Here is a 141,446-nt window from a genome sequence, read left to right as displayed (position 1 = left end):
GAGGATGAGATGATTGGGTGGCATCACCAGAGGATGAGATGATTGGGTGGCATCACCGACTCACTGGACATGAGTGAGCAAATGTGAAGATGGTGAAGGACAGGGAGGCCTGGTGTGCCGTTCATGGGGTCACAAAGAGTCAGACACAACTGAGTGACTGAACAACAATAACAGATGTCCATGGGAACTCTGTGTGGCTGCCCAAGCACTAAGAATCCTCGAACTTGAGCTCTGGGAGTAGTACTCTAGCAAAAAGGCTGAGGCTTTCCACACCCAACTTGCCCTCCTGGCCCTCCCCTCAACGGAGTCGAGGCTGGGACAGAAGTCCAGTCCCTCATGGTTGTGCTGCAGCAGGTTAGAGAAGTTTTGACACAGCCCTGCACACGGCAGCCTCCGCTGGGACTCTTATCCTGAAGCTTTGACTAACGCAGTTACTCCATAAGGAATGAGGTACAGATAATTATCAGTTCAGGCATGCCAGTTGCAACTGCCCTAGGCAAGATTGAAACTGATGCCTAAAATTGAGATGATTCCTGGAAGGATTCAAGTGCCTAGAGACAAGGCAAAAAGAGAGTACTAAGGCCAAGCAGAGGACAAAATATAAAGTATCTACACGTGCCTTCCAAGTCCCAGGCTTGCTGCCCCTCAAGGATGCCCTTCCTTCTCAAGGTTTTCCTGAGGTTTCCAAATCTGACCCTGCTCAGGCCTCTGACACTGTGAATAAGCTCATGAATTTAAGCCAAAGGAATGACTCTTTAAGAACACACCCACCTACAGAGAAGCCTAATCAGCCAAGACCACCAGACACAAACCTGACTCGGTGCAGTGAGGGGGGGCATTCCATAGAAGCTATATTAAGAGAACGAACCTCAACAATAGGGAAGACAGGAAGCGTGGTTTACAAGGATTTGGTTCCTGCTGAAGAATTTTGAAGAGAGTCTCACTGTTCTGACTTGATTGTTGTTTCTGATGCAAGATTAGGATACGTGGAAATTAACTGGGGATTGAATGCTGTCATGAGCCAAGGAGTGTTCAACAATTGAGTGTTCCCTATAACAGATGGACAGAGCAATGCTGAGTTGAAAGAATCGTCTGGAAGAGAGAGCTGGTCACTCAAGGAGGAGGGTCTTTGTGACATTTTACACCTGCTGCATTACTTTGGGAGAAACAATACTTTCTTTCTATATTGCAGCTAGTTTTATCTGTGTCTGTCCTCCCAACCTGATTAAGGGCAGAGCTGCTTATTTATTTTTCATAATGAGATGATTTTGATGATTTGACCTTTGGGTTGGATGCCTATCTATCTATCCATCCATCCATATATGTCACATGATGGTTGGGGACATAGCTACTGGAATCAGACTGCTTGTATCCATATCCCATTTCTACTACTTGCTTACCTTTGAGATCCTTAGCAAGCTATCTTGCTAAAGATAACTCTGTTTCTCAATTTCCTCTTCTGTAAAGTAGGAACAAAATCAGAGCAGTTGCCTCATGGGATTAACAAAATAATACATGTGAAGTTCTTAGACCAGTGTCTGGCCCTCAGTTAGTGTTCAATGAGCGTTAGTTCTTTTTCTTCTTGTTATTATTTTTATTTTAAAAGTAACCTAACTTCTGATTAAAGGTGACAGATCTACTATACATGTTTTCTCTTCACCCTTCAAAGAACTCTCTAAATAATAATTAAAATGTATAAGTGAGAGCAATGAAAAGACTAAGAGATTATTAGCATATGGAAGAAATCAACAAATACTCAGAAGACATGAAGTAGGCAGAGCAGTGACCACTGTTGATGCTAAGAACAGGAACCCAGGACGCAGAGCAGAGAGTGCCTGGCATGCTGCACACAAAGTCACTTCAGTCGTGTACAACGCATTGTGATCCCATGGACTGCAGCCCACCAGGCTCCTCTGTCCATGGGATTCTCCAGGCAAGAATACTGGAGTGGGTTGCCATTCCCTTCTCCAGGGGATCTTCCCAACCCAGGGATCAAACCCGTGATGCTTACATCTCCTGCTTTAGCAGGCGGGTTCTTTACCACTAGCACCACCTGGGAAGCCCTTGGAGTACCTGGGGAAGATCAGAGAGTAAGGGTGTAACGGGGAAGGGTCAATTTTGACTCCATACCGGATCTGTTTCTGCAACTTCAGCTCTTACCTTTCCACTTTTGTTATTACGGGTATACGTAATGGCCTGCCTCAGGGAGCACTGCCCACCACCCTGTCTGACCCTTGGGCTAGGGTGTCTTTGTTTATTGATATGACAGGAGATATTCCATTTCACACCACCTGTGAAATAACTGTAAGGAAGTGAAGCTAGCACATCCCCCGGGCTGAGGTTTGCCATTCTAAGCAATATTTGCAAGAATTAAATAGTCTTTTACTTTGTTTCCTCATCTCCCCCATCTCTGATCAATAAAAGAACCTGGCATCCAGGCTCTGACAAGATGGTTATTTTGAGACATTAGTCTGCCATCTTTTCAGTCAGCGAGTTCTCTGAAAAAAGTCATATCCCTTGCCTCAACATCTTATTTCTTGGATTTTTTGGCCTATTGTGCAGTGAGCAGAGCAAGCCTGGACGTAACAGGGGTCTGCCATGTTGAGCAGAACCCAGTGAACTTGGCCCTAAGAAATGCCAAGTTGAATGAAGCCAAGAGTGAAACATGGGTTTGAAACGGAATGTCTTCTGAAATGCTATGCACAGAGCAGTTGAATGCTACCCAAAGCCTTTGCTCAAAATACACAGGAGCCATGAACCAACCTTCAAGGAAAACAGAACAACCACCAAAAACCAGAAACAACGTCCCAAAACAAAAAACAATGAAGGACGTTTCCCATGAGAAACAGAACAGTCTCAGAGAAAAGATTCTCCCCAAATGGCTTGTAGATGGCCCCCAGCATAACTGCTGTCTCCCCACCCTACCAGCCTGAAGCAAAGCACGTATGTGAACATAGAAGTCCCAATCTGATGTTTTAAAGGATGAACAGACAAAAAGATCAATTTATATCTTAGAAGAGCCTCCACCATAAGAGAGAGAGAGAAAGAGATGGGGTGGGGGGGGGGGGCGGTTCTAATTAGGAAATATACAAATTAGTGAGTATGTATCTATCCAGATATATAGATAGGTAGATAGGTATAAACTTACTACATATATACATATGTATATATATATATATATGTATATATATATACATATACATATGTGTGTGTGTATATATATATATATATAGCTGTTCCGCCCCCTTAACCTTTTGCCTTCAATCTTTTCCAGCCTCAGGGTTTCTTTTCAGAGAGTCAGCTCTTCTCATCAAGTAGCCAAAGTATATGTGAAATAGAGAGTTGAAATTCTTGTTGAAGGATAATATTACAATTAAAATAATACCTTGAACACCAACATACCTACCACCAACCTCAGAAAACGGATGTTCCCCATTCCTTGGATGTTACTGTGTCTCTTCTTGACCATATCCCTGCTCCCTCTAAGGTAACCACCAGCCCAAACTCTGTGGTGATCACGCCTTTGCCTTTCTTCATACTTATTCACATATGTATCTATCCCTAAGCAATTCACTGTTTACTTTTCCTTGTTTTACTTTTATACAAACAAAATCCCATTTTCTATATCTTGTGCTGGGCTGTGTTCAGTCGTGTCTAACTTTTTGCGACCTCACAGATTGTAACCCATCAGGCTCCTCTGTCCATGAAATTTTCCAAGCAAGAATACTGGAGTGGGTTACCATTTCCTCCTCCAGGGAATCTTCCCAACCCAGGGATTGAAAGCAAGCCTCCTGTGTCTCCTGCACTGGCAGGCAGACTCTCCGCCACTGCATCACCTGGGAAGCCCTCGTTTTCTTCTGTGACTTATTTTCCACTCAACATTATATTTTCTTTTAAGTAAAAGTTTTATTAAGATATAATTCACATAATATAAAATTTACCCTTTTAAAGTGTACAACCCAGTGGTTTTTAGGTTAGTCACAAAGTTGTACAACCATCACAGTCATTTAACTTAAGAACACTTTTGCCATCCCAAAATAAGCCCTACCCTCATTAGAGATCACTCTCTATTCCTTCTCCTCTCAGCTCCTGGAAACCACTAATCTACTTTCTTTTTATATCTACGTGCGTGTGTGCATGCTAAGTTGCTTCAGTTGTGTCCAACTCTTTGCAACCATATGGACTGTAGCCTGCCAGTCTCCTCTGTTCATGGGATTCTGCAGATAAGAATACTGGAGTAGGTTGCCATGCCGTCCTTCAGGGCATCTTTCCGACCCAGGGATTGATCCCACATTTCATGTCTCTTGAATCAGCAGAAGGGTTCTTTATCACTAGCGCCACCTGGGTAGCCCTTCTATTATCTACAAGACTTGCCAATTCTGGATATTCCATATAAATGAAATCATGATATATAACATTTTGTGACTGGCTTCTTTCACTTGGCATAATATCTTCAAGGTTCACCCTTATCACAGCATGGTATCAGTTGTTGTTGCTCTTGTTGTTGAGTTGCTTGAGACCCCAGGGACTGCAGCACATCAGGTTTTCCTGTCCTTCACCGTCTCTCTGAACTTGCTCAAACTCATGTCCATTGAGTCCATGATGCCATCCAACCATCTCGTCCTCCGTTGTCCCCTTCTCCTCTTGCTCTCGATCTTTCCCAGCATCAGGGACTTTTCTAATGAATCAGCTCTTTGCATCACGTGGCCAAAGTATTGGAGTTTCATCTTCAGCGTCAGTTCTTCCAATGAATATTCAGGACTGGTTTCCTTTAGGATTGACCGGTTTGATCTCCTTGCTGTTGAAGGGACTCTCAAAAGTCTTCTCCAACACCACAGTTCAGAAGCATCAATAATTCTTCAGCAGTCAGCCTTCTTTATGGTCCAACTCTCACATCTATGCATAACTACTGGAAAAACTGTAGCTTTGACTATACGGACCTTTGTTGGCAAAGTAAAGTCTCTGCTTTTTAATATGCTGTCTAGATTTGTTATAACTTTTCTTCCAAGGAGCAAACCTGTTATCAGCACTTCATTCCTTTTATGGCTGAGTAATGCTCCACTGTGTAGCCATAATACAATTTTGTTTATCCATTCTTCATCTGATCAACAATTTGGGTTGTTTCTCCCATTTAGCTATTATTAATAATGCTGCTGTGAACATTCTTGTACAGTTTTTTTGTTTTACATTTTATTGTATGGGGTGTATGTTTTGAATCTCTTGGAGAATACCTAGGAGTGGAATTGCTGGGTCATATGATAACTTTATGCTTAAGTTTTTTAAGAACTGCCACACTTTTTTTCCCAAAGTTGCTGCACCATTTTACATTCTTATCAGCAATGTATGATGATTAAGATGGTATTTCACCCATTTTGTGTACATGGTACAATTTATGCATTCTACAGTTGACGGTCACTTGTGTTGTTTCCAGTTTTTTGCTGTTATACACAAAGATCTTGTGAACACTCTCCCACAGGTCATCTGGTGGATGTGTGCCAAGAGTTTCTTCAGAGTGTATAACCAGAAGTGGAATCACTGGATCATAAGGTAGGCACATTTGCAAATTTATTACATAATCCTGAATTGTTTTCCAAAGTATCATTCTCATAAGCACTTCCATCCTTAGTGTTTAAGAGCTCCCATTCTCTACATCATATCTTGGCATTATCAGACTTTTTAAATCTTGGGTAATCTGATAAGAATGCAATGTCCTCTCATTGTGGGTTTTTAGTTGGCCTTTTCCTGTTTGCTCACCATACTGAGCATCTCTTCATATGTCCATTTTAGGTTTCTTCTCCAGGGAAAATTGAGATGTCTTTTGTCAACCTTTCTCTTGGTTTGTTTTTATTTTTCTTATGATTTGTGAGTGTTTTTCCTTTGTTCTGGGTAAAAATTCCTTTGTCTCTTACAGGTGTTGCAAATATATTCCTTCAGTTTGTTGCTTTTCTTCTATCCTTGCAGTGGACTTTGATAAACAGTATAAGTTATTTTTTGATAAACATTACCAAAGTAGTCAATGTATTCAAATATATACAATATATTAATGTATTCAAGTGTAGTCCCCTCTCTTTTAGTTTCTTATTTCTGTTTTGTTACCAAAAAAAAAAAAAACTTTTTTTCCTTGAATACATGAAAATCTTCTATAATGCTTCTAAATTTAAATTGTTTGTTTTTATATTTAAGTTCTTAATTCATCTGGAATTTATTTTGTGTATGGGCTTCCCTGGTGGCTAGTGGTAAAGAATCTGCCTGCCAATGAGGAGATGCGGGTTGGATCCCTGGGTCAGGAAGATCCTGTGGAGAAGGAAATGACAACCCATTCCAGTATTGTTGCTTAGGAAATCCCATGGATAGAAGAGTCTGGTGGGCTACAGTCCATGGCGTCTCCAAAGGGTCAGACACAACACTTAGCAACTAAACAACAAATGGGGCAGTTAAGGACCTGATTTCTCTTTTTTTAAATCATGGCTAAATAATCAGGAATAGAATCCTTCTCACATATCAAGTTTTCATCTACATGTTTGACTGTATCTGGGTTTTCATATTTATTTTGTTCCATTAATTCATTTGCTTATTCTCTTCTAATATGACACAGTTTTAATTACTCTAGTTTTGTAAAAAATTGCGACATCAGAGAACATGCTAGCCCATCCCCACCACCAATCTTGTGCTTCCTCAGAGGTCTTTGGATATTCTGGGTTCTTTGTTCTTCCAAACAAGCTTTAGAATAAGCTCATCATATTCCAAGGAAAATCACATTAAGGCTTTGATTGGAATTTCTTTAATTCTATAGATCAAGACGGAGAAAATATATTGACAAAACTGATCTTCCTTCTGCACAAATATATTATCTTTCTACTTATTTAAGTCTTCTATATCTTCCAAAAAATCATATTATTTTTATATGAAGGATTTACATATTTTTAGAGTCATTTCTAGAGTCATTTCTAGTCATTTCTAGTCATTTTTCCTTCTTTACTGCTCTTATCATTGGAAGTTTGAAATTATATTTTTGTTTATTATTGGTATAAAAATGAAGTAGTTTGGGGGTATTGATTTTATCCTTAGCAACTTTGCTAAATAGTCAATAGTTTTAATAATAAATCTGTAGATTGTTTGGAGTTTCCTATGTGGATATCCATATTATTGGCCAAAATGAGACTTTTATTTCATCCTTCTTCATTCTTATATTTTTTTCTCTTCTTTTTCTTGCCTTGCTGAGCTGGCTAAAATCTTCACTTCCATCTTTATTTGTTTCTGAATTTAAAAGCAATACTTTTAACATTTCATTTACAATGTTAAAACTGTAGTTTTTTAAAATAATTTTCTTTCTATTTCTAGTAAAAATAAACTTCTATTTCTAATTTATTAAAAGATTGGTTTTAGTTTTTTAAAAAGTGTATAAATGTTGATCATCATCTAATAATCTTTCTAGACCCGTTGAGGTGAATCATTTTAAATCTCTAATGGGATAAATTATATGAAAATACCCACTCCAGGATTCTTGCCTGGAAAGTCCCATGGACAAAGAAGCCTGGAGGGCTACAGTTCATGGTGTTGCAAAGAGTTGAAGATGACCTAGTGACTGAGCAACAGCAGCAGCATTTTCCTATACAACTTTGTGGAATAGACTTATATATCATTTTTTTAATTTTTATCTATTGATTTTATTTTGGGCTGTGGTAGGCATTCCTTACTGTGCATGGGCTTTCTCTAGTTACAGTATGCAGGCTTCCCATTATGATGACTTCCTCTGTTGCAGAGTTTGGGCTCTAGAGTGCAGGGGCTTCAGTAGTTGCAGCATGTGGCCTCAGTAGTTATGAGGCATGGGCTTAGTGGCCTCATGGCATGAGGGATCTTCCTGAACCAGTGAGCGAACCTGTCCCCTGCATTGGCCAGCAGATTCTTTACCACTGGACCACCAGGGATCCCCTCACATATTATTTTTTAATGACTGGATTATGTTTGGAGTATTTAACTTGAGCATTTGTTTGTTTGTTTTCTGTTTTCATCCACTTAAGTAAATGAGTCTGATCTGTTATTTTCTTTTCCACACTGTCTTTGTACAGCTTGGGGATCGGGTTCCACTTAGTCTTATAAAATGAAGTTGAGAGTATTGCCTCTCCTACCATAAAAGTTTGAATTATCTGCCTTTATCTCTTGAATACATAACATTAATAGAACTCACCTTTATAACTGTTTGGGCTTGATTTTTGTCTTTAAGATTCAATTTGTTAACAGTTATAAGACCATTCTAGTTTTCTTTTCTATGTAAAGGCAAATAGTTACCAGTTATATTTTTCCAGGAGTTTTTCCATTTCACCTAAGAATACAAGTTTATTGGCATAGAGTAATTTATAACATTCGCTAGTATCTTTGATCTTATAATTACCTCCTTTTTCACTCCTGATACAATTTGTGAGTGCCTTTGCTTTCCTTACTTGACAATCTTCCAGAGCCTTGTTAGTTATTTTGGCTGGCTTGTTAGTTATTTTGCTGGGTCTCTCTGTGTTTCTATTTCAAGTGTCGCTCTTGTCTTACATTTTACTCTCCGCTTTAACTTGATTTTCTTCTTCTTGTTCTCCTAACATCTTTAGTTGGATACTTAATCTAGCAAAATTACTTAACCTTCACCTCTCTTCTGAAGCAAGAAATTTACGTCTATCTATTTCCTTCAAATTTCTACTTTAATTTTGAAAATTAGTATTTTTATTGTTTAGATTTAAATATTTTTCTTTTTTTTAAATATTTTTCTAATTCACATTATCATTTATATTTTAAACATCAGATGTTTAAATACCTATTTTGAATTTGCCAAATATATGGGTTTTACAAGATAGGGATGTTTTTATGTTCAGATAAAAAGAGCTGTTTGATACTAACTTGGAATGTGTTGAAAGTTTATAACTTAAAATGACAGTCAAGAAATTTTTGTATATATATTTTTTTAAATGTGTTTTCTTTAGTTTTTAAGTATAGTATTTAATGTATGTCCACTAGGCCAAACTTGGTTAGTTGTTTTATTCATAGTAATGTTTTTAGAAACACAAAGACTGAAGAAATTTACTTATCAAGCCTCTTTTGTTAGTAAATGATTACCAACAAGCTTTAACAAATATGGGAGTTGTCTAAGACAGAGGAAAACATGGAATCCAGAAACATCAAGCTTTTAAAGTTAACACTATTTTTCTTATTGTATAGGTGAGAAAAGAGGCTCAGAGATGTTAAGCAACTTGCGTCAAGTCACGTAGTAATTCATGAGCCCCGGATTCCAACCCAGGCTCTAGTCTCCAGAGCACATGCTTTTCCACTGGCTTCAGCATTCCACTGGTCTTACACTCGCCCAGTGTTCCTTTTACAAATTTACTTGTTGTTAATTGCTATAGGTTGAATTGTTGCCCTGCCCCAATTCAAGGCCTTCTTAAATGAGCAATGCAAAGAAATAGAGGAAAACAGCAGAATGGGATAGATTAGAGATCTCTTCAAGAAAATTGGAGATATCAAGGGAACATTTCGTGCAAGGATGAACATGAAAAAGGACAGAAACTGCATGGACCTAACAGAAGCAGAAGATATTAAGAAGAGGTGGCAAGAATACACAGAAGAACTATACAGTAAACGTCTTAACAACCTGGATAACCACAATGTTGTGATCACTCACCTAGAGCCAGACATCCTGGAATGTGAGGTCAAGTGGGTCTTGACCCATAACTACAAACAAAGCTAGTGGAGGCAACAGAATTCCAGTTGAGCTATCTAAAATTAAAAGATGATGCTGTTAAAGTGCTGCATATGTCAACAAATTTGGAAAACCCATCGGTGGCCACAGGACTGGAAAAGGTCAGTTTTCACTCCAATCACAAAGAAGGACAATGCCAAAGAATGTTCAAGCTACTGTACAATCATGCTCATTTCATATGCTAGCAATGTTATGCTCAAAGTCCTTCAAGCTAGGCTTCAGCAATGCATGAACCGAGAACTTCTAGATGTACAAGCTGGATTTCAAAGAGGCAGAAGAATCAGAGATCAAATGGCCAACATTCATTGTATCATGGAGAAGGCAAGGGTTCCAGGAAAACATCTACTTCTGCTTTGTTATTTATGTTAAAGCCTTTGACTGTGTGGATGACAACAAATTGTGGAAAACTCTTAAAGAGATGGAAGTACCAGACCACCATACCTGTCTCCTGAGAAACCTGTATGCATGAGAAGAAGCAACCATTAGAACCAGACGTGGAACAATGGACTGGTTCAAAATTAGGAAAAGAGTATGACAAGGCTGTCACCCTGCTTATTTAAATTATATGCAGAGTACATCATGAGAAATACTGGGCTGGATGAATTACAAGCTGGAATCAAGATCCCAGAAGAAATATCAACAACCTCAGATATGCAGATGATATCACTCTAATGGCAGAAAGTGAAGAGGAACTAAAGAGCCTCTTGATGAAGGTGAAAGAGGAGAGTGGAGAAGCTGGTTTAAAACTCAACATTCAAAACACTAAGATCATGGCATATGGTCCCATCACTTTGAGAGGGTAACAGGCAGAAAGGCCAGGGGTCTCCAAACGGAGGAAATAGGCTGCAAGTGTCAGACATTTTTATCTCTCTTAAGCAGCAGGAGGAAACAAACTAGAGATATGTTTTTCCTTCTCTATACAAATTTAAAAGGAGGTTTCTCTTAAAATGCTGTGTTGCCATGACACCTGGTTTCACCTGAAGTTAATTATTCTGAAAACTTTGAGTTAACCAATACATTTTTTCTTATGGAAATGTTTTTCTTAAGCTATGTTAATGTACCCCAGACTCTGTCTTCAAGTTGGTTCTGCCAAATGGCCCAACCTACTTACTCAGATATTGTTATCCTAATCTATGTAAACGAAGCTATTTGTTTGATAAACTGCCCTTCTACAAGATTCAAGTCAATCGGTTATGGCCGGGCATGAATTATCTGGTGCCATTCTAAATTTTATGACATTCCTTTCTTTCATTAACAGACTGTGAGTGACTATATAACATACAGCTAAAGACTAGCAGGGGGGTACTCTTTGTGCCCCCTTCTGATGCCTATGTCAGAAGCTTTCTCTATCTCCTTTATACTTTAATTAAACTTTATTACACAAAAGCTCTGAGCAATCCAGCCTCGTCTCTGGCCCCGGATTGAATTCGTCTCCTCCGGAGGCCAAGAATCCCAGCATCTTATTGTTCAGCAACAACCTTTCAACTTCATGGCAAATAGAAGGGGAAAAAGTAGAAGCAGTAACAGATTTTATTTTCTTGGGCTCCAAAATCACTGCGGATGGTGACTGCAGCCATGAAATTAAAGGATGCTTGCTCCTTGGAAGGACAGCTATGACAGAGTATTAAAAACCAGAGATATCACTCTGCTGACAAGGATCCATGTAGTCAAACCTTTGATTTTTTCCAGGAGTCATGTATGGATGTGAGAGTTGGACCATAATTCTGCGTGTGAAAGAATTGATGTTTTTGAATTGTGGGACAGGAGAGTCCCTTGAACTGCAAGCAGATCAAACCAATTAATCTTAAAAGAAATCAATCTTGAATATTCATTGGAAGGAACGTTGCTGAAGTTCCAATACTTTGGCCACCAGATGCGAAGAGGCAACTCATGGAAAAGACCCTGATGTTGGGAAAGATTGAAGGCAAAAGGGGCAACAGAGGATGAGATGGTTAAACAGCATCACTGACAATGAATTTGAGCTAACTCCAGGAGACAGTGGAGGACAGAGGAGCCTGGCATGCTGCAGTCCATGGGGTTGCAGGGTCAGATTCAACTTAGCAACTGAACAACAACAACTCAAATTCATATTGAAGTTTTAACCCCTAATGCCTCAGAATGTAACCTTATTTTGGAAATAGGTCATTGTAGATGAGGTTGAAGCCATGCCCCACAGGGTTAACAGAAACTGGTGAGTAATAGAAATTCTTGAGTTTGTCTTCTTCAGTTCAGTTCAGTTCAGTTCAGCTCAGTCACTCAGTCGTGTCTGACTCTTTGTGACCCCATGAATCGCAGCATGCCAGGCCTCCCTGTCCATCACCAACTTTGTTGGCAAAGTAATGTCTCTGCTTTTTAATATGCTATCCAGGTTGGTCATAACTTTCCTTCCAAGGAGTGTCTGTTAATTTCATGGTTGCAGTCACCATCTGCAGTGATTTTGGAGCCCAAAAAAATAAAGTCTGACACTCTTTCCACTGTCTCCCCATCTGTTTCCCATGAGGTGATGGTTTGTCTTCTTACAGCTTGCTAAACATCCCTCCTCTTACAGCTTGCCTTCACTGAACAAACTCGCCTTAGTTATTTTGTTGCAGGTTGCACACCCTCCAAGCTTCACATAGGCTAATAACATGTTTGCCCCATTTTCTTTCCAGGAACTCTGAGTGAGCAGTGTCTAGTTTCAGCTTGAGCCTGCTAAGACTGGTTGGGACCATCAACCATAAAACTGGGCCTGTGTGGGTGTCTGATGAATGAACTTTTGATGTCGGAAGGCCAGAACTCTACTCTTAGGTTATGCTAAGTACCTCCATTTTTTTTTTTTTTTTTTTTTAGCGTACATCCCATGAAGTAGCATGTAACTCAGATATGCCTGTACAGAATAGTGATTACCTAACCTTTCCCCACCGTTGCCAACAAAGGCCCATCTAGTCAAACCTATGGTTTTTCCAGTAGTCATGTATGGATGTGAGAGTTGGACTATAAAGAAAGCTGAGCACTGAAGAATTGATGCTTTTGAACTGTGGTGTTGGAGAAGACTCTTGAGAGTCCCTTGGACTGCAAGGAGATCCAGCCAGTCCATCCTAAAGGAAATCAGTCCTGGGTGTTCATTGGAAGGACTGATGTTGAAGCTGAAACTCCAATATTTTGGCCACCTGATGCAAAGAGCTGACTCATTTGAAAAGTCCCTGATGCTGAAAAAGATTGATGGGAGGAGAAGGGGATGACAGAGGATGAGATGGCTGGATGGCATCACCGACTCATTAGACATCAATTTAAGTAAACTCCAGGAGCTGGTGATGGACAGGGAGGCCTGGCATGCTGCAGTCCATGTGGTCGAAAAGAGTTGGACAAGACTGAGCAACTGAACTGAACTGACTGAACCTTTTCCCTAACTCCAATCAATTTTTCCCACACCTAAAACCACCCTGATTTTTTATCCCACAAATATATGAAGCCCCTCGCCTTCAAGAAGTCTGATGTGAGATTTGCTGTCTACTCTCCTTGCTTGGCTTTCATGCAAACAAACCGTCTCTTTGCTGCGGTCCTCAGTGTCTCAGACAATGTAGATGATACCTTTCTAACACAAGAAAGCAAAGAGGAATTAACGAGTTTCTTGATAAGGGTGAAAGAAGAGAGTTAAAAATCTGGCTTAAAGCTCAATACTGAAAAAACTAAGATCTTGGAATCTGATCCCATCACTTCATGGCAAATAAAAGGGGAAAATGTGGAAGCAGTGACAGATTTCCTCTTTTGGGGCTGTAAAATCACTACAGATGCTGACTGTAGCCATGAAATTAGAAGACAATTGCTTCTTGGAAGGAAAGCTATGACAAACAGTGTGTTAAAAAGCAAAGACATCACTTTGCCGACAAAGATCCTTATAGTCAGGGCTATGGTCTTTCCAGTCGTCATGTACTGATGTGAGAATTAAACCATAAAGAAGGCTGAGCCCTGAAGAATTGATACTTTTGAACCTTGGTGCTGGAGAAGACTCTTGAGAGTCCCTTGGACTGCAAGGAGATCCAATCAGTCAATCCTAAAGGAAATCAATCCTGAATATTCTTAGGAAGGACTGATGCTGAAACTGAAACTCCAATACTTTGGCCACCTGATGCGAAGAACGGACTCATTGGAAAAGACCCGATGCTGGGAAAGACTGAAGGCAGAAGGAGAAGAGGGTGACAGAGGGTGAGATGGTTGGATGGCATCACCAATTCAGTGGACATGAACTTGGGCAAACTCAGGGAGACAGTGAAGAACAAGGAGACCCCCGAACAACAACAACACATTGGGCAAAAAGAACCTGATTTGGTAAAGAGGTCCAGCTAAGAAAGAGGTCATACTGGAATAGAGTGGATTCCTAATCTAACATAATTGGTGTCCTTATATTGGGTTGGTCAAAATGTTTATTTGGGTTTTTCTGGAACATATGTTTTTCTGTAACATATGTTTTTCTGTAACATAAAATGAAAAACAAAACTTCACCTGAGGGGACATATTTGCCTAGGGGGTGAACACTACAGTAAGAATGGAGTTCTGCTACCCGAAACCAAGAAAGTACCAGAAGCTAGCAGAAAGGCCTGGAACAGATACTTCCCTGGTCTTCAAAGGAAACAAGACCAAATCAGTACCTTGCTTTTGGAGTTCCAGCCTCCAGAACCATAAAACATGAAGTGTCCATTATTCAAGAGCCCAGTCTATGGCACTTCGTTTTAGCAGCCTCGCAAACCAATATACCTGTTATTCACTTATTTGCAGATGAGATAAACTGAACGTTTGGAGGAGGAAATGTGACTTACCACAAATATGTATTTGGTCTTTGTCCCCATTCCTGACTCAGAATTGTCAACTCCTTGTGAATTCCTGAGTGATAAGAGCACTGGGGGCATCTTTTGTTCCAACGAGGGGACTCTCAGTGGGCTCCTGGGTGGCCCCTGGATAAGGCTGATCTCCAGAAAGACCACGCCATGATGTGAAGCTTGGAATTTCCAGCCCCACCACCCAATCTCCAGAAAGAGGTGAGGGGCTAGAAATGGAGTATGTAAATGATCATGCCCAAGTGAGGAAGCCTCCATAAAAATCCCCAAACTGCAGAGTTGGGAGGGCTTCCAGGTTGGTAAACACTTAGAGGTGCTGGGAGGGTATCGCACTCAGAGAGGGCATGGAAGCCCCTCCCCACATACCTGCCCTGTGCGTCTCTTCCATCTGGATGTTCATCTGGATCCTTCATCACATTCTTTTATAACAAACTGGTAAACAATATGTTCACTGTTTCCCTGAGTCATGTAAGCCGTTCTATCAAGTTAATCAAACACAAGGGAAGAGTTGTGGGAACCTCCAATTCACAGCTGACTGACCAGAAGTAGAGGAAACAAATGGGCTTGCAACTGGCATCCGGAGGGTGAGGGTGGCACAGACTTGTGGGACTCAGCCCTCACCTACAGGCTCTGATGCCATCTCCGGCTAAATAGTATCAGAATTGAGTTAAATCGTCGGACACCCAACTGGTGACACAGCATTGCTTGGTGTGGGAGAATCCTACATATGTTTAGTGACCAGAAGTGTCAGAAGTAAAACATTCTCTGTAAAAGTAACTGGGACACATGGGAAGACTGTAGGCTTCTCTAATACAAAATGGAATTTAACTTCTCATCCATGTGCTTTTTAAATGCAAGTGACTTCTTAAATAATGTTTCTCCAGTCTTCTTTCAAAACACCCCAGAGAGAGAGCCAAGGATACCTCTCCTTCTCACCCTCTATCTCCTGTGATCTGACCACAGCCTGCTAATTCTGCTAATGGGGCAGAAGGCAGGGTATCGCTCAGTTGTGTCTGACTCTTTGCAACCCCATGGACTGTAGCCTGCCAGGCTCCTCTGTCCATGAAGTTCTCCAGGCCAGAATACTGAAGTGGATAGCCATTCCCTTCTCCAGGGGATCTTCCCAAACCAGGGACTTAACCAAAGTCTCCTGCATTGCAGGCGGATTCTCCTCTGACTAAGCCACCAGGGAAGCCCCCAAAACACCCCAAGTATGCTACTAATTCTTCTGAAAGACTTACAAAATAAATATTGGTCTTACTGAGATTAAATAAATATTTGGAATGAATTATTCTATTCACCGAATTATAAAACCACCTAAAACTATGCAGTGTGACGGCCAAGAATCTTTTCTCCAGAACCTGATAAACTGGGAGCACCCTCCCCTAATGCAGTAGAAAGCCTCATTTCCCAGGGCTGGAGCCTGGGAGCAAGCCCTTCAGCTAAGCCTGCCACTGGCCTAGAGAGTGACCAAGAGGTCTCAATCACTAGTGAGAGCAGGACAATAATCAAACTGAGCTTAGCTAGAAAAATCCCAAAGGCTACCTGAACTTGATAGTAGAAACTTGGAGTAGAAACAATATTTTATCTGTGTTCCAAAATCCCATTAACATGTAAAGAATTTTAAAAGGTAAAAATTCACAAAGACAAAAAAGAGAAAAGGAGATGACAGTGAACAACGAAAAGCAAGTTAGAAGAGGGTATCTGACCAGCTGGGGCAGGGAGAATGTGATCCCAAGCCTGAGACTGGGAAGCCAGAGAGAAGCAGCTTTTTGTGCTGAAGCCGCAGAAATATCAGGAATTAGAGGAATATGGAACTCAGAATGTGTGAATGTGGAGTGTTTCGGCTAAAAGTAAAGCAATTATACCAGATTACTAAACACAGAAACACCAGGCACAGCTGAGAATTGAGAGATTAATTCATCGTCTACTCTGAATAGCTGAAACTTCAGCTTTCCTCTATTTGATTCAAAAATGCCAGCAGAGGCTTATACCAACACCCTCTCTCCACCTCTGCCCCTCTACCCACCTGACCCTGCATAGGACTGGAAGATTCTCTGGGGAAACCAACCAGCCCAAGAGAAAATGGCTATTGCAACTGAATTTGGGGGTTTCTGCCAATGAAATGGATGGGTCATTGCCTGAAAAAAACAAAACAGATCATCTGCAGTGAAGCTTGTCAAGACTATCGACAGGCTCCAAAAACACACAGAGTTAGATAGCTGTTTGGGTGCTTCAGTCTTAAGGATGAACACACATACACGGACCTCTAGACCTCTGAAGAAAGCCTCTAAAATCAGACCAGAGGCCAAAATAAACAAACATGAAGAAAGGACTTGAGGGGAAACAGATACAATGCAGAGATTAAAAAAAAAAAAAAAACCTCTACAAACAATTCTTAAAAAAAAAAAAAAAAGGAATCAATATCTTTGGAAACAAAAAGATACTATAACCAAGAAAATGTCATATATTTTAAAAAAGGAATTTTGGAAACAAAATGTCCTTATAAAATGTATATGTGTGCATGGTAAGTCGCTTTACGTGTCCAATTCTTTGCAACCCTATGGACTGTAGACCACCAGGCTCCTCTGTCCGTGGGGATTCTCCAGGCAAGAATACTGGAGTGAGTTGCCATGCCCTCCTGCAGGGGATCTTCCCAACCCAGGAATCAAACCCTCAGTCTCTTATATCTCCGACATAAAAGACATATGTTGACATATGACTTCTTTACCACTAGCGCCACCCAGGAAGCTCTGTAAAGTATATACACACACACACATAAAGCTGTGGAAAAATCTTCTTTGGTTCTGACCCTCCTGCTTCCCTCTTCCACTTTATAAGGACCCTTGTAATTACACTTGGGACCACCAGATAATCCAGGATAATTTTTTCAGGTCAAGATCCTTAAGTTAATCCCCTTGCAAAGTCCGTTTTGCCAGGTAAGGTAGCATAGTCACAGGTTCCGGGGATTAGAATGTGGACATCTTTGAGGGAACCGTTATTCTGCCTGCTATGGGTGGGATTTCAAATGGACACAGTCCATTTTCGTTCCTGAATGGGCCACCTCTACCTTTGGTCCACAAGGAACTCATTCCTTGCCTGGATAGAAGCTGAGTGACTCTCTTGAGCTTGCTCCGCTCCTAAAGCTGCTAGGCAACCGGCCTAGCCTCTGCCCTGGATTCCATGGGCAGGAGCCGGCCTTTGCCCAAACTGCAGGAGGCCCTACACTCTAAGTGGTCAGCTGAATCTTGAGCAGGGAAGCAGAGCCACCCAGCCCGCCATGGTCCTTTGTTGAGGGAGGGGGCTCAGCCTCAGCACAGGTTCCTGTAGAAACAGCTGCCTTCCCAGCCCCGGTCTCTGCTCCCAATCCCCTCACAGCCTCGGTACGGGGATCCGCCTCACTGGTTCTCCTGGTGGAATTTTTTTTCTGCAGATCTACCTTTCATCTCACTCTGGGATCATTTATTTCATGTCTGGGTGATTCAGTCAAACTATCTAACTGCATCTGCTGTTATAAAAACAAAAAAAGAGAAAAGTGAGCAGAGGACACAAAAAGGCAATTCGCAAAATAAATATGAATAATTAATATTCATTTAAAATTCATTTTCCATGTGATGAAATATATTCAGATTAAAACAAGATACCATTTTCACTGAGGAGAGGAAGAAGGTCTTAAAGTTTGATAACACCCTGCAAGGGCCTGAATAGACCTTTTATACACTGCTGAAAAAAGTCAGAAAGTTAGTCACTCAGTCATGTCCAATACTTGGTGATCCCATGGACTGTAGTCCACCAGGCTCCTCTGTCCATGGAATTCTCTAGGCAAGAATTACTGGAGTGGGTAGCCATTCCCTTCTCCAGGGGGTCTTCCTGACCCAAGGATCAAACCTAGGTCTCCTGCATTACAGACAGATTCTTTCCCATTTGAGCCACCAAGGAAGCCCTTATACACTGTTGAGAGGAATTCAAATATTTTGGATGGCAATTTTTCAATACTTACCAAAGTCTTTAAAATGTATATTGGGTGAAATCGTTGGCAGGTGTAGAAAGATGAATAAATATTCACTGAATCAACATCTATATTAACAAAAGTGATTGATCATTAACCAATAAAGGATTGGTTAAGTACTTTATAATCTCCACATGTGATGTAATTCTTTGCAACCCTCTGAAGTGATGTTGTAGAAGATGAAATGACATCAGTAAATAAGTCTGGGTATATTGACAAATGAAAAAACTATTTGCAGAATAATTTTGTGGGAAAATACATCTGAGAGAAGAACATTCAGATTTTAAAATAGGATATCTTTATGTAGTGAGGTAATGGGTAAATTCTAATTTTCTTCTTTGGCTTTTCTATATTTTTAATATAAAACTATGAAATTATAATTATAAATTTTATAATAAAATCCACTTTTAAAACACTAAACAGTTTTTCCTTGTATCCACTGCAGTATCATCTTCAGGAACTGGTTTTGGTGTAAGCAGTCTATTGGGAGTAGTACTGGGAGGCACTTTCACTGTAACAAGGGAACAGGAACATGGAAAATGCCCAGCAGCGACAGGGCAAGACAAATTCCACGTCACGATGAGTAGGGTGGGGAAACCGCTGGGTCAGACAGGTGTCTATAGTCAGTGCTCTATTAATAGATGGCATGCTTGACCCTCCGGGGGCCCCAGTCAGCACACATTGGTTCTATGCCCATGAAAGAGGAGAAAGAGTATATTGTGTTTGAATTTTAAAGGGCTGGTTAAGGAGAGAAAATAAAATGTATGAAATAATTACAAAGGTATGCAGTAAATATATTTTAAAATAGTATGGAAACTATTTTGATATATTTTGAGATCTGGTTTGGCTGGATTATACAATGGTTGGGTGGTGCAGTTCTCTCAATAAATGTTTTGGAAGGAAGAAAGGAAAGACGGAAAGAGAGAGAGAGAAAGAAAGGGAAAAAAAGAAAAGGGAGAGGGAAGGGATGGAAGGAGGGAGGAAAAAAGAAGAGACCTTTCAGTGGAAGGTATGGCTGAGCCAATGGTTCTCAACATGTGGTCCCCAGACCAGCAACAGCAACATCACCTGGAACTTCTAAGAAATGAAGATTCTCAGGCCTCATCCAGATGTGCTGAATCAGCTACATACAATCAAGGGATTCTAAATGGCTAAAGTGTGAGAACCACTGGGCTAAGCAAAGATGTGGAAGCTGGTATGAGCAGGTTGTGGGTATAGACTCCGGCTTTACCAGAGTGAAGAAGTCATATCAGACATCGATGGGAGACAAAGTGGGAAGTAAGGAACCAAGAAGGCTTTGTATTATTGGAGGCAAAATTGATTAATTTTTCATAAACAACATGATTGATATTTGCAAAGAGCTGGTATTTGTATTGGTTAGTATTTGCAAATATGAAGGAAATCTGTTAAAGGAAACACATCACCTCTAGCCACCCTTCACCAGAACATCAATTAGCTTGACATTTTCCCTGCTCCATTACAGTGTTTGTATGTGTATTTAGATAATGTTCATGCAGCTATAATGAAGTCGTACATGCAATTGGGGGGGGTTATTCACTTGTTTTAGTACTTTGTAGTGGGCTAGCATTTTGATACATTAACTAATGAATTAAAATTTTTTGTAGTTTTCTTTTTTTTTTATTTTATTTTATTTTATTTTTGCTGATCAGACTCTTTATTTATTTTTTTTTTCCAGTGGGTTTTGTCATACATTGATATGAATCAGCCATGGATTTACACGTCTTCCCCAACCCAATCCCCCGCTCCCACCTCCCTCTCCACCCGATTCCTCTCGAAACATCCCACCCTCGCCTTCTCCCACAGAGTTCAAAAGTCTGTTCTGTATTTCTGTGTCTCTTTTTCTGTTTTGCATATAGGGTTATCGTTACCATCTTTCTAAATTCCATATATATGTGTTAGTATGCTGTAATGTTCTTTATCTTTCTGGCTTACTTCACTCTGTATAATGGGCTCCAGCTTCATCCATCTCATTAGGACTGGTTCAAATGAATTCTTTTTAATGGCTGAGTAATATTCCATGGTGTATATATACCACAGCTTCCTTATCCATTCATCTGCTGACGGGCATCTAGGTTGCTTGTAGTTTTCTTATTTAACATATTATTGAAAGTCCTAGCCAGATCAATTGGGCAAAAAAAAAAAAGGAAATAAAAGACATCTAAACTGGAAAGGAAGAAGTAAAATGGTCTTTATTTGTGAATGAAATGACTATATATATAGAAAACCCTAAAGACACTCAGAAATAATAACAAATACAATAAACATGTAGGGTACAAAAATATGTTGCATTTCTATACGTTAAGAATGAGCTTGCAGAAAGAAATCTCATTTACAACTACAACAAAAGAATAAAATACCTGGGAATAAATTTAACCAAAGAAATGAAAGACTATAAAACACTGATGAAAGAATTTGAAGAAGACACAAATAAATGAAAAGCTCTCCTGTGCTCGTGGATTGGAAGAATTAACGTTGTCAAGATGCCCATATAACCTATGCCAGGTGTTAGTCGCAGCATACAAACTTAGCGGCAGCACGTGAGATCTAGTTCCCTGACCAGGAATTGAACCTGGAGATTGGCATCTTAGCCACTGGACCACCAGGGAAATCCCTAAAATGTATCTTTAAAGTCAGAACTAAACATTGAATGTGGTTGGGGCATTTTTGGTCCATAGGCAACGTAGAAAGGCATCTATCTTCCCCTCCCCCCTGCCCCTCTTTCAGTAGGTGTAGTTGGGATTTCCTTATACTTTGTGTCAGAGGGCCTCAAGACTCTTTTGTGTATTACTAACCCTGAACAAAGTGGAGGATGGCCAGCGTGGGTAGCTGTAGGAAGCTTCTTGCTGGGGGTAGACAGAGGGGAGTCGCACAATTTGAAAAACGCTGCCAGAACTCCCTGTAAAGAATCCCAGTACGCCCTCTTGTTCCCTCACATTCCCCCTCCCAGTTTGCCTGGCATAGTCCCAATCTACACCTGCTGTTCCCACACTAAGATTAAAAGCCCCCTTCCACTTTAAAAAGTGTCCTAATCTGAGAAATGGGGCTTCCCCATGGCTCAGCAGTCAAGAATCCACCTGCAGTTCATGAGATGCAGGAAACGCGGGTTCAATGCTGTGGTAGGGAAGATCCCTTGAGGAGGAAATGGCAACCCACCGCAGTATTCTTGCCTGAAAAATACCGGCTAGAGGAGCCTGGCGGGCTGCAGTCCATGGGGTCACAAAGAGGGTGAGCAGGCGCAGGATCTTAGGAATAAAGGACATGGTCACCCTAGTCATGAAGCCTTGCGGCCACAAGGGGGCAACATCTGTTCATCGTTGAAAAAGCACCGCAGCTGGTGGGCGACCAGTATCTGTGATAGAAAGCAGCCCCTTCCTTAACCCAGGAGAAGGTGGAGATACAGCACCAGGCCAACAAAATGAGGGTAACTTAGAATTCAGGGACTTTGAGGGGGTCATCTTGTCCACCCTCCAGACCTGAGAGCTATGAGAGAGGCTGTCCCCGGGAAAGGGATTCTCTTAGCATGTGAAGTTAGCCCTTGGTTCAAGCATTTCCTGGGTGACGCCAGGGACAGGTCCTCTCCACCAGCAGTTTCTGAGATCCTGACCTACAGACACTAGTTCTTGCACTGCAGGTGCACACAGCTTAGATGGATTCAACGTGCCTGTTTGGTTTTCCCGACGATCCTTTCATTGTCATCTCTCTTCTTTTTTTTCCTTCCTGTTTTCGGGCTGAATTCTTTGCTCTGAAAGGATAGGCTGAAGGTCTAACCCCCAGGACCTCTTGAAAATAAGGTCATTAAAGAAGTAATTAGCTCAAATGAGGCCGTACAGAGTAGAAAAATGAAAGTGAAGTCTCTCAGTCGTGTCTGACTCTGTGATCCCATGGACTGTAGCCTACCAGGCTCCTCTGTCCATGGGATTTTCCAGGCAAGAGTACTGGAGTGGGTTGCCATTTCCTTCTCCAGGGGATCTTCCCAACCCAGGGATCAAACCCGGGTCTCCTACACTGCAGGCAGACACTTTACCATCTGAGCCAGAGTAGATCAGACCCTTAACCCAATATGACTGGTGTCCATATAAGAAGAGAAGAGGAATGGACTGGAGTGATGCTGATACAGGTCACAGAACACCTGGGGGTGGAAGAGGGAAGGATAAATCACTTCCTGGAGGCTTCAGAAGGGTCATGGCCCTGCCAACACCTTGATTTTGCACTTTTAACCTCTGTAACTATGAGAGAAAAAGTTTTTGTTTCTCTAGCCACTCAGCTTGTGGTATTTTACAACAGCCCTAGATAAATTTTTTTTTCACTCACTGATCCCAGTGATTAGCATCGATTGCTGCATAATCGTACTACCGTACAGTTAGCAGACAAAACAGCACACGTTTATTTTCTCATGGTTTCCTTGGGTCAAGAGCCCCAGCAGGGGTTAGCCGAGATCTCTGCAAGACTGCAATCAAAGCATCAGCCAGGCTGCATTCTCATCTGAGAGCTCGGCTGGGGAAGAATCAACTTTCATGTTTGCCTGATTATTGGTACAATTCAGGTCCTTGAGGGCACTGGTCTGAGAGGCTCGGGTTTCTTGCTGGCTGGAGGCCAAGTGAAAGTATTAGCCGCTCAGTTGTGCCTGACTCTCTGTGACTCCATGGACTGTAGCTTTCCAGTCTCCTCTGTCCGTGGAATTCTCCAGGCAAGAATACTGGACTGGGTAGCCATTCCCTTCTCCAAGGGATCTTCCTGACCCAGGGATCAAACCTGGGTCTTCTGCATTTTGCAGGCAGACTCTTTACCATTTGAGCCAAGGCTGCCCTCATTTCCTTGCCCCAGTGCCCTTTCCTCAGAGTAGCTCACAACAAGGCAACTGCCTTCAGCAAAGCCCACAAAGAAAGAAGTCTCCTTACAGTCTTATGCGTCCTAATCATAAAAGCGACCTCTCATCACCTATGCTCTTGGTTTAGGTGAGTCACGGACTACATTCACATTTGAGGAAAAAGCATGAGCACTGGGAGGCAGGGATCTGGAAGCTGCCCTCTAGCAAGGCTGTGGACAACAAATTACTTGGAGATGAAATTTCCAGGGCAAACATCCAGGGGTGTGAGTCCCTATAGCTCTCCCTAGCCCCTACATTTCCACAGTTCAGTTAAGTCACTCAGTCATGTCCAACTTTTTGTGACCCCATGGACTGCAGCATGCCAGGCTTCCCTGTCCATCACTAACACTTGGAGCTTGCTCAAACTCATGTCCACTGAGTCAGTGATGCCATCCAACCAGCTCATCCTCTGTCGTCCCCTTCTCCTCCTGCCTTCAGTCTTTCCCAGCATCAGGGTCTTTTCCAATTAGTCAGCTCTTCGCATCAAAGTGTTGGAGTTTCAGCTTCAGCCTCAGCCCTTCCAATGAATTTTCAGAACTGATTTCCTTAGGATTGACTGGTTTGATCTTCTCGCAGTCCAAGGAACTCTCAAGAGTCTTCTCCAACACCGTAGTTCAAAAGCATCAATTCTTCAGCACTCAGCCTTCTTTATGGTCCAACTCTCACACCCATACATGACTACTGGAAAAACCATAGCTTTGACTAGACAGACCTTTGTTGGCAAAGTAATTCTCTGCTTTTTAATATGCTGTCTAGGTTGGTCATAACTTTTCTTCCAAGGAGCAAGCATCTTTTAATTTCATGGCCGCAGTCACCATCTGAAGTGATTTTGGAGCCCAGAAAAATAATGTCAGCCACTGTTTCCCCATCTACCTGCCTTGAAGTGATGGGATTGGATGTCATGACCTTAGTTTTTTGAATGTTGAGTTTTAAGCCAGCTTTTTCACTCTCCTCTTTCACTTTCATCAAGAGGCTCTTTAGGTCTTCACTTTCTGCCATAAGAGTGGTATCATCTGTGTATCTGAGGATATTGATATTTCTCTCAGCAATCTTGATTCCATGCTTTATTCAGCCCAGTGTTTCTCATGATGTACTCTACATAGAAGTTAAATAAGCAGGGTGACAGTATACAGCCTTGACATACTCCTTTCCCTATTTGGAACCAGTCTGTTGTTCCATGTCCAGTTCTAACTGTTGCTTCCTGACCTGCATACAGCTTTCTCAGGAGGCAGGTCAGGTGGTCTGGGATTCCCATCTCTTTCAGAGATGTGGGATACCCTCCCACACACAAACAATAAAGTGATTTTTCCTTCCCCATTCCCAAATTGAAAGCAACTTCTCCCTGGTCTGTGGGGTGACTCCCTTCCCACACTTGCCGCTTCCTCTCTGCTGCCAACTGAACATGTCACAGGAGGCCCTTAAATCCTGGGACGGGGCAGCGATTGAAAGCTGAAAACAGTCTGATCTGAGCCAAGGAGAGGCTGTGCTCTCCCTGAGGCCAATGGGTACTATCCTCCTTCAGGATGAAAGAGCACTGCTCACCCTCACTTGCTTCTGCCTTGCCTCCGGCTGGGCACGGGGTCAATCCCTTTGTGGCAGGGACAGCAGCTCTCAGTGGTCCATGGCCTTATGCTTCCCTGCACTCCTTTGCCGTTAGGCGGGGGCCAGGTGACCGGTGCAGGCCCTATAGGTTTGGTGCAACGCTCTTGTGTGAAGAAATTTAAATCCAGTGTGTCTCCTCCGTCCCTTTCTCCCCGGACTCAGCAAGCTTGGCAGCCTAGTGCTGAGAGGGTGAAGCCAAAAGATGGAGGGAGCTTGGTTCCTGAGACATGGCTGTCCTTGCCGGAAAGCCCCTGCTAACCCACAGGGATATCACTTGACTGAGAAGTGAGGTTCATTGTATTAAGCCACGGGTTTTGGAATTTGTCTATCGCATTAGCTTAGCGATAAGTACCCTTCCTGATCACCTTCACTGGGGCTTCTTTATCAGCCTCAGGCAAAACAGTGCAAAGACAAGCTCAGCCAGCGGATCTGAAGCCTCCAGAACCAGCACCAGGCTTGATTGATCTGCCAGGGCCACTTGGGCGGTCACACTGACAGCTGATTCTGTTCTATGCCACTTGCAAGCTACGTGACTTTGGGCAAATCACATGATCTCTGTACCTCTGTTTCCACACCTGTAAAACAGGCTCTGCTCCTAAGGCAGAGTAAAGAGTAAATAAATAAGCACGCAAAGCAGGGGAGCAGCTCCAGGCTCATCATCGGCTCTACTGGAAGGGATGCAGGTGTGCGCTCTGGGGCACCAGGATGGCACGCACTTTAACCTTATCCTCGACCTGCCCGCACAGGCCCCTGGGGGCGTCTCCTCGGCCTAGGAAAAGGACTGGGCCTCCCATCTCCAAAACAAGTCCTCACTTAAATTCTTTCTTCCTTCCCCGGCTCCCTGTCTCTCAGGCTATTACCTTCCTTTCCTTGACACTAGAAGGTTCTTCGTGACTAGCATCATCCAAATCTCCAGTTCAGATTCTCACACAATCCAGTGGGCAACAGTCAGGGGCCAGACTTGACCCTGGAGCACATCACTTTAAGCAAGAAGATGGGCTCCTCATTCATCAGAGGGGCCAGCCAGCCTAGGTGCTGCTGGTATATAACTACAGGTGTTTCAACTATAAGACATCCACTCCTCTCCAGGCCTGTCCTGGACCACTCTCTTAGAGCCCTGTTCTTTCCCTTCTCAATAGTCATTAACATTTGTAATTATGAACTCGCTTCTACGCTGATGCTGGTGGGTGCCGTGCCCTCCTCCCCAGACTCAGCTCCATGAAGGAAGAGACGTACCTGTTTTTCAGCATCTCTTGCCAGCCCCCAGTGTAGTGTTTGGTGTATTTATTCTTAATAAGTACCTGAGGACTCATCTCTCCTCATACTCTCCCTCTGCCCACCTCCCCCCACACCACTGGATTTCAGTATAACCCCATGTGACTCCTCACTGCCATCCCAACCTCATCATCTTTGGTTTTATCAGAATTTCCTAATAGGCTTTCATTTTTCCAAATGTTTGCTCTCCAATACATTTTTAAAAATGCATTTCTATGTATTACTTTATTTTACTTTTTGGCCACCCCACACAGCTCGTGGGATCTTAGTTCCCTGACCAACGATGGAACCCAGTCCCCCTGAAGTGAAAGCACCGTGCTCTAACCACTGGACCACCGGGGAATTCCCTCCAGTACATTTTGTCCTCTCCTCTACCCTGCTCGAAAGACCATTACCCACAGGGTCAATTTCCAACTGCTTTCAAGACACACTAAAAAATGTATCTGAAAAGGAGTGGTTTTGATAGCGGGGTTGGGAGGGAGAATGCTGAAATTCCCTGGGTCTAAAAACTCTTGTCCATGTAGTGGGGATAGTAATTCTGCCTTAAGGGTCATTGCAGGGCTTAAATGAGACTGTGGTAGGCATGAGGACAAGCAGAAAGTAGACACTTAATGAAGGGTACATTTTTGCATTGATAATATTCTATGATTTTAGTTCAAAGGAATGGGGACTGTTCAGGTGAGCAGACAGAAGACCCTAGTGGATGAGTTCAAAGGCTACTAAGGGAAGAGGGAGTAGATTCAATCTTATATTCCTCTTTCCAGAAGGTATAAGCATTATCAATAGGAAGGAATTAAAAGCAGTTAGAGTTTTCTCAATTAGAATTTCCTAAAAATTAGAGACATTTGAAAATCTGATGGCTTTGTGTGAGTTTCCTGTCACTGGGAGTAATCAAACTGAGGTGGAATGCCTCATTTTAAAATTGGTCTTTGAAACTGAATAGATGCTTTTTCAAAGAGGAAATGTAGATGGCCAACAGGCATATGAAAATGTGCTCAGTATCACTAATCATCAGGGAAATGCAAGTCAAAACGATGAATCAACCTCACACCTGTCAGCATGGCTATCATCAGAAGGAACACAACAAATATTTGGGGAGGATGTGGAGAAAAGGAAACCCTTAACATAGTTGATGGGAATGTAAACTGGTGCAGTCACTATGGAAAACAGCATGGAGATTTCTCAAAAAACTAAAAATAAATGTGACTAACAATTCCACTCTTGCGTATATATCTGAAAAAAACAAAAGCACTAATTCAAAAAAATACATGCACCCCAGTGTTCGTAGCAGTACTGTTTATAATTGTCAAGATGTGGAGACAACCTAAGTGTCCATGAACAGATAAATGCATAAAGGTATGGTACATATAGACTATAAAATACTACTCAGCCACAAAAAGAATGGAATAATGTCCTTTGCAACAATTTGAATGAACTTGGAGGAGCATACAGGGTGAAGCAAATCAGAAGAGAAAGACAATACCATATGATATCACTTACATGTGGAATCTGAAAAGTACAACAAACTAATGAATATAACAAAAAAGAAGCAGACTCATAGATACAGAGAACAGATGAGTGGTTACCAGTAGCAGGAGGCAATATAGGGGTGGGAGAATGGGAGGTATAAATTACTGGGATTCAGTAGAAGCATTGCTAAGGGGAAGGTTCATGGCAATACAAGCTTACCTCAAGAAACAAGAGAAAAATCAAATAAATAACCTAACTTTACACCTAAAGCAACTAGAAAAAGAAGAAATTAAGAACCCCAGGGTTAGTAGAAGGAAAGAAATCATAAAAAATTAGGGCAGAAATAAATGAAAAAGAAACAAAGGAGACTATAGCAAAAATCAACAAAACTAAACCTGGGTCTTTGAGAAGATAAATAAGATAGACAAACCATTAGCCAGAATCATCAAGAAAAAAGGGAGAAGAATCAAATCGACAAATATAACTGAAAATGGAGAAATCACAACAGACAACACAGAAATAAAAAGGATCATAAGAGACTACTATCGGCAACTATATGCCACTAAAATGAACAACTTGGAAGAAATGGATGAATTCTTAGAAAAGTATAACCTTCCAAAACTGAACCAGGAAGAAATAGAAAATCTTAACAGACCCACCACAAGCACGGAAATCAAAACTGTAATAAAAAAATCTTTCAACAAACAAAAGCCCAGGACCAGATGGCTTCACAGATGAATTCCACCAAAAACTTAGAGAAAAGCTAACACCCATCCTACTCAAACTCTTCCAGAAAACTGCAGAGGAAGGTAAACTGCCAAACTCTTTCTATGAGGCCACCATCACCCTAATTCCAAAACCAGACGAAGATGCCACAGAAAAAGAAAACTACAGGCCAATATCACTGATGAACATAGATGCAAAAGTCCTCAACAAAATTCTAGCAACCGGTCTTGCTTTTAGAGAGCAATGCTTCCAGGCTGAAGTAGATGGGACTGCAGGATTCCAGCCCCTTCTCTCCTTCAAGATAAATCTCAGCCTCAAAAATTGAACAGTTAGGAAGGAGACAACCTCATGAACTTTGAAGATCCTAGGTATTAGCTTCTGAAATGAAGACTGAGGCTTCAACATTTCCTTAGACATCTTTGTAGAAGCCATTAAAAAAATTAGAAGATTTTTAAAAGATGGAAGATTGAGGGCAGTGATCTCTGAAGATAATCTCCCTCCTCAAATTAAGACATTTTGTTACTGTGGAGCTTACCAGATGAGAATGTGAACAAATAGGCTTTATTTAGCACTTAGAACTGAATGAAATGTCAGTTACCAATCATTATGGCGCCTGCCCCATCATAGCAAATCTGGATACGCATCCCATCTGCTGATTTCAACATCTGGTGGGGAAACGGCCCTTGAGACCCTCCTGTTATCAGCTGCTGTTGAATTTCAGGGCAAGTTGGGCAAGTAACATGGCTTTTTGCCTGTAAAGGAAAGCAGAACCTGCCCTTTCTGTTCCCTACACTGCAGCCTAGAGAAGGGAGACATCTGGTGGGGAGCTTTGGGATGGGACATCTGGTGTAGAATGCTTCCAAAATTTTAAGTCCCAGCTTCTTCTAAACTTTCAGAGCCTGCATAATTGGCCCACCTCTCCCTATGAAGAACTAGCACCACTCTCTCTAACCCCCGAGCCCCACCACTCCATCTTGCTTTAAGACCCTACAGAGACCTCTCCCCACCATCTGCCTTCCTAGTAACTAAGCTTATGAAGTAGAGGTGAGTCCCAACATCACCCAGTTGTGATGTGCTGGCCCTGATGATGGAAGAAAAGGAATAGACCTCAAATGAGCTACAAGCCCTAGTCAGCGTGACTCAGCCAAAGTCAGAGGCGAGCATGTCAGACTAGATTCAGAAGGTCTGGACCAAGGAGGCTGAGATAGAAGATAGTGCCGGGAAGAGCTTTCCAAGAATATAAGATTTAACACCCTGGCAGGGACTTCAGGAAGTCCTCGCTGTTCCTGTGACTCCTAGAAGCGTGGAGAAAGTGACGGCCCAAGCTAGAGGCAAATGAAATGCCAGTGCTCCTCCAGCAGGCAGTGGAGGAAGAAATAAAAGGATTCAGGAAGGGATCGTGCTAGAATGGATGTTCCACACATTTGGAACACCTACCAGATGATTTTGTTCCATGAGAAGGCCTGGGAAATATGTATTTACAAAAACTACAAGAAATGAGCCAGTATTACGAAAAAAAGATAGATGGGGGCTCTCCATAAGCCAGGCTGCTGGTAGGAGAGGTAGGTGGAGAATTTGGCTCAGTGATACCAATGGTGATGAGAGGCCCAGAAGCAGAGAAGCCAAGTGGATGCAATTATTCAATGAGTAACAGGATTGGAGTGCAGACACGGGCCCTGACTCCAGAGAGTTATAGAGATGATTAAAAGAATCTGGTGTTCTTACAGGCAAAATAAATGGGGCTTCCCAGGTGACACAGTGGTAAAAAAAAAATCCACCTGCCGACACAGGAGATGTGAGTTTGATCCCTGAGTCGAGAAGATTCCCTGGAGAAGGAAATGGCAACACACCCCAGTAATCTTGCAGGAAGAATCCCATGGACAGAGGAGCCTGGCGGGCTACAGTCTATAGGCTTGCAGAGCTGAACGTGACTGAGGGACTGAGCGCACAGGGGCAAAATAAACACCAGCAAGATCGTTTCTCAGATTCTGCATTAAAAGACATCAACGATGGAAGACAGGCTAAGGGCAGCCACCCCAATAAAATGTCAAACTCAGACTCAGCCAGGTCCAGAAAGAAAAAAAAAAGGCTACAACACCACACCCGACATACAGAGTCATGATTCCGTAAGTCCTTCCCAAAGGGACCCACAGTTGTCTGATTGGGTAACTGGGGGAAGAGGACCCCCAGTTGTTCTGAGGATAGTTGGACACAGTGTCTGAGCTGACATGATACCCAGAGAACCAGAGCATCACCCTGGCCCCCTATTCTAACCAGTGGGGCATGTGGGGGCCAGGTAATGACTAAAGTCCCTGCCGAGGTCTGGTTTACCGTGTGCCCACTGGGCCTACAGATATACCCAATGGTAGTTTCTCCAGACCCTGAAAGTGTAACTGGGGCTGACATGCTTGTTAGTTGAATCCCTGGGTCTTAGGCTTGTGGGCAAGAGCTATCATAGTGAGGAAAGCCAGGTGGAAGCTTGTGAAAGTGCCCCATCTTTAGCCAAGATCATAAATACAAAACAGTACCTCATGGTAGGGAGGAACTGTTAATATTTGCATCACCCTTAAGGATCTAAAGGATGCAGAGTGGCAATTCCCATAATGTCTCTATTCAACTCAACAGTTGGCCCCTACAGAAACCTAGTGGGCTCTAGAGGATGACAGTAAACTACTGCAAACTCAACCAATTATTAACCCCAATTCTAGCTACCATATCTGTTTATCTACTATAGCAGATTTGACATGGCCTCAGGTACATAAAATGAAGCTTTGCTTTGGTGAATGCATTCTTTGCTATCCCCTTCAGAGGAGAGGATTAGAGACCATTTGCATTTGTGTGGGTGAATAACATTTACTTAAATGTGGTCCCAAGGCTATGTTAACTCCCCTGCCCTATGTCACAATACAGTCCAAAAGGATCTGACCATGTGGACACCCTGGAGAATGTTATGAGTGAGTGAAGTCGCTCAGTCATGTCCAACTCTCTGTGACCACGTGGACTGTGGCCTAACCAGGCTTCTCTCTCCATGGGATTCTCCAGGCAAGAATACTGGAGTGGGTTGCCATTTCCTTCTCCAGGGGATCTTCCTGACCCAGGGATTGAACCTCCCACATTGCAGGCAGACTCTTTAACCTCTGAGCCACCAGGGAAGTACTCTACCTGGAGAATGTTATATGGATCCATTATTTATTGATGGTATTATGCTAATCAGGCCATGTGAGCAAGAAGCAGTTAGCATATTGGAGACCCCAGTAAGACACACATGACTCAGAGGAAAACCTCATGGAAATTCTGGGGGGTGGTCACCCCAGCAGTATTTTTAGGGGTTCAGTGATCAGGGACCTGCCAGGGACTCTCATCTCAAGTGAAAGACAAGACATCGTATCCTGTATCTTCCACCCCAATGAAGGAAGCAGCACATTTGACAAGTCTCTGGCTCTGGAGGCAGCGCGTGGGAAACGTGCTCTAGGCCAGGCAGCAAGTGGCATGAAATGCTCTTCCCTCTGAGTGGGGCCCAGGTCAGGAGAAGGCTCAGCAGCAGGTCCAGGCTGAGATGGGAGCAGTCCTGCCCCTTAATCTGAGAGGCACAGGTGTTGGCAAAAGATGCTATGTGGAGCTTATGGTCACACAGTCCCCTGTGGTTCTTTGGAAAGACCATACCAGCTGCAAGGAAGAATCACGTGTCCTTTGAAAAACCACTGCTAGTGTGATACTGGGCCCTGGTAGACGTGACACCTGAACACAGGACCCCAGATGAATACGCATCTGAAACTGCCCGTCATGAACGGAGAGCTACGATACCTACGAGGTCACAAGGTCAAGTAGGCCAGCAGCAACTCAGCAGAAATGGGAAGTGCTGGGATTGAGGGCACATGCAGGCTGCATGAGCCAATAGGCTGCCCCTCATCTCCATGACCACAGCTGCACCAGCCCCCCCACCACTCCATTCAAACGGGGCTACACAGGAGCACGTCTTAAAACCACATGGCAGGGGAACAAAACCCAGGCTTCATCTATAGGTGAGTTGTGGCTCAGCTGGTAAAGAATCCGCCTGCAATGCGGGAGACCTGGGTTGGATCCCTGGGTTGGGAAGATCCCCTGGGGAAGGGAAAGGCTACACACTCCAGTACTCTGGCCTGGAGAATTCCATGGACTGTACAGTCATGGGGTCACAAAGAGTTGGACTTGGCTGAGCGACTTTCACTTCACTTGTGTTCCATACGTGGGTCCAAGTTGAAAGTAACACGGCAGTTAGTTGTGCTACTAGGAGTAGGCTTGAGAAACAGAGAAAGCAAGAGAATCCTTCCAATAAGCAGAACTTTAGGCAGTACTCCTGGTCATCTAATTTGTGTTAAAGGAAAAATGTCCTGATGTTAGAATATATTCAGAGGTCTGGGTAGAGGAAGATTGGAAGATTGGTTAGAGACGTGTGGGTGAACGTGAGCATGGAGTGGAGCATGAAGCTCTTTGTATCATAGGCTAACCCACTAGAAAGTATCCACATGGAAGAGGCACTAAATTAGCAAGCAGACAGGATGTTTTGGCCACCTGACATCAGCCAGTTTCAGGCATCAGCCACCACGGTGCTGGCCCAATGGACACAAAAGGGTCAGAGGAAAGGATCACGGGCTCCCGTGAGCAGCCTGGGCTCCTGCTAACCAGGCTGAGTTTAGCGCTGTTGCTAACAAGCATACAACCTGCGAGCTGACCCAAGTCCCCCATCCAGCACCATTCCTCGGGGAGACCCGCTGCTCTTCCACGACAAAGTAGTTATTTGGGCTCCCTTCCATCCTGCAAGGGCCAGTGGTTAGTCATCACAGGATAATGTCTATTCCAAATAGGATCCTAACCCAATAATCCCAACCAGTAAGAAATACATTTGTTTTAATCCCCAGACTCAAGTCACTCCAGAAGGGTTACGCTAAGAGCTGTGGAGCATGTTTTCCTGCAGTGGTCTCCACCAGCACCCTGAGATGAGTATCAGCTAAGATCTTAGGCTATGAGTACCCTGCTATGAGCTATGGTATGGTCTCCTGGGATTCTTTACTCTGTGCTCTTAGCAGGAGGAAGTTAAACCACCTCAGCACTCTCCTGGCTGCCTTTAGAATGTCTTTTGTGTTTGGAGGGTGTGAATATTGCTGGATTGTAATCTTTGCTATCAGTCCAATGATGATTGGGGTTGTAAAAGCTTGCTAATGGCATTATAGAATGATTATTTGTTCTATGCAAACACTTTCTTCTGTTATCATCTGGAGGAGTGACAAGTCTCATAGTTCACCTTCCTCTATGAATTTCTAAGGAAGTTGTAAAAGACTTGTAGTAATCCAAATGACTTCATTTTTTCTGATTGCTCTGTGTCTTCATTGCTGTGTGCAGGCTTTCTCTAGTTGCGGGGAGCAGGGGCTCCTCTCTAGTTGCAGTCCTTCTCATTTCAGTGACTGCTTTTGTCATGGATCACGGGCCTAAGGCCGAATGGGCTAAGTAACTGTAGCAAGTGGGCTTAGCTGCCCTGAGGCCTGTGGGGATCTTGGTTCCCAGACCAGGGGTGGAACCCATGTGCCCTGCATTGGCAGGAAGAGTCTTAACCACTGGACCGCCAGGGAAGTCCCTCCAAGCATTTTTAAACAATGTTTTCTGCAGCCTTCAGTATTCTGACCAGAGGTTTGGTGAGGGAGGGATAGGAGGGAAGAGTCTCTCCTGCGAATAACAAGGATAGAAAAAAAGCTTACATGTGTGGGTAGAGTAAGCAGAAAAATGTACAGTGATGTGCAAGGAGGAATGTAAATCTTGACCACTAGCAACATGGAAGCATAAAACGTCTCTATACATTGCTCTTAATTATTCATTAGAAAACATATTTTGGAGAGGAGAGAGATCAATATAGATTCTTTCAGCACAAATGATTTTCTTTGAGTCGGTTAGCATTCTGTATGCTGATTTTCACTCTAGTGTGTCTATTGAGCAAATAAGAACCTTTGCTATAACTGGAATTGGGGTTGGAGATGGGGAAGTCAGGAAGTGAATAAAGCTCTGCCCAGATCTGACATTTCGCCTTTTTCTGGAGTCTGGGCCCTGTAATCAGAAGGTCACAATGTCATAAATCCATGTAAACAGGCCACCTGTGCCTTTGTGTTGGGCAAGAGAATTCAGTTATGCTCCCAAGCGAAGTAGCCAGCACAGTTTTTACCCCCATAAAGTTTCAGAGAGGGGACCACTTTGGCTTTGCACCAGTGCTCTGAAAACTAGCCCATGCTATCCAAACTAACTAGACTTTGTAGCTCATGTATTTACTAATCAAAAAGGCTTTAAGGTGTTTCAAAAGAAGACATTATTTTTTTTTTTTTTTTTGCAAAATGTCCACATAGGTTATAAAATAATGAAAATTTGACAGGTATTTATTTTTAAATACAAGATCATTCCAGACATATCCTGAGTAAAACTGACATTCCTTTAATCTTTCAAATGGCAAAAGAAAAAAAAAGGACAAAGAGCAGCAGACCTCAGAATAGGTGAAAACATTCATAAAGGACTTTGGGGGAAGGTTTGATCATTGTAAGACATTGCTCCCTGTTGCTATGTATTAAGCTATTAACACTATCAGCTAATATTTACTGAGAATTTACTGCCTGTTAGGCACTTCAAGTTTCATGGATTATCACACTTAATTCACATAATAACTTTATGAGGTAGGTGCTACTATTCTCCTGTTATAAAGATTAGGAAAACGAAGTTTCCAAAAGATAAGTAATCTGACCCACATCACTTTCCCAGTGAAAAGTACAATTGGGATATTAGTTTAGGGGAGTCTAATTCCAAAATCTTTGTGATCAACCGCAAGGCCATACTGCTTTCTGAGGAACTGGGAGGGGAGAATCTAGCCAAGCATCAATCCTCTCTGCACCTGCACAAGGGTCATTCAAATCTGAGGATGCGCTTCTGAAGGCTGGACCGCCACGCACAGTTCTTCAGCCTGTGCAGGGCTCCTGGATGCCACAGCTCAGGGGAGGCCATCCACGTAGTAGATGTGTTCCAGCTTACAAGGAGGCTCTAGGTATTCGTGAAGATCGGAAGGCCGTGGCCAAGCCCCGGGACAGCAGCACAGACAGCTGTGCACAAATGGAAGAGTCGGGCCCTATGGTCCTGGCCCCCGGGTTCTCAGCCTGCCTTTGGTCTGCGGAAAAACTTTAGCCAAAGAGTAAGTTTAATCGGAGAAGTGAGAAGTGCAGAAACAAGGGGAAACAGTCAAAGGAAACCAGTTAGTAATAATGTGCTCATTAAGAACAGTCAAGGGCCTTTAGTTCCTGAGCCATATCCCGTGAGCTCGTATAGACACCAAAACCCCCACCAGGTGGAGAGGCTAAGTACGTGATGACCAGACGGTAGCCATGACATAAGCTGCCACAGTTCTGAGAACAGGCCTCAAGAAATGGAAAAAAATCAGATCCTGGAACAGGAGATTAACTGCACTTAATCAAGACAACACTGGCCAGATCACTGATGACCAATTTCAAGATGACTGTCAGAGCTGACTGAGCTGTTTCTGCAAATAGCCCCCTCCCTCTGTCTATACAAGCTCTTACCCGCGCTTCTCAGTGCAGGTGATTGGCCTTTGGAAAGGTGTCCAGCTTCCCCACCCCCCACCCCCAGTTGCCTGCATCCAAAATAAAGCAAACTTTCCTTTCCACCAACCTGGCCTCTTTAATGGCTTTTGAGCGGCACGCAGCCAGACCTGCGTTCTGCAACACAAGCACACTGGCACGCACGGCTGCATGAGACGGTCTTGTCCCAGCCATACTCTAGGCATCCCCTGGAGGAATTTCATTTCCTCTCCTATTGCTTTCAGTGACTCACTTCCTGTCCCCACTCTGTCTCAAACCTGGAAGGGGGAAAGCATAGGCAATACACGCTGCCCCGGTGGTTATCCAATACGTAACAATACGCCCACTACATCTATTTATTTTAAGGACGAAGTGTCATTTCTAATGGGCTCAAGAATACTACCTAGTCTACCAGGGGTCCTGGAGAGAGTCTTCAACTGCAGCACTTGTATCCCCTGAAGACCTGTCATTGTTGAGTGCTTGGGCTATGCCTGCCATTTTAATATCAGTTGAAAGCCAGAAAAGGCAGACAAATTGCATCTTCTGCAAGATATTCCCATGAAATATCTTCCACAGGGAAATATTGGGGTAATTTTGAAGTACGTCATCCACCTGGATAAGCTACATTTGCCAGTGTTCTCTCTCCATGGAGATCATCTCGTTTACTGTATTGTGTTGTGTCCGGAGCAGGAGTGGTAGCTGCCAAGCGTGCAGTGGATCTGGAGGCCTCAAGCTGCCTCCCCGTGGAAGTCGAAGGGGACTGGCCAGCTCGTAGGCACCAGCTGCCAGCCAGACAACAGGGGAATTCCTTTCCTGAATTTTCTCTTCTCCCCAAGCCGTTGCATCATTTACTCAGAAGAGTTCTGAATGAATTGTCTGATCTGGGGCACTCTAAAAACTCTGGGCCCTGGACTGGAGGGGAAATAAGAGGTAGAAGGATATGTGTCAGTGCTTTTCCCTTGAAGCTACTGTCATCACCCCTGGAAAAGTTCTGCAGGAATAAGGGGTGGTAAGAATGACAAAGGATCTGGACTGGCTCCCTGTTATAAGAAATAAAAACCGAGGCCCAGCATGCAGTGACCAGCGTGGAGTATAGAGAGGTGAGAGGCAGCCCTATGCCTCACCCCTCCAGTTTCCAGAGCTAACTCCAGCTGCCTTCCAGCGCATCGGACAGCCAACTCAGCCTCAAGGTTTAAAGAAAAGAAACTAGAAGGTTTCCAATCACCAGCACGTCAAAAACAGAAAAGGAAAAGTCCAAGTGGATTTTATTTCTGGACTGAGATGGGTCTAGAATCCCCAGCTAAGCCTGGAGATCCAAAGGTGAGACAAGGCTTTCCCCGAGGGGTTGGGGGCTTGTCTCCTGATGTGGGTGATGAGGGGCAGCAGTAACTGCCCCAGAACAGCCAGACCATGCTCCCAGGGGCCAGGAAAGGATTCTGGAGGTCAGGCCAGCATCTTCCTCCTATGGTCCTACTCGTCTCTCACTCCCACTCTCCCTCCCACCAGAGTGCAGGACTCCTTTCAGTCCCCTGAGTGACTTGCTGCTGCTGCTCCTGCTAAGTCGCTTCAGTCATGCCCGACTCTGTGCGACCCCATAGACGGCAGCCCACCAGGCTCCGCTGTCCCTGGGAGTCTCCAGGAAAGAGTGCTGGAGTGGCTTGCCATTTCCTTCTCCAATGCGTGAAAGTGAAAAGTGAAAGTGAAGTTGCTCAGTCGTGTCCAACTCTTTGCGACCCCATGGACTGCAGCCCACCAGGCTCCTCCATCCATGGGATTTTCCAGGCAAGAGTACTGGAGTGGGGTGCCATTGCCTTCTCCACCTGAGTGACTTAGAACCAACTAAAATTAAGAAGGGCTTCCCAGGTACTACTAGTGGCAAAGAACCCAGCCTGCTAATGCAGGAGACGTGAGAGACACATGTTTGATCCCTGGAGTCAGGAAGATCCCCTGGAGGAGGGCACGGCAACCCACTCCAGTATTCTTGTCTGGAGAATCCCATGGACAGAGGAGCCTGTGGGCTTACAGTCCTTAGGGTTGCAAAGAGTCAGGCACAACTGAGCAACTTAGCACGCACGCACGTTAACATTAAGAAGGAGAAGGAAGCATGGCTCTCTTGCAGTCAAAGCTTTTGCGTGGCTGTGGAGAGGAGAGATCCTTTGCTAAAGGTCATTGCCACGGGCAACACGGAACCTCCTGAATCCTGGTTCTGTATTTTTTCCTTATACCTGCCTCCTTCCTTCCTCGTCTGCTGCCACAGGTGGGAGGACAGGAGAGAAGTGGGGCTCAAGGGGGCAACGGGGACTTGGGGAGTTACACACCAGCCTGGGCTGAAGTTAGGGTAGAGCCCTTCCCAGTGGGACTGAGGGACAAGAGAATTCCCCAGTGTGCCCTGTCCTCTAAAATGCGATGCACGATCCTAGAGGTATGTGACCCCAAGCTACTGAGTTGGGGCTCCCTGTCTCCTGGAGAGAGGTTTCCTGAAGGTCACCGGCAGGTGGATGACTTAGAGGCTTTCCGTTGAATGTTATCCTTGCAACCTCCAATCAAGGCTGATAACTCCTTGGAGGCATTTTATCTCACACCCTGTGCTTCCTCATTGCCCCGCAGAGGCAGTTTTGCTCCTGCAGCTGAGAGATAGCTGCACCCTCTGGGGCTTCAGTGAAGCCGGGCAGGGCCATGCAGACTTTGGCCCCATTGTGCGCTGCATCAGCACTTAGCACTTGAGAAAAACCCGCCTGGGGGAACCTGGACGGCAGTCCCAGAAGTAGCCTGGACCTGGTGGATATTAATCAAACAACAGATTAGGTGCAGACACCCCTGGGAGAGCCTCCAGATGAGAGCAGGGAGCCAGCAGCTTAGAGGGTGGGAGGGCTTGAGGCTGCCATCATGGTGCCCCAGACAGGAGGCAGAGGGAACCTGTGAACCTTGCCAAATCTGACCACGCTGGGGGCTCCACCTGGGTACAGCTGGCAGAGGCTTGAGTGGACATGGCTGGCAGAGCCATGCTGAGGCGACAAGGGGCATCACAGAGCCAACCACGGACTCCACCTCCTTCTCTCCTCTCTCTCTCCTTTCCTTTACCTCCTGCCTCACCCTTCCTTCCCCTTCTCCTGTTTCCTCTGCAGCCCCACCCCCACTCCCACCTTGTTCCCTTATCCCCTCCTTTAGCCCAAGCCCAGCCTGGCCAGTGGCCATGTGTGGTTTTGTCCACTTGGACAGGGAGTGGGGCAAGGGGACCAGATTAGGACTGTATGAGCCTGTTCTCAACATGAGCAGGACAGGTGTTAATGTGGGAAGGAGGAATCAACCTCTAACTTCAGTTTGATTTCCTTAGAAAAGTATCCACAGGTCCCAGGAGCTGCAGGCAGTAGATATATTCAAAGAAGAGATTTTTAACCATTCAAAAAGCATCCATGAAAACCCTCTGGGGACTACAAAAGAAGCATTATGTATTAACACAATCCTTGCCTTTTTTCAATCAGCAAGCAACAAAGGGCCATTGATAATGGTCAGTATGGTGTTTGTCAAAAGAGTGAGAGGTTCTTGTTCATAAATTGTTTAGTCATGCTCAGTTACGTGCCTTGGGCACCTACACGGGCTAGATCCCGATTCAGAGCCCCAAGGCTCAGAGTCCTACCTTCCAGGAGCTCCCGGCTGGTGGGAGAGACCAGAGCAGGGAGATCAGCGAGGGCCGTGGGCCAGGGAGGGGTTTCAAGAGCTTGTGGAATAGAGACTGCACAGGAACCTCGGCAGAAACGACTTGGCCTGAGAGTTGATTTTTAACTCCTGCTATTGCCTGGAGGCTCACACCAGTGAGAGAGATTTTTCCTTGAAGGAAGCAATTCTTCTGTGAAACAGGAGGGGAAGTGGGAGACTCGGCACCAGGCCCCCTGTGGACGCTTCTAACTCAGTCATTTAAGTGGCACAGCACCCTGTACGGACCCTCATTCCCCGGGAGAGGAAGCTGATCTCCAACACTGAGTAACCTTTCCAGGGCCCCACAGTTCCAACTAAGGCTTAAACTTCTGGCTTGGAGAATTTCCACTACACAGTGCTCAGATCTCGAGCCCCATGCTGGCAAGCAGGTGCTGGGGCTGGCATGCCACAGAGGGAGTTTTTCCAGGCTTGGAGGCAGCAAGCCAAGCCAAATGTGTGTCTGGGGCCATGAGGATGGAGCCACACTTCTCTCAAAGGGCCGTGACATCCTGCTCTTAAATGGAGCTGATCCGGCCCCAGCGCTGAGCTCACACCGGTCCCAGAGTAAGAAAGTAATCACACAGGTCCCAGGGCTACTGGACCAGTGTCTCACTCACCTGCCCTCAGGCCTCCTCATCGACAGTGGTTTTATCTTGCAGGTCACCAGCCAGAGGGCAGGATGGAGAATGCTCCTCTTCCTCCTGATGTGCCTGCTGCAGGGTGAGTCCCAAACAGCCAGATTCAGAGCTTGCACACCCAGAGCTGAGCCTTCCAGGCTGCAGCCTGGCGGGCACCTCAGGGGCCTTCAGCAGCCCCTCCGAAGTACAGGCATTCCCCATGGCTTTGGAGCAAGCAAGTGATTGGATCTGGGCCCAGGGAGAGTGTGGGAGGCGAGAGCTCACATGAAAGGGTGTATTTCTGACCTAAATGATCGCTGGAATATTCAGTGTTTTGATCTGTCTCTGCCCTCTTCCATTCAAGTGGATGACTGAAAGTCGGCTGCATTTGCCAGATGTGGGTTCCAGGATAGCACTGCTCTATTAGCACTCATTCTAAAATAACTCAAGTGTCAAGCCCAGTTCCAGGCATGTAAAGATGAAGACCTCGCCCTAAAGAGTGCAGGGTCTACAAAGAAACCAGATGGGTAAATAAAAACTACATTGATGCATTTACTTCTTTAGTCAATACTCACTTATGGAGGGCCTACCCTGTGCCAGGCATTATGGACAGATGGACGGAAGTCAAGTTGCAGGCTGGTGTGATGATCAGTCCTGTCTCCATGCTGTGATGTCTAGTTTTATTCTGATGGTAATAGGGAGCCACTGAGGAAGGCAGTAAGTTTGCACCCAGAGTATCCAAGTAACTGCTTAATAAAAAATGTTGAAAGAGTAGATTAATAAATGAATGCTATGATAACACCCTGATGCTGGGAAAGATTGAAGGCAGGAGGAGAAGGGGACGACAGAGGATGAAATGGTTGGATGGCATCACCAATTCAATGGACATGAGTTTGAGCAAGCTCCAGGAGATGGTGATGACAGGGAAGCCTGGTGTGCTGCAGTCCGCAGGGTCTCAAAGAGTCGGACATGACCTATTGACTGAACAACAAATAATAACACTAAAAACAATTTATTTTGGCTTATAAACAAATCAGATTTTAATGAATCAAGAGTAGCTAATATTAGAGCAAGAAACCTCTGTGATATAATCACACCACCTCTTTATTTTCATCTCTCACTGCCTCCTTTAAAATTTTTCAGTAGGAGCAAGCTTCTTGGCCCCCAGATGAAAACTCAGGCAGGCCCATGATTTTTCAAGTCTCGAAAGTTCTAATTGGATCATTTTAAGTATCCAGTTAAATATTTTGGTCAACCATTTCATCTTCATTCAGAGATGTGCACCCCCAACCCCGTCACCCCGGGGCCTGCAGTCAGGAAGGCAGGGAGGGATGTGAGGCTGCCTTCTCCCTCCCCTGGTCCTTCTCCCCCCCTCGGAGGCAGCTGGCACCTGGGACCCCAGCAGGGTCATGGTGGCAGGTGGGAGGGGAAGCAGGAGGCAGGCTGCCCTTACCTGATGGACTGGCCTGGAGCTCTCTGGCCTGGCAGGCTTTAGAGCTGGCACTTCCTCTTGTGGATGCCTTTGTGGACCCCTCCAGGGCCCATCTCCCCGCTGTGGTCCCTGCACACAGAAGACCCCGTCTCAGATGGCTGCAGGCTGGTTCTCTCCCCGCTGGGCCCCACCACTGGGCAAAGGGAGCACCCAGACCTTTCTCATCCCATTGCTGGGGCAAAAGTGACCCATCCCAGGCACGAGCCGGCTCTGCATACTCCTGCCACATGCCCCTTGTGCCTCCTCACACCAAGGCAGGCTCCAGGCTGTGGTCTCCAACTGCAGGCCTCACTTGGCCATCCCTGCCTGAAGCCACACAGTGGACACTCCCTGGAGATGATGGGTGAATGACCGCAGGGGCACCACCTCCGCCAAAGGGATCTCCGGGAGCCATCGCGCTGATCCTAAAATGCCAGCCCTTTCTTTAATTCTCACAGTCAACTAGTACAAAATTCCCAAAACCTTCATCATATATAACTAAGAGCTTATATAAGAGTTGAGCCTCCTGGGTGGCACTAGTGGTAAAGAACCCGCCTGCCAAGGCAGGAGACGTAAGAGAGGCAGGTTTGATCCCTGGGTCGGGAAGATCCCCTGGAGGAGAGCTCGGCAACCCACTTCACTATTCTTGCCTGGAGAATCCCATGAACAGAGGAACCTAGCAGGCTATACTCCATGGGGTTGCAAAGAGTCAGACATGGCTGAAGCAACTTAGCACGGACTCGTGCAAGAGCTACCAGTTATCCACTGAACAAGTTCTCAAGGGTGCATGAAATTTGATATTGATAAAAGAAAGAAAAGTTGATTAAGGATTCCTAATCAGCTCTCAACTGCAAAGTCAGAACACCCCATCCTGCTGATCAACGGGGCTCATTAACCCTCTTGCTCTGCCCCCTCCCCGCACACGCACGTAGGTCACACCGAGTCCAGAAATCAGAGCGCCATCACTGCTGTCCTGAGACACTCCTTGCTTGTGATTACAAAGATTCTTGCTTTTTATGATAAGTTGCTATGTAACTTCATCAATAGTGGCACAGTTGTGTGTCAGTGAGTATTGATTTATCTCTAACGTTTATGGCCTTGACTCTTCCTATAACAAGACCTTAAGACAAGCAGCAGGCAGCCCAGCTTTACGGGCATAGGCCTTGTGCAGTCACACGGGGCCCCATTTATAAGGTGCCTGGTTTAAAGCTCTACTATTGCCTTGCGAACTCTTAGTGACTCTGGAATGTGAGGTCCTCCATTTTTACTTTGCACTGGGCCTTGCAAATTATGTAGCCAATCCTGGCAACAGGGTTAAACTTTCTTGGGATCAGGGGTGCTAAACACCGCTTCCTGATCAGGTGCTTCCCTGATAGCTCAGCTGGTAAAGAATCCACCTGCAATGCAGGAGACCCTGGTTCAATTCCTGGGTCAGGAAGATCCACTGGAGAGGGGATGGGCTACCCCCTCCAATATTCTTGGGCTTCCCTTGTGGCTCAGCTGATAAAGAATCTGCCCACAATGCAGACCTGGGTTCAGTCCCTGGGTTGAGAAGATCCCTTGGAGAAGGGAAAGGCTACCCACTCCAGTATTCTGGTCTAGAGAATTCCATGGACTCTATAATCCATGGGGTGGCAAAGAGTCGGACATGACTGAGTGACTTTCACTTTCGAAAACATAGAACAGATTCATAGATGCCAGGTACCCATATTCTAAAGCAAGATGTTGAACCACCTGGAGAGGACTGTGAAGAGAGATGGCAAAGCTGGTTGTTCCAGAAAAATCCCCCCATGTCATTCCCAAAGAATCATCAGGGGTTGGAAAGAAGAGCTTTCTGGAGAGAGGCAGCATGATGCGCTCTGCACCACCTGTCCAAAAGGGACAGAGGGCTCACCTCTTCCCGGCTTTTAGAGGAGTAAGAGAAGGAGCTTCTAGGAAGCCTCTCAACAAGCTTGCTGTAGTCCCAGCTGTCTCCCGACATCTCGGTTCCAGCGGGGACCAAATGTGGATCCCAGAGAAGGAGCTGCCCCAGGGCCTGCAGCAAGAGGGCTACCCACAGGGGACTGTGACTCCAACCAGAGGGGCATACTGCCCCGGGTCATGGGCTTTAAAGGCCAGCAGGAGAAAAGGCAGTTCCTCCAGGAGGGCCTCTGCAGCCAGAGGCCCCGACAGGGGATCTGGGAGGCAACAGGGAAGGACGCGACACTGGACGCTGCCTTGCCCAGAGGGTGCCACCTGCTGCCAGGACTCCTCCTCCCCTCCCCTCCCCCCTCCACACCCAGCCCCAGAGGGGCCCCAAAAGCCGTTCTGAGTAGAGAAAGAGGTCCAGCAAAGCAAGAAACCCCGAGCTGTCCCCCTCCCAAACATCAGGCCTCCAAGCATAGCTGGAAGAAAGGAAAAAGCTTCAATAGGATAAGAGATTGGAATTGCAACAATCATTAGGCTGTGTGTTTTCTTATCCAAGCGAGACTACGAAAGCTACTGTACTTGAAATTACGTCTGAGATTTCGTCAAGGAGCAGAGACATCCCAGAGCCAGTGTGAAGAGGCAGTCAGTGAAAGGGCCGTGGACTGAGCCTCAGCCACAGCCGCAGCCCCCGCCAAAGCAGACGTACTGACAGTCTGCTCGGCTTGGACAGCAGCACTCAGAGGCTTCCATTTCCAGGGGAAAGTGAGCCGTGTTGCAGGTGCTGGTCCTAGGAAGTACCACCAAGCAGGGCAGGATTCCTGTGCTTCCAGCACCCCCTCCTTTCAGCAGCAAGCATACGCTTCTGTTTTTACTATTTAACATCTCTCTTTTTAAAAAAAAAATTACTGACGTATCGCTGATTCACAATGTTGTGTTAATTTCTGCTGTACCGCAAAGTGGTTCAGTTATACATATATCTATTCTTTTTCATCTCCTTTTCCATTTGGTTTATCAAAGAATACTGAATATAGTTCCCTCTGCTATAGAGTGGGACCTCGTTGTTCTAATATCTCTCTTTGACATTCCGTGCAAACAAATCACAGCCTTTCGTCAGGTGTTGCCTTGGCCCCCTTACAGGTGCTTAGGTGGCAGCTTTTTAAACATCTGCTTTTTTTAAAAACATCTGCACTGGAGCCCAGTGGCTAGAACCCAGGCTGTGGGCAGACTCACAGAAGATCAGCTGGCACACGGTAAGTTCTATAGCGGTTAGCTGAACCGTGGTAAGATCATTCTTGCATTTTCATCTCTCATACAGCTCCATTCCATCCTTTGCGGCTCCTCCTGATCTAGTGACTAAACACTGGCATTTCTATATTGATTCTTTTTAGCTTCCCTGGTGGCTCAGTGGTGAAGAATCCTCTTGCTAATGCAGGGGGCACAGGTTCAATCCCTGGGTCAGGAAGATCCTCTGGAGAAGGAAATGGCAACCCACTCCAGTACGCTTGCCTGGGAAACCCCATGGACAGTGGAGCCTGGCAGAGCCACAGTCCATGAGGGATCACAAAAGAGGCAGACACGACTTTAGTGACTAAACAACTACAAGGAAAGCTCTACTTTCATGGAGGCACTTTCTGACCTGTTCCCTAATTCTAGCAGAGTCTGGAGCTCAGAGCTCCTCCAACGGCGACACACTCGGCACTCTTTCTCCATGGACTTTTTTCTCCCTCTGCCTGCAGCCGCCAGTGCACTGAAGGGCCCACGGCTGGTGTCCGGGGAGCCTGGGGGCGCTGTGACCATCCAGTGCTGGTACCCCCGCCTGGCCATCAACAGCCACCAGAGGAAGTACTGGTGCCGCCTCGGGCCCCCGGCGGGGGTCTGCCGCACCGTCGTGTCCACCAACCGCTACACGCACCTGCGCTACCGTGGCCGCGTGGCCCTCGCAGACTTCCCCCAAAGAGGCTTGTTTGTGGTGAGGCTGTCCCGGCTGTCCCCGGAGGACGAGGGGCGCTACCGCTGCGGCCTCGGGAGCTCAAACAACGCGCTGTTCTTCAGCATGAACCTGACGGTCTCTCCAGGTCAGGGCCGGCGGCTGGCGGGGCAGGTGTGGTGACGAGAATGCTAGGGAGGGGAGGAGACCACGGGAAGCCCAGAGGCCCCTGAGGGCATTACATGCGGGGACAGTGATGATGAGAGTGGGGTCATGCAAGGACCCAAGGTGCGGGCTTGCATTTCAGACAGAGGGAAGGTAGATACCAGGGAAAATGGCCCATTTGCACCCAACGGCCCAACACAGGGAACCCCTGAACATTGTGGCACATGGATTTGAAGGGGTTCTGTGAAGCCGGTGAGTTAGATAATGTGGCTTCTTGTGGTCACGTCTCTTTGTTCAGACGTGCAGAGCAGGTAAGATGGGCAGGACTGAGCCCTTCCTAAGACCGAGCCTCTCAGCAGGCGTTTGACGGCGGCCAGGCTGGGGTCCTGTGTGGCTGGTTCCGGAGAGCTGTCCAAAGTCAGGGACCCGGAGCCCAGGGAAGGGCGTCAAGCTGTGACAGGAGATGCAGGCAGGCAGGAGTCCAGAGACAGGACTGTTCGATTAGAGGCTGCTCTCTAACCATCTGCGGACACTGGCTACTCTGCTGTGACTGGAGTTTTTCTTTTTTTCTCATTTGCAGAGCAGTCCGTGAAGGGCTGTGGGCCTCTGGGGAAGCGCACAGCATGGGGTTCTGGGGCAGCTGGATAGAGAACATGTGGGTATAAAAGAAGGAGACAGGAACATAAAGTGTCAATATTTGCAACAGACTGGAGAATACAACTGGTTTTCCCAATTTTTTATTTTATCCAATATAGTGGCCAAAGACTGCACTGCTTAGCAAGGGTGCATCCTATGTAGCAAACACCTCAAGCCTGATGTCATTTGCTAAAGCCTGTAGGCAGCCCGGATAGCCTTCTTATTAGGCCTCCTTCTGCTGTTCACACAGGTCTTTCCAGAACCATCCCGACAGCCACGCTGGCCTATGGTGAGCTCATCACAGAATCCTCTGAAACAGCATCACCCCCAGCAGCCAAAACATGCACACAAGCAAACACCCAGACAACAGGAAGACAGACGACAGGATGGGATACAGTTGCCCTGACTCCAGGAGCCAGGAAAACCATGGCTTCAGCCACGGAGAGGCAAACCCCAGGACCAACTGCGACGGTGGCTCCAGGGACAGGCAGCCAGGTAGAGCGCTCCGTCAGGGCAACTGTCCCCACTGTGCAGAGTCCGGCTTCAACAGGCAGAGGCGTGACCAGTGCAGCAGCGCGGGGTCTGGTGTGGAGCACCGGCGATTCAGAAGCAACCAGGGCCAGGGCCAGCAAAAGGAAGAGGGAAACTACTCCTGGGGCCGACAGGCCAAGGGAGGAGACAGAGAGCGTCAGCACAACTCCGGGCACCGCTGAGACAGCCACAGGGACCATTAGGCCATCGACCCTGGCCTCAGAAAGATGGATGTGGGAAACCCTCCAGGAGGAGACATCGGCTTCTGAGCCACAGAGCCTGGGCTCCATTGAAGGGACCACCCCGGCTGTGGCTGTGTGGACCTCAGAGCCAACCCACGTAGAGATGGCATCTGCGGAGGGAAGCGGTGAAGTTGACCTTGACACGCCTGCCGGAGACGGTGGTCCCCAAGTGATGCCGAGCCAGGCCCTGGCAGCAGGGCCCCCGGGGCCCCCGGCCAAGGAGTCTTCGGTAAAGAGGTAACCCCCAGGCACCCCCCCCCCCCCCGCCGTCGGGGCTGCAGCTCTGCCTGCTCCCTGAGTGAGCTACGTGCCCCGCGTCTGCTTGCTCCCCTTCTCCCCCTGTAGCCTCAGGCCAGTCAAGGGCAAGGGTCACGGGGGTCAGAATCCTGCCTCCTTCCAAGGGTCCTCGCTGGGAGAACGCCATCTGAGCATCTTCACGAGACTGAGCAAACATCTAAGCAACAGAATATTTAGAATATTTAGGTGGAACTGTTGGGACTTTTTGTTTCTTCCGGATGAGGAAAGAAAGCTCCAGCGGGTGGCGAGGTGGGGTGGCGGGGTGACTCACCGAAGCCACAAAGAGAGACTTTGCAGCAGAGCCAAATGCCTAGCGTGGATTCCCTGAGCCTGACTCAGTTCTCTTGGCCCCTGCAGCCCGTTGGCAGGGACCCCACACAGGTGGTCAGGGAGGGACAGGACTGAGGACTTGGGACCCGGGAGGCAGGGGACCGCGTCCCAGGTCAGTGACTAACCCACCAGCCGTGGAACGAGGGCGGCCGACTGGCCCAGGCCTCCACGTGGCCTCTGTAAAATGAGGGGTGAGGCCCCAGGGCCTCGGCTCCCGGGGCGCTCCAGGCCCCGCTCTCTCGTGCGTTTCTGGCGCCCACTCCTGCGGCTTCTTTGCAGCGCTCCTCTGGAAGAGAAGAACTTCTCCGGGATCCTGACCCCAGTCTCGTCAGCGCTGTGCCCACTTCTGCTGGTGACCCTTGTTCTGTGGAAGAGGAAGCTTCAGAAGAAGAGGAGCTGTGAGTGGGGTCTAACTCGCCCCAGGCCCGCGGAGGGGAGGGCTCGTTCCCCTCTGACACCCTCAGGACCCGGGTGGGTCAGGGCCAGGGCCAGGACTGCCGGATGTGGAAATGCTAAATGCTAGTCTGGGCCATGCTAGCCAAGCTTGGCCTTGGTTCCTTTATCTGTCAGATGGGAAAGTCATCTGTTTATTTATGTCCTGGTGGCATCCGAGAGCTTAGGGAGAAGTCCTTCAGAGAATGGTGAGACCGCTGCTTACTGTAGGCCTAGGATCCATGTGAACAATGCTGGCAGCAGACAGGAGTGCAGGGCCCAGAGGGGCAAACTATACCTGCACCCTCTGCAGACCTCTTACAGCACCAGGCCCAGGTTTAAACACAACTAAAGCGACTGCTCCATGGTGGTTAGATGTGGCAAAGAAAGGGTGAGATACTCTGGGAGCAAGCGAAAGGGGCTAAGCTTCCCAGACCCAGGGCCCTGAAGGCCTGGCCCAGTCTCTGTGGATCTAAGGGTCTGAGTAGAAATCGTCTGTGTCAGGAGGTCCTTGAAGCTTGCAGAGGGGAGGCGGTTCTCGGGGATTCAGATCCAGCGCCCAGGACCCTCACCATGTGTTCTGTGTCTATGCAGCTCAGAAGACAGGAAAGTCACCAGGGGTCACCTTGATTCAGATGACACAGGTCCCCGACCTGGGCCTCCAGCCAGCCCAGCCACCCCAGGTGGGAAGGAAGAGGCTCCAGGCTGACTCTCCTCCTCTCCACGCCGCCTGAGTCTCCCGGCAAGGGACCCGGGACCCTAAGGAATGGAAGGATAAGCCGATCGGTCACTGTGGAAGAGGAACCAGGACCGAACACCATAGCCCAGCTTCTTCTCTTCCGTCCTCCACGTGAACGAGCTGGGGCAGAGGGGCCTGGGGGAGTGGGACTCTGTCTAGGGAGACAAAGGCTGGGCCAAGGAAGGTCAAGCATTTTCCAAGGCCATAGGAGACACTGTGACTCAAAGAAGGCTGCAAGAAAGAATCAGTTCACTACTGGTAGAGGTCAGTGGACCTAGATAAGGCGTGAAATTTCCATTCCTGGAGGGTTGAAAATATGAGAGGTTTACAATCAAAGTGCAATATTAACAAAATTTCAACGATCACTCCTAGCCCTTGTAGGTGCTCCCTTTTCTGATGTCTGTTAGCACCCAGCCTACTGCACACATTTGATTCTATTCGTTTCCAGTAGATTCTAAGCTCTGGGGGCAGTAATTGTATTGTATTGTAGTAATCTCACTACATCCCCGAAGAACTTCAGCTCACTAGAGCCCCCAATAAATAATTGTACTGAACGACTGACTGGAGGGAAATGGTCTCCGTGGCCTGTGATGACCCTGCCCATGAAGATGCTCTGAACCTCTTTCAATGTGGGGGGCCCATAGATGATCCCACAGGTCCCTACATGGGGACCAACAGGAGGAACATTTATTCCCCATTCATCCCTCCCCACTTGGCCCCAGACTGATTATGCCATAGACCTTTTGACCCAGTCAAGATTTTCTGGGATTTTCCTAAGTTCATGAAGGAAAAGGGTATTTTTCAGTAGATTCTCATCTTCTTCATAAAGCTCCTCTTATTCAACTGTTTATAAATCCTTGATACCAAGGACTGATGATAAAGCTGGAAAGCAGTTATGGTAAGAGGGGCGGATCAGAAAGAGGATGGCCAAGAGGAACTTTATGTGGATTCTGCTTTGCAGCCATTTTATCACATGCTTGTTGGGGGATTTGGCTCTGGTCCCAGGTGTCACATCTAGTCAGGTGTCACTTCTGCTCTTTTACTTTGCCAGATCTCTCAACAAGCTGTTTGAGCTTCATGTTTGGACAGAGCAGCCCTTGAGCAATGGAAGAGAAGGGAAAGAAAGGCTCCAGCATCAAGTCAGGAATTGTCAGGTAGATATTCCCAGAAGGCTGAGCCCTGCCTCCTAAGCTGTCAGCAGCACAGAAATCCTACCTTACTGCCTCTGCGAAGCTGGGGCTGAACCCAGACACTGTCCAGAGAACATAAATATGATACAGTCTGCACGATTTGGGAGAGAAAGACTCACTGTTTTGGTTAAGCAGTGAAGTTGCCTGCACCTAACCAAACAGATTACAGAACTTCAGCACTACCAGATCCTCAGAAGTCAACCAGTCTAAAACCCACTGCCCAGGGTAAGATAGCTGAGACCCTGTGGCGGGACAACCGCTTGCTGAGAGGCACTCAGTTAACCTGCTTAGGAACAGCAGGATGAGGACTAGAAAGGGAACTCGTGACCTCGACCTAGCGCTTTCCTCACTTCACCTTTGCTAAACAACATATCAGAGCAAAAGTCGTCATCAAGAATCAAAGACACCACACCCCTAGCTCTAGACCGTTTTCATGCACATGATCTCAAGGGCCTGCCTGAAACACCTGTAAGAGAGACAGAAGAGCCACCATCATCCCATCCCACCGATGTGGACACAGGCCCTCAGGGGTATAGAGTCCAACCATGATCCCTCAGCTCACTGCATGCAGGAACGGGAGCAAATCCAGACTGTACAGGACCACTCTAGCAGTGTTTTCCAGAGGCATCCACAAAACGCTAGCTTCTGAGGACTTTTAAGAGCTTTTCTCAGGAAAGGGTTTGGTAGATCAGAGAAGTTTCAGAAACGTGGCTTAAACCAAAAGCAGGTTTTGTGCAGGATTATTGGAAGACTTTGATACACCAAGGTGCATTGTGAATAGCCCTGGTGGGAGGGTCAGGGGACATTGTACGTGTTTCCCTGGGTTTTGGACTATCGTGTTTAGCTTGGAGCGATCTCACAGGACTGGGCTCCTCAAAGCATTCCTTGTTTGGGGAAGCCTGATGCACTGAATCAGGGGTCACAGACCTTTTCTATAAAGGGCCAGAGAGCAAATACTTCAGCCTCTGAAGGCTGTAAAGCCTGTGTTGCAACCGCTCCACTCCGCCCTGGCAGCCCAGAAGTGGCCAAAAACCATCCTGAAGTGAATAACTTTGGGCTGTATTCCAACAAAACTATTTACAGAAGCAGGCCACAGGCTGGATCTGGCTCAAGAGCGGTAATTAATTTACAGCCTTAATGCCAATCCCTGCATTAAACCGTAAAACCAACTGAGGCTCTCCACTTCCCACTCTGATACGGAGGATCTGACTCCAACCTCTTCTAACTTCCCTTGACCACCCTTGCTGGCACCTTCCTCCTTCTGCGCCCCTGTGAGCCTCTTTCTGGGGTGCAGCAGTTGGGCATTCTGCCTGACCACCTGCCTGGGGGAAGGACGGCACCCACCGGCCAGGGTGTTGTCCAAGGGGTTGAGGTCAGGGGCAGCTTCCAGAAGTAGGAGAGGCTGCCACATCAGAGTGTTCCAGGGAAAGCTGAGGTCCACCAGTGGGGAGAGCCAGTACAAGCTCAAAGGGATGGAGCAGAGCCAAAAGCAAAGTCTTTGGAGCTGAGCAGAGATAAGATCTGAGTGAAATCTTGGCCAGGAAGGAAGTGGGGGAACCCCTAAGGCTTAAGGCACTCCTTTATGAGCTTAAGGTGCTCCTTTATGGGTTAACGGATACCTGGAGAAGGGCAGGGGCCTGGATTTAAAGGGCCAGAGGCAAAGGAGGCTAAGAAGGCCATGGCCACCACTGGGAACTGCCAGCACTCTGGTTTTTAATCTCATATCCCCAGCTAGCTTGATACCCACACCTCTGGGATGAGGAGCAGGGGGACTTCCATCTCTGAAGCTGGAATCAGCCAAGTGTCCATGGGAAGTATCCAAGATACAGGGAAGCACCCCCTTTCCTAAGATCAAGCATGTTCTCTGGATTAGGGAGCAACCCTCCCAGTCTCAACTTGCTACCTAACAATGCTGCTGCTGTTCATTGAGTGTCTCAAAGCAGGCACACTCCTGGGTATTTTCACATTCTATGTTCGCTTGATGCAACATTTCTCTAAAGTAGGCAAGATAATCCCCATTTTACAGATGAGAAGACTGAGGAGACAGAAAGTAGCCAGGAGCCACTGAACACAAGGCAGCCACAAACAAAATCCTTGGTCATGGCACTGCACCGCCGTGCTGGACTTACAGCCTGCTTATTTTGGTCACGCCCTTCCCTGTTTAAGATTCTAGAGAAGTCCTTGTTTTCCTCTTTTAGGCCTTTGTGTAAAAAGTCTCATAACCATTTCCAGTAATTTGCTCTCTTCAGTCACTGAGCTGACCTATTCCTGTCCTGGCCAAGTGAAGTGGAAAAGTTCAGACAGCTGGAGCTAAGAGCTAAAACTTCACTGACCAGCCCTGAGGTCCTTACTGGCATTTGCAAAACTCGAGCTCAGCTCTTAATCGCTTGCAGGGGTGTCCATCTGCCACAGGTAACTCCGGACAAGCGCTTGACTTTGCAGCCGACTTCTCATACGCTCCACAAGGATTTGGGGGGTTTCTTCCTCTCCTCCAGGAGCCAGTGGGGTCTGGGAAGCACAGAATCAGTTCCCGTCAGATACAGAGAGGGAGGTATTTCCACGAAAGGACTTACACTTCACTTCAGTCAAGTATGGATTATGTGATTATTTTCCATTGGTGCAGATAATCCAGGGCCAAGAGCTTGATAAAGGTTGAATGGAGAATGGAGAGCCCGTACTAAAGGAAGTTACTCTCTGTGGGTGGTGCTGCATGCCAAGTCCAGGGCCACCAAGCCCTCCATTTTTCTTGAAGTGACACAGCGTGACTTACAGGCACTGGCCCTCCCAGGCCAAACTGCTCCCCTCACTGTCAACAAGGGTCTGAGCCATCACCCCACAGCCCACCCTCCACGGGGGCAGCTGAAACCAGATGGGCAGCAGAGAGGTGCCAGTTGCCGGAACGGACCAGACGCCGCACTCCTAGAGGCCTGCAGTCCTCACATGCGCTGAAGCCCTGGGTCAGCGGGCCCCCGTTTGCCTCCTGGTCCTGTTTGGCTGAAACATTCCCTGATTGGTGTCTGGGTTTTTCTGTGTTCTGCCTCTTCCAGCCTCTGACCAATTCCTGTCCTTTGCCTGTTGGTTGCCTTGATCTAGACCTACCAATTTTGCTCTGAGCATAGAGGTTCAATTAATGAGGGCCACTTCATTCCCTAATGTTACAGATTCCTGGTTCCCCAACCCTGAGTATCTTAGAAGGAAGAGAGCCATGATGGCCGTGACCGAAAGCATTTTCCAAGTTGTCCCATAGTTTGACAACGTTGCACTTCAGACAAGAGTTCAGGAAGAGGGCACTGGAGAGTTCACTCCTTTAAATCCTGGCACGGGAAGGACAGGCTGGTCAGGAAACACAACTCTCCACCATCCGTGTAGCACAGACAGCTGAAAACTAACTACAGTATGTGTCACTGGAAAGAAACAGACTGTACGCCATTGTACAGATGGGAATGTGGAGGCTCGGATGGCCACAGGTTGCAGAGGATCACAGAGGATGTTTTTTCAAAGGCTGCCGCCAGGCAAAGCTCAGGCTAAAGGCCAAGTTCAGACCAGGAACAAGGAAACAGCAAGTTTTCAGGAGGACCCCAGTGGCTTATGAGAGGGGCTGGGCCCTGTCACCTGACACTCCACCTATTGACTTTGGATGCCTGCTCTGAAAGTCTTCCTTCTTCCGCCCCTCCCTGGCCAGGGGATGGAGGCAGTGGAGGGCAAGAGAGTGGTTTGGTAACTTCAGAAAAGATTTGATCATTTGTTCCTGCCTCAAAGAATCAGAGAATAAAAGCTCTCTGGGATCCCGGAACTGGCCTAGGGGAAACTGAGGGAGCCTGGGGACTGAAGCTGACTTTCCATTTCCAGGATCTTTCATGTTCAGGTTCGACACGTCTAGCCTCCTCGGGGCAAGACACAGGCTCGGGCATGCCCACCGCAGTCTCTGCCGTCACACCCCCACCACTCACAACGATCGGGTACAGACAACCCCCCTCCCCACCCCACTCCAGAAGGCTCAGGAGAAATGTCATTTTCACTTTCTAATTAGGAAGCAACAGAGCTAGGGAAACAGAGAGGGCCTGAACATCTGGGCAGTGACACAGGGAGGCAGGTTGTCGGGGAGAAGCAGGTGACTCAGTGAGCTCATGAAGACCGAAGAAAAGATCTGAGGCCCCGCTGCACACACATGGCCAGTCAGTCGCGCTCTGCGACACATCCAGTGGCCTGGACCATGAATGCGGTACCGGCCCTCCTCCCCGCACACTCCCCACGTGCCTGCCGCCCACCGTGCCGCTGTGACTTCCCCTCACTGCCGTTGTTCTTGGTGTGGACACGAGGCTGCCAGGTCACAGACGCTCTGCTCCGAGCCCCCTAAGAAGGGCCCTGTGGAGCCCCTATGAAACCACCCACCAGCCAGGCAAACATTTATAAAGAAGCTTCCTCCTACCTACTTCCTGATGGGGAGGTTCACCAGAAAGCCTCTGAACGTAAGTCTGGGCTCAGAGACTCCTCCAAAATCTGACCCGAGCTAAGCCAGGCTAACCGGACTGTTCCAGTCTGGTGCTCCAGGCAGTGACCACACTAGGGACCACACGGCCAAGCTGAGCAAAAGTGCAGGCGTCCACATCCCAGGCCCTCTCTCAAGCCCCAGAGGCGAAATTAAAACAGCAAGAGCCAGCACTGTGCTCCAGCCAGGAGATGACAGCTGGGCCAGGAAATACTAGATCATTATTTGCTGATGGCAAGAGCAGGCAACCTGGGCATAAATAATCCCAAATGGTCCACTTCCTGGAAAAACAGGGTGGGGGGCACAGAGGCTTGGTATTTAGCTTTTGCAGAGTCACTGTCACAATTCTATTTTCCAGCGATTATTACTAAAATGCTCTACAAATGCTTACCAAGAAATGCTCAATTTCAGGGCTGGCTGGCCTGGGATTAAACATTGACTGCAGATGAAGGTTAAACTTTGACTCAGCCAAAGACCTGCACACGGAAGCAGAGAGCTGGCAGCAAACAGCAGTGGTAGGCATTTCCCCTGTCCACTCTTACCCCCTTGTCCCGCAAAGCCGCACTCATGAGGGCTGTCCACAGTGAGCGATGCTGAGAGGGCAGAGGAGATCTGGGGAAGGACCAGACGGCGCAGGCCTCCCCTGCTCTGTCAGTGGCTGCGTCAGCCCGGGGTCTGGGAGCCTCACACTGGTCGTGCCAACCTGAGGGGCCTGTGGACCTAGCCTTCTCCCATCTTGGTGGGATCAATTCAGGGTGCAAATGGGAGCCCTTGGCTGCCTGGGAAAACAGACTTCAAAAGATTCATCTGGGGGAGTAAAGGGTTTGAGAAGTGGAGGAAAGTGTTCAATGCTGGGAGACCTTGGTTCTCGACCATCAACTCTTTGTGCAGACCATCAAGGCCATCAACTCTTTGTGCAGACCTGGCCAAGTCCTTCCACTTCCCTGCCCGTGGTTCCTCACGGGTCAGCAGGGAATCGGTCCATTCCTAAAGCCTACGCTGTCCATGTGCTGAGCCATCAACCCCTTCTAGATGCCAGCCACTGTCCATATTATACTTAATCTTCACACCATAATTGTGGGGTAAGTATAATTAGCCCCACATTATAAATGAGAAAACCAAGGTCCAGAGACATTAAATAACTTGTCAAGGGGCCCCCTGCTAGGAGGTGGCAGGACTTGGATGTGAACCCAGGAAGTTCCAGGTCTGGAGTGTGGGAGCTTTCCCAAGGCTGCACTGCCTGGCTGGTATGTGGGGCTGATGACTCTTCACCTAGACAAGAAGCCCTTGGGGAGCAGGGATGCACACCCCTGCATGTCTCAAATTTCCCTGGACCTCGAACTTGCTGCGGGCGTAGTTTTGCGGTCAACTGATGGAACAACTGATCATGGGCACAGCAGAAGTCTGTGGAAGGCTGAAAAATGACCCTCCCAAAGACAGGTGCACCTCTGATCCCTAGAATTTGTGAGTGTTACCTTATTTGAGAAAAGGGTCTTTGCAGATGTAATTCAGTTCAGGATCTTGAGATGAGATCACCCTGGATCATCTAGACAGACCCCAAATGCCATCACAAATGTCCTTGTAAGAGAGGCAGAGAAACATCTGAGACACACAGAAGACAATGTGAGCCAAGGGCACAGATCAGAGTGGTGTGGCTACAAGGCAAAGAGTGCCAAGGAATGCCAGCAGCCACCAGGAGCTGGAAGAAACAAGAGTCCAGTTCTTCCCCTGAGCCTACCAGGGGGCCCTGAGCCCACACCCCAATCTCCGACGTTTGCCTTCCAAGAAAGAACACTTCTCAGTTGTTTTAAGCCACCCAGGTCATGGTCATTTGTTGCAGCCGCCACAGGAAACTAATGCGATGCTCAATAAAAGCCCAGAGTCCTAGAACCGGGAAAGCCTTGGAGGTCATTTGGTCCAGCGCCCCCGTTTAACAGATGAAACACCTGCAGCCCAGAAGGGGGAAGTGATTTGGCGAAGGTCGCTCAGTAAGTTAGAGGCGGGTGCAGGCTCGCTGACCCCAGGCCAGGGCTCCCCAACTGACTCGTGCCGAGTCCCAGAGTCGTGAAAGGCAAACGAGAAGCCTTTCTCATTATTATTTTCCTCGCTGATTATTATTTTAAGAGGGAGGGGGAACTCTTAAACAGATGAAGCACTGTCCATCTTGGAGGTGTAACTCCTGCTTTTACCGTCATCACTCGAGTCAGGCGGCCAGTCTCTCCTACCCTAGGACTGAGAGGCACAGGCTATGTCTTGGGGCCAGTGGGTTCCTGGTGGGGAAACTGCAGTGAAAGACGGGAAGCTGGGGGACTCTGGTCACACCACTAGCACGTGGCTGAGCCCAAAATAGGACGCAGCGTTCTGACTTCACGACTCTACCCTGGTTCTGCTTCTCATTTGCTTCTTTCCCTAAGCTGGGTCAGTAGGCAATGTGGGCTTGGGGTACTTGTCGGGGCGTGGGCACCATCAGCTAAGATGGTTTTGGGGACTCCTGGGAAAACACCAGGACATGATCCAGGAAATGTCCCTTTATCACAGACTGTCGGGCTGGGAGAGGAGCCCTGGCCCCCCCAGGCAGGCTGAGAAGCAGCTGTTTCCTAGACAGGCTTCTGTCCCTCCTCACAGGCCCGTAACTCACCAAGGTTGTGTCCTAGGGCTCAGTGGGTCCCCTTAAGCCGGACTCCAGACAACTAGACACAAGTTAGCCCTGCTTTGGGGGAAATGGGTTAATGAGAGTAAGAGAACAAAACCTACAAATAGTTTGACCATCAAATTCCAAAGACGAGAGAGAGAAGAAGGAAAAACCTTTGAAAGGAGCCTTATAACCTGGCAGAACTAGAATTTTCCCCTCCTTGTCCCCAAACCATCTCCACCTCCCCGCACACTCTCCCACTTCATGCTGATCTTGGAGCTAGGGAAGGAGAACGATGGCTGAGCCGGGAAGAAAGATGGCCCAGCCACTGATGCGTCTCTATGCCTGTCACCCCCCAAGGCTGACATTGATGGAGAGACCCCCAAGGGTTTGGGGGTGCCAGACCCAAGGGGGCCTGCACCTCACTTGTCCTATAGGGAGCTCCGGGGGTCAGCATCTTACCAATGTCCACTGAAGGCCCAGTTACATGGGGCAGGTGATCGCAGAAAGCTACAGGGGTGTTGGGGAGAATGACTCTGCAGCACAGGATCTGAAAGTACCAGGAAAATGTGAGTGAGCCACACTTGCCCTGCACACACTGGAGGTCCTACCTGAAGGAGCCCAGACACAGCGACGAGGAGACCCAGGGCGGACAGCAGACCTCTCAGGATGGGCCGGCGAAAAGGCCACCAACCAGCAGGCTGTGTCACACCGCAGTGGACGGGACCGTTTCCTTCTAGAGCATGAGGCCAACTTAGAGCCAACGTGGGGGGCTCCTTCCCTCCGTCTTGATGGTCACACTGGTGCAAGCCACCCCCTCGCCCAGACCCGCTCCCCCAGGGTTCACAGAAACACCTGAGCAGAGACAGGGGGCAGAAAGGAAAGCAAACCCAGAATAAGACTGAGTTTTAAATCGGGAGGAAAGTGAATGAGATATCACTGAATCGAACCACCTTTACTTATAAGGGACTAGGTAACTTTTTTCCAACATCAGTCAGATTATGGGCTTAAGGTCTGAAAAAAAAGTTTAACAATAGAAAACAAGGTTTCTTCTCTCACCAACAAAACCCATGACCTCAGACTGATGGCCCACTGTGACTGAGTGGCTAGCTAAAATAAGACCCGGGTTCTGGCTGCCTTGTGTTTTTTCCAGGACTCTATTTCCCCTTTCCTTCTTCCCCTTCTGGAGTTCAGCCTGTAGGACGCTGTAGACAGAGGCTGGGCCAGCTCTGCACAGGTAGGATGGGGTGGGATTCTTGCATGGGGAGGGGAGCACACAGGTGGTGGGGAGGGGGCTCCACTTGTATGACTCGGACGAAGATCGTTTGGGGAACGCCTGGGAGTCCCAACCAGGTCAGGCCAGGGAAACCATCAAGGACTAGCCGAGTCAGGGAGGGAGTCTTCTACTGCAGCTCAGGCAGCCAGCGCTCACTTTGCCGAGTGAGGCGCCAAGCCCAGATCCCAGCAAGACCCTGAGCTCTGCCATTCCTGGAAGCCCAGGGCAGCCAGAGCCTCCAACTCCTCTAGCATATGAGAGGGGAAAGACATGGTCCCCCAGGTCCTGGGGGCTCTGGGACTGATGAAGGGGGCTCTGCAAGAGATGCAGAAGGAGTGGACTTAATCCAGGGACGGGGGGACGTGTCCCTAGGTGCGTGGAGATGTGAGGCTATTCCTGCCGCCTATACCCCTTCAAATGCATTTCAGCTCTGCACCGTGCCCTGGGCCGCGTGTTTCACATCTAATATCTGGTGCTAGCCTCAGCCTGTAGGTTTGCTATCACCCTATCTATTTTCCAGCTTAAAAGAAATAATGAAGGTGACTTGCCTAAGATCTTGCACCTGGAAAGCAAACAGAACAGGCTGTCCATGCTTGATACCCTGTCTCCCATCCTGCAGCTGCAATGATGGGGGACTCCCAAGTCACAGAGCCTCCCCAAGGTCAAGGAGAAGCAAGTGGAGCCAGGCAGGAAGGCGGAAAGGAAAGGAAAGCAAGGGCTGTGGGAGTCACGTGCCGCTGGCCAGCCGCCATGCCCATGGGAGAGTGTCCCTTTAAGAACCCAGGTGTGGGTCAAGCCCCACAGTTTCAGTTTTGGCAGCAGCATCCAGTGTCCTGCCAGAGGCTTCTAGAAAAGTCGGGGCTGCGGACTGGTCAGCAGGCAGTGCTCCCGAAACTGACGGGACCGGAGGAAGGAGCTCAAAGTAAGTGGGGCTGCTCTGGGGTCCCCGAAAGGATGCCATCTGGGAAGGGCCCTCTGCACGCACAATCCCCGGTCCCCCCAAGAGTGGGATGAGGGGAATGTGGGGGAGCTGACGGCCACAAGCCTGGGAACATCCCAGAGAGAGTAGTGAGGACCAGGGGCGAACGCTCAGCAGTTGGGAAGAAGGGATGTCTGGGCTTGGCACATGGTGTTCTGCTCGAAATTTGGTCTCTGAGTTCCCTCCTAACTCCACCATAATTTAACCATGACCTTAGGCAAGTCACCTAATTGCTCTCTCAGCCTCTGTTTCCTAATGTGCAAAATGGGGATTAAAAACAAGCCTGATCATTGATGGTTGATGTGAGATTCAAATGAAAAAAGATGTGTGAAATTGCTTTGAACACTCTAGAGCAAAATAACAGTTGTTTTGGCATTTCCCAATTCAGTTCAGTTATTCCAGGATTTTTGAGCACCAGATCGAGCCAGATAGGATAATGCCTATGCAGGTCCTGGTACAAGGCAGGTACCCTTCTAGACCTCGAATATTTCTCCCTTCAGCTTTCTGGTGGAGGCACACGCAGTCCATTTTTCTGGGCTTCGAAGACACCCTGAGATCCTTTGCAACTTGCACCCAGCTTTGCTCTCATACATCCCTGCCACCCAAGGTGTCGTGTGCATCACCATTCCATCCTGTGCCTGCTAAGCTGGGAAAAACGAAGTCCTTCCCGGGAAAGGGAGCTAGGCGGGCAGAGCCCCCTGCCAGGAGCAGGCAGCATTCTTCAGTGCTCAGGCTCCTGCTGCCTCTGCAGCCAGGAGGCCTCAGACACCAGCTCTCTCATCCTGACAGCGTCCCAGGCCAGCCAGGGGACACTCCGCACAAGCGCATCTGCTCTGCAGGCTGCATCCCTCACCAGCCCCACGGAGTGCACTGCCCCCGGTCACCTACGCAGCCAGTGCTGTTCTGCACCACAGCCTTCGCTTACTCTCCCCCTTCACTAGGGTAATTACAAGTCCCTGAACATCTGCAGTTGGGATGCGTCGATTCGTGGGTTAGTGTAGAAGGCAGTTGTCTATGCTCAGAGCCAGTTTTGAAACTCTCCATCCATCCCTGCCCTTGGGTGTGGTGATGTGGCAGACGGAGCCACGAGTCAGGACCCAGGAGAGCAGCTGGCTCTGTTATCTCTGCCTGTCTCTCAGAACCTCGGGACTCTGTAGCTTTATTTTACAAATAGTGTAATAGCAGCAGCTTCCAGGTAGAAACGGAAAAGGCAATGGCACCCTACTCCAGTACCCTTGGCTGAAAAATCCCATGGACGGAGGAACCTGGTGGGCTGCTGTCCATGGGGTAGCTAAGAGTCGGACACAACTGAGCGACTTCACTTTCACTTTTCACTTTCATGCATTGGAGAAGGAAATGGCAACCCACTCCAGTGTTCTTGCCTGGAGAATCCCAGGGACGGGGGAGCCTGGTGGGCTGCCGTCTATGGGATCGCACAGAGTTGGACATGACTGAAGCGACTTAGCAGCAGCAGCAGCCAGGTAGAAAACACACTTACCCTTGGCTTTCACAGCTTCATCTTCTTCCTATCTGAAAGAAATTGAGTGGGAGGCAGGGCAAGTGTCATAAACCCATGTTACAGTTGAGGAAACTGAGGCTGTGAATTAATATGAGTGGTGTAAAGTCATCCAGCAGGTATAAATGACAACATTTGGGTACAGTCATTTTGGTATGGTCATGGGGATATTTTGACATCACCTAAAAAAACACGACACACAACTTTTTTAAACAGTAGCACACGCATGTGCTCAGCAGAGACCCCCGCACCTATGTCTTGCCCCCTCTCTGGGTGGGCGGGGGCTGGGATCCCAAAGACCCTGGCACTGACACAGTGTGATGGACTGGAAAAAAGTCTTGGAGGCCATGTGTCTGGTTACAGGAAACGAATGTGACCTGCCGTACATACGGTAAGTGCTGAATAAATAGCAGCCATTATTAATTTTCAGGAAGAAATTCTTCTGTTGGCACCTACCTCTGGGTTCAAATAGAGTCTTTTCACAGGAACCACCTTTCCTGTGAAAAGCAGAGAGGAGAGAATTGGACTAACTTCTCCTCGAAGACTGGATTTCCTGCTCCTGCCCCTTCTGACTGCTTCCCTTCAACTTTAAGACCCTCCACAGTACCTAAAATCTTGTATGCTTGATCCAGAGTGCCTGAATCTGAACCCCACCCCAGTCACTTAACCTGCTGTGTAACTTTGGGCAAGCGTCTTACTTCTCTGGGCCTCAACTGCCTCACTAGTGAAATGCGTTTACCCATTTTACCCCACCTCCTAGGGTGACTGTGCGGACTAAATGAGTTAGCACATCTGAAGCCCCTGAACGTGGCTCCATTGTGCAGCTGTAATCAGGACCCCTCACTCGTAACCGAGTCCCTGGCACATGTCTGCTCTTTCTGGCCGTGCTAGTTCAATCTGAACGGCTCGCCCCTAGTCTTCAAAGGATGCTCAGCAAACAAACGTCTGTTCTCTCACTCCGAGACAGGAAAAAGAGGAGACTGTGCTGACCTTAAAGAGGATATGGGGAAAGAACTGTTATTTTTCAGCCTGAAACCCCACTTAGGACTTTACATGTTGCCTCATTTAATCCTTGTGGCAACTCACTAGACTAGATGCAATTATCTCCAGTTTACAGATGAACAGTGGGGCTCATGGATTTAAGTAGACTACCCCAAATCACACAATCCCCAAGTGAGAGAGCCAACAGCAGCCTGAGGAGTCCCTATGCTGTGTACTAAGCGCACAGCACCCGTGAAAATCAAGTGCATGAGCCCTCAGCCTCCTGTGCTAACAAGCAATCGCAGCCTCTGACAGCGGACGAGCACGTCACAAACCTGGGAGTGCCTCTCTACATTAACCCTAGGCCCCCATCCCAAGGGGGCCCCTCAACTAGACGAGTCAGGGAGGATAATTCCCACTGTACAGATGGCAGGGTTGAGCCAGCACATTTTGCCCAAGTGGGAGAGCTCTTCTGGTCACCTCTGATGGAGCAGGACTCTGGACCTCTGAGTTCTCTTCCACCCTCCCCCAAGCTACTGTCCCATGAGCAAAGAAGGCATTGGGCAAAGTGAGAGAAATCAGCCCTGACTTTGTCCTTCTCCGAGAAGGAATGAGGCCATAACCATTCCCAATCTGATCGGTCTCTTCTGAACAGCTGGTCCTTGCCAGGCACTCCCCGGAGAGTGCCTTCTGGAGATGGAGAGATTGATCTCAGTGGACCCTGCCTCCCAGGAGCTTGCCATCTGGTAGAGTGGGCTACATAAACACCTACACACCAAGGTGGAATGGGATAGAGTCAATAACAGGGCTTCTCAGTCTCTGCTGAAAGGCTTATTCCCAGAGCTTCATGGAGCTTGGATTTCATACGTTTCATTTCTGCCGAAGTCTTCCATGCCTACTTTTGACAGGGATGGGACCAGAAAGTCTTAGATCTTCCTAGCTCACGCCTTCTTTGGGACCTGTGGCTTCTCTCTGCATCTCCCTGCTCTCTCCAGCTTCAGTTCCTTTTCTGCAACACTGCCTGTGCTTGGAGATTCTCCCGTACTCCAGGGTTTACGTAAACAAAAAACCTCTCCTACTGTCATTACAAGCCTGAGGCCCTTCCAAACTTCACGGACTGCCCTCCCTGCCTTAGTGGTGCCGTGGTTTCCAGGCTCGCTCTAGTGTGTGCCCGGCTTCTGCATCCACGGGAGAAGAGAGTGATAGGTCCACACGGACTCGAGCAGCGCCTCTCCTGGCCATCAGTCCAGGCCAAGGAAAGCCCCTTCCCCAGCCAGGCCAGCTGCTCCCTGCTTCTCTGAGCCCCAAGGTCCCTGCTGCCCCAAGTTCACACTCACAGGAAGTCAGAAACTGCCAGCATGGCGTCAAGCCCCCCGTGGTGCCTGCTCGCTGTTCCCCCAAAGCCCCGAGGACCGTGAGAGCCTTAACTGTCCCTCTGCTGTGAGCCAAGCCAGTGATGACCCAGAGTCACTGAGGGCCACGTGCTCACCAGCAGGTACGCCAGGCCCTGGGTCCAGAAGACCCTCTCCCGCTGATAGAGGAGAAAGCCTGAACTGAGACGGACAATCATCTGACTCTAAACCATGAGAGCTGAAGATCAGTCACTCTGACTGAAGGTGAACTAGCTAATTTTATAAGATGATAGACTCTATTCTTCAGCAGGGCCAACACCTAGCCCAACTTGCAATTGTGCAGACATATATTGTGAATACATAAGGGGCAGTAACTTCGTAAAATGAGAATGATCTAGATTATCCCAGCCTGACTAGTGAAAATACAACTCCTATTTTAAGAGCCAGAAAAGGTGCCTTCATGCATGAGATACTAACCTATGTATGTCCGAGAGAATAGGTCCCTCTGAGCATCCAAGGAGTGATAATAGGGTACCAATTTGACCCCATTCTGTTATAAGTCTTGGGGCCAGAATCTCTCTAATTAGATTTCCTATCTGCCCATGAAGATATCTATCCCTTGGGTTGCTGTGATGGTGGATAAAGTCATAAAAAAAGAAGGTAGCAGAGCATCCTGTGCCCAATACACTTTGTGCTCTTTCTTTCCTTCCTAAAGCAAATCCTTTGAATCCAGCTCCAGCCCCATGGAACTGTGGTCTCCCTGACACCCGAGTCTCCCAGGTTTGGGAACAAGTATGGTTTTAAGACTTTGAGAGGAAAGGATTTCTAATGTTTTGCAAAGCCCAGGGTCTTTCAGCTGAGAGCAGAGAAACTGTGCTTTAAGTGAAGTTTTGAGCAGAGATTTCCTGCTCCTGAGAACGTGGGGACATGGGGAGAGTCCAGTCTCCCCGGGGACTGGACTGTGGGCTTCCTACCAAGGTCAGCTTCCACAAAACTTGCCCTCTAGCTCTGCATACCTGGTGATGTCATCCCTGGTGGGAGGTTATGCAAAGGGTAATGGGGCACATGAAAGCATCCTCCCTCTACACGGACCTTCACTGCTAGCCAAGCATGTCACAAATGAGAGACGCCTGGGGAGGAAGTCGGGACCCCTGCTTTGGAAAATGCGGCCTCTGCCTGCAGCAAGCCAGGGCAAGTGGCTGTTACCAGTCCAGACTAGGGAACGTCTCCTCCAACTCAGCCTATGGGAAGACCCACTGCAGCCCAGAGAAATATCAGGAAGCTTGCTGATGTCAGCAGAGAACAGAGACCAGAACCAGAGAGCCCCTGTTGGTTGGGGCTCCTTAAAGCAGATGGCATGGTGTCCTCCCACCGGCCACTGCGCCCAAGCCCAGTGCAAATAGCAGGTGGCGGGACTCTGCAGTGAGCTCATCCCAAGGTTCCAGGCGAGAGAGACCTCCCAGCCCTCTGACCCCTGCTCCCACCTAGGAGTCAGTCCCACGTCCCCCCGGGTGGTCCTGAGGCCAGCTTCGTCCTGAGTACATCTGAGCTGGAGCTGACGCTGGCTTTTGGCTAAGGCCGCACTCCAGAGGTTAATCATTGGCCTGGTATGAAAAGTCCAGGGCAATTAACCGGAATCAAGAGAGGCTCGAGCTGCCACCCGACACCCATATTTGTCCCTACCTCCCCAAACCCGCTCCCCCAACTCTTCCAAAGAACTGGAGAAACAGAATACCTTTATCTCCACGAGGAAATAAAGAGGTGCTTTGCTGGGAAATTCCCTCACGGAAAAGAAGGAACCAAGATAAACAGCTCTATTGCCTTTGGCTCAAGCTAGCGAAGGGCGTCTCTGGGAGCAGGAGCGAGGCCAAGGCAGGAAGGGGGGCCTGGGAGACAGGTCTCTGTGCTCCCTGCTGCCTCGAGCCTCCTTATCTTTACAGGTGCTCCTCACTGCCCAACACGTGTTAACACAGCTTCCTCCTTCCCCCCCTCATCGTCAAGACTGTTCCAAGATTGAAAGCCTGGCAAGGTCCGTGGGAGAGTGGGGACTCCCCTCTTCACCTCCATCTTCCTCCATGCTGCGGTCAGTCAGGGTCCAGAGGACAGCTGTGGTCAGGCTGGGCCCTGGGGCTCTCAACCCTCTGATGTGACAAGGTCCCCAGATGTGACAAGGTCCACACATGCGACACCCTCTAAGTGGCCTCACCTCGTATTTTCCATCTTTGTCCGTCAGCCTCATCAAGGAGGAGGCAGTCACACCTACATGTTTAACCCTGACCCCATAACGGAGTCTCTGGGAAATCCTGGGCATGTCACTCAGCAGCTCACGATCTTGATTTTTCTTATCCAGGAAGTGGTTATAATCATATCTGTCCTGTCTCATTTAAAGGGAACTTCTAGAGCTCCAGTGAAGTGGTGTAAATGACAACGTTTGAAAAGCAAAGAGCGCTCCACAGATAACAAGAATAAGCACGAAGGATAGGCACCTCACTCGGTGTGAGATGGAATACGGGCAGTGAGACGGGCTCAGAGCTTGGACTCTGGGGGTCAGATAATGCAGGGTTCAGCCTTCCCCACCACCTCCACCCCCACCCTACCTACTCCCACATTTAATACCTGTGTGGCCTTGAGGAAAGCCCTTAACCTTTAAGCTTTCACTTCCTCCTATGTCAAGTAGAGATGAGAATGCTCGCCTCTCAGGAGTGATCCCTGTTTAAATGAGATACCACAGCTACACAGTTTCACGGGTATGTCATGGAGCGCTGTGCCAGGACCGTCGGCAGCGCTTGTGACCATCATCATCACCTTAACCCTTATGAGGCTGCCTCTATGCATCTCTATTTGCTCATGTGACAGGCCATAACATATGCCAGCTCGCCTCCACCTCCCAGGGAAGTAGGGAGGGCAGCTGGAACAGAGAGGTGGAGACACTTCTTGGCAGTAACCAATGATCTGGGGAGCTGCTCCTGAGATCCTACGGATCTTGCACATGACGGTGCCTACCCCCAGCCCCATGCGGGTGGGGAAACAGAGGAAATGACGCCTGTGTGTGTGTCCCTACCCCAAAGGAACTGGCAACTTAGCTGAGAAGATAAATGTCTACTTATCCCTACTAAAGAACAAAAGGCATTGTGGGACGACGGGACTTTGACCTGTGATGGGAAAGGCGGGGCCGTTCATTCTTTGACAGGTTTTATGTTCATTACTGGAGACGCAAAATCAAACAGGTATTACAGAGGCCAGAAGGTCAGCGAGTCTTGGACGACAGAGGCGTCTCATCCCCTTGTGCCGTTGTCTTTCAGCAACCACGCAGGTCGGTGGCCTGGCGGCAGAGCCCCGCAGGAGCCCCCAGCCATGTCGCGCCTGTTCCTCGCCTGCCTGCTGGCCGTGTTCCCAGGTGCGTTGGCCAGGCCCCAGCCGCTCCACCCTAGTCCCCGGGGCCCAGGGGCGGCCCGCAAGGCTCGCAGCCCCTCGGGGAGCAACCACAGGCAGTGCAGGGAGGGTGGGTGAGCCAGCGCTGGGGTGTCAGGGCTGGAAATGGCACTCTCGCACGTCTGGCCAAGGGTCTTCACTGGGAATAAGGAAAAAGGGACCTTGACCTTGAACCAAGCCTCACTCTGAGTTGCTTTGGGGTTTGGGAGAAATGACTTATATTTGCACCTGTTAACATTTTTATCTGGGAAAAAAAAAGAAAAAAAGAATCTACAAAGTGTTTTAGAAATATAGGGAAATAGCAGATAACAAATAAAATAATATAGCACTCCACAAGGATGGTTTTAAATATATATATATATATTTTTTATATATTTAAATGTATATAAAAATATAATATATAAATATATTATACATATTTAAATATGTATACATATATGTATATATGCAAGAAATATTATAAATATATGTATACGTGCAAGGGATATCACTAAATAAGTTTGCCATTTGTTTTCTTAATGGGGCTATCATTAATGAATTACGATTAAAATCTTAGAATTGTTTAATAATTGTGCAATGTAGCAATTGCCTAGCTGCAGCACCACACATCTCAGGAGGAAAAGTTCATGTCCTCAGCGTGGACTGCCCAACCCCCTCAGGAGGCTTTCCCTCCGACAGCCTCAGAAAGCCCTCTGTGTCCCCCTAGTGGTCTCCATGAAGAGTCCCATCTTCGGTCCCGAGGAGGTGGCCAGTGTGGAAGGCCGCTCGGTGTCCATCACGTGCTACTACCCGCCCACCTCCGTCAACCGGCACACGCGCAAGTACTGGTGCCGGCAGGGAGCCAGGGGCCACTGCACGACCCTCATCTCCTCGGGCGGCTACGTCTCCAGCGACTACGTGGGCAGAGCCAACCTCACCAACTTCCCGGAGAGCGGCACGTTCGTGGTGGACATCAGCCACCTCACCCGGAACGACTCGGGGCGCTACAAGTGTGGCCTGGGCATTAGCAGCCGCGGCCTCAACTTCGACGTGAGCCTGGCGGTCAGCCAAGGTAAGGGCTCAGGCTCCTTAGATTTCTAGGGAGAGCAAGAGGGAGGAAGGATTTCCCGAGAGGGCAGGGAGTCCTGGCATGGGGAAGGCTGTGGGTCCATCCAGAGCCTTCCATCTGCACAGTAGAACGTGGGAATGAGCCAGATGGGACCTACCTGGATAGGGGAAGGGCGGATGGGCCGCTCGAGGTCTTAAGGGCCTGACACAGTTCTGGTTTTACTAAAGCTCTAGCTTAGAAGAGCGTGAGGAGAACAAGTTCTCTCCTCGTACTTATTGTAGGTGGGACCAGAGGTCCATGAGCAGGGGGAGATTCATGGGGATCCTTAAATTCCTGCCATTACAGCGCCCTTCAGATCAAGACCTTGGGCCACCAGACTTCTCTTAACATGTGTTCTCTTACCTGACCTCCAGTAGTCCCTCAGAAGTCTCCGCATAAATTAAATGATCAGTTCTTGTCCAAAGACCACAAGATTGGATGTAACAAATGATACGGGCATAAGTATCAAGCGAGAACAGAGCAGGGAGAGATGAGTGCCAGCTGGGGAAGGCTTCCTGGAGGAGGCAGCAGTAAAGCTGGGCTTTGGAAGACAGATTCTGACGCTGTCTCTCTGGGAAAGAAGGCCTTGTGGGTGACAAGCACAGCCAGCCCTCATCAGAAACACTGAGGAGCTGAACCGTGCAGAAGGCAGCTCAGCATCCCACGATGCAAGAAAGTAACACCGCAACTTGTTCCCCACCCTTCACCCCGCAGATCCTGCACAGACAAGTGATGTCCACGTCTACCCTGTAGAACTGGGCAGGACCGTGACCATCAACTGTCCTTTCACGAAAGCGAATTCTCAGAAGATAAAATCCCTGTGCCAGATGATAGGCCAGACCTGTGTCCGGATCATCGACTCCACCGGGTATAAGGGCTCCGGCTATGCCGAGAGAGCACATCTCAGTATCCTGGGTACCGACACATCAGTGTTCAGCGTTGTCATCAACCAAATCAAGCGCAGTGATGCTGGAACGTATGTCTGCCAGGCTGGGGACGATGCCAAAGCCGATAAGAGCAACGCTGTCCTCCAGGTGCTAGAGCCTGAGCCTGAACTGATTTACGGAGACTTGAGGAGCTCGGTGACCTTTGACTGCACCCTGGGCCCCGAGGTGGCAAATATGGACAAATTTCTGTGCCGGCAGAAGAACGGGGAAGCTTGTGATGTGGTCATCAACACGCTGGGGAAGAAGGCTAAGGATTTCCAGGGCAGGATCCTGTTCCAGGCCAAGACCAACGGCGTTGTCAGCGTGCACATTACCAGCCTGAGGAAAGAGGACGCGGGGCGCTACGTGTGCGGGGCCCAGCCTGAGGGTGAGCCCCAAGAGGGCTGGCCTGTGCAGGTTTGGCAGCTCTTCGTCAATGAAGGTGAGACCTGAGAGGCGGAGAGGGGCGAGGTGGGCAGTCTGCAGGGGAGAGCCCCGCTCAGCCCTCTGGGGCTGTCTGACAGCATCCATCCGTTGAGCATATCTGCTCACTGACAAGCCCCAGACCAGATGGTCTGGGGGCGGCAAGAGAGCTCCGAGGCTGTGCGCGATGGCCTCTGCCTCATGCGACCTCTTACCTCCTCTTCTCCGCTACCAAAGGCCTCTGATGGCCGCCCCTGATCCTTAGGAATGGGGGGAGTGAAGATCCCGACTGTCTGGGTTTCAGAGAGCCCTCGGAAGGACTCAACATGGAGTCTCCCTGACCCGGGAGCAGGATGGCAGCTCATCTGTCACATTCCGCTGGAAGAAGCCTTGGCTTGTGTTGGTCTCATAGCTTTCCCAGGTCAACGCCCCACCTTCTAAAATCTCCCCTCCAACATCTCTTAGGGTTACTTGTTATTCAGTATAATCTGGTTGGATCCCTGCCCCTTCCCACCCTGGGAGCACTCTGTAGAGAGTTACCCTCTTGAGAAACTGAAGCAGTACTTGAAGTTTGTGGTCACTATGCTTGAGGCTTTCCCCATTCCCTGTCCTTCTTTCTCCTGCCAGCTCAGTCCTCACCATCTCCCTCAGCATCTCTGCTTGCCTGGGACTCTCCCAGAGCCTCAGCTTTAGTTTCTTGAAGATATACCATTGCTTCTCTTGGACACAGCCTTTGTGGCCCTCAATAATTAAATTTATCTGTGCTACATAGTATATATTTTAAATCATACTGTTCTAAATATATTTTCTTAATTTGGAGGAAAAAAACCACCTGGCCATCTTATGGGATGAACTAATAATAAAAAGACAAAAACTACCTAGAGGGAGACCTTATAAGAAGCCCAAGGCGAAAGGCTGATGGTCACTTTTTAAATGCCTTTCGTTCTCTGCTCAGAATAAGGTGGGGAAGGAATAGTCGGGGAGGTCCCTGGAGACAGGGTGAAGACTCCTGCACCAGGCTCTGTGATATTAGGAAAGGCTTTTTCACTTTCTGAGGCCGGTAAGGGGATTGCTCTAAACCTCACTCTCCACCCTGGCTGAGCCCACGGGGAGGAGGCTGCCCAGACCAGGCTGGGTTCTCCCATCCCATCTCTGTCTGTGCTTCCAGAGACCATGATCCCCGCAAGTCCTTCCGTGGTGAAAGGTGTGACGGGAGGCTCTGTGACCATATCTTGTCCCTACAACCCGAAGGACGCCAATAGCCTGAAGTACTGGTGTCGCTGGGAAGAGGCTCAAAACGGCCGCTGCCCGCAGCTGGTGCAGAGCCAGGGGCTGGTGAAGGAGCAGTACGAGGGCAGGCTGGCGCTGCTCGCCGAGCCGGGCAACGGCACCTACACTGTCATCCTCAACCAGCTCACCGAACAGGACACCGGCTTCTACTGGTGCGTGACCGATGGCGACTCGCGCTGGATGTCCACAGTGGAGCTCAAGGTTGTCGGAGGTGAGAGTTAAACTTGGGCAAGAGGGAAGGGAGGCAGCTCCGGGACCCCTCCAGTCAACCGCAGCATCAGCCCCAGCCACTCTGCCTCCCGCCTCCCCGACCTCCAAGCTGCGTAACCAGCACCCTTCCCCGACCTGTTCATACCAGCAACAAACACCCTTTCCTGCCCCCACGCTCTTCAAACCACCACACACAGCAACTCCTGTGATCACGAGCATCAGCTTCTTTAACAGTCTATGTGGCATCAGCTGAAGCAGAGTTCAGTTCTTTGTACTGAGTCTTCTTGCTGTTGTTCAGTTGCTAAGTCACGTCCAGTTCATAGTGACCCCAAGGACCACTGCACACCAGGCTTCCCTGTCCATCAGCAACTCCAGGAGCTTGCTCAAACTCATGTCCATTGAGACAGTGATGCCATCCAACCGTCTCATCCTGTGTCGTCCCCTTCTCTTCCTGCCTTCAGTCTTTCCCAGCATCAGGGTCTTCTCCAATGAGTCAGCTCTTTGCATCAGATGGCCAAAGTACTGGAGCTTCAGCTTCCGCATCAGTCCTTCAAATGAGTATTCAGAGTTGATTTCCTTTAGGATTGACTGATTTCATCTCCTTGCTGTCTAAAGGACTCTCAAGAGTCTTCTCCAGCACTACCATACTGAGTCCAGGAGAGCAGATAACAGCAAGGAAACACATAGAAGCCCTTGCCCAGGCCCATGGTCTGTGATAGACTGGAATGACTCATAGTGGTCACCAATAGTCTATTACATGGGCACAGAATTGTAAGTGCTTTTTCTTCAATATAGTGTGTTTATTTAGCACTGTCCAGAAAGGAACCGGACTGTGGACAAAGCACCCCTGCCCTGGCCCCCAGTCACTTGCCTGCTGCATCACCAGGGCCAACTTCTGCACCTGTTTCTCCCTCCCTGCTCCAGGAGAACCAAGCCTCAAGGCACCCAAGAACGTCACGGCTTGGCTGGGAGAGCCCTTCAAGCTCTCCTGCCACTTCCCCTGCAAGTTCTACTCCTTTGAGAAGTACTGGTGTAAGTGGAGCAACAAAGGCTGCAGCGCCCTGCCCACCCAGGATGACGGCCCCAGCCAGGCCTTTGTGAACTGCGACCAGAACAGCCAGATCGTCTCCCTGAACCTGAACACGGTCACCAAGGCGGATGAAGGCTGGTACTGGTGCGGAGTGAAGGAGGGCCATCAGTACGGAGAGACAGTGGCTGTCTACGTGGCGGTGGAGAACAGGGTGAAGGGTGAGTCTCCGAGGGCCAGGCCCATGTACCCCAGGGGACTCCAGAGAAAACTGCCTAAGAAAATTTCCATCAAGGGTGGCCCCAGGTTTGACTATAAGAGGTCTGACTATAAGGGTGGGAAGCAGGGGGCGGCGGGGGGGAGGGGGGGCTTATGCCTCCACCTGGTCTCATTTATCCTTCCAAAAAAGGGCATCCCAAACAAACATACAAACTCATCAAAAATAGTGGATTTGTCCGTTAACCTCAGTCTCAAGACAAATCCCATAGTCACCCTTTCAGGCCGCGATGAAGCCCGTTCTCTATGGAGAGGTCTTCTACATGTAGACGTGTCTAAGTCACTGTTACATCATAGTCTGCCCAAGTCTGCTCCAGGGGGCCAGATAACCTTCATGCACAAGGTCTGGTAAGGAAAATCCAGGCAATCTCTTCCAGTAAGATTGCATTTCAAACTGCTTCTAAAAATATCACATGAAATGTCTTATCCCTAATGAGGGGGTATTTTTGTGTGCATGCGTGCTCAATGGTCAAGTCGTGTTTAACTCTTTGTGACCCCATGAACCATAGCCTGCCAGGCTCCTCCATCCATGGGGTTCTCCAGGAAAGAATACTGGAGTGGGTTGCCACGCCCTCCTCCAGGGGATCTTTCCAACCCAGGGATGGAACAGGTGTCCCCTGCGTTGGCAGGCAGATTCTTTACCACTGAGCCACCAGCGAAGCCCAAGGGCTATGTTTAGTGCCGGTAGAGATGAGGTTATGGCAGCTTCCAGTTGTCAGGCTCACTGCCAAGCTGCCCGCGACTCTTTGCAACCCCGTGGACTGTAGCCCACCAGGCTCCTCCGTCCATGGGATTTTCCAGGCAAGAATACTGGAGTGGGTTGCCATTTCCTTGTAGTCTAGAGGCCCTGGGCAAACCCTGTGAAGAATCACCCGGTCAGCCCTTGCACACAGCTGGATCTAAGCACGCAGCCTTACAGCGGAAGTGAAATTGGTGTGAATAGGACAGAGGTTGTCTGTGACAGACTGGAGAAGAGCATAACTCCCCCTGCTTCTTGTGTCCTCTGAGACCCTGTCCAAAAAGGCTGGAGATCTCCCCATGACCCTGGGATTCCTAATGAAGCCCCGCTCCACAGACTCCCTAAACTTAAGCCCCTCTCTGCTCTCCCCAGGGTCCCAAGACACCAAGCAAGTGAAGGCTGCTCCTGGGGGGGCAGCAATAGAGTCAAGGGCCAGGGCGATCGAGAGCAAAGTCATTCCGGAACCCAGCTTTTTCGAAGAGGAAAGCGCCGTGAGGGGTGCTGCTGGTGGGCCCGGAGCACCCGCAGATACCAGCCGGTGAGGAGAGGCCTAGGGACCCCCACCCGGAGAACATTCGAGAGGCCAAGGACCTGAGGCTGGGTGACCAGGTCCCAGGAAGAGAGCCTGTCCACCTCTTGAGAGTGGGTGCACCCACGCCACCTTGGCCTGTGGTCTCTGCCCTTCTCCTGAGACCGGGGCGCGGTCCATCATTCAACTTCATCTCCCAATTCTGGGTGCAGGGAAGGCCCAGAGCTCACTTTTGTCCTGTCTCGGAGGGCTTCTTAGAAGGATGGAGGCGGGTGGGGTGGGGTGCTGTATCCGGAGGAGGGAGTGGATAAACCTGGGAGGCAGAACTGGCTGGAGCCAACCTGCCAGCCCCTCCTGGGACCCCCAGTGTCCCTTGCCGGGACTAAGTTAACCCTTCCCCCAGCCCTGCAGAACACGGCGGCAGCTCCAAAGTGCTGGTCTCCACCCTGGTGCCCCTGGGCCTGGTGCTGGCCGCGGGGGTTGTGGCGATCGGGGTGGTCCGAGCCCGGCACAGGAAGAATGTCGGTGAGTCCCAGGGCGCTGCCTGCCCGCTGCCCGCAGCCTCCAGCCCCAAGGGGACTGCCGAGGTCCATCTTCTCTCATCCGCTCGGAGGAAGGGTCCGGGCAAAGGGAGGTGGGGGACGACCAACGCACACGTGCCCGAAACTTCCATTAGGTGCTGCCGTCCAGATGCCGTCTCTGGAAGCGCATCTTCAGTCACTGGGGTTCTAAGCTCACAGGGAGGGGCTCCGGGAAGAGGAGGGCAGGGCCCTGCAAACCTGGGCTTCCAGCCTGGTGTGAGGACCAGTCAGCTGGGTGGCGCTGGGCGTCCCCTTCATACCTCTGGTGTCCATACGGCTTGAGACAGAGATGAGGATAATCACCTCCAAGGGCTGGTGTGAGGGCAAAATGAGATCCTGTGTGCTGGAAGGTCCCAGAGTGATGAACATAGGTCAGGGGCTGCTGGATCTAGGCTGTCTGTGGACAGGGCCTGGCGGGGAGCCTCAGGTCATTTTCGTTCTGCCTTGGGTCCTCATCAGAGACAGCCGTCAGAGACCCTGCTCCACTCCAGCTCTCCTGCAGGGATCCCTTGGGGACCTTCCGCCCCCAGCCCTGCACCAACCCTCCTTCTCTCCCCAACAGACCGGATTTCAATCAGGAGCTACCGGACAGATATCAGCATGTCGGACTTTGAGAACTCCAGGGATTTTGAAGGACGTGACAACATGGGAGCCTCTCCAGAGGCCCAAGAGACATCTCTTGGAGGGAAGGACGGTATGTCCCTCCCTGGAGGACTGCCCAGGCCCCAGGGGACAAGCATGAGCCCCAACTCTGCCTCTGGAGCGAGAATGGGGGGCCAGGGAGGGCTGATCCCCCCTTCTCCTGCTCTTCACACAGAGTTTGCCACCACTACCGAGGACACCGTGGAGAGCAAAGAACCCAAGAAGGCGAAGAGGGTGAGGGCAAGGAGGGAGAAGGAGGCCTCGTGAGGGTGATGAGGAAAGGCAGCGTGAAGGCCTGCAATTAGACACCGGGAGAAATCGTCTCCAATGGGGACTGGTGCCAGGGGAGGGAAGGGGTGCACCTTTCTGGCTGCGGGATTGATGTGGCTGAAACCCAAGCAGGAGGTGAGCTGCACTGATGGGCTACCAACAGGAGGAGGGATGGAGGTGGTGCAGGGGGGTGGGGAGGGGACTTGGGGGGGTGAGGATGGTGACTGCATTAAAGATTCTGGCCGTAGGGTGGGCAGGTCAAATGGCATTCACTGGGGATCACGGAGGTGCTCTTCCCGGGCCGTGGGACCCACAGACTTAGCTCAGCACCCTCGCAGGAGGATTTTGGGAGACTGGCATTTTCCCTGGGCCTGGAAGACTTTTGCTCACGGGGGGCCCCTTCGCACCCCAACCAAGATCCACATCACTTGAAATCCTACCTGCCTTTGGGTCACAAGTTACCCTCTCCTCATGTTTCCCTGATCCCGAGGCACTAATGCTTATTATCACATCCACACCCCGTGGCCGCAGTAGAGAGCCCAGCATCTGGAACAGTGAGGGGAACAGGTCGGTCCTGGGGACAGCCATCCCCTCCAGCCTGGTGGCGTGTCTCTGAGCTGGTAGAGGAAGAAGCTGTGAACCTCTGTGGCTAATGCCAGCCCGGGCCACCTCGGCCACGACTGTGGGCAGGGCTTCCGGGGACGGGCCCCAGGCCTCAGAGGTGGTTCCACTCCACGTGTTGAAAGGAGGTAGTGAGACCGAGGGAGGTATTTTTAGAAGCTGCAATTTTCCGTTTCTCACGATCAGTCCCTCTAGGTGAGCGTGGCAGCTGGGATGAGGAGGGTGGGCGGACACAGGCTCGAGCTGCTTACGACAAGGTCGCTAATTTAGGACACTTAGAGCGACCCCTCCCCTCAACCCCCACTGTCCCAGGGCCGCGGCCCCCAACACTGACTCCTCTCCTGTCACCCCCCAGTCGTCCAAGGAGGAAGCCGACGAGGCCTTCACCACCTTCCTGCTCCAGGCTAACAACCTGGTCTCCGCCGCGACCCAGGATGGCCCGAAAGAAGCCTAGACAGAGCCTTGGGCGCCCCTTCCCTCCGCACGTGGCAATCACGCTCCAAATCACGCTGATCCGCAGGGCCCTCAGCTCAGGGGGGTCCACTGCCTGCACTCACACCCCGCCTAGGCTTCTCCTACCTGTCCTCAGAAGGTGTGCTGGTCCCTTCTTGGTGGCATCCAAGCCTGGCTGACTTGTTCCTATTGGGGGTGAGGTGATACGAGGAGTTCCCACCTGCAGCTTATTCGAACAAGAGAAGTAAAGGTGTGGAGGAGAATTAAGATCTCAGAGGGGCCTCTCAGAAAGAAAAGGGACCAGAGTGGGTGGGGAGACAACTGCAGAAGGGGGGCCATTCAGGGCTTCCCTGCCCCCTTGTTTGGGGACGTCGGTGGGATTCTCCCTTCCACCCCATCTCTGCACCTCACCATCCCCACTCCAGTCCATCTTCTCTTCTTCTTTCCCTCATTAAAAATGTGCATTTGGTTACTCACTAGATTCCAGGTGCTCTGCTAGACATTGGGATAGATAGGCTGCAATCCCAGCTAGCGGCCTTCTGCAAGCATCACGGAGCCCCTGGAAGCCACAGCATCTCTTTATGTGTACACTCACTAACATCCTCATCAGGTTTTCTTACCTCTGCCTGTATTGGGAGAAATCATAAAAAGTCTGCAGCCCTGTGGCCTTAGGTGCACGGGGACACACACAAGGCACCATCAGCACATTCTTACCATTTTACAGGTGAGAAAACTGAGGCCCTAAGAGGTGAAGAGGTTTGCTCACAGGCAGCAAGTGAGATGTGCTAGTGTCAAAGCTAGATTTGACACCTGCTGTCTCTACAGAAGGGCCTCTGCTCTCCAGATAGACAGAATTCTATAAGAAGGAGAAGAAAAATGTAAATAAGACTGGTCTTTCACAGGCCCCACCTCAGGGAAGATACCACTTTCCCTGTCTGTCACTCACAGAGACCTAATAGGAAAAGAGAATGGTCAAACACTCAAAACCCCCATATTTGAAGACTTCTGAGTGGAAAGGGAAAAAAATGGGGGGGAGGGGTTTGATGGTGCCAGGGAGGGGCTGAACTCCAAAGAACTGAGGTTTAAGTTTTTTTTTCCTTCTAAGCTCTGTACTTCAACTAGCATCTATGAGCTGGCACTTGCTAACAAATCAAAAATGTGAATTAATTAATAATTAAAGACCATGATTTCCTCCAAGGAGGCTCAGACTGCATTTGTCCTCATACTGTCTGTTCCCCAGGCAACCCTTTCAGAGCAGTTTGCTGTGGTCCCACTTTTAGGCATCCCAGGACACAAGTCTAAACCAACTTTCCCCTACCTCCAGCGCTGGGCTGAGAGGGGCTAGCAGGTGGCCTGCAAGTGGGACCAAGATTATCTTCAACAAAAAGATAGTTTAGAGTCTATACCAGTGGTCAAGACCCCAAAGCTCTGTGTTACAGAAGATAATTAAGACTGAAAGCAGGTGTAACCAGCACTCCTCTCAGGCATTAAAAAATATCTTGGCGTAGCATCCGTGGAACACTTGACCTTAAATCTCATACCTCCCTGGGGTTTCTGCTAAGATCAAGAGGCTGTTAATCAAAACTCAGGTAATCAAATGAATAAACTCCCTCCACAGACTATCAACTAAGTAAAGTAAAGTTGCTCAGTCGTGTCCGACTCTTTACGACCCCATGGACTATAGCCTACCAGGCTCCTCTGTCCATGGGATTTTCCAGGCAAGAATACTGGACTATCTATCAACTAGAGGCCAGTTTAGATGATACGTGTTAGGCTTTAGAATAGTTGACCCAAAGTGTCTTGGGGGACAGAGATTACATAAAGGATCCCCTTGCCTAAGGCCATTCCTAGGTTATGGTGCTAAACCTTGTCATATCCTATAAAGCACTCTCGTCACCACCATACACTTCCTCAGGGTGTCTGTGTGTGGAGAGTTCTCTGTGGGAGAGAGTTCTTCCTGACCTTCCACCCCCACCTGATATGGGGCAGAACCTGTTCTTGAACATAATGTTTTCCAAGCTATGTGCTTCCCCAGTCCGAGATCTCAGTATTTCGGGAGAACTAAAACTGCAAGATATGTCATAAGCTATCACTGTTTTACCCTCAGGCTGAGGATCTCTGACCCACCAGAGAGTCATGCCTGGGGCAGAGGGCTAAGATACAACTTCTGTGTTAATGTGATAACCTACACACCAGTGCTGAGCTCAGGCAGCCTATCCCGGTCCTGAGAATCAAAAGCCAAGAAACGTCCCTAAAGCTGCAACCTTCTCTTGTTCTGAACTGACACTGTCAATAGGTGACAGCAACTTTAGTACTATGTCCTGCCCCCAATCCACCTGCTCCTTGCGCAGACTGCTGGACAGAGAGACCCTTCTGTGAAGAAGGAAGCTGGTCTATGGCCTCAACGGGATTGCTAATAAGTTACAAAAAATCACCAAATTGCGGGGGGTGGGAGTTGGGTGGGATACTAATTTCCTAGCGCTACTCTGGGAAGCACCATGAACTGTGTGGCTTATAACAACTGTAATTTATTTTTTCACCATTCAGGAGTCTAGAAGCCTGAAATCTAGGTGTCAGCAGGGTCAGTTCCTTCTGGAGGCTCTGAAGGAGAACCTGCTCATGTCTCTCTCCTGGGTTCTGGTGGTTGCCAGCAACCCTTGGCTCATGGCGACATCTCTCCACTCTCTCCCTCCATCATCACCTGGCCTTCTCCCTGTGTGTCGCTCTGTGTTTTCACATACCTTCTTACAAGGACATCAGTTATTGGGTTGAGAGCCCACTGTAATCTGTTTTGACCTCATTCTAGTGAATTACATCTGTAAAATTCCTGTTTTTAAATATTGAAGGTCATATTCTGAGGTTCCACATGGACATGAATTCTGGAGGCACACTATACAGCTCAATACAGGGGAATAACAATCAACTGTGGGATTGATGATGATAAGCCATAAAACCACAGTGTCCAGCAACCACTCAGAGAACTACTTCAGAATTTCTGATGGCAAGAGAATCTTCCTCAAGTTCTTGAATCATTTTGAATTTTTTCTTTTAAAAATCCATTATATAATAATGATTATGCATTACAAAGTCCTAATAGTGGTTGAGAATCTGTTTATAGCAGTTGATTTCTGTTTGTAAAACTATGCACATTCTGTGCTTAGTTGCTCAATCATGTCTGACTCTTTGTGACCCCATGGATTGTAACCCCCCAGGCTCCTCTGTCCATGAGGATTCTCCAGGCAAGAATACTGGAGTGTGTTGCCATGTCCTCCTCCAGGGAATCTTCCCAACCCAGGGATCGAACCCAGGTTTCCCTCATTGCAGGCAGATTCTTTACTGACTAAGCCACCAGGGAAGCCAAAGAAGACTGGAGTGGTAGCCTATCCCTTCTCCAGGGGATCTGCCTAACCCAGGAATAGAACCGGGGTCTCCTGCATAAAGAATCCATTGGATTCTTTACCAGCTGAGCTACCAGAGAAGCCCAAAACTACATATATATGTGTGTGTGTGTGTGTGTGTGTGTGTGTGTGTGTGTGTGTGTGTGTGTGTGTATAGCTAATAGCTATAGATAGTGGCTATATAATTTGATAGATAGATAGATAAAATTTGTCCAAGTCTTTCCCAAAACTCAGGACAGGGCATCTCTCCTAAGATAGCAGAGAGGACCTGCATGATGTGGTATGTGAAGCTGGTCCCCAAGGCAGAGAAACAAGTAGAGCTCCCCTGTCCCCACACGTCGTCCCCACATGAAATAATTCTGCTATGGAGCCTGTACAGTAAAATACTGAATCATCTCAGAAAGACTACATATCTAATTGGACGGGCATACTGAGAGAGAAGACTTAAGACTGAGACCAACGGCCCCCATCTAGCCAGGAAGCTGAAGCCAGAAGGGAAGGAAGATAGGCTGTAAAATTTGAGAAGTTCTAGAAGCTTATAAACCTCTCCTATGGCAGATAAGGAAACAGGCAGCCAATCCACCCTTACTAGAGCCAAAAGTCTTTGTTTAAATGTGTGAAGCTAAATACCCTAAAATCTTTTTTGCTGGTCAATCACATTAAAATTCATCCAAAATTTCCACATATGTGGGTTCTAACCTGAGAGCACAGAGAGGAAAATGACCATATTCAGGAAAGAGATTTTACCAAAATTCTACCATTTCTTGTAGCAGAAAGTCATGGGTCCGTTTACTGTAAAGCTAACCTTCCCAAAATCCCATTGCTGTGGAGCAGCGCCCTCTGGAGCAGGCAAGCCTGGGGTCCAACTTAGAAAGAGGGAACTGCAGGATGCCCAAGGCAGGTGCCTCTACTTGGGCTGGCTCCCTAGTGAGTCCAGAGAGCAGAGGATTCTCAGGTCTGTCTTGGGGGAGAGCAGTACTGGGTCATGGCAAGGGACACCTGAGGATTTGGGCTCTAGGTCTGGGAAGATCAGGAGATGGCTTTTCGGAGTCTGGCCTTAAGGAAGGTCAAAGCTCAGTTCAGTTCAGTTCAGCCACTCAGTCGTGTCTGACTCTTCGCGACCCCATGGACTGCAGTACGCCAGGCTTCCCTGTCCATCACCAACTCCCAGGGTCCACTCAAACTCATGTCCATCAAACTCATGATGCCATCCAACCATCTCATCCTCTGGCGTCCCCTTCTCCTCCCACCTTCAATCTTTCGCAGCTTCAGGGTCTTTTCAAATGAGTCAGTCCATTGCATGAGGTGGCCAAAGTATTGGAGTTTCAAAGCTGGGTGATGCCATAAGCAAGCGGCGCCCATCAGGACAGCCTCCCCTTGGATGACAAGGACTAGTCCCCTCGATGCTTCTACTATATTCCAAGCCCAGGAGGTGCCTGCCTCCTACAGCCCTCACAGAGAGCTTATGAGAAATGCTCTTCCCACCCCATCTGTACCAGAGGGAGGATAATAAAACCTCAGCTATCATGGAGAGCAAATGAATTTACCTAAGGACTCAGCACAGTTCCTGACCCAGCTCATATGATTTATTCTCTCCACCTGGCAGTCATCAGACTGAATTTTTTCCATCCGCTTCATCCCTCTGGCCAAGCCTTGGCCCCAGAGGACGTGAAGCCACAGAGCTCCCCGCCTGCCGGGGCACTGCAGCTCCCCAGGGGTTCTCTGGGGAGTGGCAGCCCCAGGCCTGTCTAGCAGCCCTGTCGATCAGAAAAGAGAGGTAATGTGTAGGTGGGCAAAGAAAGAGAGGGAGAAGAGGGGAGAATGGGTACCTTCTCCCACTTGGCAGTTCAGCCAGGGATCAGCCTTCCTGGGGCCCCAACCCCCAAGACCCTGGCGCAGCATCTCAGGATGCAGACTGGACCACCAGGTCTGCGAGCTTTGATCTCTCAGGTTCCAAACACTCACCTCCTCCCTGGCCGTCCTCAGATCCCCAAGACTTGCTCTTAACAACCCAGTGTGACGTCATTTGGGCCGCACATGAGGTGACACTCTCATCTCACACATCCCCACGCTGCCCAGCAGGCCCAGCCACAGCCCAGCTGACCTGTCATCTTCATGGACACACACACTCACATGCAGGGCACACTCACACTCACAACCAGGCACCCACACATTCACACGCTCACAACCACACACTACTCACTTTCACACTCACAACCACACATACACATGTACCACACACAACCACATACTACACACTCATACAACCATACACTCACAACCACACATACACACACACACATACCACACACAACCACATACTACACACTAACACTCACAACCATATACCACACACAATCACATACCACACACAACCACATACTACACTCACACTCACAACCATACACTCACGACCATACACCACACACAATCACATACCACACACTCATATAAGCATACACTCACGACCACACACCACACACAATCACATACCACACACAACCACATACTACACACTCATACAACCATACACTCACAACCATACACCACACACAGTCACATACCACATACTCACAACCACACACTACTCACTTTCACACTCACAACCACACATACACACATACCACACACAACCACATACTACACACTCATACAACCATACACTCACAACCACACACCACACACAACCATACACACACACAGCCACAACCACACACCACACACAATCACAAACCACACACAACCACATACCACACACGCAAACACTCAGAGCCACTCACTCACAACCACAAACCACACACAATCACATATCCCACACAACCACATACCACCCACTCACACATTCACAACCACACACCACACACAATCACATACCACATATCACATACAACATAACACACACTCACAACCACACACCATACATTCACAACCACACACACATTCACACACCACACACACACACACACTCCAACATCACACATAAAACACTCCCGTATCACTCTGCTGTCACACAGGCACATATCCCAGTCACACACCACTCACTCTTGGACCCCTCAGTGTCACACCCACAGTCTCTCACACACACATTTCATTCATTCACTTATTCCCTCTCCCCCCGAGGCATCCCAGGCCTCAGAGCCCAGCAGGTGTCCGAGCCCAGGTGCGGCAGCCATGTGGCTGGGAGGAGGCCTCCAAGGAGGGCGGCTGACAGGACAGCCTGGACAGTCTCCCGCTCTACCCGGAGCCTCGCGGCCGCCCTCGACAGTTTGGTCAGGGGTGGTGGGAGGAAATCACAAGAGCAGCTGCTCGGGGCTGCGGGGGCGCAGAACCCCGCCACCCACACTTCCTTTGCACCTGTTGCGAGTCTCACACTCCATTTCCACTGCGGATGCTGTCGCTTGTGTTCTGATGAGCCTGTGACAGACCCGAGGTGTGGGGGCCGGCGGGGGTCTGGAGGACCCTCCCAGAAAGGCATGGGGACAGTATGAGCCCCTGGGCGCCCAGGAGGTCGTCGCCCCTGGAGGTGGGGACACTGGGAACTGAGCTATGGACAGCCTCCAGGGATGAAGCCAGGGAACCCTCTGACCAGCAGCGCCCTCCCAGGCCTCGCATGAGGGGCTCTAAAGACACCCGCATGGCCATGGCTTCTGCAGGGAGGGCCTCAGGGACTCCGTGGAAGGGGGGAAGGCGGGCACCACCCCCACTTCATCCACAAGAGGACCGAGGCCCGGCCTAGAAAGCGCCGAGCCAGGACTTTCTGACTGGAGCTTCTGACAGCCCGCACTTCTGACTGGAGCCCGAAGTTCCTCCCAGGATGCCTCGCAGCTGAAGCCAGAGCGCCCGGCCTCCTGGGCGCGACCTTGGAGCATCCGGGTCCTGAGGGACTGCTCTGCCAGGCGGCTCTGACGTTAGGCAGGCTTGCTGCGTGACCTGTCTACAAGCAGGGGATCATCCAGTCCCATCTTCATTTTCTAGATAAAGAAACGGGGGCTCAAAGGAAGGCAGTGAGTTGCTCAAAATCCACATTTAATATTCCTCCATAGTAGGTCTCCCAAAAGAAAGAAAGAAAGGTGAAGGAAAGGGAAGTCGCTCAGTCGTGTGCAACTCTTTGTGACCCTGTGGACTGTAGCCTACCAGGCTCCTCCGCCCATGAGATTTTTCCAGGCAAAAGTACTGGAGAGGGTTGCCATTTCCTTCTCCAGGGGATCTTCCAGACCTAGGGATCGAACCTGGGTCCCTCACATTGCAAGCAGATGCTTTACCTCTGAGCCACCAGGTCTCCCAAAGGATTTATCAAATGCATTCAAGGGCTACCACTAGCACCTTCTGACTTCAGGCCCAAGCTTCTGTCCCTACAGCCGTCCTCAGAGGAAGAAAATTGGCAAGAAGGCTCTTTCATGCTGAAGTCAGGCATAAAGTAAATAACTTTGGCTCAGTAAACCCGACAAGGCATGGGAGGACCCGCCAAGGCATAGAAATATGAGGCCTGTTAGTTTCTAACAGTCTTTATTAATAGAAGTTGCCTCGAGGCACTTTGAACCCTGGGGACCCATTCTCACCCAACACAGAATGTTTTCTCTGTTCCTGACTTCCTCTGCGGTTTGCTGGTATTTTCTTTTTCAGTCTAAAACTAGTAAGCAAACAAGGTAAGTTGTCATTTCCTCATTTCCAAGCCCCACTCCTCGTGGGGGCCCAGAAATCTCTTTCAAGCATCAGACGGTGCAGGGCTCCTGGGTGAGCAGCAGGCCTCTGTCCCCCTCTTTGGGTGCCCTTGGACGGGACCTTGCTCTGGAAGGAGCCATGGACCTGTGGCTTTGGGCGCTTTACTTCTTTCCAGGTAAGTGCTCTGGAAAAACACCTTGGACGCCATACGAGGACTGAATCGGTCACAGTAGGGGAGTGGTTGGGCATCTCCAGCTCTGAAGCTTCTGGATGAATTTAGTTGTAAACCAGTACCTGGGGCAGGACAAGGCTGCAGGCCCTCCCAGCTCCCAGCTAGCAGCCCTCCCTCCTCTCCAGACATGCCTCCTGCCCCTCAGGTGTTGACTCACAGGCTGAAACTGTCCCCTCTCCCCAGTCTGTCAGCCTGCTAATCTGGGATCTAAAAGCAAGTGCCTCCAACGTTCTCTCTTCTTACCTCTACATTCTTCCTTTGGTTCTTTTATCTCCTGAATTTTCAAAGTTCCAATCGAAGACTCCCTGGCCTATTTGGCAGGCCTACTTCCCCAGGTAGCTCAAACGGTAAAGAATCTGCCTGCAATGCAGGAGGTCTGGGTTCGATCCCTGGGTCGGGAAGATCCCCTGGAGTAGGAAATGGCAACCCACTCCAGTATTCTTGCCTGGAGAATCCCGTGGACAGAGGAGCCTGATGGGCTACAGTCCATGGGGTCACAAAGAGTCGGACACGACTGAGTGGCTAACACTTTCAGTTCATTTCCAGAGCTTCATATCTTTATTTACAACCATCTCTTGGGCACCCTGCACTTCCACATCTCATCAAGGTCAAAAATACAACCAGCCTGACACCTAACCTCAGATTTCTCACTGGTCACCACCTAAATCAGCTACTCTCTCTTCACTATCTATGATATCAGCTGCAAAATGCCAAAATAGCTTTTTACCCACCTCTCCCCATTAACCTGCAACTAGACTTTGACCCAACTGATGGCCAATTCGTGTAGTTTCTAGATTCACACTTACCAGGATAGGAAGAAATGGCAGCCTCTGCTAGAGACAGAACAGAGGAGTGAAAAGAAAAGGAACAAAGGAGCAGCTCTTAACTACCTCTCTACTTTCTGCAACCCGACAGCCTGTGGCTCCAGATCCACTGTACTACTTCTTGCCTCTGATCATAGCATCATCCTTCCCTACAACCTTCCACACCTCCTACTGCCAACTGAACCAAACTCCCGAAGTACCAATTCCTTCCTTGCCTCTGCTTTTACACGCTGAGCTTATCATTCTCCCCAGGACCTTCCTAACCTCCAGCCAGCAGAGCTCCCTGCTGGACTTCCCTGCCACCATGCCCTTGCTCCTGCCGTTCCTTCTGCCAGGAACACCCTTCCCCTCACCTCCACCACTGATGCGGCCCTTCAAGCCCATCTCAACGTCCACCTCCTTCTCTACACTTTCCAGAGCCCCTTCTCTTGAACCTCAATATTTTATTGATTCAGTGGTAAGTTTTTGGGGGGTCAGAGTAGTTGTTTATTCATACTTGCTTTCTTTGTGATGGCTGGAGTTTTGAAGAAAGGCAAATGTTTGAGTCAAATGTTTGAAGTCCCTAAAAGCCCAAAGGAATGAAGTTTTAATGAAATAGACTCTGTGACAGGAAGTAGGACATGGGTGAGCACAGTGGATGGTTGACCAAACTTAGGCCTGGGAGGGAAGAGGGATTGGGTGAAAGTGGGAGATGTCTAGAAGTGAAGGGTACCTGCATTGTGGTCCAGCAGTCTGTCCAGAGCAATATGACTATTCTTCCAGAAGGGTCCTTGCTCTGGGCTTCGTTCTTCTCCACTGGTGCCAGTCCCCATGGGATGAGGAGTTCAAGACCCGAAAGGATGTGCTTACCCCAAGCCCACATCCACACGCCCTCTGCTAGACCTCAAATTCCCTGTCCAAGTGACTCTGAATCCACCTTCGGTGACTCTGCCACACTATCCTGGGTCTTCCATCCTAGGGTTGTCTCCTGGCCTGTAAAAGGGTGGCTTCAGGTGGCTGTTTGGGAAGGAGATGGAGTTTATACATGCAAGCTGGGTCACCCACCATGTATATGCCAGGACTGTTGTGGAGTGGGCAGGGGCTAGGGATGAGAACTGAAGGGACAGGGGCCAGAAGCTGGAGGCAGAAAACGTGGGGCCGTTTTCCCCTGCACAGCATGTGTGGGAATGGACATCCCAGGAGTGCGTAAATTTGTCAAGATGTTGGAGAGTCCCGGGGATGGAGGAGCCTGGTGGGCGACGGTCCATGGAGTTGCAAGGAGTCGGACACGATTGAGCAACTTAACGACAGCAACAGTTTATTAGCCTGGTGGTTAACTTTAAACTGTTCAGACTATGATATTTAGGTCTTATTTGTATTCCTGCCCTAGGTCCTGCAAATATGGGGGTGGCCCTGGTCCCAGAACCCAGTGCGTGAGGCATGAACTACAGGCCACATCACTTGGGGCCCGAGGTGGAGGTCCACAGAAAAGCAAGGCAGTAGGGTAGGATGTAGGCTTTCAAACCGGTTTTACCTTGACCTATAATAGTAAGAATGCACACACTTGATGCTGTGACAGACTACACATACACACACCTAAAACTTACCCTTAATTCTTTAATATGAGGATGACTCTGGGGCTTCAGCACTTGGATGGATGTTGACGCTTTTTTCGGAAATAGAAAGAGCTTATAAAGCAACAGGATTTGGAGGAGAAATCAAGAGGTTTTTTTTTTTTTTTTCCTTGTACCACTGTAAGTGTGAAATATATCTTAGATGTCTGAGCTAAATCCAAGTGGAGGGGCCCAAAAGGCAAGTCTGGAGCTCAGAGGTACAGACAAAGCTGGAGATGCACCCAGTGCTGAGATCTACACAGAGTTGGCACCAAAGGCCATGGGAGTCAGCGAGCTCCTGGGGGGAGACCCAGGGGAACAGAGAAGAGGCCAGGCCCAGGGCCAGGCCCTGGGGTGGCGCAGAACTGAGAGAGGAGGAGCCGTGCATAAGGAAGGAGGCAAAGAAGTAAGTGAGGAAGAGAAGTAAGTGAACAGATAAGGAGAAGTAAGGAGATGGCAAAGAGCAGCCACTGAGACAGTGATGTCAGGGAAGCCAAGAAAGAATTTCCAGGCAGGAAGGCTCTATCCCACCAAATGCTGCCAAGAGGATGAGAAAAAAAAAGAAGACAAAGAAGTGACCATCCAACGTGGCAACAAGGAAAGTTTTGGTGACCTTGACTGGCGCAGTATCAGTGGAACATTGGAGACAAAATACTGACAGATGTAGGTGGAAAAGGAACTAGGAGATGTGGGATTGGATTCAGTGGTTTTGAGAAAGAGAACAGGAGAGGGGTGGTTGCAGTTGAAGGGGAGGGGGAGTGTCGGCTGAGGGGTTTTCCAATATGGGCATTATCATCAGGGCATATGCGCGAGCTGTGTTGACACTGGAAGAGAGGAACCAGCGAGGCAAGCAAAGAAAGGGGGGTGATTGCAGGAGAGGACTCAGGAGATGGACTCAGGAGACAGGGGAAAGGACTGGCTTTTGAGAGACAGCAGATACTCCTTTCACAGCAACTGGACCAAGGCCAACAGCAGGCCTGGACATGCCCAAGTCAGTGTGAGCAGAAGTGGGAAGCCGCTTGGGATGTTTCTCATTTTTTTTTTTTTAAGAGCCCTGCTCCATCTAATAAACATAAAGCTCTCAGGTCAGCTTCCTTCTTCCAGAGATCCTGCTGTGACTGGAGTCGATAGGGTCCTCATCATCTCTCCTGTCTAGAAAATCACCACCACGCAGAATCCAGTCTATTCCCAGAGCACAGTCACAGCCAAGGCCTTGGGGCCTAAACCTTATTTTGTATTACAAAAACAAGATTGTTTTCCATGTTTCAAACAGACACTGTGCTGTACTTAGCTGTTCAGTCATGTCTGCCTCTTTGCATCCCCATGGACTGTAGCCCGCCAGGCTCCTCTGTCCGTGGGGATTCTCCAGGCAAGAATACTAGAGTGGGTTGAGTGGGTTGCCATGCACTCCTCCAGGGGATCTTCCCAACCCAGGGATGGAACTCAGGTCTTCCCCATTGCAGGTGGATTCATTACCAACTGAACCACCAGGGAAGCCCAAGAATACTAGAGTGGGTAGCCTATCCCTTCTCCAGGGGATCCTCCCAACCCAGGAATCGAACCAGGGTCTCCTGCATTGCAGTTGGATTCTTTACCAGCTGAGCTACCAGGGAAGCCCATTTCAAACATATATTTATATCCAATTACATGTTGAGAGTGACTTTTTATACCACATATATCCCTCTCCCCTACCATCACCACTGAAAATCAAATCACTGATTCAGAGATTAATGACACATCACAGTTTCTCTAAACCATCAATATTAAACAGGTTGATTCCATTATATCTACTTCTACTCCTCCCTTTCTTCCCTGGAATCATCTGGAAATGTAATCACGGGGCTCAAAATTGCAAAAATTCAAGGGCACCTGGGTTGCTTACCTAAAAATGCAGATTCATAAGCAGATATACTCACCCGTTCTAAGCAGATATAATCACCTTGCTGAAGAGCAGGACCAGGTCATCTGCATCCTAGCAAGTTCCTCCACAGGAGTCTTATGTACACTGTGCCTAAGTTCCAAACCTGGAGGTTGTATCCATCTTTTTTTCTATTTGGGAAGTCTGCTTGTGGTTAGAAGCTATTATGAACTCCAAGGAGAGCAGAATCTGGTCATTTTCACCTTGCCCATTAATGCTTCCCTGGAACCAGAACTCCGTGAACCCAGCAGCTTTCCTTGTGCTTCACCCATCCAAAGTTTGCACACTAAAGATGTCTCAGTCAGCACTGGTTGCTGTAACAAAGTGTCATAGATCGTGTGGCTTCCATAATAGACATTTATTTCTCACAGTTCAGGGAACCAGAAGTCCTAGATCAGGGTGCTAGCAGATACGGTTTTTGCGAGGGCCCTCTTCCTGGTTTGCAGAAGGCTACCATCTCCCTCTGTGCTCCCGTGCTCCTGTGTGAATAGAATAAGGACACCGACCTCATTTTGAGGGCTGGAGCCCCATAACCTCATCTAACCCTCCCTGCCTCCAAAGGCCCCACTCTTACACGGGAGCTTCAACACATGAGTTTTGGGCAATACAAACATACAGTCCATAACGTAGGACCTGGGCAAGCCAGAGGATGACCCGCAGTGCCCCCCAGGGTAGAGAGAGGCCGCTGGAGGTGTCCGCGCGCGTCACGACCCCTCTCGGCTCTGCCTTATCTCTGCCCATTTTACAGCGCCTTACCCTTGAGGAGGCAGCCGGCGTGCCCTTTTTGGCTGAGTTGGTCTGGAAACATTTGCGTGCTCCCTCTCAGGTGCCGAGCTTTGCACACAGGTGTATGTGGTCCCTCTGGACACACGGGGGATTCCCCCAGCCCCTTGGTTGGGTCTTTGTCCTTTGAACGGGTCACCCTTCCGTTGGCATGTTCCAGTCACAGGGCTGCCTCCCTCATCTCAGTTTCCAGGGTGTTTAAAGCAGAAGTGGGTGATCGGCGTGAGGGTTTTCACGTCAGCTCACACGTGTCTGGCAGCCCCCTCTGCTCCTCCCTTCTGTGCTCACCAGCTGCACATCCAGACACTAACGAACTCCTGTGAATGCTCCCCTGCTAGCCCTTCTCTAGCCTCCTGCACCCTGTCTCATGCTCTCATGGTTATTTCCTCCTCTCTCCGGGCATCCCCATCCTTCCCTCCCCCCAGAATGTCCTCCTCAGCGCATCTAGAAGCCTGCAGCCCCACTTCTTCCCCTGACTCCGTGGAGCGATTCTAAATGTGTGCTCTGCAGATGAATTTCCGGAAGCTTGCGAACATCCCCACCTCCCCATGAACGCGCCATGACCTCTCTCCTCTCTTAGGCTTTATGGGGCCAATTCTCACTGTCTAGAAGGGTTTCTCCTTCACCCCAGTCCCCCTAGCCTCACCCCAACACACACACTCCATCCTCTGAATCATCTTCCCAGAAATATACAGACGCTTGTTGGACCCACTTAGTTGACAATCATAGCCAGCCTTAACCTGTTCTCCAGCTTAGACCCACCTTCTCTCCACCGCGCATAAGCTTACTGATGTCAGGGACTCAGGAACCACACTGTTCACTCCTCCCTGCTCCACACCAGCCCCAAGGCACACAGCAGGTGTGCACACGCTCAAACACACTCTTGTTTCCCTCTGTATTCCCTCCTTCGGTGAGGATGACCATCATTCTCTTAGCCCTCCACACCCAATCCTTCAGGCCACAGCTTACACGTCCCTACTGCCAGAAAGCCTTCCTCAAACTCCCGTCCGTGGCAGCCTGGATCAGGCACTCTGCTTGCTGCTTCCAAAGATCCCTATGTATCCACGCCATGGGATTTATTACACTTTGCCATCGATTTGTATCACTCAGTAAGTGACTCATCCTGTGAGGGAGAGATGTCAGCTAGCTTGTCACATGAACGTGATTCAATAGATACCTGTTAATGATTGAATTAAAAAAACAACTGGAGGGGAAAGAGTTGTTTTGGTTGGATGGATCCAAGCGAAACAGAACTAGACAGAAAAACCTGTTGCAGTGAATTTCACCATGCCTCCTTGCACCACAGTGAAGTCACTCTGGGGTCATGTGCTGGTTGCGGGGTGGGGGGAGTGTTTCACCATGGCACCTCCCCTGGAGTGGGGTGGACATTTTTACTAGATTCTCAGGGGGTTGGTGTCTGGGTCCATAGAGGTTCAGGTTTGATGATAAGCCAGAGGGCTACATGATGTCTTGGGCTGAGGAGAGACTGAGCCTCGGGCGTCGAGCTAGGGATGGACCAAGGCGGTTAACAGGGCTGAGGATGGAAAGAGGCTGTGGGTGCAGCTAGGGCTAGATATCAGGAAGGCTCAGGGCTGCTCACGGGGATGGAGCTGGATGCAGGGATGAGTTTGAGGTTGCGCTGGGGCCCAGGTTGGAAACAGGGCTGTGTTGGGGACATGGCTGGGGATGGGGCTTCCTCTCACTAACTCCCGCTTCCTGCAGTAGTCGGAGCCCTGAAGGTCCTTCCAGAAGTAAAGATGGAGGGAATGCTGGGAGGGTCAATTACCATCGAGTGCCCACTTCCTGAAACGCATGTGAGGATATATCTGTGCCGGACCATTGGCAAGTCTGGAAGATGCACCACCGTGGTGTCCAGCAGCAAATTCGTCAGGGAGGAATTCAAGCACCGAGTGACCCTGGAGCAGCATCCGGACAGGAATCTGTTCCTGGTGGAGATGACAGAGCTGGCCAAGAGTGACAATGGGGTCTATGCCTGTGGGGTGGGCTGGAACACAGACCAAGGCAAGACCCAGCAGATCACCCTGACTGTTCACAGCGGTAGGTGCCCCACGGGATGGAGGCTCAGGACACCCAGGAAACGTTGTCACTTGGGAAGGCTGGGACTAGCATGGGGCCGCAGCAGTCCCCACACCCTAACGCTGCTCCCCTACTAGCTAGTCCAGTAGAAACTGGGACCCATGGGGCTGTAACCGCATAGAGTCATTGAACTTCATGATCCACCAGATTCTCTATCCAAGCCGTAAGAAAGGAACAGGATCAGTGCGCCCCCGTGGCACCGCGCCCACCCTTCCCGGGTCACGAGCCAAGTGTGGCACCGCGCCCACCCTTCCCGGGTCACGAGCCAAGTGGGGGGTGGGGGTGAAATTGAGGAGAGGTGCTGAGACTGGAGGAAACTGGAAGCAAAAGGACCTAAGCAGCCCCATAATTGTCCCATGAGAAATATCAGGGATAAATGTAAAGCAAAGACAATCATTTCTCAAGCCACAGTTGATGGCCAAATTTGTTACTTTATACGATCCTTTCCTTGTCGCTCCAGAATCCCGCCTTTCTCCTTTCTTTCTCCACTGACTTCCTCAGACATACACGGTACTCACTCAATAATCTAGGTTCCCAATGCTCTCTGATTCTGCAGAGAATGCCCACTGCGTTAGGGTGAAAGAGGATTTTTTTCCAGGGAAGACCCCAGCCCAGTTACTTTTCTGCTCCTCTCATGGGCACCACGTCTGCATCCCCTTATTGCTGTCTACCCTGGCTGAGTCAGCCTCAACTCAGGCCAGCAGTCCCTCCCCCGGGCCTCAGGCTGACGCCGGAGACCACCAATGGGCTTCTCTTGCCTTTGGTAGTTTACGAGCCATCCTGGGAAGAAGCACCGACGCCTGGGCCTCCAGCATGGTTTCATAGATTTCTACAAATGCACATGCCTTCTTGGTTCCAGATGCCTGCACATGCCAGTTCTTTAGAATTCATATCCAAAGGTCAGTTCCCCAAAGCTAGGGCAGGGGAAGCGGGGGAAATTCTATGCTATTGTGAAAGTGGACAAGGGGATATGTGTTCAGTTCATACAGTGGTTGGCAGAGCAGAGCTGAGTCTCCTATTTGTATTTCCCTGTCTTGGGAGAGGGACCCTCCTTGAGATCTGCATCCCAAGACTTTACAGCCCATCCCTCGCCACTTGGCACTAGTTGCAGTACTTACGCATCACCGCCAGGTGGCGCCGAGCATGATGAATGAAGTTATGCTCCATTCACAAAATCTAGCTCTTCTCTGAATGACTACGAAACCATGACTAGGCAGACGCTTCCCAGCCAGAAGTCCTCCTGCCTTCTGCTCCCCATAGGGTTATCTTCCATTTGATGGCAGACAGTAATTTAGCAGCTCTATTTTGTGACAATAAGATTAATAATAATTATGATACTTTTATACTTCTATCACTTTTCTGTCTTGAATGCATTTTGACATACAATGTTTCCACCGTATCCTCACATGTTCCCATTAGTTGAATATTGTTACGCAGGAGGACTCTGCTGGCCTTTGAGAGGGGGATAATGTCACTGAGCTCATTATATACCCAAGGTTGTGACTGGCAGGTGTGGAATGGGGGAGAATAGACAAACACATAGATACAAGTCAGGGTGGGAACTGAACTACAATCAAGTTTCCTCCATGGTTAACAGAAGGGAAAGCTCTTCTGCCTGGGAAGCCAGGGAAGACTTTCTGTAGGAAATGGAAGTTGAAGCAAATATAGACAGAAGGGACTAGGTGTAAATGGCATATTCAGAAGGCATTTCAGACAATGTGGATTGCAAGAACAAAAGTAGTCTACCTAAAAGGGAAGAATGTGTTCAGGAAAGAAATGGTTGACCCAAGGCTACTGGAGACTAGAGTGTGGATATGGAAGGTCACTTTTTCCTGCTCTGTCCTGCAGTAACCACACCAGCTCAAAGGACCGACTCTCCTCAAGCACACCAGGCCTCCCCCACCCCCTCCATCACCCACCGCCCCCAAGTTTCCAGGGCATCTTCAGTAGCAACTGCTGAGCCCACCATCTTCCTGCCATCCATCACAACCTCCAAAACCTCAGCTCAGAAGGGGCTGCTCAGGCTCCAGACAGCCAGCTACAACCACCAAACCTGGCTTCACAGACAGAGGTAAGATGCCTCCGGCATCCAGGATGAGCTAAAACTGGACAAAGGAGACTAGAGTTAGGAGATCACCAACATCTCCCCAAAATGTCTACCAACAGATACCTTTCTTGGCTTTGTCTCTAGAAGTCACTGTGAAAGATAGTATAGCTATATTTATTATAGCTATACTAGTGTTATAGCTACAACATTAACTCGTAAGTCCTATTAACAAGAATACACACATCAGTACTCCAGCAGGAGATCTTGTAGAGATGAGACAAAGATCTTTCAGTCATTCAACATTTATGCAAATCTGTTTTGATGGGGAAGAACTAAATGAATATAAAATTAGCCACTAAACCATCAATAATTTAAAAATTACTTTTGCGTGTTTCCTTTTACTTTTTCAACGTGGCTACTAGGAAATTTTAAGTTACGTGTGGGGTTCAGACTACATTTCTGTTGGCCTGCTCTCATCTAATGGATGGGGTGCAGCCCAGGAAAGTGCTGCTGTAGACCACTAGGGGGCAGCATTAGAGCAGAGTCCAAAGAAAACCAGTAATACTGGCGAATTATTTTTTGCCAAAACAAATAGAAGGGGCTTCCCAGGTGGCTCAGTGGTAAAGAATTGGCCAGACAATGTAGGAGACAGGAGATGCAGGTTCTATCCCTGAGTCAGGAAGATTCCCTGGAGGAGAAAATGGGAACCTGCTCCAGTATTCTTGCCTGGAAAATCCCATGGACGCCTGGTAGGCTACAGTCCGTGGGGTTGCAAAGAGTCCATAGGGTTGCAGAGTCAGACTCAACTGAGCCATTAAGCACACACAAACAAAGGCAAACGTGAGCGAAGAAAGGCATTTCTGACATCATTTGGGTCTTACAATTAGGACATTGAGCCCATGAGAGCAAAGTGGTTACAAACAGAACCAGGACTTCTGATTCCTAGTCTATTAAACCGTAACATCCTACTAGTGGAGAAGAATTCAGATTAACTCAACCAACATGTCCTTAAATCTGCACTATATGCCAGGCATTGTGCTATGTCCTGAAGATGTAGAAAAGTTTAAAAACAGGCGATATCTAGGTGTTATTTTACGAATACTAGTCTTGACTGTGATAAGTGTTGTAACTGGTATGAACAGAGGAAGTGGTGACACAGAGAAAAAGTTGATTCTAGTTTACCACTACTGGAGAAGAAAACGAGGACTTATGTAATGGACAAGGAAAGTAAGGTTTCAACATGTAGAGAAAATGGAGGGAAGAACTTCTAGGCAAAGGGAGCACCATCTTCTCTTCCATAGTTATCAGAAACTAACTCATTAAAAATCTGCAATCATTTTCTGAAGAAACTGAGGTGCAGAGAGCTGGAAGTGGAACTGACTTTTGATTGCTGCTTAGGTCAGCTACATTAAGGTCTTTATAGCCACTATTTTATTTCATCCTTAAACTGTTCTGTGAAACAGGTTTTACTGTAACCACTTACTGGGAAATGAGGCTCAGAGAAGTTAGGAAACTGATTGAAGATCATACAGCCAGGAAGCTAAGCTTGAACTTTAATCCAGGTTTCATGCAGGGGGTGGGGGGAGGGGAGAGGAATTCTCTTATCAAAGGGACAAACCTGTGACCCGCCTTCAAAAGCTGGCCCCTGTGGTGCTACCTTAAGTCCCCCCACCTTTCTGACCTCACCTTCCGCTCCCCGCTCCTCCCCTCCTCAGAGCCTCCAACCAAGGCCCGGGCGCTGTGTCTGGGATGGAAGACCAAGGTGTCTTCGTCCTGATCCCCACCATCCTGGGTCTCATACTCCTGGCGCTTCTGGGGCTGCTGGTGAAAAGGATCTTTCAAAGACGGAAAGGTGAGTGGGTCAGGCCCAGCGACGGAGCGCCCAGAGCATCCAGCTCCCTCTGGTCCCCCAGGGACACTCAGGAGCTTTGGATGAGCACGCTGAGTTTGGGGGGACTTGGGATGCGGCTCGGTGTTCTGGACATGGGGGCGGTGGGGAGCGCGACCCGGACCCTGCAGGGAAGGCCAGCCTGTGCCACTTCCGAGCGGAGCACCCTCAGGTCAGACGCTGCCAAACAGCGGGGAGGGGGCCGTCTTTAGTTTTCTGTAAGACTGGGCGAGTGCGGGCCTCTGACACCCTCCTTCCTCTTTCTGTCCCTGCGGCTTGGTCGAGAAGCTCTCTCCAGGCGGGTCCGCCGACTGGCCGTGAGGATGCGCACGCTGGACGCCTCCCAGCCGGCCCTGTCCCGGCGGCCGCGCGTGTGCCGGCGGCCGCGCACCCCGAGCAATATCTACAGCGCCTGTCCTCGGCGGCCCCGCGGGGCGGACGCGGCTGGTGAGCCGGCGGGCAGGCGGGAGGAGGGCAGGGCTGGGCGTGCGGGCAGGCAGGTGGGAGAAGGTCGGCTTGTTGGGGCGCGAGACGGGTCTGGAGGGGTGGGGTCGGGGGCGAGGGGGCTGGGGGCGGGGCGCGGCTGGAGGGGTGGGGTGTGGGGTCGTGGGGGTCGGGGTCGGGAGGGTGGGGTGGGGGCGAGGGGGCTGGGGGCGGGGCGCGGCTGGAGGGGTGGGGGGTGGGGTCGTGGGGATCGGGGTCGGGAGGGGTGGGGTGGGGGCTGGGGCGGGGAGGGGGGGGTCGTGGGGGACGAGACGGGGTGGGGTGGGGGTCGGGGTCGGGTGGGGTGGTGGGAGGGGTGGGGGTCGTGGGGGACGAGGCGGGGTGGGGGGCGGGGGCGGGGCTGACCCGCGATCTGGAGCCGCAAAAACTGCGGCTTCATTTTCTAAAGAAATGGAGGCTCAAAGAAAGGCAGTGAATCGTTCATTTGAGTGAATTTGTCCTTTGCTTTATGTTTTATATTATGTCAAAAAGACCTTGGATTCCTAGTCATTGATAGAAGAACTAGATTTTGTGAATGGAGCATAAACTTCATTATGCGTGGCACCGCATAATGTAGTATCTGGCAATATCTGTGGGTGCTCTGACCTGAGGTGGGGTGGGGTGGGGGCGGGGGTGATGAGGGTGGGGCCCCCGCCCCGGCCGGCGCGCGAGCTGGGGCCGCAGAAACCGCGCCGAGCAGAGTGCGAGCCGGGAGACCCGCGCCTCCAGGACAGCCGCTGTGCGGAGCTGGGCCCACCGCCCGGGGGCTTCCCGCAGAGCTGGGGGGCCGGGGCTGGGCCCTGGGCCCCGCCCTCATGCCGCCCTCCCCGCCCCCTTCAGGTGGAGGGGCGGCACCGCCCCCAGACCCCGGAGCGCCCGCAGCCTCCGCCCCGCCGCGGGTAAGCCCCGCCCCGTCGCAGGTAAGCCCCGCCCCGCCGTGGGTAAGGCCCCCCCCAGCCGCGGGTAAGCCCCGCCCGCCGCTGGTTAGCCCCGCACTGCCGCAGGTAAGCCCCGCCCCTCCCCTGACTGGCAGCTGCAGCTCGAAAGGGCGGCCCCAGATCTGGGCGTGGCCCCGCGCGACCTTTGCGGAGCCTCGTCCCAGCCGCTGCCGGTCCCTGCGTCGGGGAGTGAGTATCCGTTTCCTCCTTGGACTGTGCCCGTAGACGGCTCCCCAGCAACTGCGGTAGAGTTAGTTACCTGGCTTCTGGCCAAGCATTTCTCCTGGGATAAATGGGAGCTTAAGTGGAGGATGCTAGATGACGACTGTACAAATTCGGGGAGGGCTTTCCTGTGAAGAGATTAAGCTTCTAGTGGGTCTTAAGAGGGTGGAAGTTACCCCCGTTTAATCTGAGGAAGTACTTTCTAGTAAGCCCTCTAAACTGAGAGGAGGTTATTTACTGAAGGCAATTAAGCCTGGCCTAGAGACATAGATGACCTTCCCTGGTGGCCCAGGTGGTAAAGAATCTGCCTTCAGTGCGGGAGACCTGGGTTCAATCCCTCAGCTGGGAAGATCCCCTGGAGAAGGGTAAGCCTACCCACTCCAGTATTCTGGCCTGGAGAATTCCATGAACGGTACAGATAAGATTCAACACTCTGAGTGAGAAAGATTCCTCTTGGAATCTAGGTGTGGAGCAGGAAACTCATTTTTTTTCTCTCTCTCATCTTTCTATTGATGGCCATTGGCAGGTGTGTGAAAAAATGTTAAACTATTCATTCTCCTTTGTCTTCCCCAGTTAAGAAGAGAACATTTTATCCTCTAAAGCATCCACAGTAGCAGAAACATTATTGCTTCCAGAACCAGGAAAACTAAATGTGGCAAATGTCCCTGATTTAATTAGGGTGTAGGCTAAGCTGATGCAGCAAACACTAAACCCCAGGGCTCACAAGATGGAAGCCTGTTTTCCTCACAAGTGAAGACGGAGCCAGGAGGAGGTGGCCTGAGCCATGGGGTCATGCAGTGCCTCAGATGCCTTCTGCCTGTTGCTCCGCCATCCCCTGGAGTCTTGCCTCATCCGTGATTGGTGCTCAATCCCTAGCACCATGTGTGCATCCCAGCATGTGGGAGGGAGAGAGAGAAAGTTGCTTTTTTAAGACCAGGAGCCTGACGTTTCATTTATCAGAGGACCACGGGGCACAGTTTAATCACATGGTCACACCAGCCTTCAAGGGAGGCTGAGAACTGTATCCCTGCAGGTCTTGCTTAAAAGGGGAGAGTGATGCCTGGGAACAGGCAGCAGCTCTGCCCCATCAGGCCCCGTGCTCAGCACTGCTGGGGGAGTTCTCAGTGGCGCAGGTAGGCCCAGCAGTGCCCGTCAGCTCTACCCTTTGTGGTCCAGTCGCTAAGTCACATCTGACTTTGTGTGACCCTATGGATTGCAGCACGCCAGTCTTCCCTGTCCTTCACTGTCTCTGGGAGTTGGCGCAAACTCATGTCCACTGAGCCCTTTTCTCTGAAACTGTTCTGTGACCACACATGGCCTCATGTGGGCCTGTACCTTGCTCAAATTTTACCCTTCCTCCCTGCTTGAAATTCACGCTCCTGCTATCACGGATAGAAAAAATCTTGATGAAACAAGTTCGCAACAAGGTGCCTATGATAAATGGCTGAGAGCTACCATGTCACCCTTCACAGGGAGCGACTTTTTAAGAACGGTTAAGCCAGATCAGTCTCAAATGAAGAACCGTAACAGGCAGTGGGAGACACATTTTTGAAGCAAGCTGCTGCCCACTCCCTCTCTGGTAAAGTACAGAAGGGAACAGCTCCTTTCGATGAGCGCTAACTCAGTGCCTGCTCTGTGCAGGGGCTGAGCTTACAGTTTTCAGTGGTTGTGTCAAAGATATGTGACTGTCCCTGCTGCAGCCTTCCTGGGTGGATGTCACAATAGTCATGCCACGCTGGGGTCATGACATAGCCCTGCCCTCCGAGAACTGATCCATCCCAAAGGCAGATGATCCTGAAGTTTCTTTCCGGGGAAGTGGAGCTCCCCACAGCCTGCCACCTTCCTCCCCTTTAACCGCCCACTCCTTCCTGGAATGCACTGTCCCGTCACGTCACAGCCTCTCCAGGGAATGAAAGCCCTATGGAGGTGCAGAAGATGACTCATCCTCCTTCTGAATAATTCCCTGAGAAGATGCATATTTATTCCACAAGTCATATCGTCTAATCCAGAGGGGAAACTCCTCTGGCAGCTGGTTCTCCTTCAGACCCATGCTTAGTCACATGATTTTTGTCTGAGCCCCATTTAAAACACTTCCTGCCGTATTAGATCTAAGTGTTTTCCAGTTATGTAGAGCGTGAGGCACCACCCTGAAAATCCCAGGGCTGAGCACCTGATGGAACTCAACCACCTCTGCGTTTTGTCTTCTGGAGGACAGCAACCACGTGCACCCCACAACCCCCACCCCACTATTGCCCACTGTGGATACTACAGTCACCCTACCCAAACCCAGTGATGCTTCTTTGGTCGTTCCCAGGTACCTGAAATTCCCTGGCCCCATGTCCCATCTCTGAAGATCGACTGTGAATATGTAAGCTTCTGCCACCAGCCTGCTGCCAAGGGAGAGGACATGGATTCCGATGACTACATCAATGTTCCCTGCCTGACTCACCTCTCCAGCTGTGCCCCTGGGCCCAGACCTTGGTGTCAATGAGTTTTGTCTGTCTGCTGGTTCCCAACACCCACTCCATCTGTTTTCAGAGCCCTCATGACCTCCCGCACCCCACCTCAAGTCTCGTCCCTGCCTGTTTGCCCTGAGCAGGGGTCAGTCTCCCCCGCTCCAGCTCTCCTTACACACTTTTGAGGCCCCAGTGGTTTTCAGGTGGCCTCTGGGAATGCAGAGCATTTGCCCTGTTGCCACCTGCCTCCTTTCCGAGCCATGTGATAGGCTATGGACTTGCAGAGTCTTTTTGATCACAGGGTCCTTACTCCCTTGGCTGTAGACCACATGGCCTTGGACTGGAGTGGAGGCATAGCTGTTGCTTTGAAAGCCCTTCTCAACCTTGAGTTCCCCACTAGCAGAAGGTACCTGGACTGCCCTGTGAAGACACGCTTCAGCCCTGAGCTAGGAAGGGACCTTGGTATGAAATACCCCTGAGAACCTGTTTGCCCCAGTCATAGGGCTGGCACTTACTAGTGATCTTCTGGAGTCCTATGGTAAGGGCAGGTTATTTGGATGTGATGAAGGGTTGTAAATTTTCAGAACCACCCTTGTTAGTGTTAGTGACATATGTGGATACCCTCTCTAAGTCTTCATCCCTTGATCCACGTAAGTACCCTGACTCCAGCGTTTTCTCTCTCTTAGAAATGGAGCAGCTTTTGTTATCTATTTATCCTTGCTCCATAGCCTAGCACTGAAATGTGTGCATCTATCTTGGCCTTGGTCTATTTGAGCTATCCAAAGCCATTACAGCTCTCTGCTTTCAGAAATGCACCTCCTGTCTGTTCCAGTCCAAGTGGCTTATGGCCAGGTGGGCAAGGACAGTGATCTGGGATTCCTGGAGGGCCCATTGTCCTGCTAGAAAACTAACCTCATGGAAGAAGAGACAGCCCACATCCTACATGTATTCATCCTCTTAAGTGTTCTGAACTGGGGCAGAGTTAGGCAGACACTGTCTCTTTGGATTGAAGTCAGAGTTCAACCAGAGCTGGAGACTAGAGGATGAGCAGTCTTGCTTTTAAGAAGAGGGCCTTTCCCAGACACACAACTCAGCCTCACGGGGCACTGGTCCAGTGCTAGGAAGCAAAGGCTCCCGAGGTCCCTGCCTTTTGAGCAGGGAGTGTCCTCACAGATGGGACAGTGCGTCCAGGCATGAGGATAGCAGCCGCAGTGTCAGCTTGACACGGGCACCCCCAGGTGGGGGACAGTTAAGATGAGTAGGATCAGAAGGAGCACCCGAGGGGCAGGGCTGGTGGGAACGGGGTGGGAAGGGTGGACAGGAAAGGCGGTGTTGAGGGGGAGTCTGCTCTGTGCTGGACACCCCTCTACGTTATATCTTTCAACATTTGCGTTTCAAACCAGTGCTCTCACCCTCACCCCAGCGCTCTGTTCCTGCAGATGTCATGACCATGTGATTTCCATGCCCTTAAGTTCAACTTCATATCCCAACATCCCTCATTGTTCCTCAGCAATTCAGAGACAGGCTTTTAAAAATCCAATTTATTAAGCATTTCCTGAGCACCCACCCACTACCCCACACAGTGGCGAGGATTGTGGGGGACAACAGGGAAACGTGGTCACTGTCCTTGCTGCTTTCACAGAACTTTCAGTCTGACAAATAAATACAGCATCAGTTAAAACGCTGATGGGAATTAAATAGAGTTGTAATAAATATAGGAATCTGCTTTGTAGATTATTCACAGCATCCAAGGGAACCTTCCATGACTGTTGTTGCGGTCACTTAAAGAACGAAGTCGTAAGCTTGGGCGAAGAACAGGACCCGTGGTCAAGAGTGTGAAGTGCCCAGAGGACATCACGGGAAGGGACCCTCGTCTGAAATGACGCGGAGCAGAAGGAGGGTATCCTGGTCTCGGCCTTCAGAGCTGGTAGAATTTCTCCATCCAGCTCAAGAGAATGTCCATTTCTCCAAAGGCTTTGGTCACAGCCGCTTCTCTGTCCAACTAAAGGGAAAGGAAAGTTGAAGATCTGCCATGTTAGCCACAGGAATAGGTTTCCTTCTGACCCCTGAACCTGGTACGACTGTAGATCATGGGCTGTGACCCCTTTAGGATGGCCTCTGACAAAGTCACCCACCCATCAGCTGTTCTCCGTGCTTGTTGTCTGCTTTGGAGGCGAGGACAGATGGGTTGGTGAGTGGCCGCAGATAAGGAGCAAGGGGAAAGCATCGTGAGTCCCTGACAAGAGGCATCGGAACCCCTGTGCAGGGTGTATTCCATCCACCTGAGACCACTGTGCAGATGAGGAAATTGAGACCTGGGTGGCCTTTCCCTTCTATGTTATTGCTCTTCACCATTTGTTTTTAAACTGGTATATCTCTTCCTCAAAAAATGATCGAAATTGGATTGTTTGGGGGAGGGAGCTGGGGATGAAATTGGAATTTTCTTTGTTGTCTTAATTTAGGAAAAGACAACATAATTCCCATAATTCTTTTTCACAAACTCAACCCTTTGAGCATCCTGGAAAATACTGCAGATGTGTGTTGGGGTTGGGAATTCTCCCTTCTTTCTCCCTCACTTTTGACTCACCAACTGCCCGCCTCAGGTACCCATAAAGCTGTCACTCTGGAATGTCCTTGCTAGTGACATCATCTTGTAGGGAAATAGAATAGCATTTTAACTTGAAAACTGGCAGAAAAATTGGCCATGTCGTTAGCAATGTTTATGGAAATTTTATGGTAACTAATGCAGCTATAGTATAGCTATGCTCCCGCTAAGTCAGGTGGCTCAGGGGCAAGCTGGGTGGAGTCCCCTACATTGAATTCTACATCAGGTCCCTGAGGCACCCTCAAGCGACAGTTCAGGGTAGTCGTCTTCCAGATGGGCAGCTCTCAGTTCCCGGCCTTGATTACCTGTTTAAATGCTCGGTGGAACAGCAAAAATCGCCTGCGTGCAGTCTCGCGGGTGGAAAGCATCTTTTCCTGCTGGGTAACAGAAAAAGCAAATTGTGCCAAGTGTCAGATAGGAGCAGAGGTGCCTTCTCCCACTCTTTCCTAGTAATGCCAGAGGGACTCCCGAGGCCTAAGAGGGCAGCTCCAAATCTCACATCCCCAAGGCAGCCGATGCTGACCTCCCACCGTGCAGCGGAGACTGCCTCCTTTCATAAAGTAGTCTTTCCAGGTACAGGTGATTATCAGCATTTTATAGATAAGAAAACCAAAGCCCAAAGTGATTGACCACTTTTGGGGTTTTAGTTTAGTTTTGGTTTGTTTTTTTTTTTCTCTCCCAATTTCTCTCTCAAAGGCATTTCAAATAAATAAAAGATTAATTGTTTGCAAAAAAAGATTGACCACCTTGCAAATGGACACCCAGTCCAGAGCCTGTGCCCTATTCCATGACACCTGCAGCTCCCTAGCATGGAATAAAAGCCCAGGGCCAGATAAGGGGACAGGAATCTTCTGAAAGCACAGCGTCTCCTGTGGACCTCCGTCCCAGCTTTGTTCTACTCACGCTGGCTTGCAGTTTTGACACGATGACAAAGAAGTTGTTGGCCAGAGTAGAGAATGACTTCAGGATCCCAAATTCAACCGCCTTGTCACGGTAGCTTTTGAAGACAGTGTTCACGTAGAACCTCAGCAGGGCGTGGATGAGGTGGCAGCTCTCAGTCTCCTGGGGGGTGGCGGGGTCATTGCCAAGCCCAAGCCTCTGCCCACTCAGACCCCGATGAACCACCCATGTGACGCATGAGGCAAGGTAAGCTCAGAGGAGGCTGGGATCCTCTAGGAGATGGGGGTCTTAAAGGGCCTCAGACATCTTTGTTTGACCAGAGGACCCACAGGCCTAGAAAGGAAGGGCTCATCCAGGGTCCCACTGCCAGTCAAGTGGCAGGCCCAGGCCTGGCCTCCAGGACCCCCGACTCCCACGTGGTTAGATTTCTTTCTTCTCCAACCCATGGCCTCTCTAATAGCCCTGGGCAGTGATGGGCCTTGAAAAGAACCACCTCTTGGTTAGCTGAGCTTTGGCAGGGTAAAGATTCAGAAGGAGAAGAAATAAAGAGAAAGAAAACTAGTGTCCATGAGCACAGGAATTGCACCCTGGGCCCCGAGGTGCCACAGAGGGGAGCTCGGCGTCTCAGGGATAAGAGCCCGGTGGTTTGTGCTCACTGTCTGGATGGGTAAGAAGAAAGTGGGGGCATGGAAGAGGCCTAAGCAGATGGCTCTGGGCCAGTGAGAGCAGAAGAGAAATCCAGATTGATGGAGACTCTGGCTAAATGGAGACAGATGTTTACAAGCCTCAGTCCCCGCCCTCTCCTCAGGTCCTGTATTCACATACCCTGGATACTGAGGAGACCAGCCCAGGTATTCCTCCTCCGGCTCACCACCCAGCCCTGACCTGTGCAGGCTCAGCGTGGGACAGAAGTGAAGTCTTCTATCAGCCTCCCCTGGAGCACCCCTCAGCCTCACCCGCAGGAGACCAGCCACCCAGAGGAGACAGCACCCTTCCCCCGCGTCTGATTACCGGGATGTTCTGCAGAACCTCTTTCCGCAGCAGCTGGACACTCGTGATGTTATCCTGAGCTTGCTTGGGGAACAGAAAGGACAGATGTCTCCAGGTTGGGGGTCAGTATAGAAGCCAACCTTGCAAATACATGCTGCTTACCCAGACCCTTCATTCTGTCCAGTCTGTGTGACCTCAGAGGCCACAAGGGGGGACCCAGGGAGGGCCATGCTGAGCTGGCCCCTGGGGTGGAGGTACAAGGTTCCAGCTCCAGAAAATCACGAATCCTGGCCTCCCAGGAGCAGATGGAATCCTAGGCGTTCTTAGAGCTTTGATGGGGGACTTGTTTGATTCCTTTGGTCACTTGAGGCACCAAGAAATACGCCCATTTTGTTTAAGAACCACTAGGAGCAGAATGTTCCATCTTCCAAGGAGGGCAGGGGAGGCTGCATCTCGAGGCTTCCCCTGCAGCCCGCCACTTCTTGGGTTTCCAGCCAAAGAATCCTTGAGAGGAGGAGCTTTAAAACTCCTTTGTCCTACCTCCTCATTGTGCAAATAAGGAAAATGATAGGGTGGGAGTGGGGGGAGGCGGCTGTATGGATTGGTTTCAAGGTCAAGGTCACAGAGGTGTCCTGACCCAGTCCAGCACTCTCCTCTCTCCCCAGACTGCCTTGTCAAGCTCCTTCATTCTGCCTTGCATCTGGATTGTCCTTTAAGGAATACATGTCACGGGATGCATTAACCGTTCTTTTCCAACTCGGAATCAAGGCCTCAGCAGGGGAGAACAAACTAGGAGGAGCTGGCAAAGCAGTAGGTGAAAACTCTGGTGGGCCTTACGTAGGCTTGTAGGCTTACGTAACCCTGGGACAGAGATGAAGCTCAAATGAATCAGGTTTCCTTCTTTATTCCTCGTGGGTTGTTTCTTTTCCTATAGACTGGCCACATCTTTCTGAGCCTCAGTTTCCTCAAGTGCAGAAGGAAATGTGGACCCACGATACCTCTGACTTCACTAAGCTCCTAGGTAGAAACATGATTGTTGCTGCTGCTAAGTCGCCTCACTCGTGTCCGACTCTGTGCGACCCCATAGACGGCAGCCCACCAGGCTCTGCTGTCCCTGGGATTCTCCAGGCAAGAACACTGGAGTGGGTTGCCATTTCCTTCTCCAATGCATGAAAGTGAAAAGTGAAAGTGAAGTCGCTCAGTTGTGTCCAACTCCTAGCGACATCATGGACTGCAGCCTCCATCCATGGGATTTTCCAGGCAAGAGTACTGGAGTGGGGTGCTATTGCCTTCTAGCAAGCTGCAAAGGGCTCCATAATCATCAAATATTTTCCTCTACCCAGAATCACCCCACGACACTGCTGGGTCCAGAACAACACTTCACTCACCACGATGTCCTTCACGGCCCAGAAGGCCTGCCACAGTTTCTGGAGAACTACTCCTTCGACTCGGCAGGGCCCAAACTGGAATTCTTGGCCCTGGACCCATGGCCCCGGACTCCAGAGAAGCAGGATCAGACTCAGGCAGGGAAGGGCAGCCACATGCATGGAAGAGCTCATCTGCAGCAAAGAGGGTCCAGGAGGATCCTACAGGGGGACGGGAGCACCCCTGTGAGGGAGCATCCTGCTGGGGGGAAGTGGGGTGCCTCTGTGAGGGAGGATCCTGCTGGGGGAAGAGAGCATCCCTGTGAGGGAGCATCCTGCTGGGGGAAGGGAGCACCCCTGTGAGGGAGCATCCTGCTGGGGGGAAGGGGGTGCCTCTGTGAGGGCGGATCCTGCTGGGGGAAGGGAGCACCTCTGAGAGGTAGGTTCCTGCCAGGGGAAGGGAGCACCCCTGTGAGGGAGCATCCTGCTGGGGGAAGGGAGCACCCCTGTGAGGGAGGATCCTGCTGGGGGAAGGGGAGCACCCCTGTGAGGCAGGCCCTCGGCCCCAGGAGGGGTCCCCCTGAAGTAAGCCTCCTTGGCTCTGCTGCAGCCAGCCTTGGGGACACACAGATGAGAAACCTGAAACCAGGGTGGGTTCCTGGTGTTAGAATAATTCAAGTGTGTGGCCTTGCCAGGGTGCCCTGGGTGGGGCAATGGTTTTTCAGCCCCAAGGGCCTTTCTGCCCCTCAGTCTCACACCCACTGGTCTGGCTGTCCCCGCCACCTCCTCCCTCACCACGCCCCTCCACGTCACACACACACACACACACACACACACACAGGCCCTGCCCCACCTTCCCTGTTCCGTTACAGTCCTCTCTAGACAACAGCCCACTAGTCAGAATTTGACCAAGAAAAGTGAAGAAACGGGGAGTTATAATGTGCCCAAGAACACATACAAGGATCCCAAACTCAGCAGAACACGTTTGCCTGTCTGAGTTCTGCCCTCAAGTCACGGGACACACGTGGGAAGGTCTTTCTTCCCTCCCCCAGAGAAGGCCAGTGTCCAGTGTCCAGGCCACTCTCGTCAGTGTCCAGGGGAGCTGCGGGTTTAATCCTGGCCCACAGGGATGGGCGAGCTGGTAGGCACACTCACTCTGCCACCTCAGCTGACCGACTCACTCTTGAGCTAGGAAGTATCTTTTCAGGTGACTAAACAAGAGGCGGAATCAGATTTCCACATGAATCACCTCTAAAGCCTTCCACTGACTGACTGTGTGAAGAGCCGCAAGCTAGAGACAGGGAACCCCCTTGTCTGTCATAAGTGTATGCAGAGATTTCTTCTCCCTGACTCCTTGGCCCTTTGCCTCTTTTCCTTTCTTCTTTCCTCAGAGCTCGGTCCCTCCCTTTCTTACTCCAGGCCCTGTTCTCACACCTGAGAATGCTCCGTCTTCCACCCCTCAGCTGGGCGGGAAGCCAGGAGAAGGTCTGTCTCCCCGGGACCTGCCAACGTGCGAGTCACAGGAGTGGGCCCGGGGCCAGCACGGGTTGTCCCGTCACGCAGCACTGAGCTCCAGCCTCTCCCTCCGCCACAGGCTCTTCAGCCTCTCTTGCAGATTCACCTGTGGGCCTCATAATCCTCCTGGCCTTCCTCTCCTCCAGCCTAAACTCTTCCTGATGTTAAACCCAAGAGAGCAGCTCCTCCTCATGGCATGTCTCACCCTTTACATAAACACCGACAAAGTTGGCTTCTGTGTCTCCCCAGCCCCTAGGCCCAGTCGGGCAGCAGTCGGTCTAAGGCTTCAAAGCCAAGTACTCGGGAATCTCCCATCACTCACCTCGGGCCCTGGAAGTGATGCTTGAAGGCTTGCGGTTGGTGGCAGCTGGTTCCTGTCGTAGAGGAAGAAGTTTCGGCAGGCGCCCATGCACACACACCATGCGCCGACCAGGGGTGTGACAGTGGATGGAAGGCTCTTGCTCCAGCCACGGAAGTTGTTTCCAAAGTAAAGGTGTGCAGGCAAGCCAGGCTTTGTGGAGCTTCATATATACGGGGGCTGTGGGGGAGGGGTGGGGGAAGCAGAGGGAGGTGGAGAAAGGGAAACTGGTCATGCTTTCCCAGAGAATGACGTCACTGCTAGTCAACCTTCACTCTAGACAATGGGGCCATGGGGGAAGCAGCCCCTGGTGCGGTGAGTGCTGGGTCTGAGTTCCAGCTCTGCCATTGGCAGCGAGATGGGGGCAGGTCATCTAGCTACCTCGAACCTCCGTTTCTACATCCAAAAAATTAAAACACGCAAGCAAGCAAACAAAAGCTCTATCCCATCGCCACGGGAGTATCAGCGCCATCAAGAGACCCGTCCTAGCAGGACGCTCAGCCTTCAGGTGTAGGGTGTGGGTGGGAGCAGACTGGAGCAGTGTTACCAACGCATTTTCCCCAGAATCTAGTCCTGAGGGATGCTTATCTGCAAGACTCTGTGCACTAAGGATTTCACACCCAGTAAATTAGAGAAGGCTGGCACGTGCTCGCCCCTCTTGGAAACCTCTAGTGCCCTGTAGGAGTCGGAAGCCTGGTGTGGGCTTAACACTGCTTAACCCAGCCTTTCCCACAGGTGTTAGACCATGACTCTGGGAAACACAGCCTGAGAAACACTGGACTCTGAATGAGGAACTGGCCAACTACTGGCTGAGAAGAAGTTAAGAATGGCTTAGCCTGGTGACTGAAGATAGTTTTTGTATTTTTTAATGATTGAAACAAAATTAAAAGAACATACGTTTTGGGACACATGAATGTGGGTGAATTAAAATTTCAATATCCATAAGTAAATTTTTACTGGGACGCAGTCATGCCCATTTGTTCACATGTGGTTTGCTGCTTCTGTGTTACAAGGATGAGTAGCTGTGACTGAGGCCACGTGGCCCACAAAGTCACAAATATTTACTTTTAACATCTGACCCTTTGCAGAGAGGGCTTGCTGAGCCTTGTTCTGAATTACCTTCTTGCGTGAACATTGTAAGAGTTTCTTTAAACCTGGATCCAGGCAAAGTCATGGGAATAGAAATGTGATGTGAGGGGCAGGATAACTTTCTCTAGGTCTCCTTGGAGAAAAAAGAACAGGGGACACTAGGAGGAGCTGCTGCTGCTGCTGTTTAATCACTAAATTGTGTCCAACTCTTTGCAGCCCCATGGACTGCAGACCTCCAGGCTCCTCTGTCCGTGGGATTCTCCAGGCAAGAATACTGGAGTGGGTAGCCATTTCCTTCTCCAAGGGATCTTCCCCACCCGGGGATCAAACCCATGTCTTCTGCTTGGCAGGTGGATTCTTTACCACTGAGCAGCCCTTTCCAGTCTCTCCAGTCAGCAGACCCTTAATCTCTCTTCTCTCCATCACAGACACAGGGCTGTTTGTTTTCTTTAGTAAATCAAATATGTGCTCCAATCCCCAGCCAGCAGGCTGGCCATCTGCCACGGCTGTATTAAGGACCATGCTTGAGGCCTTTGCTCCCAGAAGGCTGAGTCTTGTTCTCTAGTCCTAGGCAGGGGCCCACATCACAACCCCCTTTTCCTTTCAGGATCTAGGTCCCTACTAATAATTTCTAACTACCATGGGAAGAAGACGCCAAGAGGCTTTGATGAGACAGAAGACAAACTAAGAATATTGGGACAATAGATGAGGGGGAAGGCAAACAGGACTGGAGAGTCTAGACAGCTAAAGCTGGAAGCTGAGAGCAAAAGTGAGCCCAAGGGCATTTGCAATCCTAGACAACTGTCTATGGATCCGCAGGAGAGCAGGAGGGATGTGGTGTCAGCAGGACAGGCCGGGACAGAGGCATGAGGTCATGCAGACAGCTAGGCAGGCTCCCAAATAGCCACCTGGGGTCATGAGCAGCTCTTCCTGTCTAAGGGAGGAGTAACGTAACACAGAGATCCCAGGCAAACACGTGCCTGAGTCTCAGGCTTGGCTGAGCTTATCCCCGGGAGGGCATGATTTCCCAGGGAGGGCGGGCATGGAGGGAACTCAAGGACCTCGGCCCCAGGTCAACTGAGATCGCTGGTTAGGAGTTCACACCTTGTCTGCAGGCAGACCTGGGTCCAAAACATCATGAACCCAGGAGCCCTCTGAGTTTCAGCTTCCTCACCTGTAAAACCGAATCCCCACAGGCCCCAAGGGCAGTGACATGAAGTCTTGCTGCTCAAAGTGTGGTCTGTGCTCCAACGGAACAGCAATATCTAGGAGTTCGTTAGAAATGCAAGATCTCGGACCCTTCCCCCAAAACTACTGAACCGGAAAGTGCACTTTAAAAACTCCCAAGATGATTCTTAAGTATGTTAAAATTTGAGAAGCGTTTACATAAAACACAGGAAGTATCTGGTATCTTCCCCATGGTAAATGCTTAACAAACGGGAGCTACAAGTGAAGCAGAAGGAATTAGAGCAATGGTTCTCCACGGGACAATTTTGACCCCGGGGAATAGCTGACAATGTCTCGAGACATTTCAGGTTGTCATAACAGGGAATGGGGGGTGGGGAGTGGGGTGCTACTCACAGGTAGTGGCGTGGCCAAGGGATGCTGCCAAACACCCTACAGTGTATGGGACGGCCCCTCCCCACCAAGAACCAGCTGACAGCCCCCCTAAAGTGCTGAGGCCCAGAAATCCCGGACTAGGGGACAGCAGTGACTGCAGGGGAAAGAGCTGACATAGACATAGAGACGCGTCAGAAGCGTACCCTTCGGGGGAGAAGGGTTGTGGTTAGAGAAGCAGTGGACTGTTGAGACGGTCAGGAGAGGGGAAGGAAAATAAGGTGGCAGCTCCGCAGACGGGCCCGAAAGCCCCGGGTGGGAGCAGCGGGCGAGGCCCGGCACACTGGCTCACCGCCATCCCCCCCGCCGCCCCCCACTCCCAGGGAAGCTCCACGTCTCAGACTTGGAGAAACTGGAGAAAGTGGGGCTGGTCTCTTAGTCCAGATCCGTGGATTTTCATCCCAACTCCATGCTAGGTGAGACGAAGATCAGAAGTTCTCCTAATATCTCTCATCTCCTTGCTCTCTGGAAACTTGGAAAATTTCCTTCACAAAATACTGGGTGGGAGAAAAGGTCTTCTGTGGATAAACTTTGATTTACATGGCCACTTTCCCCCTAAATACCTTTTATTAGATTGAGGGTGTTTATTCTCTGACTCTCAGGCCACTCCTGTCGCATATGCATGTATGCTTGTTGTGTATGTCATAGCATGTCTGCAGTCTGAATTTTCCATTTGAGAATAACTCTACTCCCCACCCCCCAACATCCCCTACACATTCTCCTAAACCTACAGAAAGAGGAAAGGGCTGAACCAGGTGGAGAAGGGTCCCTTCTCCACTCCCGGGTGAGGCAGTAAAGATCTCACTCTAAACCTGAATATCCCCCCTTGTGACTGATAGAAATGCCCTGCAGGAAAGAAGTGATGAGAATATGAAATAGGGTTTCCTGAGCACCAGAGATAAAGGAAAGTTACATCACCATTTTTCTTCCAGTGAACTGATTTAATCTCCACTCTAAAATAGATTGTTATCTCGCTATTTGGCTGGGAACACGTGCACTGACAGAGGTGAGATTTCTGGGCTTTTGTCAGCTCTTCTCCCTGTTTCAGCTGCTGTCCTTCTAGGAGTGGAGATGAGAGGTGGGTGTCCACTGGTTGGCTCCCTAGACTGGCACTTTGCCATTCAATCTTGTCCTCTATCACTGGTATAATAATTCATTATTACAGGCATTTCAAAGGATAGGAGTGAAAACAAACACATATCAGTCTTACAACTCTACAGCATGCTCAGATGTACAAAATACCTCTAAGTGAAATCTCTCATTTGCTATTCACTATAACAAAAATATTAGAAGGGGGACAGATATTGTTAACTGTCCTTGGCAGATTAGAAAACTGAGATTTAGAAAGGTCAAATAATTTTCCCTACATCACATAAATAAATGACCAAATCATAACTAGAGTACAGGTCTTCTGGCTCTCAGTCAGTATTCTTTCTTCTGTTCCACCCTTCATCAGCTTCTCAATCTTGCATGTATTCACACAATTACTGAATAAGCACTTCTTAAGCACCTACTGAGTGTCAGAAAAGGCTATACAAAAGCGAATGACTATGATAACGTTTACGTAATGTCCAGAAAAGACAAGTTATAGAGACAGAAAATAGAGTACTGGCTGCCTAGGGCTTGGAGTTGGGAATTTGGTGGATGGAAGGAATTGGGAGTGACTAAAGATGAATACAAAGTTTCCTTGGGGAGTAAAGAAAATATTCTAAAATTAGATTATAGTGATGCACTCTGTGAGTATACTAAAACCCATTGAACTGTACACTTTAAGCAGTGAACTCTGTGGTGTGTGAATTATATCTCAATAAAGCTATTTAAAAAAAAATTAAGACTCAGTTATTGTTCTCAGTTCTAATGAGTCAACAGAGTGAATACACTTGCAAACAGATAAATTGCAACACCAAGTCATGGGAATGTGTTGACACCAGTAACAGAAGGATGCTGTCAACGAAAACATCAAGGTGAGGTCTTGGTAAGGTGTATCTTGGATGTTGCTGGAAGGGTTGAGAAGCTTCCTAGTGGAGGTGACATTTGATCTGAGACTTGAAGCCTGAGTAGAAATTTGCCAGCAAAAATAAAGGAGGATGTCTTCTGGAGACCTCTGTGACCTCCATGAATTCTATGGCCATACAACTGCTACAGGGAGCCAAGGAGAAGAAGGTTCTAGAAGTTGCTGGAAGAACAAGGATCCTTGATTGCCGTCTTGCTTGATGATTAATGGAAATCCATGGGCAAGAGCAATTTAAATATAGTTGTAGGATATGTAAGGGAACCTAAGGTGCTACTGAGCCCCAAGAGCTGTAGACAGGAAGGGAGAAGTTGGGTGAAGGACTTGGGTCTCAGTTTTCTAAGCAAAGGCTTTATTTTAGCCAATCATAAGAAAGAGAACCATAAGAGACATCCAACTCTGAAAACTGCAATTGAGTCCCAGAAGTCAGCTTCCTGTACCTTCTCACAGCCTGCAGAGCACCAACTTTGAGTCTCAAGGGCATGAATGTCTTAAATAAACATATGGCAGTAAACAGGGTTGAAGAAAATGATAGTTACAGAGTCTCCTGAGTAGATTCAGGTTAAGAAATGTGGTCCATTTCCCCTGTGTCACCATGTCTCTCATATATCCAAAGCTGCTTTTTCTAACAGATATATATTTTGGAGGGTAAGGAAGGAAGGCAAGTAAGGAGGGAGGGACTGAGGGGAGGGGGAAGGGAAGAAGGAAGGAGAAAAAAAGAAAGCGAAAGGAGGAGAAGGAGGAAGAGAGGGAAAAGATTTCAGTTGAAATGAGATAGATTTCATACTCGGCAGTTTATCAGCATCAATATTCCTGAAATAGCTCCCCTGCCTTCCTCCTATTCAAATTCATTCTGTGGACGTACAAGGAACTTTCTAGAGTCCTCGACAGCAGCGATCACCCCACTCCTGTGCTCATCTCTGATGGCACCGATGTGACCCCTCCCTGCACCCTGGTGGTCTTGCCCACCAGGCTGTGAACTCCCTGGGCACCAGCACTGACTTTCCCTTGTCTCAAAAGGGCCCTCAGAGCCTGGCATATGGTGGGTGCTCCATAAGCGTTTGTCGACTAAGTGCATTTCATAAGACCGATCCACAAACCTAACTGCTTACAGGACCCAGTAGCCTCCCAGACTGTGTAGACAGAAAGTGAAAGTCAGTCACTCAGTCCTGTCGACTCTGCAACCCCATGGACTATAGAGTCCAGGGAATTCTCCAGGCCAGAATACTGGAGTGGGTAGCCGTTCCCTTCTCCAAGGGATCTTCCCAACCCAGGGACTGAACCCAGGTCTCCCACATTGCACGTGGATTCTTTACCAGCTGAGCCACAAGGGAAGCCCAGTACATAAAGTCTTTGCCAAATGTTCACCAATCTGTTCAGGCAACAATCTCTGGGTCGTGAGACACTGCTTTGCGTCCCATGGCCTGATTAAATATCTGGGCCAGCTTTGCATGTGCCCTTAGTATGAGAGTAAAGACTCGTGAAATAATACTATAACCACTCATCTGGTTGTAGAATCCCAGGGAAACAGAATCTGTGCTTAGGTCAGCACAGGAGAGAGTCCTGGGTCTGCGAATAAGAAACCCAATCCCATCCTAGAGCTTCCAAACTGCTGCCTTAAATATGCTTTCTCTGTGCCACCTGTCCCAGTCTGCCAAAGGGGGAAATGGTTCCTATTTCATCTGTCTTACAGACTCTCTCCCAGTCTCATCCCTCTTTAAACAGAATGCCCACTGCTTCATAAGATCCTTCTAAATGCACGACTCTGATCATACTACTCCTTAACCTTTAAAATTATCCTTGACTTCTCCCAGTCCATTGCTCTTTTTTCCATTTCTGTGTTCATCAGTGCCTAGCACAGAGCCTTCAACATTTTAGTTTGTTCTTGACTCAATTCTTAATTTCAAAACCAAGTAATGAAATACATTTAAGGGGGAAGATAAATTAAATTGATTTTTATACTCCTCAACTGATGCTATTCTATGCATAAGAGTCCATGTAATAGAATGCCATTCAACTACTAAATGTAATTTGTCTTTACATCCCTTAAAAAAAAAACCCTTTTATAACAGTTCAGACTTAAAAACAAAGTTACAGATGACATATGCAGTATGGTCCCATTTTTGTAAAAAAAATAATAATAATAATAAAATAAGCATATGTACGTGTTGAAAAATCTAGAAATATAAATAGCAAAATGTTAACAGGATTACATTTGAGTACTGAGATGATGGGTATTTTCCTTTTCTAGAGCTTATCTATATTTTCAAAGGTTATACAAGTCTAATTCAAATGTAAATTTTTTAAAAGTTATTTAAAATTTAAATAAATCACAAGTTTCACCATCGCCCACAGAAAATCACTGAAATTCCCGACATGGAAGCGCTTATTCTCTGACATCTGGCTACTCACCTTCCCAACTGTATCTCTTCCTACACCTCTGCTCACCATGCTCCAGCCAAACTGGACTGCTCACCTCCATTTTCTGCCTCTGCCCCACTGTTCATGGAATTTGGGATGTTCTTATCATGTGCCAAACTAGTGCCAAACCAACAATCTATTGCTTCCACATAAAAAGATGCAGTGATACGTCATTGACTGTCAAAGACAAATTGCATATATATGTATACATGTGTTTACATACGTGCATATACATGCTATAAAAAGTGTGTGCACGCACACACACACACACACATGTCCTGCTAAAGATATTTATTTTGAAGCAGTACAATTGCAGGCTGGATAGATTTTTATTTTCATCTTTAAAGGATTTTGTATAATTGATGTAAAAAGAACTCAACAAACACCTACCATTTGAGAGAGAGAGATTTGAATTAAAATTTTACCTGTCTTTCAAGGTGTCCTTCTTGAAGCTATTCTAAAAGCTGCAAGGAATTTTTGCCACCCTTGAACACCACAGGGATTTGAATTTCTTTTTTGGCACTGAATCTCATCTTTCTCCTTCCCTTGTCCCTATCTGTCTCCCCCGCCCTTCCCTCCTTCCTCTCCCTTCCCCCTCTGTATACCCACCCCCAACTTTCTCAATCTAGGACCTTGAGGGGACAAAGGAACAGATATGTTCTCCTCCTCATGCTGCCCAGCACAGCAGAGTATGTTATTGAAAAAAATAAGCAAGTAGTGAGTAAGGTGCTTGATAGGAAAAGTATTCAGAATGATATGGAGTCTGAATTTTGGTGGGTTAATCTCATCACAAGAATAGAGAATTGGAAAAAGGTAAAAGGAGTAAAAGACACTTACTCCTTGGAAGAAAAGTTATGACCAACCTAGACAGCATATTAAAAAGCAGAGACATTACTTTGCCAACAAAGGTCTGTCTAGTCAAAGCTATGGTTTTTCCAGTAGTCATGTATGGATGTAAGAGTTGGATTATAAAGAAAGCTGAGCACCGAAGAACTGATGCTTTTGAACTGTGATGTTGTAGAAGACTCTGGAGAGTCCCTTGGACTGCAAGGAGATCCAACCAGTCCATCCTAAAGGAAATCAGCCCTGAATATTCATTGGAAGGACTGATGCTGAAGCTGAAACTCCAATACTTTGGCCACCTGATGGGAAAAACTAACTCATTGGAAAAGACCCTGATGCTGGGAAAGATTGAAGGTGGGAGGAGAAGGGGATGACAGAGGATGAGATGGTTGGATGGCATCACCGACTCAATGGAGATGAGTTTGAGTAAACTCCAGGAGTTGGTGATGGACAGCGAAGGCTGGCATGCTACAGACCATGGGGTTGCAAAGAGTCAGACACAACTGAGTGACTGAACTGAACTGTGCTGATTCTAGGTGGGATGTCCACTGGGATGTATGGGAGACATTGCAGTTACAGCTTCCCTCTTCTTAGAAGACAGAAAAATTGCACTTCTCTGCCCCGTGGAAGCTTGGCATGGCCATTGGACTATTTTGACCAGTGAAATATAAGTGAAAGGATCAAGTGTCTTTCAGGTGGAAGCATTTAAAACACAGGGCATAGTTCTCCACGTGCGCTCCTACCTTGCTCGAGTCGGGATGGCAGCGTTACGGGATGGAAGTGTTTCCTCCACCTGGGTCCCTGTGTAGCCATGATGAGCAGATGGCCACGCTAATATGTATCAGACATGTATTATAAGTGAGAAATAATTTTTGTCATAACAAGCCACTGAGAAAGACTAAGGTATTGTCTGCTGCTGCAGCATAATGTAGCCTCACCTAATATAGAAGGAATGTAGAGGGGAGAGGGATTTAAACACATTTCAAATCCCTTTCCGCCCTCAGAAAATGAATGTAGACTCTGCTATAGGCAAAACTGCTACTCTACATGCTATTTAGACAACTCATTATAAGTCACAGAGAGTCTCAAAATTATTCTTTGTTGGAAAGTACTGCTTTCTCCTTGCACACAATGTAAACTATGCATTCAGCAGGATGAGGTCATGTTATGGCATGAGGCTGACCACTTTGGGATCCAGGAATTGGCGGCCCAGTCATTCAGGAGTCACAGAAGGGACTGCAGCTCTGGAATGGAGCAGGGCGGAAGTCTGAGAGAGAGAGCCCTGTGCCCTGGGCAGGGGTGATAGAGGGACTCTGCTATTCAAAGGTGCCAGTAAAAAGCTTTGAACAAGCTCACACACACACACCACATACTCACTTACTACATAGATTTTAAAACTGGCAAAGAAAGGCAGGCAAAGGCCCAGCAGGTCTAAACTTGTCCCAGAATGTGAGAAAGTAGAGATCATGTCCCCGGAAAGCCTTAGGGTTTTCAGTACATAGGGTACTGGAAATGCACAATGACTTAGGCTCTCAAACCAAAATAAATTGGTTTTTGGTTCCTCATCTCCTTTGTCCAGAGGTAAAGGGTCAAACCCGGGGAATCATCCAAAGTGGTGAAGAGTAGAAGCTGCTTCCAGCAACAGTGAATGGGGCTCTCTCCATCAGACTCTGACTTTAACTTCCAAACTGTGTCCTCTTGGAAAATACACTACTCATGAAATGAAGGACAAATTCACTAGCTCCCTCTGTAGCCTAATCCCTGCCTTGAAAAGTCACCACCTGTCTTCCCAGACCAGAGACAGCTCCACAAGAGAGTAGAACTAATGGATCTAATCACTTAATTCTGATTGAGTGAATTCTGCCTTCCCACAATAAAATAAGAATAAACATAACCTGGAATATCAGAATCTGAATGTCTACGTTTCATTAACCTGGGGAAAAGAAATTAGAAATTAAAAATCTCAAAATGTGTGGTCCCCAGTGCTGATACAAAGCTAGCTGGCTCTTGCAGAGCTCCTCTCCCTAGTGTAGTTTGAGAAGTTCTGAAGGGATGTGTCTCATAGCTTTGTCCATGAAACGTCCATGCCATCAGGGCTGGCTGAACCAACGACAGCAAGCTCCAAGTGCTGCCCCAGGGACAGTGATAATGGGACTTTCCTCACCAGGTTTTCAGTGCCAATTCACTCCAGTCAAAAAACATTTCAAGGTCACATTCACCCCAATAAGGTGTTTGAGTCCAAAGTATTACAGAGTTCAGTGGAGCAACTTTTCCACTTTATACCCAGAGACTTTCTTGGCTCTAGGATGCCCACATACCTCAAGAGTGGTTGATTTGGGCAGCTTTGGTATCATGGGGCTGGAACTCGTCATTTCTTAGGGGTGGGAGAGGGGCTGGTAATGGTTAGGTCTCAGCGCTAGTTCAATAAGGCAGCCTATGGCATAGTACTTTACTAAATACTTTCACAATTTGATATTCACCAAAGCCCTGTGAAATAAAGCATACATCATTATCTCCATTTTAACAACTAGGAAACCAAGGCAAAGAGGAAAACTACACTAAACAGTGACTTGCCTAAGCTCATAGAGCTAGAAGATGGAACTACCTAGACTCAACCCCCAGGTCTCTGACTCCAAGCCGGGTGTACCAGTGACAGTGCTGTGACTAGAAAGCATGCCACTGTGAAGTCACACTTCCTGTGGACCCCGGCTCTGAGAATTAGTAGCTGTGCGATCACGGGTGAGTTACTTGATTCTTATATGCTCCAGTTCCCTCATCAATAGAGTAAGAATAATAATACAAGTCATCTCATAGGTATTTGTGAGGATTAAATGAGAAAAATACATGCAAAGCACATAGAAGTCAGCCTGATACATCAGGAAGCAAGAGAAAGAGTTAACTATTATGAAAGCATTACTACTATTATTTTTATATATAACCATGACACATCGTGCTTTTTTTTATTATTGAAGTGAGCCTGATATGGCTACAATCAATTTTTACCCTGTAACTATAACAACTTCTGTTTAGGAAAAATCTTTCAAGCGCTCATAAGAGTACCCGATATGGAAACAGTAGAATATACCACAATATACTACAACCAATCCCCAGTTTTTATCAGTCTGTTTAGGGAATCTGTGAAGTTGTTCTGAAATGATGGTAGAAGGACGGAAGGAATAGATGAAGGGGATTATGAGGTACAAACTTCCAATTGTAAAATATTACTAAGTCATGGGGATGTCATGCACAGAAGAGAGACTATAATCACCAATATTGTAATAACTTCATACGGTGACAGAATGCAACCAGGCTTATCGTGGGCATCATTTTGTGATGTGTATAAAATCTGAATCACTGTGTCTTACACCTGAACCTATTATAATAGTGTGTCTCAATTATACTTCAATAAAAAGGAAAAAAATTTAAAAACTTAAAAAAACAAAAGTCCAGCCCCAAGAGAAGTCACGTGAGAATATGGTACGAAAGCTTCAGGACCAGAATTCATTGAGTGGGCTCTTTTTTGATTGACAGTGTAATGAAAGTAATGAGAACCAAATCATTTCCTAACCAGCCCGATCCTTTTGTACTAAAATCATTATACTATAGTTAGTTCTACTTTTGGCCAAAGTTTGTTGATCTGAAATGCTTTTATTTCATCTTCATTTTCAAACTTAATTGAAATATAATTCACCTTTTTAAAATGTACAATTCAGTGGGTTTTGGTATATTCACAGAATTGTGTAACTGGCACCATGATCTGATTTCTAAACTTTTTCATTACCCCAGACAGAAACCTCATACCCACTGGCATCACACCCTACACCACCCTCCCTTAGTCCCTAGAAACAGCTGTTTCTTCTGTCCCTGTGGTCTTACCTATTCTGAGTGTCTCCCCACATTATATTTGAAATGTTATAAAGATAATTTCAAGTTTAGGATATTAGCGTCCTCTGAGGACTATTTATGTTTGCTTCTGGAAGGGGATTGGCAATTCCACATTAACTTAATCCAATCACAGAATGAGATGATTCAAAGTTGATTTTCTGTCCCTGTATGGGATTACCATGGGCTACCACGACCCCTAGAGGGTAGCACTTGAGGATCTCAGCTGCAAGCTTGGCCGGGAGATTACCAGGACCCCTTCTTCAACAGCAGACTAGGAGCATGTACTGCTCTTCCCCCCACCCTGTAAATCTGTGGCAAATTGAGCACATCTGTCTCCAATCTTCCATCAGCTTTTTTATAATTGGAGTGTAGCTGCTTTACAAGGTCGTGTTAGTTTCTGCCATAGAGCAAGTGAACCAGCCATAGACACACATATGTTCCCTCTTGGTCACCACAGAGCACTGAGTAAGCTCTGTGAGCTGCAGTGGGTTCTCTTTAGTTACCTGTTTCATACATAGCAGTGCATAGATGTCGTCCCAGTCTCCCAGCTCACCCCGCCCATTTCCCCATTGGGTGTCCATGCGTTTGTTCTCTATGTCTCTACCTCTACTTCCGCTTTGCAAATAGGTTCATCTGTACCTCATCAACTTTTCTAAATTTAGATGACCTTCATCAAGGAAAGGGCTTCCCTCATAGCTCAGTCAGTAAAGAATCTGCCTGAAGTGCGGGAGATCCAGATTCTATTCTTGGGTCAGGAAGATCCCTTGGAGAAGGAAATGGCAACCCACTCCAGTATTCTTGCCTGGAGAATCCCATGGACAGAGGAGCCTGGCGGGCTACAATCCATGGGGTCACAAAGAGTTGGGCACGACTGAGCGACTGAACCACCACCACCATCAAGGAAAAGCAGTCCCCAGTGCTGAGCTCACTTCACTGGATTTCCCTCTCCCAAATCTTGGCCCTGGGATTTTTGCCTGTCTTCTTATCTCTTCAAAACCTTCAGTTTGGGGGGGGTGGGGGGTGGGGTGTGTTTTTAATTTCCTGATTTTTGCAACTTTTCTTGAATTCTCCTCATTGTGTTAGTCATTCAGTCGTGCCCAACTCTTTGTGACCCCATGGACTGTAGCCCGCCAGGCTCCTCTGTCCATGTGATTCTCCAGGCAAGGATACTGGAGTGGGTTGCCATTTCCTTCTCCAAAGGATCTTCCCCACCCATGGATCAAACCCAGGTCTCCTGCACTGCATGCAGATTCTTTACCAACTGAGCTACAAGGGAAGCCACACATCTAAAAGCCAGTAGCAATTTTCTCCTTCAGGCAGAACAGACAAAGAAGATTCTTCCACAAAGTCACCAGCTCCCCAACAGCTTTGGAAAAACCACTCTCTTCTACCACTGGCAGGAGAGACACACCTATTAGGCATGTTCGTGAAGGTTGAAAAAGATAACCCAGGAAAATAAATGCTTATGGAATTTTGTAGTAATCATGTTTCCCGCTTTGTTCCAGCCTCGGTAAAACTCAGAGCTGAATTTTGATCCTTCTAGCAAGTCATGACTCAGAACCTTATGACATGTCCTTTGCGGAATAATCTTAGCTCAGCATCATTGTATTATCTGTGTTCTGTTTCATCTAGTTTCCTTAAATCTTGTATTGCATGTATTCTCATAAGTCACTCTCGACCACTTTAATAGAAAGTGGGACACAAATAAGTAAACAACATACATTAAATAAGAGTGTTTTGAACTGCTATATGCTATACATGTGACAGAATATTGATATTAACACAGGCGGAACCACTTCCCTGGGGTAGCAGGACTTCAAGGTCCTTTGTCTTTTTAGGCTACTTGTTGACATCCCCGCTTATCCTTCACAGTCTAACTCAAGAATCCCTCCTTCAGAAAGCCTTCCTTCATCTTTCTACATGGAGGTCTTTCCTTGTCATTAAGTCTTATATTGCTGGCAATGACTTGTCCTCACAATCTCACTCTCTCCAAATGCCTCTTACCTCCACAAAAGCTTCCCTGGTACTTCAGTGGTAAGGAATCCTCCTGCCAACGTTCAACCCCTGATCTGGGACGATCCCCTGGAGAAGGAAATGGCAACCCACTCCAGTATTCCTTCCCGGGAAATTCCATGGACAAAGGAGCCTGGTGGGCTACATACAGTCCATGGGGAATTTAGAGACTAAACAGCAACAACAATCTCCACAGGGCCTAGAAAGAGAAATTGCCTCGAATTGAACTGTTTTTGAAGAACTTTACTGACACACAATTGGCATGCAATAAACTGCACATATTTAAAATGTACAATTCGATAAGGTTTGGCATATGTATGCAACTGGAAATCCTCACCAAGATAACGAACATACTCATCATAGTTTAACCATTCACTTGTTGGTAGACATTTAGTTGTTTCAAATTTGGGGCTATTAAAAATAAACCTTCCATAAAACGTTTATGTGCAAGTCTTTTCATGAACATATATTTTTCTTTTCTCTTGGATAAATACCTAGGAATGGAATAACTGGGTCATATGGCAGCTATTTCTTCAGTTTTTTGAGAAACTGCCAAACTATTTTCAAAGTGGTTGTATCATTTTACATTCCCAACAACCCACATGAGTTTCAGTTTTTCCACACCTTCCCCTAGCACCTGATATGGTCAATTTTTTTTTTTTTAACCATTCCAATAAGTATGATGTGGTATCTCACTGTGGTTTTAATTTATACTTACTTAATGAAAGACAATGTTACGCATCTTCTCATGTGCTTCTTTTTTACCTATATTTATCTTCTTTTGTGTCTGTTCAAATTTTGTGCTCAGTGTTTAATTGGGTTGCTTCCTTATAATTGAGTTTTGAGTATTCTCTATATTTTTTGGTCACACATTCTTTATTATATACAGGGATTTGCAAATATTTACTCCAAAACTATGGGATGTCTTTTCATTTTCTTAGGCATCTTTTAAAGGGCAGAAGCATTTAACTTTAATGAAGTCTAACCTGCCAATTTGGCTTTTTGTGGATTCTGCTTTTGGTTTTGTATCTAGGAAATCTTTGGCTAACTCAAAGTTATGAAGGTTTTCCCCTCAGGTTTTCTTTGAGAAGTTTTATAATTGTAGATTGTACATTTAGAGTGATGATCCATTTTGAGTTAACTTCTATACATAAAATAAAGGTCCAAGTTGATTTTTTTCTATACAATATCCAATTATTTTACCACCATTTCTTGAAAGATTATTCTATCTCCACTAAATTGCTTCTGCACTGTTGTTGAAAATCAGATGTGTAGGTCTTTTTCTGGACTTTCCATTCTACTCTATTCATCTATTTTTACACCAGAACCACACTCTCTTGATTGCCATGGCTTTATATGTCTTCAAATTTAATAATATTAATCCTCCAATTTTGTTCTTTTCCAGTTATTTTTACTATTTTAAGTTTGTTGCACTTTAGTATGAATTTTAAAGTGAACTTGTCAGCTTCTACCTCAAAAAAAAAGGCTACTGAAATTTTTATACTGATTGCATTGAATATATAGATCAATTTGGGGAGAATTAGCCTCTTAATAATTATCAAGACCTAAGAATATGGTTTATCTCTCCATTATTTATTATTTTTAAATATTTAAATATTTCTTTACTTATTTGCTTGTGCCAGGTCTCTTAGTTGTGGCACAGGGAATCTTCGTTCTTCCTTGCAGCATGTGGGATCCAGTGATCCATCCCAGGCGCCCTGCACTGGGTGTGTGGACCATCAAGGAAATTCCTCCATTATTTAGCTAATCTTTCATTTTGCCAGCAATGATTTACAGTTTTCAGTATAGAACTCTTTTACATCTTTCTCTTTTTTTTTTTCATAAGTCAAAGGTTTTTATTGTTCTACAAACACGTCTGAAACGAGATCTGATTGAGAAAATATACAAAACATTTAACAGTTTCATCTCCAGAGAGCACTGAAGTCTGACAGGAGAAATGGGAGCCCTCCTCTTCAGGGCTCAGGACTGAGAATGGTTAACATGTGAAATGACCAGTAAAAATATGCAAAAGTGATAGGGAAAAGGAAATAACGCTGCATTGCCCCAAAGCAGAGGGGGACGGAATTTTATAACAAAGAGGAGGCTGGGTGCACAGGTACCAGATGGCTCTTCCTCTCCTTCCCCCAGGTATCTTCCAAAACAGCCCTGAGCTGGAAGGCAGGGAGCCCCACCCCCTCAACAGGACCTGCACTCCCCTCCCTTCTCCCTGCTCATCTCGCCCAGCTGCCAGGAGACAGGATGAAAAGAGAACCGCTCCACCCCAAGCTGTTCCTCTGTGGCTACGGCTTCGGGCATCCTCCTTGAGCGCCTGCCCTTCCAGCCCCGACTCCTTCCTTCTTTGGTTCCACTGGGAAACTGATTGTGCTTGACAGACTCATCCCCCACTCCCCCAAACTCAGACTCCCACTGGTGGGCTGAAGGCACTGGCACGAGTGATGGAGAGATCCCCAGGACAACCACCGTCCCTGGGCTCTGGAGGAGCGGGTCGGGAGTGCCATTTCTGGGCACATTCCCTCCATCCTCAGCTCAGGCCTGGGAGTCAGCACTGGCGAGGAAGTGTGTTTGGCAAGGAGCCTTTCAGGACTCTCCCAGCTGTGCAGACATCCCTGAACCCACTCCCTATCCCCACCCCAACACCCAGCCAGGCCTGGTCCTTCCGGCCAATCCTTCTCCTTTGGCTGCCAGCCAGGACCCCGGCCACCTGACCGCAAGATGAGGGTGACAGAAACCATTTTGGGGCGCCCCACTCACGCCCCAGGCCTGAGAGGTCAGCAGAGGTGGTGGCCTTGAGACGTCAAAGCTGTGGTGCAGGGCTGGAGAGAAACGGGGACACACATCCCATGTAGGGGAAGGTGTCCAAAGCACGAGCTAAGTGAGGGGAAGGAGAGCCAGGGAGCGGCTTCAGGGAAAATGAGAGAGGGCCGCGGCGAGCCTGGAGGCCGGGGCGAGCCTGGAGGCCGGGGCGGGTTTCACACCACCCTCACCCTATTGTCTCCGCACCCAGGAGCTCTCAAAATGGCGGGGGGCGTTGCCGTTGTTGGCCCCTCGTTTGTACTTCCGCTTCCGGGTGACCTGGCGCCACCGCCAGTAGGTGTCCTTGCTACAAACAGGTGGGAGACGAAGGAGGCCAGGGCCTCTTGTCGCTGACGTGCTCCGTGACCACCACCTCCTCTGGGGTGACGTGTGTCTGCGGGAGGTAGGTGCTCCTCTGCACTTTCTCACCAGGAACTCCCAGAAGTTGCAAGGGGGCAGCAGGTTGGTGGTGTTGAACAATGAAGTGGCTCCTGTCCAGGGAGAAGTCGTGATAGACAGTGAGCCCCTGCTGGAATCATGGAGGATGTCCCCAAACCAGGGCACGGGCACGTTGATGCCCTCGCGGTTCCTCTCCTCCAGTTAGATCTTCCGTCCTCTTCCAGCTCCATGCGAGTGCGGACCTGGGAGGACAGGGAGGCCTCCTAGAGGACCCCGCAGTGGAAGAAGTTGTCTCGGGCCAGGTGAACGAGAAAGAAGGATCTGTAGATGTGGACGGAGGCGAACACCAGGCCCATGAGCAGCAGGTCCATGCCCATGGACAGAGCCCCTGCGTCTTGTAGGGATGGTGTGGGGGCCCTCCTCCCAAGGGCTTCTCCCCAGCCAGGGTCAGCAGAGTCTCAGCGCCTGGAGCGGGCACCAGGGTGGAGACCAAGGCCGAAGCCTTGTCAGTCTTGCCGGCCTTGATGAGGGCCACCATAGGGTGAAAGCGGATCTTCACCACGGCTGCGTGGGCCGTGCGTCCGCCCTGCACCCTCTGTTGGCAGCCACTTTCCTCTCAGCCCCTATCTGTACCACAGCTCTCCGGCTCTCCGCAGGCGCGGGAAGTTTGGGTCCCCTTCTACATCTTTTGTTCTTGATTTATACTCAAGGATTTCCTACTTTTTGATGCTATTGTAAATAGTATTTTTTTTTAATTTCAAGTTCCAATTGAATGTTGCTGGTATATGGAAATACAACTGATCTTACCTTGTAGCCTGCTGTCAAACAAAACTTTCTTATTCTACTAGCTTTTTGTAAGTCCATTGGATATTTCTGCTTAGATGGGCCTGTCATCTGTGCATAAAGACTGACTTCATTTCCAATCTGGTTATTTTTATTTCTTCTTAAACTGAACTGAGATGTAGTGGTCCTGGAAGTACAGGGACCTGAGCTTTAATGTCAACTCTGCCATAACTCTCTGTGTAACCTTAGGCAAGTCACTTTCCTCTCTGAACCCGGCTACCCTGTAAAGTGATCTGTAAGTCCTCTCCCACCTCTAATGTTCAAAGAATGTACTCTGAAAGGTATTAGCACTCTGGTTGTAAGCCACAGCTTCCTGCCTCCAGGCCTCTGAGTCCTGCCTTCTTCCCGTTAAGCTGGTGACTCACCGTGCTCCTGACAGCGGGGCTGAACCAGAGTGTCACCTGTTCTCCTCCCAATCTTCCAGTGAATCAGGAGTGGCTCTATTAGTTCATTATTTTACCAGTTGTTCTGCTGCCTCCTGTTAGCAAGGCCCAATCTGCAGGTGGGTTATCTATTTTCTAGCAAAAACCAAAGCTGTTAATTCATGAAAAAATTGGCTGAGGGCCACAAACATAGAAAAAGCAGTTTCTAAAAAAAAAAGAAAAGAAAAAGCAGTTTCTTTTTTTTATTATTAAACTTTTAAAGACACATTCCATTTGCCTGCTTTTGAATTTAGTCCTCATCAATAATGTAATTCTATACTGTGCTGAGATAAGGTAGGCTTTTTTAACACAGTCCTGTCCTGCAGGAACTTAAGAGTCCTGCAGGGGAATGGTCCATTCATTCTCCATCTGTATGGAAGAGAAATAGGCAGACAAAATGACACTGGACCATGTTGGAGAAGACCTGAGTCCTTGAAAATAAGTTGGGGCAATCCCAGGGCATGGTAGAAATGAAAGGTTCAGCAGACTTTTTTTTATTCTTTGAGTCACCCTGCAGCTGAATCTAATTCCTAGCTTTAGGAGATGCTCTGCCTTCTGAGCCCACCCCTCCATCAGAGGGAAGCCTTGCCCAGTTTCACTGACATCATCTAGGTATTTCCAATCGATATGCTTACCTCAAATTCTGAATCCAAAGCTGGTGACACAGGAACCATACAAACCCCTTCCAGTCATGAAGGCAGCAGCAGCTAAATCTGATCTTCTGAGACAGATTTAGCACATCCAGATTCTAGAATTCAGAATCATCTGTCCCAACTCTTTCATTTCATTTTGCAGTGTGGAATAAATGAAGACCAACCAAAAGAGAACAAGCAAAGCTATTTATTCAGAGCTTGTTATAGAAAGAGAATCAGCCACCATGACATGTTTCGGCAGAGACTCTTAAGAGTTGGACACAACTGAGCAACTGAACGACAAAAGCCTGCAGAAGTGGGAAATCGTTACAGGAGAAAACAAGGAACTTGTCAGGTATGCCTTGACTGGACGTTGTTGACATGAGGGGCCATCAGTAGGCTAACTATAAGCAGAACATCCTACGTGATTGGTTGCTGCTGCTGCTGCTGCTAAGTCGCTTCAGTCGTGTCCGACTCTGTGTGACCCCATAGACGGCAGCCCACCAGGCTCCGCCGTCCCTGGGATTCCCATGTGATTGGTTAAGGATACATTATTTGGCTTTTTCCGGTTCATGCTAGGTTAGAAACAGGGACAAAAATTAAGGAAGTTGCCAGTTTTTAATCAAGTCCTGGCCATCTGGATCCAGTGGCTACAAGAGTTATCGTTTGCCTTCATGGGCTGGTTGCTAGAGATTGTGGTCTGATTTCATACAAGTCTAACTTACAGATAGCAGACTGCAGATAATGGGTTGGTTTTCTGGGCTGAGTGCTGCAGACTGTGGATCAGAGTTCTACTTTTATACATAGTTTAGCCATTGTCCATCTTTATATGCACTCTCTCAGCAGAAACTGAGGCCCAGAGAAGTAGAGTGGTCTAAGATTCTTAATCCAAGGTCTAAGAGCTTAAAGTAATCAGAGCTGACAGGTCAATCCTATCATTTCCAAAGGAACTTATTCTACTTATTGAGGAGACAAGGTTCAGATGCACAGGGAAATGAAGTTCAGTAAAGATGTTATAGAGGTAAGTGGCACCAGGAAGTTAACAGCTTGGAAGGAAGGCTCATCACTTTCCTCTCCAGGCAGAACCACTGCTACAGCCAGAGCCTCTACTGACCAAGAGCTCTCTACGTCCTGGGCATTCCAACCAGCTAGCAAAGCAAAGTGGTTAAATGCATGGTTCTCTAGGCTGCCGTCTCTCTTCATATTTAACCTTCAGAAATATTTTCTGTGAACTTGAACAACTTGAACAAGATATTTCACCTTTCTGGTCTTTAGTTTCCTCATCCATAAAATTGGAATAACAGTAGCACCTATCTCATCATGCTCTTATGTGAATTAAATGAATGGACGCTTGTAACACACTTAGAACAGTACCTGATGCTTAAGATGTGCTTGTATAAGTTAGATATGATGATCTTGTTTAGTCTTCACATCAACCCAGCATTAAGTAGTATAATCCTACTTTTCAGATAAAGAAACTAAGGATAATACTAAGGATAGCTATGTCACTTGTCCAAGATAGTGAGTTTCTGAGTCAGGATTTTCACTCGTATCTTTATGAAGCCCAAACTTATTATTCTTCACTACTGAGCTTCTGAACACAAGATGCCACTGTTGGGAAAGAAGTGGCATATAGAGTGGGAAGCCATATATGGCTGTGGTATCAGGGTGTCTGTATTCAACTTTTTGTTCTGCCTTTACACAAATTACTTATCACCTCTGAACATGTTTTCGCTTGCAAACTGGTAATAATAACCTTTCTCACAGGTTTAAGGATTAAATAAGATAGCATTTTAAGGATTAAATAAGATAATGTATGTGAAGTTTCCAGTACAGTGACTGGCACATAAGTACTTAGTAAATGACAGCAATGATTTTAACTGTCTAATTTTAATTTAATGAATTGAAAGTAACAATTGCAAACTATTCTTTAGAGTCTGTCCCTTAAAGGCCCGCCTTCATGTTCCCAAACTGACTTGACTCTCCACTGCTGTATTCCCCATTGTTGGTACTGTGATAGGTCAAGCGGTCACCAGAAAAATAACTTAGAGGAGGAAATGGGTCCTGCAGGGGAGAGGAATAGACAGGTAAGGAGTGATCACACGGTAACATGGAATTCCAAAAGACCAAGGCTTCCCATGGCCCAGACTTTCAGAAGAATCAGAAATGCTTCTCAGAAAACAAATGGAGGAATTTCATCCTCAGCTCTGTAGGTCAACCTGAGACATGCCCATCTGAAAGACACACTTGGCAGATAAAACTAGCCTCCTCTTTGCCATCAAGTATCTCTTGGAGGTAGTAGTGTTAGTCATCCAGTTGTGTCCAACTGTTTGGAGCCCACCAGGCTCGTCCATCCATGGGATTCTCCAGGCAAGAATACTGGAGTGGTTTGCAATTTCCTTCTCCAGGGGATCTTCCTGACCCAGGAATTGAACCTGGGTCTCCAACACTGCAGGCAGACTCTTTACCATCTGAGCCACCAGGGAAGCCCTCTCTTGGAGGTATTGGTTCTCATTTTACACTGAGTTCAGTGAAGTCTCCTTCTCAACTATTCCGTGAGAGCCAAAGCTGAGTTGTTTGTCAGACTGGTCAGGGAAACCAGAGGAGGGGCAACAAGAAATTCTGATAGGAAAAGGGTGATCATAATGAGGATATAAAAGCAGAAAATGCCCTGTTTTAAAGGAATGTAAAGAACCATTTCTTCCATCACCCTGAAACGTTGATGTTATCAACTTGTTTTCCAGAAGAAGAAATTAAATTCCAAGAAGGTTAAGTTTTACAGCCCAAACCACTCAGGTAATGAGAGGTGAATCATGATTTGAATCCAATAAAAAAAGATGCAGAAAAAACATACCTAAATATTTCAGACTTGTTTTTTGTGGGTGATAAGATTATGAGTGATTTTTATTTTCTTTTCTGTGCTTCTTTGTATTTTCCAAATTTCCTCCACCGGGTAGTTGTCACTTAATAATGAGAAAAAATAAAGTTCTTTAAGTCTCACCAGGGCCTGCGATAGGGCTGGGAGCAGAGGCCGCAAAGAAAGCTCACTAGGGGAGCACTAGTCTGCTGTTTCTGAAACTGAGCCAGGTAAACTGCTGAGCTGAGACGCAGCTCAGAATGAGTTGGAGAGGGAGGAGGCAAGCGGCCCAGGCCAGAGTTTTGGCTCCTTCGAGCCCAGGGAAGCTCAGCATGAAAGGGGCCTGGACCAAGAACACCAACTTAGTAGTTGGTTCCAAACACAAAGACTTGATCCAGGAACAACCCAGGTGGGGCTGGCCAGAATCCAAAATGGACGGGCCTTCAAAGAGGGCGCACGCACCTCCCTGGGCAGGCCACTGTGCACCTATGTGTTCTTAACCCTTACAATAGAACCTCCCGCGCATTGTAATTTGTGTTGCAACTAAAACCTCTGACACAAAAGTATGAGAGCCTGAAATGAGTGAGAAAGCAGGAGCGCAGAGAAGAGTGCTCAGTGCCAGGGAGGAAGACACAGGGCGGGCTGACGCCCCCATCCCCTCACAGCCCCCTCATGTGGAGGCATCAGAGCTGTGGGTGAATTAGGAGACAGAACTGGGCGTGCATTCGGCAGCGGAGAGAAGGCCTGGGTTCCCACAGGCAACTTCCTGCCCCAAAGGAACAAGAGGTCCCTGGGTCATATGAGACTCAAGCTCATCCCTTTAGAAACCCATCACACCAAGCTCAATCCCAGTGGAAACCATTGTTTCCACTCCTGAAGCATTCTCAAACTCCAAGCAGATTTTATACAAAGAAAACTTTATTCGTAAAAGTATATCCTGGCCACAAAGGATTCCATAGCTAAGTCTGGGGTCTAGGAGTTGAGTAGGGGTGATCAGTAATTGTAACACAAGCCTGTAACTTCACATCAAAATTCCTTCTTCCACAACCCACACTTAGTAGCCATTGATTCAGTTTTAAATATCTCACAGAACACTGGTGGTCAGTAAATATGTCCTTAATTTAATAAAATTCTAGCCATTCCTCTAGAATTTAGAGAGTTCGTTCACTCTATGAAAAACCTGCTCTAGTCAGCTTATAAATATAATCTGTGAATTGTTTTTTAAAAGTCTCATTTTCAAATATAAAAATAAATAAGTTAAATAGAAAAAATAAATAAATACATTCACTAATAAATACAACCAACAGTAGAAAAGATCTTACTAAAATCTTATAAAACCATGATCCAGATTAACAGTTCAGTTCTGTTTAGTCACTCCGATTAAACAGTCCTGTCCAACTCTGCGAGCCCATGGACTGTAGCACGCCAGGCTTCCCTGTCCATCATCAACTCCTGGAGCTTGCTCAAACTCATGTCCATCAGGTCAGTGATGCCATCCAACCATCTCATTCTTTGCCGTCCCCTTCTCCTTCCTGCCTTCAATCTTTCCCAGCATCAGGGTCTTTTCCAGTGAGTTACTTCTTCCCATCAGGTGGCCAAAGTACTGGAGTTTCAGCTTCAGCATCAGTCCTTCCAATGAATATTCAGGACTGATTTCCTTTAGGATGGACTGATTGGATCTCCTTGCAGTCCAAGGGACTCTCAAAAGTCTTCTCCAACACCACAGTTCAAAAGCATCAATTCTTTGGCGCTCAGCTTTCTTTATAGTCCAGCTCTCACATCCATACATGACTACTGCAAAAGCCATAGCTTTGACTATGTAGACCTTTGTTGGCAAAGTAATGTCTTTGCTTTTTAATATGCTGTCTAGGTTGGTCATAGCTCTTCTTCCAAGGTGCAAACATCTTTTAATTTCAAGGCTGCAGTCACCATCTGCAGTGATTTTGGAGCCCCCAAAAATAAAGTCTCTTGCTGTTTCCATTGTCTCCCCATCTATTTGCCATGAAGTGATAGGACTGGATGGCATGATCTTAGTTTTCTGAATGTTGAGTTTTAAGCCAACTTTTTCACTCTCCTCTTTCACTTTCATCAAGAGGCCCTTTAGTTCTTCTTCACTTTCTGCCATAAGAGTGGTGTCATCTGCATATCTAAGGTTATTGATATTTCTCCTGGCAATCTTGATTCCAACTTGTGGGTCAGCCAGCCTGGCATTTCTCATGATGCACTCTGCATATAAGTTAAATAAGCAGGGTGATAATATACAACCTTGCCGTATTCCTTTCCCGATTTGGAACCAGTCTGTTGTTTCATGTCCAGTTCTAACTGTTGCTTCTTGGCCTGCATACAGATTTCTCAGGAGGCAGGTAAGGTGGTCTGGTACTCCCATCTCTTTAAGAATTTTCCACAGTTTGTTGTGATCCACACAGTCAAAGGCTTTGGCGTAGTCAATAAAGGAGAAGTAGATGTTTCTCTGAAACTCTCTTGCTTTTTTGATGATCCAACGGATGTTGGCAATTTGATCTCTGGTTCCTCTGCCTTTACTAAATCCAGCTTGAACATCTGGAAGTTCTTGGTTCACGTACTGTTGAAGACTGGCTTGGAGAATTTTGAGCATTACTTTGCTAACATGTGAGATGAGTACAATTGTGCAGTAGTTTGAACATTCTTTGGCATTGCGTTTCTTTAATTGAGAGCAGAAACACTAGTAACCACAATAAGGAAACAAATAATAAATAAATAATGTACATGGTGACCAGCACTAAATTACACAATAAAGAGACAGTGGTTTGGGGTCATACCTCCATGGGTCCTGGAGACTGAGCCCAGAATACTCTCAGCAGCATCTCTTTCATCCTAGTCCACCTCTTCCAGCCATTGCAGGAGAATGTCTAGCTCCCCCAAAGCCTTCACCACCGCTGCCTGAGGCGGAAGCTGGAAGACACAAAGTAAAGAGGTGAGCAACTTGTAAAGAGACAACATGGGCTCCAAGTTTAATCCTCTCCTTTCCCTGGTAGGTCTGTCGGGGATTATAAACGGAGCATATTTTCAAAATGAAGAGCTTGAAAGGAACCTGAAGATCTCACAAGAGGAGGGAAAATCAGGGAGTCTAGTCACACTAGCGGAGAAGGCAATGGCGACCCACTCAAGTACGCTTGCCGGGAAAATGCCATGGACAGCGGAGCCTGGTGGGCTGCCATCTGTGGGGTCGCACAGAGTCAGACACGACTGAAGCGACTTAGCAGCAGCAGCAGCAGACACACTAGTCTTACATAGGGAAACTAAGGCCCAGAAGAGTAGCAGAATTGGGACTGCAACCCAAGCCTCTTGAATCACAGAGAATAAAGCTGCTTTTAAAAGAAAAATATGTGTTTCTCTGTGTGTGTGTGTGTTTAGGGATTGCCTACTGTGCATCCTCCCACTGAACAAATATTTACAGTGCTAAGCACCGGACTGACTAGGGATTCAGGGATAAATGGTGCCATCACTACCCACAGGGAATTCACAGTCATGTAAAGGAGACGAGCAGAAGCAGGCAATTAAAATGCAGTGTGGTGAATAACTGGCAGGGTCCCCCCAGGACAACAGGGGGGCACTATCACTCCAGTGCCTTCCTGGAGGCGATACCTAGGCTGAGTCCTAAAGGTTGAGCAGGTGATACCTAGGCTGAGTCCCAAAGGATGAGTAGAGTGGGCAGCAAACTCCAGTCTTCCCGACAGAGGTGCGAAGGCTTTGAGGTGAGAAACAGCATGGCAAAAGCGTTTGTGAAATGGTGAATGACTGTTTTTGAAGGTATGTACACGTGTGTGAGGGCTTCCCCAGTGGCTCAGCAGTAAAGACTCTTCTTGCAATACAGGAGACGCAGGAGATGACGGTTCGATCCCTGGGACAGGAAGACCCCCTGGAGGAGGGCATCGCAACCCACTCAGGTATTCTTGCCTGGAGAAACCCATGGACAGAGGAGCCTGGTGGGCTACAGTCCACAGGGTCGCAAAGAGTCGGACACGACTGAAGCAGCTTAGCATGCACACGTGTGTGTGTGAATGTGGAAAACTAATGCCCCTTATCTGTGCAGCTGAAAGGTCCAGGTGTCTCTGGGGTGACTTGATGGAATCACAGCTATTCCCTCTTGATTCCCAGAGAGTCTTCCAGAGACAGCACCCTTCCAAGGCCTGCACGGGTATCCCCTGGGATACCCAGTAAAGCAGATGGATAGTCCATGTGCCCTCACAGGGCCACTAACCTGAGGGCTATAGGGTTTCTTTGAGTATGAATATCCATCCCACCCATCTATGATCTCAGTTCTAAAAACACACTCATCCCAGCCAAGGCCAAAATTGCATATACCTCTTCAAAGTGACTCAGAATCTGGCTGTATTTCTCCTTTGCTTCTTCCCCACAAGGGCATGACATATGGGCATGCTGAAAAAAATACCAAAGAATGCTAGATTTTAAAGATTGCAATTTTCTGCCATTGACATGAAGTAGGTGGGAGTTCTGTTCTTCCCACCTATAGAAATCTTTTCATACCTCCTTATTTGGGATCACTAAAGTGTACATCAGCTAGAAAAGGAAGCCAGCGTTTTAGGCTCAAATACAGAGCTTCTGCTTAGAAACAGGCAGCACTGCAGGAGTTTGTGATCACCGTATCCCATCCGGCCTGCACCCCCGCCCCATTCTAGTCTAGTTCCCTCCCAGAGAGCGAATTGGATTCTGAGGTCCTATCTTGAGATTGAGTCTGGTGGTCTGCTGATTAGCTGCCTGGACTCAGGATGCCCTAAAACACCATAGGGTAACTCACAGAAGAACCATAATTTCATTCACATATAGTGATGATTATAGTGACATCAAAGAGCCAGCATTTATAGTTCTTTAGACATTTTGCATAGAGCATGTATCCAAAAGTCAATATAACTGAGTTCTTATTACCTAGTCCCATAGCTCAACACAGATTATTTTAGAACTCTCAAACTCAGTTTTTCCATCCATTAAATGGGTCTAAGATGAGTCTGATTACTAACTTATGTGCTGAGGTGGATCCTTTTACCCAAGACCCTTACTCACACAGAGCCGGAGGTCCTTCTTGATGGTGAGAAGAGAGTTGGCAAGACGGCTGACCTTCCGGAAGATATGGTGGTCAGGGGGTTGATAGTTTTTGAATACCCTGTCCAGGTAGAGTCTCAGTATATGATGGAGGAGGCAGCACCGATCTGCAGGCTACAAAGAAGACTGGTGTGTTATGAGGGCAGGGTGTCCAGGGACAAGGTCAATGAAGATGCCCCCAACTCCTGTTTCCTCCCAGAATTCATATGACCCAAACACATACCTTTGTGCCTTGCAAAGACTGAGTCTCCCTCAAGATTCTGATGTCAATGATTTCATCTTTGGCTTGCTAAACAGAAGAGGGCAAGGTAAGAAAGTACAGGTCAGTGATTCCCGCCAGGATCCTAGATCAAAATCTCCCATCCGCTCTGTGCCATGACCCAGTGGGCAGAGTCCCTCTCTAAAACACTTTTACATTATGAACCATAGATATTTCCTGGGAACATATCCTCCTGGTAAGGAGCCCCCAACCTGCTTCTTTTTGTGACCACCCTGATGGAGGACAGATAAAAACAAGTAGAAAAGTGGGGAGGCAGTCACAAGGTAAAGGGGGGGGGGGTGCCTCCCTCACATACCACACTGTCCCGAATCTCCGAAAATCCACTTCGAATTCCATGAAGATTTGTGGTGATCACACAGCTTCCCAAATGCAGTGTTTTTAGCCCAGCAGAAGATGTCCAGAAGAGATAAAACACAGCAGAAAGAAGGCAGAGGGGAAGACCAGAACCTCTCATTTTGTGCCAGAATCTGGAGACCACAGGAGCTAAGAATTCAAAGGAAAGAGCCTGACTTACTGATTCCCCCATCCCAGCCCTTAATAAGCCAATCCCACCACTGAGGATGTCCCTCTCCCATCCCCCATGCCCCTGGAGAAACTTAATAGCTTCATCTAGCTTCAGATGGTCTGGCCCATTCATTCAACTTACTAAGACCGTGAGCCTCCCAGAAGAGACTCCTTCAGGTGCCTGTTCAGAGCCTGCCTATGGGTTGGTGCTACAGGTCCTGGTTCCTTTATTTTGTCCCCCTCCCAGCCCCATCGTCACTGCCCAGCAGGTAAAGCCTGGGGCAAACAGGCGCTTGCAGTGAGTAGACGTAGATGACATCTCAGGGATAATGTCAAAACTTGTTTTGGCGAACTGACGTATATAGTCTTCCTTTCCAGAATGCCAGTGTAACTCACCCTTCTCCTCCCCTTAGACCTACAGAGGAACTGGGGAAAAACAACCACATAGAAGCTGTTGCTGAGCCACCAAAAGCATTTGAGGCAAATTGTCTGGATTTTTATGGCCATCCCCAGGGCAGAGGAACTTAGCTCTACTTGACATTTGTCTGAGATCAAGTTGATTGTTTGGGGATGGTAGATTTATTTCAGCCCAGAAGCCAGGTAGAAAGTCAATGATTTCATAATAATCCTGCCAGGGAAAGAAGTTCTGATGGGCAATCAGCCTAATTCCACCTAACACATCTCCGCCCTCCACGGTGGCTGGACTCCCCCACGCCCTCTGCAGGAAGACCGTGGTAAGGCACACCTGGAGCTAATCCAAGAGAATATGCTTTCCTAACCTTGTAACTCAGGTTCAGGATCAAGAGAGAGGGAAAAGGCGGGAAGGAACGCATTCTTCTTGGGGCGAAGCTTGCTCTGTAAGAGGGCATTTTATAGAACTTGCTGAGTGTTTAGATAAAATAATAATGGGCTGAGATTAGGAAGGGGAGAGTGAAGCAGTCATCTCAGGCACAAAACTTGAGGGGGCAAAAGTCTCTTTAATGAAGATAAAGAATGTTTTAATGCAATAGCAAAATTAATGAAAAAAAATCCATGGTGAACAAAGATCTACAATTTAAATAAAGACAGAATCTGACAGTGCCATGCCGAGCCATGCTGGAATCCAAGCCAGCAGGGAAAATTAGTGCTAATAGCTGGGACGGGCTTAGTCGCTGAGTCCTGTCCGACTCTTTGCGACCCCGTGGACTCTAGCCCAGCAGGCTCCTCTGTCCATGGGATTCTCCAGGCAAGAGTACTGGAGTGGGTTGCCTTGCCCTCCTCCAGGGCATCTTTCCAACCCAGGAATCAAACTGAGGCCTCCTGCATCACAGGCAGATTCTTTACTGACTGAGCCACCAGTGAAACTCAAGAATACTGGAGGGGGTATAGCCTGCCCCTTCTCCGGGGAATCTTCCCAACCCGGGAATAGAACTGGGGTCTCCTGCATTGCAGACAAATTCTTTACCAGCTGAGCTAAACAGGGAAGCGCTCATATCTATCTATATATGATCTATCGAGCCATTTATATGTGTTTATCCATCCATCTATATCTATCTATGTATCTATATCTGTATCTATGTTTTTGTGTATCAATAGTGATTAATTTTTCCCAGAAATATATGATGAAAATATCAATGATGAGTTTCTTCCCTTAAAACCAGAAAAGTAAAATTATAGTAAATTGTGTTAGGGACACAACATATTTAAGCTTAAAAATAATGTGAGTTGAAATACAATTACTTTTCAAATTTTCAATAATTTTCCACTACCTTAATGTCTTGAAAAAATAACATACACAAAATAATAAAAGCATCTGTATAGGGGTGTACATCCTTCCCCTTTACCTTAGGCTCCAGTGTGGCTTGGCACTGCACTGATAATTATTTCTGTTTTACTCATCTTTTCCTGTGTGCCAAGCAATAGGCTTGGTATAACTTACTTCATGCTCACTTGGGATATTGCCACATACAGGACAAGGGGATAAACGAACTAAACCCCAAAGTATCAGAGAGAACTCTAAGTTAGGAAACAGTCCAAATGCATGCTCTACAAATCCCCACCAATGTAGGTGTGAGGCTGTCACGGCTAACACCATGGCAGGCAGCCTAGATTAGGAGTAGGCCTGGTTTCCCAGGGTAACATAATTATCAGGCCTCCTGGAGCCAGCCAATCAACATATGCCTAGCCAGAAAAAAGGGAACCTATCAAGGGAAAGCTGAAAGCCCCACGTTGGGCCAACAAAAATTACCTTGCAACTGTGTAACCAATCCGTTTACGCCAACTACCCACTGTGTAACCAATCCGATTGTGCCAACTACCTGCTGCTTATTTTGACCTAATAAATACCCGAGAGAACTGGGGCTCCGGGCCTTTCGTCCTCACACACTTGGTGAGGGCGGGAGGCCCTGGCTCGAGTCAGTAATAAATTCCCCTATTGCGAGTTGCATTGTTTCGAGGAGTCGTCTTTCCCGACCGGGGACTCGGACTACGGGCAGAACATAGGTTATCCCAATTTTCCCAAGACTGAGGGGAGTCCAGGACATCAGACTTTCACTGGAAATGTCACAGGTAAATCTGGAAGAGTTACTCACTCTCCATCTGTGTGACCTTGGACAAGTTGACTCACCTCTTTGAGTTTTCTTTTCTTAGCCCCAAAATGGTGATAATTCAATTTACCCCAGAAATTTATTTAGACATTTAAACAAATGATGCATGATTTGTGAACCTAGCATCTAACGAGTGATCAATTCTTTTCAAAAAGATTTGAATCAAATCATTCAAAAACAGAATGATGTTGGTTACCATGAACATAGTAGGTGTGTGGTAAATATATGTTCAATTCAATAATTTGATCAACCGCTATTAAGTACCCACTGTCTTGAATGTCCTACTAGGTAGTGGAGTACGAAGATAAACATGACTACTCCCTGTCCTCTAGGATATTTTGTCCTAATGAAAAGGACTGCTTTAGACATGGTCCTAGACACACCTGGGTAGATGACTGGGGGAACTGGACTCATCTCCAGAACTGTGTGAATTGTGTAGAGAGAGGGCGCTCTCTCACCTGAGTTCAGGAAGGGCTGCTGTCTGCAATCTCCTCAGTCTGTCTCAAACTAAGAGGCTTCCAACTATGTATATATAAGTCACACGAAGGAAGTCAGCTCCAGCAGGTGAGGGCTAAAACTCCCTTGGAATTTCTCTGGTGACACTGTACTTCCTCCTGGCCTGAGGCAATTTAATTGCAGGCCGGATTACCTCAACACCTTCCTCCACTAAGAAGCACTTCTTGGGGATTACTTGTTATAGTTATTAGTTAAAGGATACCTCTTTCTTTCTGGCTCCCTCCCAGAAGGAAGGTAAAATGGTAATCAGGACAGAAAAGATCCCTGAGTTACAGAACTGAAAGAGAACTCCAAGAGGTGCTTTTCCCCTCCTCTAAATCCAGGTGTCCCAACCAGGTTTCTCCCCCACCCCAAACACTGTGGACTCACTCCTGCTGTTTGTCTTTTGCCTTTGCTATTCCCACCATTTCTCTCCAACAATGGCTACCCTATTTTCCCTCCATTCATCACTGAAGAGTGGACCCCAATTCTTTATTCCTAAACTACTTTGGCCCAAAGCAGTCTCTCTCTTCTCTGACTTCCAATAGCAGATTTTTCTTTGGCACGTGAGAGTCTAATGTGGCCCTCTGTGACAAGGACTAATCCATCAGGCAGGACCACACCTCTAGACAAAATTAAATTAAGGCACCTGAGATTAACCCTCCAACAGTGCTTTGAAAACTCTCAAAATGGTACAGAGTATAATATATTCCTTTGCAACTTTTTTCCTATTCAATATCTAAGACTCTGAAGTACTGTATTTAAGTCCAGAGATTCCATAGTTAACAGGAAGACTTGGGCATATAGTTTTATCTTTCTGGATTTCAGTTTGTAAAATGAGAGTAATAGAATAGATAATGTATAAGACCTTTTCCAGTTCTGACATTCAATGTCATTATGATGCTTGGCTCGTCTGTCTTTGATCAGAACACTCCTTTTAATGTCTTCCTAAAGTTCTTTGAAAATGAAGACTATAACTTTTCATTGTAAGGTTTGATAAATGTTGAAAACATGTGTGAATATCTAATCTGTATACCTCTTGAGTTTACGCCTGTTTTTCCATCCTTGTTGCTAAGTAAACAATTTCTCATCCATAACTGTGATTGAAGTAAAACTGAGAAACATAGTCTAACAAGACATTCAGGAAATATAAGCTGCACTCCTGTCAGTCAATTCCTTTTCATTAACCATGAAGAACCCAATTGTTTTGTCCTAAATTACCTGTAATGAATAAGTCAACTTATTCACGTGCAGTCTCAATTGACTTTAATAATGAAGTCTGTCCTTTTCCTATATCAGAATACTTTATTCTTTTTAAAAATCTGCTGAATAGATCCCATTTTGCACTCTGCACAAACACCAATTCAATTTACCTGCTATAAAAAAACATCCTCTACCTCACCCTAACCTTTTTCTCTCTCTACACCACCACTTACCAAGGCAAAATTTATCCCTTCTTCCCACCTGTGGAGCTCACCTTTATTTTGTATACTTCTTTTGTAGTTAGCACAGTGAATTGCAATTTTTTGGTTATATATTTGTATCTCCCACTAGCTTGAGAGCACCTTGTTCAACTTCATGGTCCCAATACCCACTGGCTCCTGGAAAGTGCTCAGCAAAGGTGCCTCCTGTATACCCCAGGGAATTTGATGACTTTTGAATTAACACATTGATTTCAAGTTATTCCTTCTTTATTCTGTAGCCTAAAACCACAGGGTCTCAGGCTTAGCTGAACCTGAAAATGGAGACGTACAAATTAATCAGTAATTACCAAACGGCCTAAAATTAGAGTGAGAGAGGAGGATGGGGACACAAGAATGAAAGATAAGCTGGTTGGAGGGTAGAAGCAAAATTAGTTATGTTAAGGAGTTGGGACTTTATCCAAAAGCACGGTGTTACAAGGGCTTTCAGCAAGGAGCAATACAATTCGAGACACTAGAAAATCGATTTCAGGGAGGTAAAACTGGAGACAGGGAATGTAGCCATTGAAGTACTCCCAGAGAGATTTCTTCACCCAGCAGCAGCAGCAGAGAGAGATGTGGATGGACTTGAGAGAATTTAAATACATTTAAAAAAAATATTTGGAGGCTGATTAAATGTGTAGTTTAGGGCAAGGGGGAGTCAAGGATAGTAAAAATCATGCTAGACTGAACCATATGCAATTTCCATCTGTGTACGTCAAGATGGTCTGATTTTATAAATGAACTTATCTATGAAACCAAAACAGACTCACAGAACAGACTTGGTTGTCAAGGGGGAAGAGGGAATATACTGAGTCGCTTTGCTGTATACCAGAAACCAGCACAAAATTGTGAATCAACTATACAGCAATAAAAAATTAAAAATAAAAAAAGACTGGTCTGATATGTGCCTTGTCATATGATTCGATCAAATAATTATTATTATAATGATAATTGTATATAGAGTATCCTAAGCCTAGTACCTGGGCTGACGTATTAAATGCTCTAGACATTATAATCATAATATATAATATGCATTATGTATAAACTAATACATGTAAACTCATTCTCATGTAATTCTCATAAAATTCCACTAAGAAATATAAGGTTTTTGAGGGTAAGAATTTTGTCTGCCTTATCTAATGCTGTATTACAAATGCCTAGAATAGGGCCTAGTTCATAGTAAGCATTTAATAAATGTGTGTTGAATAAATTATTATCTTTTTGAGGAAGATCTTATAACCCAACTTTCTGATGAAGAAACTTAAGCTTAGAAGTTAACTGGTTTTCCCAAGTTCCCCCAGCCAGTGAATGGCAGGACTTGGTCAAAAAGCAGCATCTTTTTCTGCTGTTATTACTGATGTGAAGATACTAAGGCCCAGGGAGTCAACATGGAGATGAAGGAGACAGTTGGTGGCAGGATGGAGACATTGACCTAATTGGCATTTATTGTCCTTTGCATTAAATTGTGTGTTCTTAGGGACAAGGGGCCCAGGAAAAGTGGTGGGGATAGGATCCCCAGTTCCACCTCTGGCCCCAGGTACAAGGGGGAGACCTGACAACGTGTTCAGTTGAAAGAACAGACCCCCATCTTATCTGTCTGAGACCAAGTCACAAAAACAGAATTTTTCTTACTCTAGCACTCCCCATCTTCCCTCCCAGGATTTCTGAATCACTGGGATAATTCTATTCTATCATAGGCAATGCCAGCTGCTTCAGGACCCATTTCATAGGCAATAAACAGGATGGGTGTTGTTACTGAGCTTGTGAGGCAAGCAAGGAACTGTTGCAACTCACTCTCAAGTTCTGAAATCAGAAGGTTTTCAAACTTCCCAATATAATGAAATTCACTTTTTCCTGGAGCGTTC

General features: G+C 48.0%; 5 protein-coding genes, 1 long non-coding RNA gene and 1 pseudogene across 15 annotated transcripts; 3 read left to right on the top strand and 4 right to left on the bottom strand.

Moving 5' to 3' along the window:
• The first annotated feature begins 36,204 nt into the window (after positions 1–36,204).
• FCAMR (Fc alpha and mu receptor) lies at positions 36,205–51,634 on the top strand. The gene is made up of 6 exons (XM_061159960.1): positions 36,205–37,444; positions 40,480–40,540; positions 45,553–45,891; positions 46,795–47,554; positions 48,224–48,342; positions 48,971–51,634. Exons 1-6 carry the CDS (start codon positions 37,406–37,408, stop codon positions 49,108–49,110), a joined length of 1,458 nt encoding a protein of 485 aa, XP_061015943.1. The 5' UTR covers positions 36,205–37,405; the 3' UTR covers positions 49,111–51,634.
• On the bottom strand, positions 47,561–66,572 carry LOC133068973 (uncharacterized). Of its 6 annotated transcripts, none has more exons than XR_009695735.1 (5): positions 66,147–66,572; positions 61,654–61,694; positions 57,889–57,976; positions 48,949–49,135; positions 47,561–48,323 (listed from the first exon to the last, which is right to left on the bottom strand). It is a non-coding gene; the product is annotated as an uncharacterized LOC133068973 (long non-coding RNA). The 6 variants fall into 6 exon arrangements; XR_009695732.1 differs by having other exon boundaries at positions 47,561–48,308; XR_009695734.1 differs by lacking the exon at positions 61,654–61,694 and having other exon boundaries at positions 47,561–48,308.
• On the top strand, positions 59,466–77,233 carry PIGR (polymeric immunoglobulin receptor). 3 transcript variants are annotated; one of them, XM_061159959.1, is made up of 12 exons: positions 59,481–59,624; positions 65,471–65,559; positions 66,833–66,927; positions 67,669–68,013; positions 68,764–69,417; positions 70,567–70,899; positions 71,823–72,146; positions 73,313–73,478; positions 73,873–73,994; positions 74,613–74,744; positions 74,868–74,926; positions 75,939–77,233. In XM_061159959.1, exons 3-12 carry the CDS (start codon positions 66,885–66,887, stop codon positions 76,035–76,037), a joined length of 2,277 nt encoding a protein of 758 aa, XP_061015942.1. In that variant the 5' UTR covers positions 59,481–59,624; positions 65,471–65,559; positions 66,833–66,884; the 3' UTR covers positions 76,038–77,233. The 3 variants fall into 3 exon arrangements, with proteins under 3 accessions (XP_061015941.1, XP_061015942.1, XP_061015940.1); XM_061159958.1 differs by lacking the exon at positions 65,471–65,559 and having other exon boundaries at positions 59,466–59,624; XM_061159957.1 differs by lacking the exons at positions 59,481–59,624; positions 65,471–65,559 and having other exon boundaries at positions 66,724–66,927.
• Positions 77,234–84,086: 6,853 nt separating this feature from the next.
• On the top strand, positions 84,087–101,274 carry FCMR (Fc mu receptor). 3 transcript variants are annotated; one of them, XM_061159954.1, is made up of 8 exons: positions 84,088–84,271; positions 91,168–91,503; positions 92,310–92,441; positions 93,391–93,613; positions 95,305–95,441; positions 95,766–95,924; positions 96,801–96,880; positions 99,435–101,274. In XM_061159954.1, the coding sequence occupies exons 1-8, from the start codon at positions 84,235–84,237 to the stop codon at positions 99,609–99,611; spliced, it is 1,281 nt and encodes a 426-aa protein (XP_061015937.1). In that variant the 5' UTR covers positions 84,088–84,234; the 3' UTR covers positions 99,612–101,274. The 3 variants fall into 3 exon arrangements, with proteins under 3 accessions (XP_061015938.1, XP_061015939.1, XP_061015937.1); XM_061159955.1 differs by lacking the exon at positions 92,310–92,441 and having other exon boundaries at positions 84,087–84,271; XM_061159956.1 differs by lacking the exons at positions 91,168–91,503; positions 92,310–92,441 and having other exon boundaries at positions 84,087–84,271.
• A 220-nt stretch (positions 101,275–101,494) lies between these two features.
• IL24 (interleukin 24) lies at positions 101,495–105,618 on the bottom strand. The gene is made up of 5 exons (XM_061161168.1): positions 105,460–105,618; positions 104,093–104,155; positions 103,085–103,243; positions 102,487–102,558; positions 101,495–101,578 (listed from the first exon to the last, which is right to left on the bottom strand). Exons 1-5 carry the CDS (start codon positions 105,616–105,618, stop codon positions 101,495–101,497), a joined length of 537 nt encoding a protein of 178 aa, XP_061017151.1.
• Positions 105,619–124,193: 18,575 nt separating this feature from the next.
• On the bottom strand, positions 124,194–125,294 carry LOC133069531 (integral membrane protein 2C-like; annotated as a pseudogene).
• A 6,713-nt stretch (positions 125,295–132,007) lies between these two features.
• Positions 132,008–134,988, bottom strand: IL20 (interleukin 20). Its single transcript, XM_061161167.1, has 5 exons — positions 134,830–134,988; positions 134,478–134,543; positions 134,216–134,368; positions 133,499–133,573; positions 132,008–132,085 (listed from the first exon to the last, which is right to left on the bottom strand). Exons 1-5 carry the CDS (start codon positions 134,986–134,988, stop codon positions 132,008–132,010), a joined length of 531 nt encoding a protein of 176 aa, XP_061017150.1.
• Between the last annotated feature and the right edge of the window lie 6,458 nt (positions 134,989–141,446).

The sequence above is a fragment of the Dama dama genome, chromosome 14 (assembly GCF_033118175.1).
Source record: "Dama dama isolate Ldn47 chromosome 14, ASM3311817v1, whole genome shotgun sequence".
In the NCBI taxonomy this organism is placed as follows: Eukaryota; Metazoa; Chordata; class Mammalia; order Artiodactyla; family Cervidae; genus Dama; species Dama dama.
Note: the sequence above shows the minus strand (reverse complement) of the source record. Positions and strands in the feature narration are given on the sequence as shown.

Excerpts from the sequence above, each read along its gene's own strand:
- FCMR (XM_061159954.1), top strand. The coding sequence starts at position 84,235 with ATGGACCTGTGGCTTTGGGCGCTTTACTTCTTTCCAG. Across the intron at positions 84,272-91,167 it reads GGCGCTTTACTTCTTTCCAG|TAGTCGGAGCCCTGAAGGTC; the intron begins GTAAGTGCTCTG and ends CGCTTCCTGCAG. Across the intron at positions 95,925-96,800 it reads CCGCGGGGCGGACGCGGCTG|GTGGAGGGGCGGCACCGCCC; the intron begins GTGAGCCGGCGG and ends CGCCCCCTTCAG.
- FCAMR (XM_061159960.1), top strand. The coding sequence starts at position 37,406 with ATGGGTCTAGAATCCCCAGCTAAGCCTGGAGATCCAAAG. Across the intron at positions 37,445-40,479 it reads CTAAGCCTGGAGATCCAAAG|GTCACCAGCCAGAGGGCAGG; the intron begins GTGAGACAAGGC and ends TTTATCTTGCAG. Across the intron at positions 40,541-45,552 it reads CCTGATGTGCCTGCTGCAGG|CCGCCAGTGCACTGAAGGGC; the intron begins GTGAGTCCCAAA and ends CTCTGCCTGCAG.
- PIGR (XM_061159957.1), top strand. The coding sequence starts at position 66,726 with ATGTTCATTACTGGAGACGCAAAATCAAACAGGTATTACAGAGGCCAG. Across the intron at positions 69,418-70,566 it reads GCAGCTCTTCGTCAATGAAG|AGACCATGATCCCCGCAAGT; the intron begins GTGAGACCTGAG and ends CTGTGCTTCCAG. Across the intron at positions 74,927-75,938 it reads AACCCAAGAAGGCGAAGAGG|TCGTCCAAGGAGGAAGCCGA; the intron begins GTGAGGGCAAGG and ends GTCACCCCCCAG.
- IL20 (XM_061161167.1), bottom strand. The coding sequence starts at position 134,988 with ATGAGAGGTTCTGGTCTTCCCCTCTGCCTTCTTTCTGCTGTGTTTTAT. Across the intron at positions 133,574-134,215 it reads AGAAGGACCTCCGGCTCTGT|CATGCCCATATGTCATGCCC; the intron begins GTGAGTAAGGGT and ends TATTTTTTTCAG. Across the intron at positions 132,086-133,498 it reads TTCTGAGTCACTTTGAAGAG|CTTCCGCCTCAGGCAGCGGT; the intron begins GTATATGCAATT and ends TGTGTCTTCCAG.
- IL24 (XM_061161168.1), bottom strand. The coding sequence starts at position 105,618 with ATGCATGTGGCTGCCCTTCCCTGCCTGAGTCTGATCCTGCTTCTCTGG. Across the intron at positions 103,244-104,092 it reads AGGTTCTGCAGAACATCCCG|GAGACTGAGAGCTGCCACCT; the intron begins GTAATCAGACGC and ends GCCACCCCCCAG. Across the intron at positions 101,579-102,486 it reads TCCACCGAGCATTTAAACAG|TTGGACAGAGAAGCGGCTGT; the intron begins GTAATCAAGGCC and ends CTTTCCCTTTAG.